The sequence below is a fragment of the Caretta caretta genome, chromosome 2, assembly GCF_965140235.1.
Source record: "Caretta caretta isolate rCarCar2 chromosome 2, rCarCar1.hap1, whole genome shotgun sequence".
Classification (NCBI taxonomy): domain Eukaryota; kingdom Metazoa; phylum Chordata; order Testudines; family Cheloniidae; genus Caretta; species Caretta caretta.
Genome location: NC_134207.1, coordinates 51,920,400 through 52,064,189, shown reverse-complemented (window position 1 = coordinate 52,064,189; position 143,790 = coordinate 51,920,400). Strand labels below are relative to the sequence as shown.

The window sequence follows — 143,790 nt, the reverse complement described above, 5'->3', positions numbered from 1 at the left end:
GAACTGTAGAACACTACAAACCAATGGCTGTGTGTTGCTATAAGGCTACCCACCACTGAAAATCTCTCCTTAGTAGAGTAAAAGACAAAATCCAATCTTAAAATTGGAAGTCAAATCCTGCTGAGGAAAATAGAAAGGAACATAAATTTGGGCAAGTCAAGGATAAATAGGCAGGCCCAAAAAGAATCTGAAGAGCAACTAGTAAAAGACACAAACACTACCTGCAAAAAGAAAATTTAAGTATATCAGAAGCAGGAAGCCTGCCAAATAATCAGTGGGGCTAATGGATGATCAAAGTGCAAAAGAAGCACTCAAGGAAGACAAGTCTGTTGTGGGGAAGCTAAATGAATTCTTTGCATCAGCCTTCCCTGCAGAGGATGTGAGGGAGATTTACACACTTGAACTATTCTTTTTAGGTGACAAATCTGAGGAATTGCCCCAGATTGAGATGTTGACAGAGGAGATTTTGGAACAATTGATACATTAATCAATAAGTTATCAGAACCAGATGGCATTCACACCAAATATAGGGTGACCGTATGTCCAGGTTTCCCGAGACATGACCTCATTTTTTTTGATCCTCTGTCTGGATGGATTTTGCAAATAAGAGGCAATGGCTGGGATTTTTGTGAGCAGATGTTGCAGCTTGGAAAGAGCTGTCTCTGTGCCCCAATGGGTCCCTTCCCTCCAGCTGCCAGACCTTGCCAACCCAGCTCCCAGCCCTGGGGATGGGGCCTGCAGGAAGGCACTGGCTGGTGCTGTGTCCGGAACCTGCACCAGCCACCTTGCTGCTGTCACATGGAGTGACACTGCCCCTCACCTTGAGAGTGAGGCTTCAGGTACCCCTCCTAATACATACACACCCCACCAGCACCTCCACAGAACTCCCCGAATACCCCTCCCAGTGTGTGTGTGTATACACACCCCTCCTCCCCTTCTCCAGCAGTGTCTCTTTTTGGGAACCTGAAATATGGTAACCCTACTCAGGTCAGGCTATACCTGCTACTGTAATAAGAGTAGACGTTCCTATCTGCGGCTCATCAAACCGACTGCCTTCTGGGTAGCCCGGGAGGGTGCAAGGCTAAGGGAGCAAGCCATTACAGAAAAGCCCCACTGCCTTGTGGGTGAATTCGGGAGAATGTAAGGCTATGAGAGTAAACTTGGACAAAATCTGGAGTGGAGCACTGAAGGTGGTCAGGTATGAATATTTTACTATCTTGTGACATTTTACTCCATAGGCTTTATGGAAATATGCTTATGAGTGTGAATATGATGTAACTGAAATATGCTTTATGCAAAAAGTCTCTTGTAAGGTATCATTACAAAGCTTATAATCTACTGAGTGCGTTCATCCTATTTGTTTGCATGTATTAGTTTATGTCTAGAGTTAGGAGAATAAGATATAAACTTGTATTACTGATGTAAACATATTAAGTGGAAGCCATTAAGGGTGCTTCAGAATCAATGAACTGTAAATGGCTCTGTTTACTTGCAAACCTTCCTGTGTACATGTGGGCCAGCACAGGAAGAATGGGGGCTGGGGTCTCACAGGACATGTGACCATGTCACCATGATACTGGAATCCATCTTAAATCTGGTATTTTTCCATTTAGAAGGAGGGGTGGGGACCCAGAGAGACGACAAATTCCCGCCTTGTGCCAAAGCTATAAAAAGGGATGGAACAGGACAAAAGGGTCCCAGCCATGAGAAATCCCTTGCTTACCACCTGAGATGTCTGCTGGAACTAACAAGGACTGTACCAGGGGAAAGGATTGGGCCCAGACTAGGAAGGAGTCTTGTGTTTTTTGTGGGTTTTTTGTGTTTGTTTTTTGTTGTTGTTGTTGTTTTTGTGTGTGTGTGTGTGTGTGTGTTCATGTTTTTGTTTTTTTTTAAAAAAGGCTCCAGAGGTGATCCTGACAATTACAGGCCAGTAAGCCTAACTCTAGTAGTAGGCAAATTGCTTGAAACTATAGCAAAAAATAGAATTATCAGAGCCACAGATGAACACAATACAAAATTACTCAAGACAGTTAAGTCCAAAGCTGTCTCCAAAGAGTTACAAAGGGATCTCACAAAACTGGGTGACTGGGCAACAAAATGGCTGATGAAATTCAGTGTTGATAAATGCAAATTAATGCATGTTAGAAAACATAATCCCTACTAGACATATAAAATGAGGTCTAAATTAGCTGTTACTACTCAAGAAAGAGATCTTGCAGTCATTGTGAATACTTCTTTAAAAACATATGCTCAATGTGCAGCAGTAGTCAAAAAACGTAATAGAAGAGGTGGAGATAAGACTGACTATCACAATGCCAATACATAAATCCATGGTACGCCCACATCTTGAATACTGTGTGCAGTTCTGGTTGCCCCATCTCAAAAAAGACAAAGTGCAGAGAAAGGAAAAAAAGAATATTAGGGGTATGGAACAGCTTCCCTAGGAGGAGACATCAGAAAGAGTGTGATGGTTCAGCTTAGAAAAGAGATGACTAAGAGGGGGTTCTGACAGAGGTCTATAAAATCAGGAATGGTGTGGAGACAGTGAATAAGGAAATGTTATTTACCCCTTCACATAACATAAGAAAAAGAGATCACCCATTGAAATTAATAGGTAGGAGATTTAAAATAAACATAAGGAAGTACTTCTTCACACAATGTACAGTCAACATGTGGAACTCGCTGCCAGTGGATGTTATGAAGGCTAAAAGTATAACTGGGTTCACAAAAGAATTAGATACGTTCATCTATTAGCTAAGATGGTCAGGGATGTAACTACACACTCGGGGTGTCCCTAAACCTCCGACTGCCAGAAACTGGGACTGGATGACAGGGGGATGGATCACTCAATAAATTGCCCTGTTCTGTTCATTTCACCTGAAGCATCTGGCCCTGGCCTCTGTTGGGAGACAGGCTATTGGGCTAGATGGACCACTGGTCTGACCCAGTATGGCTGTTCTTATGTTGTTCCCTCAGCTGGTCCAGCTGTAATGGCAGTGTCTAAGGCAGGGGTCTCAAACATGCGGCCTACAGGGTTCGTCCCTGCGGCCTGCCAAGCTCCCTGCGGCCCCGTCCCTGTACCCTCCCCAGCGCGCTGCGTCCCCAGCCTACCTCCAGGCCAGGGGTGGGCAAACTATGGCCCTGGGCTGGATCCGGCCCCTCAGGACTTTGGAGCCGGCCTGTGGATTTGCCAACCCCGTGGTGCTGAGGGCCCCGTGCGGCCCTGGGGGAAGGGGGAGGGAAAGTGGGAGAGGGGGTTGATGCAGCCCTCGGGCCAATGTACAAGTTCTCATGTGGCCCCTCCTGGTGATTTGAGTTTGAGACCCCTGGTCTGAGGTACTGTGAATCTTCTATAAACACTGAAATGAGTGTGCATTGCCCAGTAATTAGAAAACATTTTCAGGGCTCATATACAATTCTTTTCAAAATGTAATTTTAAAAAAAAGTGGCTGGTGGCAAGTGCATAATGCTGTTAGGATCAATGGTGTCATGGGGCAGATTCTTTTAGTGAGGCAAATTTAGCATCAGGCACTATCAACCTTTTTAAAGAAAATCCAACCACTCAATAGCCTATAGACACCACTATAAAGGCAATAAGTATTTACTTCATTTGTAAGCTTTTTATTAAGTACCTACAACAGTTAAGTTTATAGTACTCCAATTTTTAGTCAAGCAGGGTACTGACAGAGTTTCTTCAGGCTTTCTCATAGATCCTAGTGCAGGTGATGTCATTCATGGTGCATTCCTAGAAGACAAAAGAGGAGTTCACCAAAACAGTTGTACTTTCTCACAGCAAAACAGTAAAGACAATCCCACTTTAAATACAACGAGGGAGAAGAAAAATCATCTCATCCATTTTGTTTGTGCAAAGAAAAATGTGCACTATATTATAAGGTTATTGGTATTAGTATTTCCCCTTTTCACATTTCCTTCCAACTTTAACATATATTTTGATTTACAAAAAAAATCAAAATATATGTTAAAGACTAATATTTGTATGAATTCAGCCATCTTTTGAGCGTCTTCATTTCTGTCTTACTTATATGGCCCCCACAACCACAGTATCTGAACACCTCACAATCTTAAATGAATTTATCTTCACAACACCTCTTTAAGATATGGAAGTACTTTTATCCCACAGAGAGTTTAAGGCCTGCATCCTTAAAAGTATGTAGGTGTCTAAATCTCATTGAAATCAACAGAAGTTAGGTAACCAAATACCTTTGAGGATCTGGGTCTAAGTAACTTGCCCAAAGTTATAAAGGAAATGTGTGGTGGAGTAGGGACTTGAACACACGGCTTCTGAGTTCCATGCTAACCACCAATCCATCTTTCCTCTTGTCCCATATTCCTCAATATTAACTTAAGTCAGCCTATTTGCTAATGTTCTCTTCCTGCCCTATGCAACCAATCACACTTCTAACATAAGCCACATTTATTTAAGGAGAAAAATTGAATGTAAAATTAAACTATAACTGTTTAGATGATCTCTACGGCTTTGCATTAATCAGTGATCAGATAATTAGAATGAATTCACTCACCACCACCATTTTCCCATCTACCACTTGTCTCTTTATTGTGGTCTCTTTGCCATCCCAGTTCTGGACCTGATTTAATGACCCATTGTCTAAGGTTACAATGCTCTGAAGAAACAGAAAGAAGCAAAACATGAGTATCCTGCCCAGATTATTATTATTTAATCTAATTAGAGCAGAGGCACACATAAATTATTATTTAATTTAATTACAGCAGAGGCACATATACTACCCCAGTGTGCAGGGGGACTCAGTTATGCTAGTTACTGTACAAACGTATATTGAAAGATAGCCCCTGCCCAGAAGAGCTGATGGTCATGCTGGTTAAAGAAGTTATTCACTCAACACTCAGAAAGTCCCACTTTCTATCTTGGGGTTTTACACTGAACATAAAAACGGCCACACTGGGTCAGACCAAAGTCCATCTAGCCGAGTATCCTGTCTTCCAATAGTGGCCAGTGCCAGGTGCTTCCAATGGAATGAACAGACTAGATAATCATCAAGTGATCCATCCCCTATGGCCCATACCCAATGTGATGAGCAGCAGGTATCCGGGGATCTTTCATGTGAAATAGATGGGCAATGATAGGTACTAGCCCCAATGCTATTCAACATTTTTATTCATGTTTTGGCAATACATATAAAATCACTACTGATAACATTTGTGGATGAAACAGATTGCCGGGGTGGTAATTAATGAGGGCAGAGCAATCTGGATTGATTGGTCAACTAGGCCCATTAAAACAAAATACATTTTATTACATCCAAATACAAAATGATATACCTAGAAGAAGAAATGTAGGCCTTAACTACAGAACAGGGGGCTGTATCCTTGATAGCAGTGACTCTGAAAAGGATTTTAGGGGTCATAGTGGACAAGCAACTCAGCATTAGCTCCCAGTGCGATGCTATGGCAAAAAGAGCTAATGTGATTGTGAAAATTTGTCTAAGTACAGTTTATGAATTCTGGTTAATTTTGTGAAATTACTGCATGTGATTGAATGCCTCAATGTGTAGTGAGTCAGCCAGGGGCTGGGAAGGTCCCTGTCACATCAATCCCTCCCCTCCCCTTCTGGAATAAGCTACAGAACAAACAAAAAGATAAAACAAAAGATAATGGAGCAAATAATTAAGCAATCAATTTGCAAACATCTAGACAGTAATAAGGTGATAAGTAACAGTCAGCATGGATTCGTCAAGAACAAGTTGTGTCAAACCAACCTGATAGCTTTCTTTGGCAAGGTAACAAGCCTGGTGGATGGGGGAAGATGTGGTATAACTTGACTTTAGGAAAGCTTTTGATACTGTCTCACATGACCTTCTCCTAAACAAACTAGGGAAATGAAACCTAGATGGAGCTACTATAAGCTGTGTGCAAAACTGGTTGGAAATTGTTCCCAGAGAGTAGTTATCAGTGGTTCACAGTCATGCTGAAAGGGCATAACGAGTGGGGTCCTGCAGGGATCAGGTCTGGGTCCGGTTCTGTTCAATATCTTCTTCAATGATTTAGATAATGGTATAGAGAGTACACTTATAAAGTTTGCAGACAATACCAGGGGTTGCAAGTGCTTTGGAGGATAGGAATAAAATTCAAAATGATCTGGAGGAGAAATAGTCTGAAGTGATTAGGATGAAATTCAATAAGGACAAATGCAAAGTACTCCATTTAGGATGGAACAATCAGTTGCACACATACAGAATGGGAAATGACTGTGTAGGAAGGAGTACTGTGGAAAGGGATCTGGGGGTCATAGTGGACCATAAACTAAATATGAGTCAACAGTGTGACACTGTTACAAAAAAAGCAAACATCATTCTGGGATGTATTAGCAAGAGTGTTGTAAGTAAGATATGAAAAGTAATTCTTCACAATGCTCTACTCCGCCGTAATTAGGCCTCAACTGGAGTATTGTGTCCAGTACTGGGTGCCACATTTCAGGAAAGATGTGGACAAATTGGAGAAAGTCCAGAGAAGAGCAACAAAAATGATTAAAGGTCTAGAAAACGTGACCTATGAGGGAAGACTGAAAAAATTGGGTTTGTTTAGTCTGGAGAAGAGAAGACCGAGAAGGGACATGATAACAGTTTTCAAGTACAATGACGGTTTTTTACAAGGAGGAGGGAGAAAAATTGTTCTTCTTAACCTCTGAGGATAGGACAAGAAGCAATGGGCTTAAATTGCAGCAAGGGAGGTTTAGGTTGGACATTAGCAAAAACTTCCTAACTGAGGGTGGTTGAGCACTGGAATAAATTGCCAAGGGAGGTTGTGGAATCTCCATCATTGGAGATTTTTAAGAGCAGGTTAGACAAATACCTGTCAGGAATGGTTTAAATAATATAGTCCTGCCTTGAGTGCAGGGGACTGGACTAGATGACCTCGTGAGGTCCCTTCCAGTCCTATGATTCTATTAAAAGAAGTTGTTAACCGTGATGACTGTGCTCTGACAGGGCAATGGGTATGCTATGGAGGATGCCTGAGCTGGAAGAAAACTAGTTTAACCAAGTTTATCTGCAGGGAAGGGAAAGTGGAGAGTGGAAAATCCCCAAACAGGAGAACAAATGGGAAGAGCTGGCAGAGCAGGGGTTTAAAAAGCAAAGGAGCAGGCTTTAGGAAGGACAGGGGATTTATTTATTTTTTTTACTGCAGGACCAGCCAAGGTCAAAGGAAGCTGGATGGAGGAGAGAGGTCCAGGAGGTGGCACTTGGAATCCTGAAAGGACACTGTTCCAAATCCTGAAGAATACTCCAGAGTAGTGAGGAAATTGAGGCAAGAATGACATACAGATATTTTACTGTATTGTCTAGAGCTGTGTAATTTTTGTGCTGTTTAAAGTAGAGAATGATTGGTTTAAGAACCTTTAGCTAAGTCTTTGTGATGTGTGCTTCACGTATCATGTGTCCCTGGAGACTGTACACCAGAGTGCCCACAAGGTAGGAGCCCTTAGAAAGGGTGTGCTTAAATTAATGGGAAGATGGAAGGAGCCAGTACTAATTTCAGGACCTAGGCAGCTGGATCATGGGGTCTCAAGAAAGGTGTTATACAGAGGATCTGTATCCTGAGAATGTGCCTAAAAACCCAGAGCCAGATGAAGCTTAAAGCAAAAGGCACCACCATGTTGAGACCCAAACGCAGCAGCCTGGTGAGTGTCCAGAAGGGGGAATGACTAGGATTGTGACAGCAATCCTTAGGTGTATAAACAGAGAATTAGTGAGTATGAGTAGGAAGGTGATTTTACCTCTGTATACAGCATTGGTCAGACCAATACTGGAATACTGGGTATAGTTCTGGAGTTCACAGTTTTAAAATGTGTTGAAAAATTGAAGAGGGTGCAGAAATGAGCCACAGAAATTATTTGAAGGATGGAGAAAATGCCTTTTGTTGAGACACTTAAAGAGCTCAATCTGTTTCGTTTATTAAAATAAAATAAAATAAAAAAAATAAAAAAGACCAGTGGTGACTTTATTACAATGTATAAGCACATTCACAGGGAGAAAGCACCGAATAGTAAATAGCTCTTTAAGCTAGCAGAGGAAGGCATAACAAGAACAAATGAATGGAAACTGAAGCCAGACAAATTCAAATTAAAAATTAGGCACATATTAACAGTGAGGGTGATTAACCATTTGGAACAGACTGTCAAAGGGAAGGATGAATTTTCCATCTACTGATGTCTTCAAATTCAGATTGGATGCCTTACATAAGAACGGCCACACTGGGTCAGACCAAAGGTCCATCTATCCTATTATCCTGTCTTCTGACAGTGGCCAATGCCAGGTGCCACAGAGGGAATGAACAGTACAGGTAATCATCAAGTGATCCATCCCCTGTTGCCCATACCCAACTTCTGGCAAACAGAGGCTAGGGACCATCCCTACCCACCTTGCTAATAGCCATTGATGGACCTATCCATGAATTTATCTAGTTCTTTTTTGAACCCTGTTATAGTCTTGGCCTTCACAACATCCTCTGGCAAGGACTTCCACAGGCTGACTGTGCGTTGTGTGAAAAAATACTTCCTTTTGTTTGTTTTAAACCTGCTGCCTATTAATTTCATTTGGTGATCCCTAGTTCTTGTATTATGAGAAGGAGTAAATAACACTTCCTTATTTACTTTCTCCACACCAGTCATGATTTTATAGACCTCTATCATATCCTCCTTTAGTCGTCTCTTTAACAAGCTGAAAACTCCCAGTCTTATTAAATCTCTCCTCATACGGAAGCCATTCCATACCCCTAATCATTTTTGTTGCCCTTTTCTGAACCTTTCCCAATTCCAATATATCGTTTTTGAGATGGAGTAACCACATCTGCATGCAGTATTCAAGATGTGGGCAAACCATGGATTTATATAGCAGCAATATGATATTTTCTGCCTTATTATCTATCCCTTTCTTAATGATTTCCAACATTCTGTTCACTTTTTTGACTGCTGCTTCACATTGACTGGGTATTTTCAGAGAACAACTCTCCACAATCATTTCAAGATCTTGCTCTTGAGTGGTAACAGCTAATTTAGACCCCTTCATTTTATATGTATAGTTGGGATTATATTTTTCAATGTGCATTACTTTGCATTTATCGACATTGAATTCTTTCTTCTAGATGCTCTTTAACCTATAAGTTTTTGAGCTGGGTACAAAGTTACAGAGGTAACTGGGTTAGACTATATGATCTAATGATCCCTTCTGTTCTTAAACTCTATAAATCTAAGGAAAAAATTCCTAATGTACTTCATGGAATCTGGCTCTTCTCCTTTTTTAGGGGGATATAAAAGCTCTACTTAAACACACCTGGAAAGCTCAGTGCAACTTATCTAATTATCCACTCTGATAATTAGCAGATGTGTTTTTACCATGTGGAAAAGAACTGTCTGTGCCTTTTGCAGCAGATTGGGAGCACCGTGAAGGACAGCTTTAATCCTCACCTTGGTTTTCCGGTCATCTGGTGTGGTTTCATCAAACTCCTCACCAAGCTTGAAAGAGATCTCATTATTTTTAAAGGCACTCTTGGTTTTGATGGTTACCATATCACCGTGAGCACTGATGGTCATGCTGGGTTTGGCCAGCTTGCCCAGTTTCCTGGTGGCTAAGCCCACTCCTGTAAGCAAGATAATTCAGATCTCTTAAATGCTACCAGGAAAAAAAACCATTATGGATTTCAGTGTCTCAGGAATCCATCACTTCTGGGACCAACCCGTCACTTCCAGGACCGACCGCACTGGCCAATTGCGCCGGCCTGTGGGGCCCCACAAAGCGCAGGGCCTGGAGCAGTCACACGCACCTAGAAGCCCTGTGGCCTGCCTGGGCAATTTAAAAGGGCCGGGGGCTACCCTTTTTAATCACCCAGGCCCCTGGGCCCCTTTGCCTCCACTCCCGTTGGTGGGCTTGCTTATTAGTGACCTCAGAAAAAAACATAAAATTCTCACTGATGAAGTTTGCAAATGACACAAAAATTGGGGGAGTGGTAAGCAATGAAGAAGACAGGTCACTGATACAGAGCGATTTGGATCTCTCTTTGTATATATGTGTTTTAATATGGCTGAATGTAAAGTTATACATCTAGGAGCAAAGAAGGTAAGCCATACTTACATGATAGAGGACTCAAGGCTGGGAAGCAGTGACTCTGAAAAAGATTTGTGGGTCATGGTGTATAATGAGCTGATCAGAAGCTCCCAGTGTGATGATGTGATCAAAAGGGCTAATGCAATCTTTGGATACATAAACAAGGGGAACCACAAGTAGGAACAGAGAAATTATTTTGCTTCTGAATTTGGCACTGGTGCACCTGCTGCTGGGATACTGTTTTTAGTTCTGGTGTCCACAGTTCAAGAAGGATATTGATCAACTGGAGAGGGGTGGGGAACTTTTTTTCTATTAGGGGCCACTCACCCACAGAAAAAATCAGTCGCGGGCCACACACAGCCCCGTGGGGGGTGGGGGCTCAGGGCTTCCCCTAAGCTCCGGGGTGGGGCCAGAAATGAGGGGTTTGGGGTGCAGGAGGCGACTCCAGGCTGGGGCCAAGGGGTTTGGAGTGCGGGAGTGGGTTCTGCCCTGGGGCAGGGGGTTAGGGGTGTGGGCTCAGGCTGGGCTGTGCTTATCTCAGGCGGCTCCCAGTCGGCAGTGCAGCAGGGCTAAGTCAGGCTTCCTGCCTGCCCTGGCTCCGCACTGCTCCTGGAAGCAGCCGTCATGTCTGGCTCCTACGCGGAGCTGCCCACAGCTCCCATTGGCCGCGGTTCCTCGCCGATGGGAGCTGCGGAACTGGCAGTGGTGGAAGCGCACAGAGCTTCCCTGATCACCCCTTCTCCTAGGGGCCACAGGTACATGCCGGTCATTTCCGGGAGCTGGAGCTGACCCTAACTTTCCCCCACAGCAGAGTGAGCTGGCGCTTGTGGCTCCAGCCCCACGGGGGAGTGGGGCGCCAAGGCTCCGGTCCTCTGGCCTGCAATGTGGAGACTTGCCACGGGCCAGAAGAATTGAAGCAATGGACCGGATACGGCCCGCGGGCCATAGGTTCCCCACCCCTGGATTAAAGGATTAGAAAGCCTGCCTTCGAGTGATAGACTCAAGGAGCTCAAACTATGTAGCTTAACAAACAGAAAGGTAAGGGGTGACTTGATTACAGTCTACCAGCACCCACATGGGGAATAAATATTTGATAATGGGCTATTTGATTTAGCAGAGAAAGGTATAGCCTAGTCCAATGGCTGCAAGTTGAAGCTAGACAAATTCAGACTGGAAATAAGGTGTACATTTTTAACAGTGAAAGTAATTAATCATTGGAGAAATTTACCAAGGTGGATTCTCCATTGCTGACAATTTTTAAATCCGTATTGGATGTTCTTCTAAAAGATTTGCCCTAGGAATTATTTTGAGGATGTTCTATGGCCTGTGTTACATAGGAGCTCAGACTAGATAATCACAATGGTCCCTTCTGGCCTTAGAATCTATGATTCTATGGATCTGTGATTTAACGCTGTGTAGTCAGCCAGAATAATATCCAGCAGGTAAATGGAGGCATATATATTCACATGAAATAATACAGACATCTTCCTCATTCCCCACACCCTACTTTTAATACCTGCCTGTAGTGGAGTGGCTGCCCCACTCCTGCAGAACAGGGGTTAAAAGCAGTCGTGGAGAGGGCTGCAGCTGGGAAAAGGAGTGAAAGCAGCTAAGGGAATAGCTGATCACAGGTGTGGCCAGCCCAATCAGGCCACAGCTGGCCCTATAAAGGGGCTGTGAGCCAGAAGCTGAGGAGTCTCACTCTAGCCCTGGAGTGGGAGGGGCTAGCTGCTGAAGAGAAGAGAAGAGAAGAGAAGAGAAGAGAAGAGAAGAGAAGAGAAGAGAAAGCTGCAGCCTGGTAACACTGCAGGCCTTGGTGAAAGCCTACAGAGGTACTAGGGCTGCAGAGATACAGCCTGGGAATAGGCAGAGGCAGCCAGTCCTAACCCCTTGCCAATGATGAGTGGCCATTATAGACTGCAGTCTGCCCCAAGGAAAGGGGGCTAGATGATCAATTGGAGAAGGGTGGGGAACCTTTGATTCCCTCAGGGAACTGATGGGCAGGATCCCCTGGGAGAATAACATGAGGGGGAAAGGAGTCCAGGAGAGGTGGCTGTATTTTAAAGAATCCTTATTGAGGTTACAGGGACAAACCATCCCAATGTGTAGAAAGAATAGTATATATGGCAGGCGACCAGCTTGGCTTAACAGTGAAATCCTTGCTGATCTTGAACACAAAAAAGAAGCTTACAAGAAGTGGAAGACTGGACAAATGACCAGGGAAGAGTATAAAAATATTGCTTGGGGATGCAGGAGTGAAATCAGGAAGGTCAAATAACACCTGGAGTTGTAGCTAGCAAGAGAGGTTAAGAGTAACAAGAAGGGTTTCTTCAGGTATGTTAGCAACAAGAAGAAAGTCAAGGAAAGTGTGGGCCCCTTACTGAATGAGGGAGGCAACCTAGTGACAGAGGATGTGGAAAAAGCTAATGTACTCAACGCTTTTTTTGCCTCTGTCTTCACGAACAAGGTCAGCTCCCAGACTGCTGCACTGGGCAGCACAGCATGGGGAGGAGGTGACCAGCCCTCTGTGGAGAAAGAAGTGGTTGGGGACTATTTAGAAAAGCTGGACGAGCACAAGTTCATGGGGCCAGATGCTCTGCATCCGAGAGTGCTAAAGAAGTTGGCGGATGTGATTGCAGAGCCATTGGCCATTATCTTTGAAAACTCATGGCGATCCGAGGAAGTCCCGGATGACTGGAAAAAGACTAATGTAGTGCCCATCTTTAAAAAAGGGAAGAAGGAGGATCCTGGGAACTACAGGCCAGTCAGCCTCACCTGAGTCCCTGGAAAAATCATTGAGCAGGTCCTCAAGGAATCGATTCTGAAGCACTTAGAGGAGAGGAAAGTGATCAGGAACAGTCAGCATGGATTCACCAAGGGCAAGTCATGCCTGACTAATCTAATTGCCTTCTATGATGAAATAACTCCCTCTGTGAATGAGGGAAAAGTGGTGGACCTGTTGTTCCTTGGACTTTAGCAAAGCTTTTGACACCATCTCCCACAGTATTCTTGCCATCAAGTTAAAGAAGTATGGGCTGGATGAATGGACTATAAGGTGGATAGAAAGTTGGCTAGATTGTCGGGCTCAATGGGTAGTGATCAATGGCTCCATGTCTAGTTGGCAGCCGGTATCAAGTGGAGTGCCCCAAGGGTCGGTCCTGGGGCTGGTTTTGTTCAATATCTTCATAAATGATCTGAAGGATGGTGTGGATTGCACCCTCAGCAAATTTGCAGATGACACTAAACTGGGAGGAGTGGTAGATATGCTGGAGGGTAGGGATAGGATACAGAAGGACCTAGACAAATTAGAGGATTAGGCCAAAAGAAATCTGATGAGGTTCAACAGCAGAGTCGTTCACTTAGGACAGAAGAATCCCATGCACTGCTACAGACTAGGGACTGAATGGCTCGGCAGCAGTTCTGCAGAAAAGGACCTAGGGGTTACAGAGGATGAGAAGCTGGATATGAGTCAACAGTGTGCCCTTGTTGCCAAGAAGGCCAATGGCATTTTGGGATGTATAGGTAGGGGCATTGCCAGCAGATTGAGGGACGTGATCGTCCCCCTCTATTCAACATTGGTGAGGCCTCATCTGGAATACTGTGTCCAGTTTTGGGCCCCACACTACAAGAAGGATGTGGAAAAATTGGAAAGAGTCCAGCGGAGGGCAACAAAAATGAGTAGGGGACTGGAACACATGACTTATGAGGAGAGGCTGAGGGAACTGGGATTGTTTAGTCTGCGGAAGAGAAGAATGAGGGGGGATTTGATAGCTGCTTTCAACTACCTGAAAGGGAGTTCCAAAGAGGATGGATCTAGACTGTTCTCAGTGGTAGCTGATGACAGAACAAGGAGTAATGGTCTCAAGTTGCAGTGGGGGAGGTTTAGGTTGGATATTAGGAAAAACGTTTTCACTAGGAGGGTGGTGAAACACTGGAATGCATTACCTAGGGAGGTGATGGAATCTCCTTCCTTAGATATTTTTAAGGTCAGGTTTGACAAAGCCCTGGCTGGGATGATTTAGTTGGGGACTGGCCCTGCTTTGAGCAGGGGGTTGGACTAGATAACCTCCTGAGGTCCCTTCCAACCATATTCTATGACTAGCAGTGGCCACTGAGGCAAGGTGGGGTTAGAGGATTGGGGGTTCCCCAGGAAGGGGAGACCCAGAGCATGGGGCAGAACCCTGAGGTAAAAGGGCAGTGGGGTCTGGGAGGGACATGAAACTGAGGCAGGTGAGCCACTGGCCAGCAGAGGGTGCTCTGAGGCTGGAAAAGAGCTAATTCCAAGATGACCAGCAGGAGGTGCTGTGCCGGTGAGTTCTGCAATCTGCTACACTCCCTCATAAAGCTTACTACAAGGTGCCCAGAAAAAGTTTTAAATAGACATGGGTACCTTGCATTTCAGAATGCATTTTATGAGGCAACATTAAAAGTATGGCTTACACAGTCTGCTTTGTGTGACCTGATCTTGGTAAGGGCTTATTTATTCATTGCTTGCAGTCTTACCTATCCTGGATAAAGCACTGCCAGTGACTGACCAATGAATGGAAAGCCGAACACAAACGAGGCCCTGTGTTTTGGGGGAATAATTATTAGTTAAGCCCTTTGTTCCCACAAAGGACAGAGACAAACTGATCCCTTCAGAGTTTATGCCTCGAAAAGCCTGTATTTGAGAAAGATTGCAGCACCAAAACAAGCTGAAATAATTTATTAAGGGAGACCTGGTGAGATTTTGAGACCTCCCTAGAAAAAACGTAAAGGGTAATCAGAGGTGGAGTTCATAGATTTGTTCAAATCTGGGTTACATTGTGCCTAAATCACTACATTTTGGGAGAGGGCTTGGCTTATAATTGCAAGTCCTTTAATAAAGTTTTATGTAGAGCAAACAGCTGTGTCTCAGAATGTTGTCAGTTGCCTTAGAGGCAGACTGTAGAAACAAGCCAGCAATTGTCAATTGGTACTAGGGAATCAGTGATGTCACTGTCATGGTACTGTCATATTTGAGGTATGAGAAATGTTTGGTAGTACTATTAAGCAGAACCCAATATTAGGCCACTGCGAAAATGATGCTAATTCTAATTGATTGGCTCTATTTGGCAACTGAACAATGTGTACCATCACTTTTTCTTCTTATTTGTGGTGGATTCTTGGCTTAGTTGAAGGAAGTCTTAGTATTTTAACAGGATTTGAGGTTTTGATGGTACCATCATGTGTCCACATTTTACAGGTATACCACTTGGTTCCATTGCTCAGTATCCTGAACTCAATTTTCCAGGATAAAAGCAAAAATTTAGTCATTAAAACAAAATCAATGCAAAAAACCCACTTCTTTTTACGTTATCTCAAGAAAGGAATCAGGGAGTGGTAATCATCTTTAACACAAACACCTCTGGCTAGAATATTTACAAATGATTTACTAATTAAGTTACTTTATAAATATCATAGGTTTTTTCAGGTGTAGTAGATTATCTGGGCAATTCCCAGGCAATGGAGGATCAGTACTTGCAGTGTCATTTCAAGTCTACTATAGCAGTGAATGTCTTAAGGAAAAAGGAGTTCCATCATGTCCCATAGCCTATTCTACCATCTCATAGTGGTCACTCCTTTGTTTGCAAGTGACTGGAAAGCAAGAGATCCCCAGATTATTTCTACTTAAAAACAGTGACCATTAAAGGCAGAAAGGACACTTAAAAGAAAAAGCATTAAAACCCTGTAATATTTCTCACCTAATTCTTTCATGTATGCATCAAAGTTTTCACATGAGGTTGAATTCCAGGTTCCCAGGAGATGATCAACCATTTTGTCCGATTTAGTGGAGCGCTCGCTCTGAAGGGGGGGGAAAAAACCCAACTGCTTTAATGGCCTGATCCAAAGCCCAGTGAAGTCAATGGGAGTCTTTCCAATAGCTTTAGTGGGCTTTGGATTAGCCCCTAAGCATGTGGTGTGTAATGCATAGGGAGTAATATCTTGTTTTTAATATGCTTTGAATATGTGCTATCCCGGTTGGAACGTGTCTTCAGAAACCCCCATTACTAACCATTCACACTTATCCCAGCATTTCCATGCAAAGACAATCATCACCATATAATGAACTTTTCAAATCTAATAGGGAAAAGCAGTCTGGCTGAGCACTAATGAAACACAGCTGCGAAAACAAAAGGGAGTAAAGATTCTGCAGCAAGAATGGTTCTGCTTCCTGCTTCCCCACTTCACCCCAAAGGGCATAAAATCTCACAATGAAACACACATTTGTCTTAGTTAATTCTGTATTACTTTTGGGGGGTTGGCTATATTGGGCTGGATTCTCAGCGGAAGTAAGTGTTCCACCTTCTCTGGTCATAGAGCTGAACGTAATTTAGAGCAGACTCCGGACTGTTCTAATTTACAGGGGCTGGATCAGTGACCTGGGTGGCCCGGGGATTAAGAGAGACCTTGGGGAAAGGGCCTTGGAGAGTGGGGAAATGTAAGAGGGACTTAGTGAAGGGGCGGTGGAGGCGAGGTTGGTATGCCATGTATTTGAGTTTAGCTGTGGTATATTGGGTCTTAAAGTTTGAGGTGAGATGCAGAAGAGAGGGGCAGGGGTAGAAATGAGAGGTGGGAGAGAGGGGAAGTTATGTGTTTGAGATACTGACTTCATGCTGATGACATTCAGGAAGAAATGTCTGAAAGACAGTGGCAGATGAGAGAGTGAACAGAGGATGAAAGCTCTGAGGAGAGGAAGGAAAGTGGTAGAGATGGTAGCTGAGGCCCAGCTCCTCAAAGGTATTTAGATACCTAACTCCCATTGATGTTGATCCTGAATTCCTTTGAGGATCTGGGCCTGAAGTCCCAAAAACAGATGAGGTAATTTATGGATATGCTGTAGATGGGGAAGAGGAAGGAGGTCACAGTGTTGTGAGTCACTGGCAGAGCATGAGAGGGGAAGGATATGGACCCACCATGGGCAACAATGAATGAGGAGTCTGAGGGTATGTCTAGATAGCAATTAGACACCCGCAGCTGGCCTGGGTCAATTGACTCAGGCTCGTGGGGCTTGGGCTGTGGGACTGTAAAATTGTCTAGACATTTGGGCTTGGGTTGGAGCCTGAGCTTTGGGACCCTCACATTGGGTCCACAGCAATTTTTATCCCTGAAGCTTGGGCCCCATGAGCTCAAGTCAGCCATGCCATGGGCCTTTTATTCCAGTAGAGGCCAGTCTGAGAGGCAGCTTTGCACGGTTCCTGGAGATGCTGCTGCTAAGGGTTGAAGTATTTAAAATAAGCTTAAAATAAATAACACAGCAGGACCTAACTTTTGCTAATGTGTTTTGATTTAGGGTTCTGAGCCTGCTTCTCTTTCCCTGCAGGCATCCAAGGGGCAAGACACAGGGAACCTGCCTACAACTCCACTGACCAGTAGGTGAGCGCGTGCTGGCTCGCATCCATCTGCAGCTGGCAGTTGGCACTGACAACTGTCAAAGAGCCTTTAGTCAGGGCAGGGTACAATGGGATTGGCAAGCAGTTGGTGTTCTCCAACCAATCACTGAACTCTAAGTCACAATGCTTCTTAACTTCACCCTTTTGCCTGGCTGCTGAGAAGGCGAGTGAAGCAGGTTTGTGAATGAGATTCATGAAAACAGACTGAAGGGAAAGTAAATTTGCCAGATACAGTTACCTGCGGTACCCTTTGTATTGTTCTCTTTAGCCTAAATTATTGCTCCCTGACACAAGATAGAATATCGGAGTACCTGAAACTCTACCTCTCAAACTCCAGTGTACCACACATCTAACCAATACCAGCGTGGAAAGCAGGGACAGCCACAGTGCTAACAGTGCACCACTGGGCCAGACTGGCTGCATTCTAAAGTTTGACAAAGACAACCATGTTTTCAAGGGGTCATTCCAGACTAGGGGTAGAATGCTAAAGACATCCAGAGAGTTATTTTTTTAATTTCTATCAGGCTGTTTATTCATCCTTGCTCTCTATTATCTTTGAAACTCAATCATTCCTTATACGCTATGTTGAATCTGCAAGATTGTTTATAATCCCTGAGGTGGTTGTTACAGTGCTATTTTCTTGGGAATTACCTTGAAGTTTTACTCTAACACACAGAATGCATCAGGCCAACCCTGGTGTAACACCTTGAGTTCACTGGAGTTACAGCAAGGATAAATTTGGTCTGTCATCTCTAAGGTCTAGGAGTTTGTGTTTAATTTTGTAACTGGGGACCTGTAGGGTGGGTGGTCCTGTTCAGCAATTACTCTGCAATGTCAGTACACCGACATACTTCTCATGCCTGTGTGTGTGGATTTTGTAGGATCTCTGGAGTGTAATAAGAACTGTTATAACAAACTGAACAGTTTAACACTTCATACTGCAGGACTGTCACCCCATGACTCTGTGTGAGGTGACATGGGAATCTAGGGTGCGTTGAAGCTTAACCCATATGCTCTATATCTCACTGGTGATATTATTAGCCAGTTATGCAGGCTAAAATGTATAATTTATTGTGGCACAGTCTGCAGTGCCTTTATACTTTTCTAATCTTCTTTTCACTAAATCCTTTTACTAAACACTTACTTAGTAAAGAAAATGGTACCGGGTAGAGCAGGATTAAAATAATGATTGTATGAACCAACTGGGACTGGAGAAAATGAAGATATCTCACAGATATAAGTCACTAAGGCTCAGATTTACTTCTGCTGACCAGGATTAGAGGATAAAAAATAGTCCACATTTTAAAATCTGCAAATATTTTATCTAGGGCTTCCCTCTCTCACCAATAAGATACACACAACAGATTTTGTTTTAGGGAGTTTGAGACCTGGTGAAGTTATTCAAGACTGCTTTGAAACCAAAGATCTTTTAAAATAAATCTGATCAAGAGGGTGTATGGGTGAGCAAGTCACCATGTGCATATTTAAAATATGTGTCATCTAATAGTTATTAAAGTTTAAAAATGACAGTCTGAGACATTGGGAAAATCCACTATGGAAGTGAGTACCATTAGGGGGAAAGGGCTTGCAGGTTTAAGATCTTATTCATGGTCAATGGAGAATTTAAAAGTGAGAAACGGTTAGGGCTGGGATTAATAGTAAATACAATGTTTTCAAAATCCATTTAGTGGAGCCTGAAATCTGTCAAAAAGGTGACGGGGGTGCGTGTTGCTAATCATTATTAGGGCATCTGAAATTATGAAAAAATTGGGAGTCACAAATGTATAGAAAGAAATACAGAAAGTCACAGGATCACATTATTGTGTGCAAAATATCCTTTATCTTGGGGAAAAAAATAAATCCTAGGTGACTTTCCCATTCTGCACAGGACATTGTACACATTCATGGAGAGATCTTGCTCAGTTGCAGGCTGACCGGGGCAGCAAAAGATAATTTATTATGAAAACAATTTTTTTTTCTGGCACAGAAGTCATGATCATAACAAATGTGTAGCCTTAGTCTATACTTTAGATCAAGAATGACTATGTCAAGGATAAAGGATTGTTTGCAGTGTTGATGGAGTCGTGAAGGCCCCAGGATAGTAGAAAGAGTACCTTTCCCAGACCTGAAGAAGAGCTCTGTGTAAACATGAAAGCTTGTCTCTTTCACCAGCAAATGTTGTTGGTCCAATAAAAGATACTGCCTCACCCATCTTGTCTCTCTAAGGACAGAGGATGCATGTTGTGAGCTCCAACAAGGCAACTCTCATACACAGATTTCTGCTCTATCGTTTGTTGTGTTATAGCTCTGAAAAGAAAGCCACAGTTCTTACCTCCTGACAATTAAGGTATCTTCCAATATACAAATAGCTGGGCATGTTACAAACCCACCTCTTTCTTATGTATCATTGAGACAGCTGCTGTCTTTGTGCACCATCATGGCAGCTGATATCAGATGGGATGCTCCTATTAAATAATTCACATCTGGGAGCCTGGAGTTATGGCATTATCCATGGTGGGTCATCAGCGCTGGAATTTTATCCCGCCGTTGAGGGAAAAAAAGCCACAAGTGGGTGTCTTTGGGTGCTTCTGAAAATCCCACCCTTAGTCTCGTCTTTGATAGTTGGCTGGTACTATGCAATGTTTAATCCTAGGTTCAAACACTTCTACTGCGAGAACTAAACCAATGGAGTTCTGATGATATCTAGGGTGGCGTCCATCATGTTGTTTTTCAAAATGGGGCTCAAAAATAATTTCAAATTATCGCCATCATGACAAAGGAACTATTCAGTTTTCCATAGGAACTTACTTTCTTCTAATTATGAAGCTCAACCAGCCTACATTTTTTCTTGTGCTGGTTCTTTGATCTTTTCTTGGTCATACAAGCACTATGTGTAAGGTTATAGAAAAAAACCTAGTAAATTGTGTGTGGAAAATGAATGTGCCCATGTTTCATGTACTGTATGCTGGGTAATAATATAAGAGGACTCAATGTTTCTTAAACTAAACTTATTCTTTATTAAGAGAACTATTTACAGAGGTGCTGTAACTGCAGCTAGAATTCCAGCCACATGCACACAGATTGGCTTACTGGTGCCTCCTCCAAATTCTTCCCTCCTACAATCTGTGCTTTGCCCTCGAAATTCCATGCATGTTGCTACAATCACAAATATATCATTGCCTGATGCATGCATAGGTGTATGCTTGCAAGTGTAGTGAAGTGCATATGTGATTTCATACGTGCTATGGCTCTCGGGAAGAATTTGCACACATACAAACAGATGCTTACTGTGTGCACACATAGAGGCATATATAAAATCTGGTTACACAAACACTGACAGTCAGGTCCATAACTGTTTGGGCCATCATGTGAAAATACAACATGGCAAAGTGTCATCAATGTATAAAGTTTATCAATTAAATATATGTTTACGTATAAATACAACTACACTCATGGGCCTGATTTTGCAAGGTGAGGAATCCCACTCGGTAAATACTGAGTTTTCTTAATTCACACTGATATTAATGAGAGTTGGGAGCACTCAGCAGATGAATGAAAATGTCCACTCTGGTTTGTGTTTCCAAAGTGCTCGTACAGTAGCCTTTTCCATAATTTTATTTAACTTTATAATGAAATTATAAACTGCCCTGAAAATTGTGTCCTTTTTAATATGGTTTCCAGTCTTCCCAGTGTGAAGAATCTAACCAATGTTGTTGTTAATATTATAATCTTACATGCATGTTGTGCTTTTTTGTTCCAAACAATCCTAAAGCACTTTGCAAACAGGAATCACCTTTCCCACCATAGGAATGCAGCCACCTCTGCACAACACAACAGTTCAGAATAGGAAGTAAGAAAGAAGTGTATAACCAATTGAAATCTAGGTAGATTTCAAGTTTACTTTGAAAAAAATTACCTGTTTTCTATGGGGATCCAAGAAACTAATCAGTGATGTATTTGGGATTATTGTCACAGTAAAATATCATTCATTACTTTAGATTACTTCTGATTCATGGCTGCGAGTAGTACAATGAGACTGTGTCTGTAGCAGGCAGCACAACTAACAGAAGTGGCAAAAAAAACTGAAAGGAACCTGTAATTGGTTACGTAAAAGCTAACTGGTCGCATGCTAAATTGAGTCTCTAAATTACTTTAGCAACCCAAATTGTACCACCAAGACTTTAGCCGAATGTATTTCCAGTATGCCTGTACAAATGTAACTGCAACATTTGTGTGTTCATCGCAGTGCATGTGAAAATTCACATTTGTGCAGGCAAAACCAGTAACTGCCGCCATGACATTTTTGCACAAAGAACAGAATCGCGTGTGCGCTCTCTGTCTCTCTCACGCACGCTGACTCTAGGAGTGTAGGTGCTGAACACCCATAAGCAGCCCCCATGGATCAGCACCTTCCCCTCCCTCCCTGAGCCTCTCGCCCACTGCGAACAGCTGTTTTGTGGCATGCAGGAGGTGGGGGGGAAGAACTGGGAGGGAAGAGGTAGAGCGGGGACAGGAAGAGGTGGGGCGGGGTTGGGGCCTTGGGGGAACGGGTGGAGAGGGGCAGGGCCTGGGACAGAGCTGGAGGTAGAGCACCCCCTGGGAACTTTGGAAAGTTGGTGCCTGTGACACAAAGAATTGATACAATTGCAAATTTAGTGGATGCATTTTAGAGGCTTGCTAACATTTTAACCCGAGGTGCGTGCCAAAGGCCCTCTAGGAGTTGTTGGCAAAATTAAACTATTGCTGGGTGTCTCTCTACGTTTGGGCAACTGCATCTAATTAACATGTTCTGCCAGCCTCTTCAGTGAATAATTGATGGGGAAAAAGAAAAGACAGGAATATCTTACCAAGTATTATTCATAATAACAGATGATTATCCACCATGCTAACAGCAAAAGTAAGGCAAATTTGCTAGCTTTGTAACTTCCTTGGCCAGTTTACAGATACAACAGTGTGTGCAATTTGCTTATGCTATATAAACTGAAATTTAATTCTGTTTATTTTTCGTACAGCAAATTATTCCACAATGCAAAACCGGTTCATGACACCACTACAAATATAACAGATTTGGTCTTTATCGTCGGTATCCTTTAAAAGTGTCTTCCATTTGACAGTTTCTATGGGTTCTATCAGTTCCAGTTCCCCATTATATGTTTAAGGAATATCTCTATCACGGCTAGTATTTGTAGTGTTGCTGACTCATTATTTTATTGCAAATCTCACAATAGCTGGTGTTCTTCTGAAAGCCCAGTTCATGTGAACCTTCCAGCCCTACATTTTTATGATTCCATGAGACTCTCAGCTTTCATATTAAAACAAAGTTTCTAGCCGTAATGGTTAGACAGAAAAGCTGGAAAATGGGCACCCTCAAGGCTCAAAACCCAGCAGGAAAATAAAAGAAACCCAAATCTATTACTTTTGAAACTCTCTTCATTTTTAAGTCTGTCTTAGGGGTCTGACTCATGATTTTTGCATGCTTGGGGGCGGCAATACTGAGCTGCCTGTTCGAAGAAAATGTTGAGAGTATCCACTGTATAAAAATGGCTATTGTTTAAGCGTGATGACCATCATCTTAGTTATCTCTGGTGACTGAAGCTGGTCATCCAGCGCTAAAGTCTGAGCCTCTGCAGTTTGAAATGGCAAATGTATCTGTACCTCTGGTCTGCTGAACATTACCCTAGGTTATTCCAACTTCTTGGTAGCCTTAAAAGTTTCCCTAAATAAGTCACCCTCTGCCCAACTCAGTCTAACAGTCTTGCAAACCTTGAGATTAACAATTCAATCCGTTCATGAATATGAATGATGTAGTTGAACACAGATACTAGAAAACTGCATCACTCACCTTTAACTGGACTACCTCCCTGATTTCTCTGCCTCAGGGCTGATGGCTCTCGCAGCCTGTGGGCTAATCTCCTTCCTCGCAGCTATGCTAGGCCCTGGGCCTTGCTGTTCAGAACCAGCCCACAGCTTTCTCTTGGCACTTGTAGAAATGGCTCCCCCTGCTGCTCAAGAAGCCTGACCTCCACTCCCTGCATAAACTGGACACAAGAAATATTTTTGGGGGCTCCTTAATAAATATTGCCTGAACTGGTTAAGCTTGACTATCTGTTTCTGAATGAGAAACAGAAATTTGGAGTCCTATTCCCAAAGTTCATGCTTCTCTACTTCGTTCATTGAGGGAAGAGGTATTCTTAGAAGTTCAAACGATAGGAAAAGACCATGGCAAGACTTTCAGAAATAGAAAGAACTTCCATGTGATATTCACTTGCTTCCATCAGATGTCCACTCTGCCTAACATGGCATACTGGGGATGCACTAGGTGTGTGGGATGAATCATAGTATTTCCAATCCCAAGTATTCAAAAATCATGTATCAGGCCCCACAAAATCATGAGAGAGACTTAAAATCATTATATAAAATCATTTCTTTTCTTCTCAAATAGAAGATTGTAATCCCAACAATCCAGGAGCTGCTGCTTCAAGAAAAAACCCAAACATCACAAGGTGCATGATAAAATTGTGAGAGTTGGCAACACTGGAATCATACCTCAAATGCTGCCCTTGCATACAGTACCTGGAATATGCCTTTTGTAGTGCTGCGTTTTTCAATGTGAATCTCCCTTATCCAGGACCGGCTCCAGGCACCAGCAAACCAAGCAAGTACTTGGGGCGGCTCTTTTCAAGGGGCAGCACTCCGGGCCTTTTTTGTTTGTTTGTTTTGGCGGCACTCCGCGTGGGGCGGCAAAAAACCTAGAGCCAGCCCTGCCCTTATCACAACATTCTTTTACATTCTGATGTCAACGCTTAAAAGAACTCCCCCACAGGCAGGGTTGTCCTTGGTTTCAGCAAAAACAAGATTAACCTTTGACAAAGAACGGTCATTTTACAGTTCAAACTAACGTACAAAAAATAAATAAAACCAAAAACAGAGGCATAAAGCAAGGTTACAGGGAAAGGGTATGGGTCATTGTGGCTAAGCTATACAAGAATTAAATCACATATGACAAGTGAAAAGCACAGTGGGGTAAGAGCTGGGGTGAGTTCATTTTGTAACTTTAGTTGCATATTTGTTCTATTTGTAAGCGGGGGAATAGTCCTGCTATTGTTGGGAACTTTCCTGGGTTCTACACTACCCCGGTGAAGTGGGCTAGCAAAAGGATCTGAGTCCTCGCTCCCACTTCCTTTACCCAGTGGCCTCCCTGCCCTTGAGGACTCCCCTTCCACTCTCCTGTCTGGCAGAGTCCTCATAACCCCAGCAAGGCTGGGCCCAGGATTCCTGAGGGGCTCGACCCCCAACCCTGCTGTGGTCACCTAGGACAGGGGCTAGGGTGTCCCCACTCTGGGGTACTCTCTCTGCACTGGGCACTTCTCTGACCCACTGACCATTACATACAGGTTAAAGCAAATGCAAGTTATTTAATCAACAATTAATTTTAAAAAGAATAAGAAAAAACGGGAAAGGTTAAAGGAAACACATCAACCCGCTCTGTGGCAGGGAACATCACAGTGTCTCTGGAATGTCAGGGCAGTTCACAGTCTGTTCCTTGTAAGTCCCAGGCCTTCCCCTCAGGCCCTGGCTGTGCTGCAGGGATGCTGTGGTTTGGACACTTGCTCTGGTGGTGGTCACACGCTCTCAGGTTGGACCCTTCTTCCCAGTGTCGCCCCCACCCTGTCAGGGTTATGATCCAAGCCTGGCCCGCAGAGCCCTGGCTGAGGCATCTCCCTGTGGTGGGCCTGCTGCCCAGGGTCCCCCTTGGTCTCCCCAGCTGCTCACCGCACCCAGCTCCAGACTGCTCCAGCCCCAGCTGCACCACTCGGTCTCTGCACTGCTGCTGCTGCTCTGCCTCCAGCTCCCTGGGCTGCTTCTCTGGCCCCTCTGCCTCTGGTTGCTATAGCTCTGCTCCCAAGACAGGTCTGCTCTGCAGGCTGCTTCTGTGACACTGCTCCCAGCACTGACCTGCTTCCTGGGCTGCTCTTCTGGCCCCTCTGGGTCTGGTTGCTGCAGTTCTGCTCCCAGGACAGGGTCTGCTCTCTCTGGGCTGCTTTTCTGGTCCCTCTGGATCTGGCACAGCTCTGCTCCCCAGCTCAGCTTGGGCCCCTGCTTTCTCCTTAGCTTGGCCCCACTCTGTCTGATGCAGGCAAATCCAGCTCATACGGAGGACGGGACCTCCCTGGCCTCCTGACTCTCTGATTAGCCTCCCCACCCTGCCATTCAGGCTGACCTGGAGCATTGGCCTCTCCCCATTGTTCCTGGGGGCTGTCAGTCTCAGGGTCCTGATTCCCCATTGACCCTTCCCCCTTTTTAGTACTGGGAACTAGCAACTAAAACACCCCCACTGAATGTTAGTAAGAGGCAACAGTCCCCTTACATATTACAGTGGTTTTCAACCTTTTTTTCATTTGTGGACCCCTATAATATTTTGAATGGAGGTATTGACCCCTTTGGAAATCTTAGATATAATCTATGGCCTCCCCGGGGTCCGCAAACCAGAGGTTGAAAACCATGGTTCTATGAGAATCTGAAGGTGATGCAATTTAATCAGGGAAACTCTGATTAATATGCAGCTGTAACTATACATAACACAGTAAAGCTAACGACAATTTACCGTATTCAGTGCAACCCACATGTAACAGTCGGTTTCCACACAAGATTCATAGCTTTTTAAGGTCAGAAGGGACCATTAGGATCATCTAGTCTGACCTCCTCCATAAAACAAACCGTAAAAACCTTACCAGTAATTTCTGCATGAAAACCATAATTTCTAATGTAGCTAAAGCATATCTTTTAGAACAACACCCAATGTTGATTTAAAGACTTCAAATGATGGCAAATCCACCACATGCCTAGGTACGTTGTTCAAATGGATAATTACCCTCACTGTTAAAAATGTGCATCTTATTTCTGAATTTGTCTAGCTTCAACTTCCAACCACAGGACCACATTATATATTTTTCTGTTGGATTAAAGAGCAATCTACTATCAGAAATCTCTTTCCCCATGTAAGTACTTGTAGACCATGATGTAGCCTTTATTTTAAATTGAATGAACTGACCATTTTGTGGTCAATTATAGTGAGTCCACTTCCTGTTGCTTCAGTTTAAAGATAAATAGGGTGGAGATTTGGAGGCTCTAGGAACACACAAAAAATGAAGGCAGTAACTACAAACACATGGAGGCCTTGCATTACAGCTTAGTTTTACTTATACCTAATACACAGTCATCCTCCTAAATACCTGTCAATCTTATACTTCTATAATCCTATCTTGCTTATATCTGTTCATCACACATTGATTATATATGATGTAACATGAGTTCACTATGACAATAACACATTTCAATGATAAAATGAACTAATTGGGTACAATGATTAAGTCACCTCTTTCATTTCCCTTGGCTTAACTAAATAGATTACATTTCTTGCATGTTTTCCAGACCTGGATTCATTATTGTCGTTCTTTTCTGAGCCTTTTACAATTTTTTAACATCCTTTTTGAAGTGTGAACACCAGAAATGGACACAGCATTCCAGTGGTGGTCTCTCTGATGTCATATCCAGAGGTAATATACCTACTCCTACTTGATATTCCACCTGCTTATACAGCCAATGATCATGTTCGCCCTCTGAACTACAGCATCACCTTAGGACCTCATGGTCAATTGGTTATTTACCATTATCCCTTATTCATGTGGGGTCTTTACCCACGAAAGCTTATGCTCAAATAAATCTGTTACTCTTTAAAGTGCCACCAGACTCCTTGTTGTTTTTGTGGATACAGACTAACACGGCTACCCCCGATACTTGACAGTCTGAGATAGTCTCCCATCTTGTATGACCTACATTCATTGTTCCTAGATGTATGAGCTTGTATTTGGATCACTTAACCATAAGTGGAGTTTTGTATAACTGGAGGCTATCTTTATAACAAAGTCAGTTTCTACTCAAAATCACTTCATGGTAAGTGGTCTTCCAGTATAACTGGAATCCACCTTTTCAGTGGTTCCATTCTGCTTAATTCTGCCTTCTATAGCTGCAAAGGAGCAATAGGGTTTCCTTCCTCTTCTACTCTCTCCAGGAGACCAGGGAGCAGCAAGTAGATTGGCTGGGCATCTCTTTATTTCCTACACGGTTTAAGAGCTAGAAGGACAATTCAGATGCTATGTGATTTCATGCAGTCTTGGAGAAGATGCTCTTATGTGTGCTTGCTGTAAAAGCATCAAAATGAGAGGAATGAAGCACAGCACGCTGCCCCTTCTGCTGCTGCTGTCGCTGGTGCTCCTCAGGTTTAGAGGCATGAAACTAATTCCGCATATGGGGCCCCTAATGACTGGAAAGCAGGCTATGGGGGCATCAAGTGATTTATAAATATTTAGAGGGAGAGAACAAATATTTGTGTGTGGATTGTTTTTTAACTAAAAAGCAACATAATTAATTCATGCCCTTAATGCTTATTTTAACATATACTTGGATGCAAGCTGTATTTTAGATTACAAATAATATTAGATGATTTACTCTATTTGTGGAAAATCTCTCCCATACAAGGCCTCATCCAAAGATCCCTGAAGTCAGTGGGAGGTTTTTTTTTTTATTTCAGTGGACTGTAGATGAGACTCACACATAGGATTAAACTGATCATCAAATGCGGGGTTGAGGAGGAATTTTGCTCCAGGAGATATTGGCAAGAGCCTCTGGAGATTATCACCTTGTCCTGGAACTTTGAGCAGAGATCATCCAAAGGGATCAGCTGGACATATATCATGTAATCATTTCCCTGTAATTGCAGGGGCTGGAGGCTGGTAGACCTTGGTCCTTCTAAACTCCTATTTTTATTTGTATTTTGTTGACTGCATGCAGGCCATGTGCATGTTGAAGAAATCAATTAGCCTCATAACAATCATTTGAACTTGGTATTCCCCATCATGCAAACTGAAGTACACTATTTCTATGCCACAGGTACATGTACACTATATAAGAGGATGTGAATCAACATGGATGTAGGCAATATGACCACAGTTCCAAATCCATTTTTAATTCATCCCAAGTTGTAGTTACACATCTTGAATTTAATATAAAGAACTCAGTAGTGTTCTATATACAAATTACTCAAAAAATCTAGGCTCACGCCTCAGGGTTTTTTGAGCCTCACTCACCACAGGACTTAGAAGAGACCTGACCTTTAGAATTTTAAAATTCACCTATCCAGTTTAAGAAAGGCTTATACTGCAGCTATAGAATTCTACAGGGTGGTTTCAAAATTGTTCTACATTTTTTTTCCTTGCATGTTTGAAAAAGTCCATGTAGTTCTCTGTATGTTGCTTCTTATTTCTCGGATTGTTTACTTTGGGGAGAGCAGCATGAAACCTCCTCATCCCAGGGGTTTGGTAATACTAATGGCGCCACCAACAGGAAGTAGCTAAGTTTATTTTTCAAATGAGTGTTGTGCTGGTCGAAATATATTCTTTTTAATGGAGAATTCTCTTTTACTTTTCTCATGGCCACAAGGCAGGAAGCATGCTGAATGCACTGTGAAATATTTGGGCTGGGCAGATTGTGCTGAATGTGGAGAGAGAAAAGAGCATCTGTGAGAACATCCGTAAGGCTGAGATCAGAATATGACAGTGCATGTTTCAACAGGCTAGCTGAGTTTATTACAGACTTAGAGACAAACCGCGCGGCAACTACAAAGAAGACACACAGCAGCACTAAGAGCTCCAATAGCTCCTAGCTGGTTCTATAAGGAGCATGTTTAACAGATCAGAATGAAATCTGTGAAAACCTGTGGATCCCCTGAGGCTGTCAATCTGAACGTCTGACAATAATTTTGACAACTCCTACCAGACTAAAGACAATTCACTGGATGGCACATGATGCCCTTCTAAAAGATTTAGATTTTGAGCATATTGTCTCAATTCAACTCATTTCGTTCAAGGTTTTACAAGCTCTTAAGTAATATCTAAGGGCTTGATTCTGATGCTACCCATCCCCATTGGCCGGGAATGGCGAACCGCAGACACTGGGAGCTGCGGGGGGCCGTGCCTGCGGATGGTCAACGTTAAACAAAATGTCTCATGGCCTGCCAGCGGATGGGCCGCGTGCCGTAGGTTGCCGACCCCTGCTCTAATTTAAATGTGCCAGTGATCTGTGCCCCATGCTGCAGAGGAAGGTGAAAACTGACCTGGGGAAAAACTCCTTCCCACCACAAATATGGTGATGCTGATAAACTCTGCGAGGCAGGGACTGTCTTTACATGTGTGTCTTGGTCACTGCTGAGCAAATTGTCAGTACTTAATATGTTAGTAAAACATATCAGGCTTGAGCATGCAAAGTACTGAGCTAGAGTGCTTGGCCCCTTGACTTTAAATTGGAGTGTATACATTTCTAAGCAAGGTGATTGCTACTGACTTGGTTATTGTATCTTTCTTTCCAGGTACTTACATTGTCATCCTCACTGTAGGAAAATGACACTTTCCACCACCACCCCCATCTCTCCAGAAGTTTAAAAACAAATTGAAGGAAGAAGAGCAATACTGTGCCTTGACCCCAACCCTAATAATAGGACGTAAAGACAAAGAATCATGGTCTTAAATCTGTCAGAGAAAAAATAAACTGTCCCATAGAAGTAGGAAGGAGAAATAGAATCACTGTCAGGAAGCTGAAAGGGGATTTGGAGAGTCAGATTTCCATTTCATGCATTAACTGTATGGCCAGAGTGACTGTCAGGGTTCCTTCCCCACTCTGAACTCTAGGGTACAGATGTGGGGACCCACATGAAAGACCCCCTAAGATTAATTCTACCAGTTTAGGTTAAAACTTCCCCAAGGCACAAAGTCTTTGCCCTTGGATTAGGTAAACACTGCTACCACAAGTGATTTAACAAACAATCAGGGAAAGGACCACTTGGAGTTCCTATTTCCCCAAAATATCCCCCCCAAGCCTTTACACCCTCTTTCCTGGGGAGACTTGAGAATAAACAAGATGAGCACAGACCAGCCTTGGATTTTTAAGACCCAAAAAACTCAGTCAGATTCTTAAAAACCAGAACTTTATTAGGAGAACAAAAAAAGATAAGAGAACAACTCTGTAAGATCAAAATTGAAGATAATCTTACAGGCAATCAGATTCAAAACATAGAGAATCCCTCTAGGCAAAACTTTAAGTTACAAAAAGACACAAAAACAGGAATACACATTTCCTCCAGCACAGCAAATTTCACAAGCCAAAACAAAGAAAACCTAACGCATTTTCTAGCTAGATTACTTACTAACTTTACAGGAGTTGGAGGGCTTGCATCCTTGATCTGTTCCCGGCAAAGGTATCACACAGACGGACAAAAGCCTTTTACCCCCCTCCAGATTTGAAAGTATCTTGTCCCCTCATTGGTCATTTTGAGCCAGGTAACCTGAGCTTCTTAACCTTTTACAGGTAAAAGCACTTTGCCTCTGGCCAGGAAGGATTTTATAGCACTAAATACAGAAAGGTGGTTACCCTTCCCTTTATATTTATGACAGTGGCTATGGCTAAAATTTTATTTACTCTTAGGTATTTGATTTCAGTGGAAGTTAGGTGCCTAAATACCATTGAAGATGAAAGCCTATGACTCTGGGATTGGTGGACATATGTGAGTAGTCCTTCTGAAGTCTTATGAACACACAATCACAAGACATTCAGTGTCAGTTTGAAATCAGTTGTTCACATAAGTAAGGATCATTACTTGTGGAAGTAATGGCTGTGGGATTACGCCCCAAATTGGTAACACATGCTACAGCTTCAGCCTGATCTTGTAATATATATCTGGGGAATAGGGGAGGTTCCACATAGAGACAGTTATGTTCTTAAAGCAGTCCAGCATTTCCTCTTCAGAGCCAGTACATTTGTTCTGACCGCACTGAGTGAAGTTGGAAGTTTTCTGTTGATGGCCCAAATGTTGTAAACATTTGCAATGTGCTTAGAGTTCAGATAACGGAAACATGTACATGAATCAGTCAGTTCAGTGAAAGGCTGATAACAGCCCTAGCAGCTGTATCAAGGTGTAGGTGGCTGTTTATTGTCTGCATTTCTCTGACTAAGCTGAAAATTTCATTGCCAGTGCTGAACAGATTTATTTGTCTTTTCCAGTGTGGCTTTCTGTGCTCCCTGGACCCAGGACTAACATCCATTTGTTAGAGGGATTTTAGATTAGCTCTCCAGTACAGTCCTGTTGACCAGCCATAAACTTCTCTATTCAAGCTGATAGTGAAGTGTGAGACTACAAATGATACAGTAGTTTTGTATTGGATTGTAACCAAGAGCCAGACCCCATTGTGCTTGGTGATGTATGCATACACACGTATAATGAGACAGTCTCTACAATCTAAATAGACAAGAAGGATCTAGGATAGGAGAAAGCAAGTATTATTATCCGCACAGATGGGGCACGGAGACACAGAGAGATTCAATGCCTTGCCCATGACCAAACAGCAAGTCTGTAGCAGAACTGAGAATTAAACCCAGGTCTCCCAAAATCCAGTCCAGTGCCTTAACCACAACACTCCCATTGCTCTATTATACAGTAATACAGTATGGGCATATTGCGCTATTTAAAAAATTATTATTCTGTATGTTTGTGCATATGACACTATTTAATTAAAATAACCCTGTACTGTTAGTCATCAGAATTTTTAGCTAATGTTGGTAGTTTGCTACAGACTTTTCTCCAGGAAAAGCCAGCATGAGTTATTGCTAGATATGCTAAACATAATCATTTCTATTGCTTGAAATGCTAGTGATGTTTGTGAACTTATCTATATTGTGTATTTTTTGTTTTGTTTCTTGCAAAACTAATGGTGATTGCAATTAATCTTCAACACTTCTGAATATGGATTAAGGTAAATCACATTGCTTTGGAAAACCAGAAACAGCTGTTGAGATGTATTACACTCTGAATCTTAGCTCAGGCATTAATTAGTCTCAAAAGCTTGTTAATTACAGGGCTAACATTTGTGGTGCAGAAGTATAAAAAGCAGTAAATGGCTTTTGTGTGAGATAAAGTGCTGCAGCAAAATGGAGGGATTTGTCAGCCACAAACGCTGCTGAGAACATAATTCCTATTGCTGAATTAGACAAAGGAGGATTCAACAAACCCAATTATTAAAATAATGTTTGTCTCATCTAATGAGGCCCTAAAAGTCAGTGAGGCTGCCCGTCCAGAATTTCCATTTGGGTGTCAAGCAGAGATCCCTAATTTAACATGGTACTTACGCACTTGCTTAATTTTAAGCATGTGGGTAGTCCCACAGAATACTCTATGAAGTCATGTGACGATTCTGGTGTAAAATTAAAGCATGAGTTTAAGTGCTTCGCGGGACTAAGGCCCAGGTGATGATTAAAAAGGGAATATGGCCCATTAACAAGCAACTTTACTGATCCAGGTAAAAAGAACAAAATAAAAATAAAAAAGCTCACGAAAGCTTATGCCCAAATAAATTCGTTAGTCTCTAAGGTGCCACAGGTACTCCTTTTCTTTTTGTGGATACAGACTAATACGGCTGATACTCTGAAACCTATGAAATTAAAGTTATTGATTTTAGCAGTTCCATGGTAGCTACTAAGGACTTGTCTCTATTAACACATAATTCACGGCAAGCTGGGGTGTACATCTACTGTAAAAAGTTCTGTAGTGTGCACTGAGCTACCCTGCTTTGAAACAGAAGTAGATTAAAGTGAACTAGGAAACTTCTAATGTGGAGCAGCAGGTTCCATACGGACACTTAGTGCAGGATAGAGTTATATCCCAGCTTGTCACAAACTAGGCATTTGTATAGACAAACCCTGAGTAATAGCTGGATAAAAATATCTAACACCAAAGGAAGCAAAAATTCCTGAGGATGGCTGCACCATGCAAATTTGGAAGATTAATGGCTAAACATTTCAAAATTAGAAATGTTTCAGAATTGTATTCAACTGATCTCAAGCCAGCATTAGTGCCTTGATTCAGCAAAGCTCTCACGCACAGGCTTCAGAGCCTAGAAGAGCAAGAGCAAAAAAACCTCCCAAACTTCCACAGTGTTTCTCCAATCCAAGCAAAGCTTTGACATGCAACTAATTTCAGTAACTCCCATGGGTAAGTTTATGGGAGGATGTCAAAAGAGGATGGGCTGGTGAAAGTTTTATGTCATACAATGCTACAGCTCAGAAACCATTACTCATCAGTCTCGTTGTTACATGAATTTTAGCTTCTCCAACTACCCTGTCCTTGATCATTTGGCAGAAATGAAATCCATCTGTCAAGGTTCCTCCCCCACTCTGAACTCTAGGGTACAGATGTGGGGACCTGCATGAAAAACCTCCTAAGCTTATCTTTACCAGCTTAGGTCAAAACTTCCCCAAGGTACAAAATATTCCACCCGTTGTCCTTGGACTGGCCGCTACCACCACCAAACTAATACTGGTTACTGGGGAAGAGCTGTTTGGACGCGTCCTTCCCCCCAAAATACTTCCCAAAACCTTGCACCCCACTTCCTGGACAAGGTTTGGTAAAAAGCCTCACCAATTTGCCTAGGTGACTACAGACCCAGACCCTTGGATCTTAGGAACAATGAACAATCCTCCCAACACTTGCACCCCCCCTTTCCTGGGAAATGTTGGATAAAAAGCCTCACCAATTTGCATAGGTGACCACAGACCAAAACCCTTGGATCTGAGAACAATGAAAAAGCATTCATTTTTCTTACAAGAAGACTTTTAATAAAAATAGAAGTAAATAGAAATAAAGAAATCCCTCCTGTAAAATCAGGATGGTAGATATCTTACAGGGTAATTAGATTCAAAAACATAGAGAACCCCTCTAGGCAAAACCTTAAGTTACAAAAAAGATACACAGACAGAAATAGTAATTCTATTCAGCACAATTCTTTTCTCAGCCATTTAAAGAAATCATAATCTAACACATACCTAGCTAGATTACTTACTAAAAGTTCTAAGACTCCATTCCTGGTCTATCCCCGACAAAGACCAGCATATAGACAGACACACAGACCCTTTGTTTCTCTCCCTCCTCCCAGCTTTTGAAAGTATCTTGTCTCCTCATTGGTCATTTTGGTCAGGTGCCAGCGAGGTTACCTTTAGCTTCTTAACCCTTTACAGGTGAGAGGAGCTTTCCCCTGGCCAGGAAGGATTTCACCCTTCCCTTTATATTTATGACACCATCCTAACATTTTTTACTCATTTCAATACTCAATACAATGTTTAACTCATTTACGATAGATTTAGAGCAGCCTGCTGGACAGGAGATGCTTTAGACTGGGTCACCCCTGTTAGAGGGCTTTTTCCTTCACCCTCCCACTTCCCTGGTCCTTCTTGCATGAACAGTGAGCAGCAATACCCGAAATCCAAAGGTGCAAACAATTTGATGTTTATTGGGGTGAACTTCCAGCAAGCTTAAATCCAAGTTCCTTTTTCCCTATTTTTGAATCCCAACCTACTTCCTGTTTGCCCCTAATTTATATAATAATATTCTCAGCTATACCTTAACCAATCATTTTACTGAAATTTACCTAACCAATCCTAACATATTGTAACATGATTAGCTAACCAATTATATCCCACCACATTCATTAGTTTACACCCAACAAAATTAATTATGCAGCAGACAGGAACAATCACAGAACCAGACAGAGATTATACAGACAAACAGTAGGGAAGTGGGGACTACAGTGATAGAACAACAAAGAAATGAGGATTTCACACCCCAGCTACTGATAAGTGAGTTCTTGCCAGACAGGATGCTGTCAAACTAAGTTTTCTTTTACATCTTCTAGGCGCTTCCCTTTATCTGGTGATGATAGATTGGATCACCTTTCTAACAGCCCCAGATTGCCTTATTTCAGTATGACTGGTTTGAAATGTGTGAGGGCATGACCCTGTGCTTTTCAGCTTATGGCTGCTCCCACTGCTTAGCCAAAGGCCTTAGTTTAAGAACCAGGCCTCAGACTGTCACAGTGAGAGAAGGCCCTTTCACAGGAAAACAGTGATTTTGATTCTTTCTTTCTTCTATACCTCTATAACTAACTAAGTGATAAATATACACCTAAGTTCTTAAAGCATAGGCCTTTACAGGCAGGCCTGCATATCTATATCCTAACATCCCCCTTGCTGGAAGGCAATAGGCCAGTTCCATCGGACTGGGATGCTTTTCTCCAACTGATGTCCACCATCTTCAATGACCCACGCTGATGGGACTCCAGCAGGGGCAACACACAGTGGCCCCTTATGCAGCGCACTTCTGCTACCTCAGAGCACATACGAAGTGGAACGAAGGCACACAGCGATACCAGTTCCAATGGGGCTTGCGGGAAGAAATCAAAGATGAACTGGCCCATATAGAGATGCCAACAGGCCTAGATGCCTTTGTGCACCTCACCATCCACACAGATAATCATGTGTGAGAACAAAGGGAGGAGGAAGGGGTTGTCTGAAGCCTCCCTTATCATGTACCATGACCCCAATTTTTGTATCACCCACTGAACTCATGCAAGCCAATCTAGCTTGCCAATGACTCACACGTGAAAAAACCAACAGTACCACCAGCACCACCTGTGCTTCTACTGTGGTGAAACTGCCCCTGGTATCTTGGCCTGCCCAGTACAAACGCCAAAGAGCATGGGGAAACAAGCCAACCCAGGCGTCGTGCGGGGAACCAGACTGGACCTTGAAAGAAGGTCCCTAGTTCTCACTGAGACACACCCTAAGCCCCATCCACAGGCTTCCCATTTGTAGGTGACTATCCAGCTGCACATCCTGGGGGACCCCCTGACAGATTCCCTCCCAACAGGCCCTCATCAATTTAGGAGCAGCAAACAATTTCATGGATGCAGCTACAGCTCAGGCCCTACAGTTCCCCTTGCTACACAAGACCATGCCTGACACAACCAAAACTATTGACAGCTCCCTGCTGTCCTCAGGTCCAGTTGTAGAGGAGAATGTCCCCCTGGAGGCCATTATTCAGGGACACAGAAAAATGATACAATTTGTATGACCCATTCCCCACATTTTCCCCCAATCTTAGGCATATCCTAATGGACCCTTCATGACCTCGTTCACTGGCGAGAACAGAAAGTTACCTTCTGTCATAAATATAAAGGGAAGGGTAAACCCCTTTGAAATCCCTCCTGGCCAGGGGAAAGCTCCTCTCACCTGTAAAGGGTTAAGAAGCTAAAGGTAACCTCGCTGGCACCTGACCAAAATGACCAATGAGGAGACAAGATACTTTCAAAAGCTGGGAGGAGGGAGAGAAACAAAGGGTCTGGGTCTGTCTGTAGTCGTCTTTGCCGGGGATAGACCAGGAATGGAGTCTTAGAACTTTTAGTAAGTAATCTAGCTAGGTATGTGTTAGATTATGATTTCTTTAAATGGCTGAGAAAAGAATTGTGCTGAATAGAATAACTATTTCTGTCTGTGTATCTTTTTTGTAACTTAAGGTTTTGCCTAGAGGGGTTCTCTATGTTTTTGAATCTAATTACCCTGTAAGATATCTACCATCCTGATTTTACAGGGGGGATTTCTTTATTTCTATTTGCTTCTATTTTTTATTAAAAGTCTTCTTGTAAAAAACTGAATGCTTTTTCATTGTTCTCAGATCCAAGGGTTTGGGTCTGTGGTCACCTATGCAAATTGGTGAGGCTTTTTATCCAACATTTCCCAGGAAAGGGGGGGTGCAAGTGTTGGGAGGATTGTTCATTGTTCTTAAGATCCAAGGGTCTGGGTCTGTAGTCACCTAGGCAAATTGGTGAGGCTTTTTACCAAACCTTGTCCAGGAAGTGGGGTGCAGGGTTTTGGGAAGTATTTTGGGGGGGGAAAGACGCATCCAAAAAGCTCTTCCCCAGTAACCAGTATTAGTTTGGTGGTGGTAGCGGCCAGTCCAAGGACAACGGGGGAATATTTTGTACCTTGGGGAAGTTTTGACCTAAGCTGGTAAAGATAAGCTTAGGAGGTTTTTTTTCATGCAGGTCCCCACATCTGTACCCTAGAGTTCAGAGTGGGGGAGGAACCTTGACATGGTGGCATAGTGGTGGGATTAACCTGAAATCATTTTGAGATCCAGTTGAGATTTTTTGAACTAGAAATACAGATTTTAAAAAGGAATTTTTTTTTTCCTGTGGAAAGGAAGTCCAGAAAGCAGCTTTGAAACTGAAAGCAGCTTGGTTTTTCTCTGCTTTGTGGCCAAGCAGAGACAAAAGGGGATTATCTTTGTGAATTGCAGGTTTTCTTTGCCTGGAGGCAGTGTACTTAACTCCTGCAGGGAAATTCACAGTCTTCCAACTCAGAGCTTTTTTTCTTTTCTTCCTAAAAGTAAATAGGGGGGGTGTGCTCTACCCATTTGCCTGGAGACAAAAGTGGCAGGGGTTTTTTTTTTAGGTTTTTGATTTTTTTGTTTTACAAGGAGCACAGGTTTGAAAAGGAATTTTTTTTTCTTTGGGCTGGGTAAGCAGGTTTCCAAGTAGTTGGATGTTTTTTGCTTTAATTTGGGCCCAGAGCAGAGACAAGGGAATTGTCTTTTTCTGTAGGCTGACAATCACTATCAGAGAATAGGTATTCTATTCCAGCACAGCAAAATTTTACAGCCAAGTTTTGTTTGTTTATTTCTAAACCTCGGGTGTAAAGTTAGTTAAAAACAGAGAGGTTAGAATGGCAAAATCCGCGGCTCGACTACAGCTCGAATTAGCCAAATTTCAGGCTGAGGAAAGACAAAGGGAACATGAAAGACAGATAGAACTCATGCGGCTGAAGAAGGAACAAGAAAGGGAGGCAGAACAACACCAAGCGGCTGCTCACAGGAGAGCTATGGAAGCGAGGGACAAAGAACTGGAGGAGAAGGAAAAAGAGAGGAAGTATGTGGAGGAGATGGAGAAGATAAAGGCTCAGCAGAATATCCCAACAAACCCTAGTAATCCTTCTCCAAGTACCACTTCCCATCCCAGAAAGTTCCCCACCTACAAGGCAGGCGATGATACTGAGGCCTTCCTAGAAAACTTCGAAAGGGCCTGCCTTGGGTACAACATCTCTACTGACCAATACATGGTAGAGCTGAGGCCGCAGCTTAGTGGACCCTTAGCTGAGGTGGCAGCTGAAATGCCTAAAGAACACATGAACAAGTATGAACTGTTTAAATCCAAGGCGAGAGTCAGAATGGGGATAACACCCGAGCAGTCTCGTCGGAGGTTCAGAGCCCTAAGGTGGAAACCAGACATGTCATTTACCCGACATGCCTACCACATTGTGAAACATTGGGATGCCTGGATATCAGGAGCAAGTGTTGAATCTCCAGTAAATTTGCCCTTCCTAATGCAAATGGAACAATTCTTAGAGGGTGTTCCTGAGGAAATAGAAAGATACATCCTAGATGGGAAACCCAAAACTGTAATTGAGGCAGGAGAGATTGGAGCCAGATGGGTGGAGGTGGCAGAGAAGAAGAAAACTGGTTGCAGTTGGAGCGGAGACCAGAAGGGACCACCCCAGACCACACCCTATTACCGGGGGCCGCCCAAACCCCACCTACCTCCCAAAGAACCCTCCAGACCCCTTATCGTCCCACCACCCCGTTCTCCAGCAACCCTCCTCGCCCCAGTGACCCGTCAGATGGACGATGTTTTAAGTGTAACGAGCTGGGGCATGTAAAGGCCAACTGCGCCAAGAACCCCAACAGATTACAGTTCATTGCACCGGAATCACACCAGAGGTCCACAGGCCCAGATACCTCCCAGATACCCTTGGAGCGGAGGGAAACTGTGAGTGTGGGCGGGAAGAAGGTCACCGCGTGGAGGGACACCGGAGCACAAGTGTCAGCTATCCATGCTTCCTTAGTGGACCCCAATTTAATCAACCCAGAGATCCAAGTGACGATTCAACCCTTCAAGTCCAACTCTTTCAATTTGCCTACAGCCAAGTTGCCTGTCCAGTACAAGGGCTGGTCAGGAATGTGGACTTTTGCAGTCTATGATGATTATCCCATCCCCATGCTGTTGGGGGAAGACTTGGCCAATCATGTGAAGCAGGCCAAGAGGGTGGGAACGGTCACCCGCAGCCAGGCTAAACAAGCCATGAGGCCTAGCTCTGTTCCGGAAACTTCTATCAGGACCCAGTCAGAGGTGATGGACCCGGACCCCAGGCCAATGTCTGCAACAGCAGTAGTGGATCCAGTCCCAGAGACCCAGACGGAACCAGTCCCAGAACCGGAACCAGCCAAACAACCAACACCAGACCCCGTGCCAGCACTGAATCCAGTACTTGCAACCTCAACACCAGAGGGCCCCACTGAACCTGAACTGGCAGCAGCCGATAACCCTACACAAGAGGCTCAGCCGGAGCCTGAATCCCAACATAGTGCACCAGCGGAGAGCGGTTCACAGTCAACAGAAACAGCTCCATCCCCTATATCGCTTCCAGAGGGACCAAGCCTAGGTCCACAATCCAATGAGGAACTGATGTCCCCAGCATCAAGGGAACAGTTCCAGACCGAACAGGAAGCAGATGATAGCCTCCAGAGAGCTTGGACGGCGGCACGGAGCAACCCACCACCTCTCAGCTCTTCTAATCGATCCAGGTTTGTTGTAGAAAGAGGACTTTTATACAAGGAAACTCTTTCTGGTGGACACCAGGAAGACTGGCATCCTCAGAGACAGTTGGTAGTTCCAACTAAATACCGGGCCAAGCTCTTGAGCTTAGCCCATGATCACCCTAGTGGCCATGCTGGGGTGAACAGGACCAAATACCGGTTGGGGGGGGTCATTCCACTGGGAGGGAATGGGCAAGGATGTTTCTACCTATGTCCAGTCTTGTGAGGTATGCCAAAGAGTGGGAAAACCCCAAGACCAGGTCAAAGCCCCTCTCCAGCCACTCCCCATCATTGAAGTTCCATTTCAGCGAGTAGCTGTGGATATTCTGGGTCCTTTTCCGAAAAAGACACCCAGAGGAAAGCAGTACATACTGACTTTCATGGATTTTGCCACCCGATGGCCGGAAGCAGTAGCTCTAAGCAACACCAGGGCTAAAAGTGTGTGCCAGGCACTAGCAGACATTTTTGCCAGGGTAGGTTGGCCCTCCGACATCCTCACAGATGCAGGGACTAATTTCCTGGCAGGAACTATGAAAAACCTTTGGGAAGCTCATGGGGTAAATCACTTGGTTGCCACTCCTTACCACCATCAAACAAATGGCATGGTGGAGAAGTTTAATGGAACTTTGAGGGCCATGATACGTAAATTCGTAAATGAGCACTCCAATGATTGGGACCTAGTGTTGCAGCAGTTGCTCTTTCCCTACAGAGCTGTACCACATCCCAGTTTAGGGTTTTCCCCATTTGAACTTGTATATGGCCGTGAGGTTAAGGGGCCATTGCAGTTGGTGAAGCAGCAATGGGAGGGATTTACACCTTCTCCAGGAACTAACATTCTGGACTTTGTAACCAACCTACAAAACACCCTCCGAACCTCTTTAGCCCTTGCTAGAGAAAACTTACAGGATGCTCAAAAAGAACAAAAAGCCTGGTATGATAAACATGCCAGAGAGCGTTCCTTCAAAGTAGGAGACCAGGTCATGGTCTTAAGGGCGCTCCAGGCCCATAAAATGGAAGCATTGTGGGAAGGGCCATTCACGGTCCAGGAGCGCCTGGGAGCTGTTAATTATCTCATAGCATTCCCCACCTCCAACCGGAAGCCTAAGGTGTACCATATTAATTCTCTAAAGCCCTTTTATTCCAGAGAATTAAAGGTTTGTCAGTTTACAGCCCAGGGAGAAGATGACGCTGAGTGGCCTGAAGGTGTCTACTATGAAGGGAAAAGTGCTGGTGGTGTGGAAGAGGTGAACCTCTCCATGACCCTTGGGCGTATGCAGCGACAGCAGATCCAGGAGCTGTGCACTAGCTACGCGCCAACGTTCTCAGCCACCCCAGGACTGACTGAACGGGCATACCACTCCATTGACACAGGTAATGCTCACCCAATTAGGGTCCAACCTTACCGGGTATCTCCTCAAGCTAAAACTGCTATAGAACGGGAGATCCAGGATATGTTACAGATGGGTGTAATCCGCCCCTCTGAAAGTGCATGGGCATCTCCAGTGGTTCTAGTTCCCAAACCAGATGGGGAAATACGTTTTTGCGTGGACTACCGTAAGCTAAATGCTGTAACTCGCCCAGACAACTATCCAATGCCACGCACAGATGAACTATTAGAGAAACTGGGACGGGCCCAGTTCATCTCTACCTTGGACTTAACCAAAGGGTACTGGCAGGTACCGCTAGATGAATCTGCCAAGGAAAGGTCAGCCTTCATCACACATCTCGGGCTGTATGAATTTAATGTACTCCCTTTCGGGCTGCGAAATGCACCCGCCACTTTCCAAAGACTTGTAGATGGTCTCCTAGTGGGATTAGGAGAATATGCAGTCGCCTACCTTGATGACGTGGCCATATTTTCGGATTCCTGGGCAGACCACCTGGAACATCTACAAAAAGTCCTTGAGCGCATAAGGGAGGCAGGACTAACTGTTAAGGCTAAGAAGTGTCAAATAGGCCTAAACAGAGTGACTTACCTTGGACACCAGGTGGGTCAAGGAACTATCAGCCCCCTACAGGCCAAAGTGGATGCTATCCAAAAGTGGCCTGTCCCAAAGTCAAAGAAACAGGTTCAATCCTTCTTAGGCTTGGCCGGTTATTACAGACGATTTGTACCGCACTACAGCCAAATCGCTGCCCCACTGACAGACCTAACCAAAAAGAAACAGCCAAATGCTGTTCAGTGGACCGGAAAGTGTCAGAAGGCCTTTAACAAGCTTAAAGCGACACTCATGTCTGACCCTGTACTAAGGGCCCCAGACTTTGACAAACCGTTCCTAGTAACCACAGATGCGTCCGAGCGTGGTGTGGGAGCAGTTTTAATGCAGAAAGGCCCTGATCAAGAATTCCACCCTGTAGTGTTTCTCAGCAAAAAACTGTCTGAGAGGGAAAGCAACTGGTCAGTCACTGAAAAAGAATGTTACGCCATTGTCTATGCTCTGGAAAAGCTATGCCCATATGTTTGGGGACAGCGTTTCAACCTGCAAACCGACCATGCTGCACTGAAGTGGCTTCACACCGTCAAGGAAACTAACAAAAAACTTCTTCGGTGGAGTTTAGCTCTCCAAGATTTTGATTTCGACATCCAACACATCTCAGGAGCTTCTAACAAAGTGGCTGATGCACTCTCCTGTGAAAGTTTCCCAGAGTCAACTGGTTAAAATCGTCCTTGAGATGTGGAAAATATTGTTAGTCTTTATGTACTTGGTAGTATATTTAGAGATGCATATGTCTTATTAACTCTGTTTTTCCTAGAGCTCCAGGAAGAAATCCCAGCCAGTGTTTCACCCTAGCTGAGATTTGGGGGGCGTGTCATAAATATAAAGGGAAGGGTAAACCCCTTTGAAATCCCTCCTGGCCAGGGGAAAGCTCCTCTCACCTGTAAAGGGTTAAGAAGCTAAAGGTAACCTCGCTGGCACCTGACCAAAATGACCAATGAGGAGACAAGATACTTTCAAAAGCTGGGAGGAGGGAGAGAAACAAAGGGTCTGGGTCTGTCTGTAGTCGTCTTTGCCGGGGATAGACCAGGAATGGAGTCTTAGAACTTTTAGTAAGTAATCTAGCTAGGTATGTGTTAGATTATGATTTCTTTAAATGGCTGAGAAAAGAATTGTGCTGAATAGAATAACTATTTCTGTCTGTGTATCTTTTTTGTAACTTAAGGTTTTGCCTAGAGGGGTCCTATATGTTTTTGAATCTAATTACCCTGTAAGATATTAACCATCCTGATTTTACAGGGGGGATTTCTTTATTTCTATTTACTTCTATTTTTTATTAAAAGTCTTCTTGTAAAAAACTGAATGCTTTTTCATTGTTCTCAGATCCAAGGGTTTGGGTCTGTGGTCACCTATGCAAATTGGTGAGGCTTTTTATCGAACATTTCCCAGGAAGGGGGGGGTGCAAGTGTTGGGAGGATTGTTCATTGTTCTTAAGATCCAAGGGTCTGGGTCTGTAGTCACCTAGGCAAATTGGTGAGGCTTTTTACCAAACCTTGTCCAGGAAGTGGGGTGCAGGGTTTTGGGAAGTATTTTGGGGGGAAGACGCGTCCAAACAGCTCTTCCCCAGTAACCAGTATTAGTTTGGTGGTGGTAGCGGCCAGTCCAAGGACAACGGGGGAATATTTTGTACCTTGGGGAAGTTTTGACCTAAGCTGGTAAAGATAAGCTTAGGAGGTTTTTTCATGCAGGTCCCCACATCTGTACCCTAGAGTTCAGAGTGGGGGAGGAACCTTGACACCTTCCCATCAGAACTCTGCTGACAGCATGGCCAGGGACCCCCTACAGCCACTTCAAATATTTAGTTATGTCATTTGGACTGACTAATACTCCAGAACATTCCAGCTTTTCATTAACAATGTTCTCCGAGACCTACTGGACCAGTTTGTGGTAGTGTCCTTAGATGATATATTGATATTCTCAGATGATCTGGACCAACACACCACTCATGTCTGCACAGACCCAGAGAGACTATGACAACATGGTCTCTATGGGTAAACTAGTGATGTGCGAATTTGATCAGACCCCAACAGAGCTCCTGGGTTTCATCCTATCCCCAGGAGGCATCAAGATGGAAGGTCCATGCAAGGTCTAGTCTGTCTGCAACTGGGCAGCCCCCCATAACATTTTTTAGGCTTCACAAACTTCAAAACAAGCAAGCCCCTTACTGCCTTACTCCAAAAAAACCCACCAAGTTTCATTGGTCACCCGGCCCAGCATACATTTGAGCAACTGAAGCTTGCCTTCATCACCACTCCAGTATTGGCCCATCCTGACATGGTTCAAGCTTTTGCTGTGGAAGCAGACACCTCTACTACTGTGATTAGGGCAGTCGCCTCCCAAAGCCAGAGACCCAAGGAAATACTGCATCCCTTTGCCTACAACTCAGGGAAGTTCACACTTGCTGAGTGAAACTATAAGATCCAGGACAAGGAACTCCTGGCAATTAAGACTGCCTTTGAAGAGTGGTGACACCACTTGGAAAGGGCCCATCATCCAATCCAAGTGTTTACAAACCACATGAACCTGGAATACCTTTGCAGGGCTAAGGCCTTGAACCAATGACAAGTCCAATGGGCCCTATTTTTCTCCCAGTTCAACTTACCCTGACCTACCACCCTGGAATCAGGAATGGCAAGGCCAATGTCTTGTCCTAAAGATATGACCCTGACCCAGAAGGCTCCAGTCTGGAACCAGACCACAATCTCAAATCCCATAACTTTCTTAATGCAAATTACTTCCAGGACCTACTCACACTCATCTCCATCTCTGGAATTCCATCTGAGAAGCTGGCCATTGTCAACCAAGAGCTGCACTACACACAGGAGAAGATCACATTTGTGAAGGACCACATCCGTGTTCCCCTGGACCTAAAGGGTGGCAGTTCCCCAACTGTGCCTTGGCAGGACACTTAGGGTGATATAAAACCCAACAATTAACATCCAGTGTCTTCTGGTGGCCCTGAATGTGCTCCACAATAAAGACCTTTGTAGCTTCCTGCCAGATGTGTGCCTGCACCAAGATCCCTTGCCAGAAACCCTGCAGTCTCCTCAATCCTCTGGACACCCCATCTCAGCCCTGGGAAACCATTTCCCTGGGAATTTGTGATGGAACTACCAGAATCCAGTGGTTTCACCACCATTCTGACAGTGGTATTTCAATTTTCTAAAATTGCTCACTTTTGTTCTTGCACAGGTTTACCCTCTGCAGAGGAAACTGTCCGGCTCTGGATAAACAATGTAATCTGTCTTCATGGCCTCCAGATCATATCACCTCTGACTATGGACCACAGTTTACTGCCTGCTCCTGACATGAGGCCCTACGTTTATGAGGAGTCTACATGCACCTGTCCTATGCCTAACATTCACAGTCAAACAGAAAGAATCAACCCAGATCCTTCTATCCTGTTATAACAACATCAACCAGGATGACTGGTCTTCACTGTTAGCACATGCAGAGTACTCATACAATAATGCGGATCATGCATCTACAGGCCACAGCCTCTTCTTTATCAACTATGGGTACCATCCCCGATTTCACCCACAACTGCCTCGGTCCTGGTAGAACACATCCAAGAGGAGGTGAAGGAACATCTTGACTATAAAAGGCATGCAGACAAACACAGACAACAGGGACCGACCTACTTTGTAGGACAAAATGTATAGCTTTCAACAGAACACCTTTGCACAGACAGACCCACCCAGAAACTAGACTATCAGTCCCTTGGCCCATACTGCATTTGGCAACAAATCAGCCATGTTGCCTTCAAGCTTCAGCTCCCTTGATCCTTTAGAATCTACCCTGTATTCCACATCTCACTTCCGAAACCATACACCGAGAACACATTTCCCCATAGCAGGGCTGGCTCCAGCTTTTTTGCCTCCCCAAGTGGTGAAGGAAAAAAACCCCCAAAACCAAGCCTGGTTGAGCTGCCGCCGAAGTGCCGCCAAAGAGAAAGAGAGGGACCGCAGGGCCCGCCGCCGAATTGCCGTCGAAGACCTGGATGTCCCACCCCAATGACGAACGGAGTGCCGCCCCTTTCTGTTGGCTTCCCCAGGCACCTGCTTCTTTCGCTGGTGCCTGGAGCTGGCCCTGCCCCATAGAGCCCAATCACCACCACCACCACCACCACCAGTACAGGTACAGAGTCAAGAGGAATACACTGTACATAAGTCCTCAGTTCTAAGATCAAATGGGGCCGTCACGCTGTCTGAAGTGGCTCATGACCATGAGTGCCTACCTCAGGGCAGACTGTCAAAAGCAGGACGGACAGACACCCCATAATTAGATTTCACCAAGCCAGTACCAAATGTGAACTACTGGATCACTATAACCATAGGCACCGACTCCGTGGGTGCTCCATGGCTGGAGAAAAATTTGCGGCTGCTTAGCATTCACTGGCAGCCAGCTCCCCTCCTGCCCCACCCACTCCTGCCTGCTGCCAGCCCTCACTGATCAACTCCTCCCCCTGCCTCCCAGCTCCTCCTGCACACCACAGATCAGCTGTTTTGTGGCATGCAGGAGGTGCTGGGGGAAAGGGGAAGGAGAGGGAATGGGAAGAGGTGGGGCAGGGGTGGGGGCCTTGGGTGAATGGGTGGAGTGGGGGTGGGAAGAGGCGGGGTGGAGGGTTGAGGGAAAGGGTGGAGTGGGGACAGGCCCTGGATCTGAGTGGGGGGTTGAACACCCCCGTGGAAAATTAGAAGCTGGAACATGTGACTATAACAGTGTTACCATGGAGTCACAGACAGCGCCTCCCCCCGCCCATCTATCTTGTCACGCAGACAAACTGGACTTAGTGATAAATGGTCCAAAATTTACCAAAATACCAAAATTCACAAATATTCCAGATTACTCCCAGTCCACAGAGACCAATCACTCACCCAGATTGAGTTGCTTTCTGGATATCACACCAAAGACAACACTGGTAGCCAATTCTATAGTATACCAACTATAGGTTTATTAACTAAGAAAAGAAAATGAGACGTTAAAGCTGGTGAAATATATTTACAGGTGAGTCACAGGCCATAATTCCAAATGGTGGCAGAGATGTAATAAATTGCCAGTTTCCCAAAAGTCTTTTCAGGATACCCAGATTGTCTCCAGAGATCTCTAATTTGCATCCACTACCCTTTCCTGTAAGAGTCCAAACTGTCTAGAGCTGCAGGATCTTTCCCTGAATCTATACTTATAACTTCTTCTCACAGAAAACAAGTCAACAGGGTCACCCATGTAGGCTCTTTCTTTGATTGGTGGAGAGGAGTGCATTTAGAGTCTTTGTTCTCTGATCATCACACACAGTGACCACTTGCCTTCAAATACACACGAATTAGCACTTTCCTGCTAAAGTTCTTCATTTGCATTACACAAGGCTTCTCTCTCATTTGATGGGTTATTTATTTACAGGTGTATATACAATGTAAATGTTTGCTATTACATTATAATAGGATGAGATAAGTGAAAAGTGGGCATGTAACATCCCATTAGTTTTCATGAAGTTTAAACACCAAATCCATTCTTATATGAGTAACAATCACTTTGAGCTATACGAATAAACAAGTGAATTGGCCTGGGTCTTTGGCAAGAGCTGACACCTGGTCTGCCAGTGTCACTGGGCAAATTATGGTACCTGATCAATTGGGAAGATTATAGCCTAGGCCCTAGAGGAATACACTTGTTCATACTCCTGCCCTGGTTCAGGCCTTCAATAGGAGCCACCCTGAGAAACCTGGACCCATGTCACCCAGAGGGGAGAGGGTGATGCCATGACCCATGGTCTCAAACTGGGGTCTGTAGGAGCAACCATGTGCCAACCCTCTATCTGGCAGCCTACTGATGCTTGCTTACCTGGCACCTATGAAACCTAACCCCAGTTTGAGGCACCACCCCCCGCAGTCCTATTGGCAGAGTCCTGGAGCAGCTGATTGGCTGGCTGAAGCCAGCAGCAGGAACAGGAAGCTGTCCGAATAACTGGGCTCCACCCTGTTCTGGTCTCCTGCTCCCCTGGCATCCTGACCTAGTGTGACCCCTGGCATTTGATTTGTGGTTCTGATCTCCCTTTTGTCTCTTGCTTCTAACCCCCTGGTATCCTGACCCAGCTCACTCCTGTCTTATGACTCTTAACTCTGACTCGACTACGGGTTTGGCCACCCAGGACCTGGCTGTGACATTAAATACTAAGGTGACTGTGGGTGAAATCCTGACACTCTACAAATATCTTAGATACCAAGATTAGATAACATGGTTACAACACTGCTTCTGAGGTACCTCAGTAGGGCAATCAGATTCAGATTGAGTAGGGGAACTGCTTTGTTGTAGGATCAGAGCTGAATAGTTGTTGCTTTCTGGTGGCTGTGCATTTTATTTTTAATTGCATTTCTGGTGCTCATTCTTCCTCTGAGCTCCACCCAAAATCTGAAACAGAACAAGAACCCTACAACTTTCAAAACAAAACTTTAGTTCATGGGGCAGGTACTGTCATTTAGTACATATTTGTACAGCACATAGCATAACGGAGCCTTTAGGTGCTACCACAAATTAAATGTTAAAATTAAATAATAACAAAATTCCCAAGAGATTTCACATAGACCACTCATCCATAAAGTAAGAGCCTTATTCTGCAATGTTGTTCACATTAACTTCAGACATGGGAGTAGCATTACTGACTTTAGTGAGGATACTCATCAGCTTAAATTAAGCATGTGCATGAATTTTTATTGGAGTGGGGCCTGTGCCTGTTGAAGTCAATGGAGAAGTTCCCGTTAAATTCAGTGATTCAGGATCAAGCCCTGAAATAGTGATCTCGCTCCAGTTCCCAGCAGATATGTGATCTCATTTAAAAACAACAACAACCACCACCCACCACCACACAACAGTTCATGTTATATTTATTCTGCAAACCATGGGTACAGTTAATGCTCTACGTGCACCACCGAGTGGCAGCGTAGGCATCTCTGCTGGACTCAGTGCAGCTGCTTGTTTGTGGAAGGAAGCAAATCTGTCTTGGCATGTGAATCCTGATGCTATTGGCAAGTTGGTCGTTACTGGCTAATCAAGGAGATTGATTTGCTGTACTTTCACTAAAGTTATCAGTTTTATAAATGTGAAGATGATAGCATTGCATTGGAGTGATTTACTAACTGCATTTTGGTATAACACCAAAATTAAATGTAGTGAACTGAATCCCTCTAGTGGATAAAGAATGCTGAGGATTAAACTTCAGTGAAATGACTTTAGATACCCAAGGCAGTTTCTCATTTCATGTTCTATGCCTCGTTCAAAACTGCGAGAAAAATACACATGTAAAGTAGCAGTAAACCACAAAATCATTCACAGTATTTGCAAGCTGACATTCAGAACCTTTTCAGATCGGCTACACAATCTTCAATATCATCAGCATAAAAAGGGTGCAAATTGATAAATTACTTTAATTATTTCCTGTCTGGAATGTAATCAGTACCCGTTCCCAAGCCTACAAGTGGACAACACTAGAAAACTGTGCGGAACAGTTCTGCATTGGCAAGGGAATAATGACTACATAGGTCTTTTCCATCTCTAATTTCTAGGATGTGCACCCTATTTCCTTACAACCACTGACTAATGCCAAATGGATTGAAATGAATAATATTCCAGTCAGAGCCTCAGCTGGTGGAAACTGGCACATCTCCATTGATGTTAATGGAGCTATGTTGGTTTAATAGAATTATATTCCTAGTCCGCAAGAAATTCTGAAATACAATGTGTTCTGTTTCAGAACAAAAAGTGGCCATTGTAAATTTCCCAGGGAAGGGAAGTTGAAAGAAGAAATGTTTCCAAAAAAATCAAAACATTTTCAAAATGAAATGCCACTTGGGTTCCCAAATTTGGGAACCCAAACTCAGCTGGGTCCCCCAGGGTTTCCTAGCTCTTAGCTTCACAGAAGGGAGCCTGGACATCTTGGGAGTCATGGCTGAACTGCAGGCCTGGGATCTGGGATGCCCAAGCTCACAGTTCTTCAACAGGGAGCCTATAAGCTACGAGAGCCCACAGGGCCACAGTAGGGAGCCCTGTAAGCTCTAGGGTCCCCAACCCCAGAGCAATTTGCATGACGGGCTGCCACAGAGCTGTAGACCCCAGAGTCCCTGGCCCTGGGACAGTCCTTCGGGTGGGTTGCTGAGGAGCCTGACGGGAAAGCTGGCAGAAAACCAGGCAGGCAAGTTTCAAACCCTGTCTGTGATCTGTCAGAAGAGTCATCGAAATCGGCACATTTCTGTGAAAGGTTTTGCTTTTGACAAATCAGCATTTGCAGATGGAAAACCATCTGACTGTAGAATTTCCTACCAGTTCCACTGGCAATGCCATCTGCTGAACAAGGAAGGGCGGGGTTCAGGTTAGAACTAGGCTGCAGTTTCTGGAGGTGCCGAATGGCACTACACACTTCACACACTGGGGCACAGAAAGAAATAACACCCTCGTCGTTATAGACTCCACTACTTACTCATTTTCCACGGTGTTTAGCTACTGTGATGAAAGGCACAGCTGGGGGTGTGGGCTGCTGGGCAGAGTAGGGGACTAGGGCCTGGCAGAGGGTGGCTGGTCATAGTGGGGGCAGAGGGCCCAGTTGACTAGATAGACAAAAATGCTAGAGAGTGGAAATTTTACTTTCTTTTGTAACTGATATTTATTAGACCAAATCCAAAAGTTTTTTCAGTTTCAAACAGCTAAATGGCTTTTGATGGGCAACATTACATTAGTGTTTGTTCTGTCGCCAACAAAAAGACATATTAAGAGCTAAGTATCTACAGAATGAGGGCTTTTAACCTCTCTCTCTGCTATAGTAGTTTGTGATTAACAATCACATTTATACATGTTTAGCCAACTGAGGCGTATGAGTAAAGGGCAGTACAATTTGGCCCCTCTGTGCTAATATATTACTAATGGCCTTAGAGTAAATATTGAAACAGGAACCTCTAACACTCTTAGGAAAACACATTTAGAAGATAGCAGTTCTTATGTGAGAGATCAGAATGCTGGTTGTAATTACATGTACAAGGAAGCAGATGTAAAGGGAACTTTTATTACTTTCACCTTTCGATACTGGGGCAAACCCAACAAATATTTCTTTGTCCTTCGCCCACAGAGGCTAGTGCAAAACCCTGGTAATCAGGGTCTGTTACACATTTATAACAGAGTCCCAAGACTGATAAAGCCTTCTTGATTTATTCACCGTTATAAACTTTTTTTTTGGTTTTGCTACATCGAGGCTTGTTTACTTTCTACCTATGATGCAGCCCTGGTAAACTCTGAGCTTAAACTACACCTCTGTGATCTCTCCTTATCTACTCAATGATAATTTAATAGGTTGAGATTTGAGAAGGGATGGGGGGGACTATTAAGGCTAGATGGTCACATGCTTCTCTGCTTATGTAGGTTGAGCCATACACCCAGCTGGTCCCCTTGCACCCAATAGGGCCACCAGCCAGGCCCTTGCCCACTCCTCTGTCTAGGTCCCCATCCTCACATTGCTCCCATAAAGCTGGGACCCTCACTGCCATTCCAGTCAGTCTCCTACTCCCAACTTCACCCTTGCCTCCCCACACCCGCTCCCAACTCCATCCTGCCCCCTCCAGCCAGGCCTCCATTTGCGCTTAAAAAGTTGGATAACACACAGAGCTTGGCCTACATGAACAATGAAAAGTGCAGCCCTCTAGGGATCTGCTGTCTGTGATATGTATAGGCAGCAGCAGACGGCACCAAGTGGTCACTCAGTGGGCCTGAAATTAGCAGAACTCAGGCTTTTTTGGCTTTCACCAAAATCAGTGGGGTTCTGCCCATTGATACCTAGAACATTGCCTGAAATTTTGGAATTGAACAAATGATGTTTTCATAGATCCATTCATAAATTATAAGGACAGAATGGACCACTATGATCATCTAATATGATCTCCTGTATAACCTTGAATTAATTCCTATTGGAACTACAGCACATCTTTTAGAAAAAAAATCCACTCTTGATTTTAAAATTGCCACTGATGGTATATTGTTCAATGATTAATTACCCTTCTTTGTAAAATTTGTACCTTATTTCCAGTCGCAATTTGTCTAGCTGCAACTTCTAGCCATTGGATCATCCTTTCTCTGCTAGATTGAAGAGCCCATTATCAAAATTTTGTTCTTCGTGTAGGTACTTATCGACTGTGATCAAGTCACCCCCTACTCTTCTTTTTGTTCAGCTAAATAAATTGAGCTCCTGGAGCCTATCACTGTAAGGCAGATTTTCCAAACCTTAAAAATTGTTTTTGTGGCTCTTCTTGGAATTCTGTCCAAATTATCAACATCCTTCTTGTATTGTGGACACCAGACTGAACTCAGTTGTGCAGTAGCAGTCACACCTACACCAAATACAGAAGAAATATGACCTCCCTACTCTTACGTGATATTCCCCTGTTTTTACATCCAAGGATCACATTAGCCCTTTTGGTTACAGAATCACACTAAGAGCTCATGTTTGGCTAATCATCCATCATGACCCCAAGTCATTTTCAAAATCACTGTGTCCCAGGATAGAATTGCCCGTCCTGTCAGTATGGCCTCCATTCTTTGATCCTAGGTGTATAACTTTACATTGAGCCATATTAACACAAAGGTCCAGTTCCACAAAGGGACTTAGGCAATGGAACATTGAGCATTGCAGTGCCTAAGTTTTAGGCTCACAGAGAATCACAGGAACACCACTGTGATCCACAAAACCTGAGGTGCACACATAAGCTTCCTATATAATGAATGAGGAGAGATAGGTGCTTTAGAATGGGATCCACAAAATTCGGCATGCTAGTCAGTGGGCACCGAAGCTAGCCAATGGGAGAGGCTGATGACAGGGGAGTGTCCTAAAGCCCACCCCTCTCATGGAGATAGGCACCTAAGTCTGAGCTGCAGAAGGAGGTGTGAATCTATGGTAGTGAGCCACAAATGGTAACCCCTCACCTGCAGTCAGGTAGTCTAGCCACTTAAGGTATTTCTTGTGGGAATGAGTTCGGTCAGAGGTGGGCAAACTATGGCCCGTGGGCCATGTCAGGCCTGCGGGACCCTCCTGCCTGGCCCATGAGCTCCTGGCCTGGGAGGCTCGTCCCTGGCCCCTCCCCCACTGTTCCCCCCTCTCACGTAGCCTCAGCTTGCTGCGCTGCCGGCGCAATGCTCTAGGCAGCGGGGCTGCGAGCTCCTGGGGCAGCACAGAGCCCAGCCTGACCCGGTGCTCTGTGCTGCACGGTGACGTGGCTGGCTCCAGCCGGGTGGCACGGCTGTAGCACCACCAGCGCTCCAGGCAGCACGGTAAGGGAGCAGGGAACAGCAGGGGTTGAATAGAGGGCAGGGGAGTTCAACCGGGTGGTGGTTGGGGGTGGGGGGGTGGGTAGGAGTCGGGATGGTCAGAGGGCAGGGAACAGGGGGGTTGAATGGGGGCAGGGGTCCTGGGTGGGACAGTCAGGAAGGAGGGGGGGGTTGGATGGGGTGGCGGGGGGCAGTCAGGGGACAGGGTTCTAGGGGTGGTCAGGGGACAGTGAGTGAGGGGGTGGATGGGGCAGGGGTCCTCGGGGGGCCGACAGGGAACAGGGGGGAGTTGGATGGGGCAGGAGTCCCGGGGGGGAAATCGGGGGGGAGAAGCAGGGGGAGGGATGGGGGGGGTGGGCCATGCCTGGCTGTTTGGGGAGGCACAGCTTTCCCTAACCGGCCCTCCATACAATTGTCAAAACCCTATGCGGCCTGAGTTAGGTGGCTCCCTGGCTCCACACAAAGAGGCTAGAGAAGGATATGTTGGTCCCCACCTTATTACTCAGTATTCCAGAAGAACCAGTGATAGACAATGGACTACAATTCACTGCAGCAGAATTTAAGTCATTCTGAACAAAATGTGATTTTGATCATATTACTAGTGTAACCCTTCTACCAGGCGGAGTCAGCAGCAACAGAGCCGGGTTCAATGAGTAGGGGATCCTTTCCACTGACACAGCACAGATCCTTTCCATTGATACAGTCCCCACCCAGTAACCTGGGAAAATTAAACACCACCCCCTGGGTGCCTCTGAAAGGCAATACTTCCCCACTCGCAAACACAGTCTCTGAGTGTAGAAAAGAAACTTTTAATGAAAGGAGGGCAGTAACTTGGCATTAACTTGGGAAAACACTGCAAACAGGGTTCATAAACCATGAGCAAAAGACCCACCCCCAAGTAAGTTGGGCAGTGTCCTTTCTCCCTCAGATTCTTAAGTCCAGCAACCCAAACATCCCCTTAACATGCCCGTCCCTTCTCTGCACCCAACTCACAGTCACTATCCTTGGTCAGTACAGACCCAGAGTTCAAAGGTGCAGCTGCAGAGTTCACCTCAGACCCTGGGAGGAGGTAAGGAGGCACTTACTCACTGCAGCTCTCTGCTAGCCAGCCACCGCACTGCTCCAGCCACTCATTTGCCAGCCAGCTGTCAGTCACCATCTGCTGCCACCTACCTGTCTACTGTGATCTCTGCACATCAGTCTCTCAGTGCTTTTCAGCTCTTTGCATACTAGGCAGAGATATTGCCCCATCTCAAGTAATTTCAGCTCTGATTAAGCATTTAAAATAACAAAAGAGGCTCCCAATAAAGCCTATTTAGCTCTTTCTGTGAACAGGGGGGAGAAAGAGGTTAAACCAGACCCAGGGAATCCCTGGAGAGGCTTTGCACTCCTCCTAGCTAGGATACATGTACCCACCCCTCTTACTTTCAGATAGCTCTGGCATTTGAGCCCCTGGCTTAACGAGGTTCTTTCAACTGAGGGTGACCCCTGCATTTGGGACAGGTTAAGCACAGTCCTGCTTCCTTGTATTCCTACAATAATTACAACATTGGTAACCATACCCCTGCATTCAGAACTAAAGTGATTTGTAACCCAACACCAGCCAAAACTGATTACTTTGACACCGCTCTATCTGCTGAATATCTAAGCAGAGCAGGAGCAAACTGTATTTACATAAACACACCCAAAGTCTCTCCCACTCCCAACTGGCTGTCAGGGAAGCATCATTCAGACCCTGCTTACACTCGCAGCCCACACTACCCACAAGTGAAATGAGAGGCTGAGAGAGCTGTACAGACAGTCAAGAAAATCCTATGGCAGGAAAATCCATTCCTTGTTCTTCTGAGTTACAGATCAATACCAATAACAGCCACTGGCTATAGTCCTGCGCCACTCCTGATGGGAAGACAAGTGAGCACTAGTGTTCCAACTTTGGAAAAGATGCTATCTACAAAGTGGCCAGACATGAAGACAGTAGTCAAATCAGATAAAAAGGCAAAAAGAGCTTATCATCACTTTTACAACAGATGACAATCAGAGAACTGCTGAGTCTAGAACCTGCTGATTGTGTTTGAATCAAATTGGATGGATATAAAGGACAACTCCAGCTGTTGAAAAGAAAATGAATTCAGCACCCAGATCATATGTAATCATGTGGAGAGTTCAAAAGAAATGATCAACATCTACAGTTTGTTCCTCAGAAAGAACAATCAACAGAACAAATGCTACAGATGGCAGATGCCTAACAAGAAGACTCAAGCATACCAGACCAACCACAGCTAGTCATTGCAACTAATGGACAGCCAGATGACCAAGTTGTTATGGGTTTGGTTCATGTAATTAGAAAGCCAGTACGATTCAGAGACACTTAACAAACTGATACATACTGAACTTCAAAGACAATGTGATAGTGTAAATATTGTAAATGGTTAGAATGTGCAGCTTAAAGGGTGTGACTACACTGCAGGATTCTTTCAGCAGTGTGTAGCGTACATATATGTATACCTGTGTTCCCCCGTCCCCACAGCATGGGTATAAATAGCAGTGTAGATGGTGAGTCATGGATTAAGCCAGTATAACACAAACACACCTGAAAGGTGCAGAGTATATAGCCTACATGTTCTCTACTGACCCTTGTTGTTCCTCCCATCTACAATGCTATTTTTAGCAGTGTAGTGTCATGTCACCTCACCACTGCTGGAAAGACTCTCAGAAAGACTCCAGCAGTTGGGAAAGGCTCTGATAGGGGGAAGGCATGCTCTCTTTCTCTCTCTCTCTAATGACTAATGACTATTTCAGTATTTATCCATAGTGGCACAGTCATTGGGTTATACAGAAAAAGCAAGAATATGCCAGAGGTCAGTGTACTCTCCTGAGTGAAGTGTGACCCCTGTTCAAATCCTTTCTCTCCTTCAGGCAGAGAGGGGGGAAATGAACCTGGATCTCTGACATTCCAGGTGAGTGCTCTAACCACTGGGCTAAAAGTTACAAGGGTAGCAGTTGCTCCTCATCTGCAGGCCAGACTTTGAATGGGACCTGATCTTGTGGGTGACCTCTAAGCATGCCTACCAGATTGGGCCTCGCCTTGTGAATTAGGTGACTGAATACCTATCTTTGCTGGTATGTGAATTGCTCTGGGCCTTAGGTGTCTAGAAGGAGGCAGCAGTGAACATAGCCAGAGGCAGAAATCCTCTGAAAACTTAGGTGCCAGATGAGTTTAGACATTTATAGGGTGCAGCTGGAGCTTCGTAAATCACAATGGAGCCAAAACTGGGACTTTGGGACCAAAACCTGAAACTTAGTCACCTAAGTCTGGGCTTTAGCCTCTAAGCACCTTTGTGGATCTGGGCCATGTTTGCTTGCGATCACTTTACCAAGTGATCCAGATCATTCTGTCAGTGACCTGTTCTTTTCATTCTTTATCATTTTGTGTCATCTGCAAACTTTATCAGTGATGTTTTCTTCCAGGTCACTGATAAAACATTAAATGGCGTAGGGCCAAAAACAAAACCTTGCAGGACCCCATTAAAAACACACCTGCTTGATGATTTTCCCATTTGTAGTTACATTTCAAGACTTATGAGTTAGCCAGCTTTTAATCCATTTAACACGTACCATGTTAATTTTATGTCTTTCTAGTTTCTTAATCAAAATGTCATGTGATACCAAGCCAAATGCCGTAATCGCATCACAAAAACACTTTGTTAGTTTGACAGGCTCTACTTTCCATAAACCCATGTTAACTGGCATTGATTTATATTACCCTAATTTAATTCTTTTTAATGAAGTCCTGTATCAGCATTATTTTGTCCAGAATTGGTGTGACTGACAGGCCTGTAATTATCCTCATCATTCCATTGATTGTTTTTTAAATATTGGCACATCATCAGCTTTCTTCCTGTCATCTAGGACTTCCCCAGTGTTCCAAGACTTAATGAAAGTCAACATTAAGAGTCCAGTGAGTTCCTTGGCAAGCACTTGTAAAACTCTTGGACATAAGTTATCCAGATATGCTGATTTAAAAAGTCTACCTTTAGTACCTGCTGTGTAAGTACCTAGCTTTTGTACCTAGCTTCTGATTTATATTCATTACCATTAACTTTCCATTTCTTTTATTTGTTATATATTGGTGGGTTTTTGTTTTTTAATAACTGTCTTCTAAGCCAGCTTGGGTTTTTTTAACCAGTGAGGTTTTCCTTCTTGATTCTAGCTTTTGGGGCACTTAGTAAAATGTTCTTAAACAATTCCCAATTATCATTCACATTTTTCTGTTTAAATTCTCTCTCTCAATGATTTGGCTCATAGTTGTTTTCACCTTTATGAAACTGACATTTTCAAAGCACCAAGTATCTCTCTATCTATATATTTCTGGTTTGGGACTTTATTCTGTTCACATGTCCTGATCACTTGTACACAAGCTACTACTAATTTACCACTATGATCAGTTCTTTATTTGTCAATATGAGGTCTAATATCAAATTCCCTGATGTTGGATGCAACACTTTTTGAGTTCGGACACTGTCATCTATAATATTTACAATTTCCAAGGATGTTTTAGTACTGGCAGCGTGAGACCTCCAACATATATCACTCAGCTTAAAGTCCCCAATGGTCACTCAGTATTTTTTCCCCTGTGGAATCGGTCATTATATTTCTTAGTGAGATTTGGTGGTCTGTTGCAAGACACAAAACAGGTCCCCTTCTTACACATTATCTTGTGTTAGGACATTGACCCATAAGCATTTCTTCTGAGTTGTCAGTGACTCAGAAACAGGTAATTTTAAAAGGTCTTTTGTTAAATACATACTGACAAACAGAAATGCCACCAAGTTGAGTCTAGGGCCTTGCTTTTCTCAGCCAAAAACACTCCATTGCTGAGTCCAGGGGCCAGATCCTCTGATTCACTAACTACACTTTGCGCGGCTGAGAGCTAAGAGGACAGAAATAGCGACTAATTTCCCAGTTTTAGGAGCACTCATTGCTGAGTAAAGCTGATGGGAGCACTTTAGCTGCCTTCTGTGCCAGCTCCTCACTCCCACCTCCTCCCCCCAAGTATAGGGGTCTTGTTGGAAGAGAGTTAGGGGCAGAGGGAGGCTGTGGTGGAACAGAGCTCCACTATGCTGATACTCACTGGGTTGAAATCATGTAGGTAGCTCTTGAGCAGCTCTAACTCAAGCAAGGCTGGGCAGTGCAGGATCAGGGAGCCACAACTAGCACCCTGTGCCCCTTTCTTCACTCAGAAAATTGAGCAAATTGAGCCCAAGGGGTCTTAAGCCCACAATCCCCAGCCCACCTCTTCTCCCTCATAGCTCTCAAATAGCCACAGAGAAATTTTTACAAGTTGCAGAGGCGTGAACTACGGGGGGGAGGGGGAAGAGTAAAATTGCTCAGTTGCTACTTAGTAAGAGAACTAACCCTGAAGACATAGTCCTGGGACAGCCCAGCGAGAAACAGGGTACATGAAAGGGCACCGACAAGGATAGTAGGAACTAGTGTTAACTCATTACAGCATATTTTTGGCTAAATATTTCTCATTGAGTTTGATGCTCTCTATTGATCTTTGGGCAACTTAACAGGTACATCTCTACCTGGGACATAATGAATTGAGTTCTGATCATTTATATCTGCATTGTGTTACTAGATTTATGTCCTGAGATTATGTACATACAGTGTAGATCAAAGGTGTTTCTTATTTTAAGACTGAGTTGATTAATTGCAAAAAAGTCACTATCTTTCAATATATCAATACATGTACTTTTTAAAACAAGCAGGGGGATGTGTGTGTTATGCTAGTATTGCAAAAGAATTGTTTTTGCATATTCCTCAGCAACACACATGGTCCAAATCCTCACTTATTGACTTCCAGGTATTTTGAGTAACTATCATGAGAAAGATAAGGTGGGTGAGGTAATATTTTTTATTGCACTGTCTGTTAGCAAAAGGGACAAGCTTTTGAGCTCCACAAAGCTCTTCAGGTCCAGATTCAGAAGTGCTCTTATTTCTATCCACCACCACTTTAAGGACAGCAGAAATAGGAAAAACTGGTCTTTTAAAAGGTACCCTGCACTACAGTGTATTTTCTAGGTTCAGCTGCCCTCTAGTGTTCAGACAGGCATATTGAAACACACAGTATTTGTCTATATATTGCCCTGGTCTACACTAGGACTTTAGGTCGAATTTAGCAGCGTTAAATCGATTTAAACCTGCACCCGTCCACACAATGAAGCCCTTTATTTCGACTTAAAGGGCTCTTAAAATCGATTTCCTTACTCCACCCCTGACAAGTGGATTAGCGCTTAAATCGACGTTGCTGGCTCGAATTTGGGGTACTGTGGACACAATTCGATGGTATTGGCCTCCGGGAGCTATCCCAGAGTGCTCCATTCTCACCGCTCTGGACAGCACTCTCAACTCAGATCCACTGGCCAGGTAGACAGGAAAAGAACCGCGAACTTTTGAATCTCATTTCCTGTTTGGCCAGCGTGGCAAGCTGCAGGTGACCATGCAGAGCTCATCAGCACAGGTGACCATGATGGAGTCCCAGAATCGCAAAAGAGCTCCAGCGTGGACCGAACGGGAGGTACGGGATCTGATCGCTGTTTGGGGAAAGGAATCCATGCTATCAGAACTCCGTTCCAGTTTTCGAAATGCCAAAACCTTTGTGAAAATCTCCCAGGGCATGAAGGACAGAGGCCATAACAGGGACCCGAAGCTGAAGGAGCTGAGGCAAGCCTACCAGAAAACCAGAGAGGCGAACAGCCGCTCTGGGTCAGAGCCCCAAACATGCCGCTTCTATGATGAGCTGCATGCCATTTTAGGGGGTTCAGCCACCACTACCCCAGCCGTGTTGTTTGACTCCTTCAATGGAGATGGAGGCAATACAGAAGCAGGTTTTGGGGATGAAGAAGATGATGATGAGGAGGAGGTTGTAGATAGCTCACAGCAAGCAAGCGGAGAAACCGGTTTTCCTGACAGCCAGGAACTGTTTCTCACCCTAGACCTGGAGCCAGTACCCCCCGAACCCACCCAAGGCTGCCTCCTGGACCCAGCAGGCGGAGAAGGGACCTCTGGTGAGTGTACCTTTTAAAATACTATACATGGTTTAAAAGCAAGCATGTGAAAGGATTACTTTGCCCTGGCATTTGCGGTTCTCCTAGTTGTAGTCCTAAAGCCTTTGCAAAAGGTTTCTGGGGAGGGCAGCCTTATTGAGTCCTTCATGGTAGGACACTTTACCACTCCAGGCCAGTAACACGTACTCGGGAATCACTGTAGAACAAAGCATTGCAGTGTATGTTTGCTGGCATTCAAACAACATCCGTTCTTTATCTCTGTGTTATCCTCAGGAGAGTGAGATATAATTCATGGTCACCTGGTTGAAATAGAGTGCTTTTCTTCAGGGGACACTCAGAGGAGCCCATTCCTGCTGGGCTGTTTGCCTGTGGCTAAACAGAAATGTTCCCCGCTGTTGGCCACAGGGAGGGGGGAAGGTTGAGGGGGTAGTCACGCGGTGGTAGGAGGCAAAATGCGACCTTGTAACGAAAGCACATGTGCTATGTATGTAATGTTAACAGCAAGGTTTACCCTGAAAGAGTGTAGCCACTGTTTTATAAAATGTGTCTTTTTAAATACCGCTGTCCCTTTTTTTTTCTCCACCAGCTGCATGTGTTTCAATGATCACAGGATCTTCTCCTTCCCAGAGGCTAGTGAAGCTTAGAAAGAAAAAAAAACACACTCGTGATGAAATGTTCTCCGAGCTCATGCTGTCCTCCCACACTGACAGAGCACAGACGAATGCGTGGAGGCAAATAATGTCAGAGTGCAGGAAAGCACAAAATGACCGGGAGGAGAGGTGGCGGGCTGAAGAGAGTAAGTGGCAGGCTGAAGAGAGTAAGTGGCGGGCTGAAGACAGGGCTGAAGCTCAAATGTGGCGGCAGCATGATGAGAGGAGGCAGGATTCAATGCTGAGGCTGCTGCAGGACCAAACCAGTATGCTCCAGTGTATGGTTGAGCTGCAGCAAAGGCAGCTGGAGCACAGACTGCCACTGCTGCCCCTCTGTAACCAACCGCCCTCCTCCCCAAGTTCCATAGCCTCCACACCCAGACGCCCAAGAACGCGGTGGGGGGGCCTCCGGCCAACCAGCCACTCCACCACAGAGGATTGCCCAAAAAAAAGAAGGCTGTCATTCAATAAATTTTAAAGTTGTAAACTTTTAAAGTGCTGTGTGGCATTTTCCTTCCCTCCTCCACCACCCCTCCTGGGCTACCTTGGTAGTCATCTCCCTATTTGTGTGATGAATGAATAACGAATGCATGAATGTGAAGCAACAATGACTTTATTGCCTCTGCAAGCGGTGATTGAAGGGAGGAGGGGCGGGTGGTTAGCTCACAGGGAAGTAGAGTGAACCAAAGGGCGGGGGGTTTCATCAAGGAAAAACAAACAAAACTTTCACAACGTAGCCTGGCCAGTCATGAAACTGGTTTTCAAAGCTTCTCTGATGCGTACCGCGCCCTCCTGTGCTCTTCTAACCGCCCTGGTGTCTGGCTGCGCGTAACCAGCAGCCAGGCGATTTGCCTCAACCTCCCACCCCGCCATAAACATCTCCCCCTTACTCTCACAGATATTGTGGAGCACACAGCAAGCAGTAATAAAAGTGGGAATATTGGTTTCGCTGAGGTCTAAGCGAGTCAGTAAACTGCGCCAGCGCACCTTTAAACGTCCAAATGCACATTCTACCACCATTCTGCACTTGCTCAGCCTGTAGTTGAACAGCTCCTGACTACTGTCCAGGCTGCCTGTGTACGGCTTCATGAGCCATGGCATTAAGGGGTAGGCTGGGTCCCCAAGGATACAGATAGGCATTTCAACATCCCCAACAGTTATTTTCTGGTCTGGGAATAAAGTCCCTTCCTGCAGCTTTTGAAACAGACCAGAGTTCCTGAAGATGCGAGCATCATGCACCTTTCCCGGCCATCCCACGTTGATGTTGGTGAAACGTCCCTTGTGATCCACCAGAGCTTGCAGCACTATTGAAAAGTACCCCTTGCGGTTTATGTACTCGGCGACTTGGTGCTCCGGTGCCAAGATAGGGATATGGGTTCCGTCTATAGCCCCACCACAGTTAGGGAATCCCATTGCAGCAAAGCCATCCACTATGACCTGCACGTTTCCCAGGGTCACTACCCTTGATATCAGCAGATCTTTGCTTGCGTGGGCTACTTGCATCACAGCAGCCCCCACAGTAGATTTGCCCACTCCAAATTGATTCCCAACTGACTGGTAGCTGTCTGGCGTTGCAAGCTTCCACAGAGCTATCGCCACTCGCTTCTCAACTGTGAGGGCTGCTCTCATCTTGGTATTCATGCGCTTCAGGGCAGGGGAAAGCAAGTCACAAAGTTCCATGAAAGTGCCCTTACGCATGCGAAAGTTTCGCAGCCACTGGGAATCGTCCCAGACCTGCAACACTATGCGGTCCCACCAGTCTGTGCTTGTTTCCCGAGCCCAGAATCGGCGTTCCACAGTATGAACCTGCCCCATTAGCACCATGATGCATGCATTGGCAGGGCCCATGCTTTCAGAGAAATCTGTGTCCATGTCCTGATCACTCACGTGACCGCGCTGACGTCGCCTCCTCGCCCGATATCGCGTTGCCAGGTTCTGGTGCTGCATATACTGTTGGATAATGAGTGTGGTGTTTAATGTGCTCCTAATTGCCAAAGTGAGCTGAGCGGTCTCCATGCTTGCCTTGGTATGGCGTCCGCACAGAAAAAAGGCGCGGAACGATTGTCTGCCGTTGCTCTGATGGAGGGAGGGGCAACTGACGACACGGCTTACAGGGTTGGCTTCAGGGAGCTAAAATCAACAAAGGGGGTGCCTGTACATCAAGGAGTATTTCAGGCAGGACTGCACGGAGGGTTCCAATAAGAAATGGTGCACCTAAGTTATCGTTCTTATTGGAACAAGGAGGTTAGCCTGGCCTCTGACTGATACATGCCTAGATTTACCTCGCTGCACCTTCTCTGTGAGTGACTGCAGTGTGACCTAGAGGAATGAGTCCCCTAGACAGGGGAGGAGGCAAATGAGTACAAAACAAATCTGGTCTATTTCTTGTTTTGACCCACTCCATCTATCTTTTACATCTTTGGCTGGCAGCAGACGGTGCAGAAGGACTGCATGCCATCCACATCTCATGGCTGCTCGGCAGAATATGGTACAGTACAACTGCTAGCCATCTTCATCTCTTGCCTGCCTGGCATAAGATGGTACAATACGACTGCTAGCAATCCTCATCTCTTGCCTGCCTGGCAGAAGATGGTACAGTACGACTGCTAGCAGTCCGTATCGCCTGCCCGCTCACCATAAGACGGTTCAATAGGACTGACTGCAGGCAGGACTAAAGAGAATGACCTGGTCAAGTCACTCCAAATTTAGTCCCTGCGCCCATGTCTGCCCAGGCGCTCCCAGCCAACGTGGCCAGGAGCACCTCGGACACGACGAGGACGACTACCAATCGTATTGCACCGTCTGCTGCCAGAAGGCAATGGGTTGCTGCTACTGTGCAGCAAAGCCGTACCGCGTCTGCCAGCACCCAGGAGACATAGGGTGACGGTTACCTGAGCGGGCTCCATGCTTGCCGTGGTATGGCGTCTGCACAGGTAACTCAGGAAAAAAGGCGCAAAATGATTGTCTGCCCTTGCTTTCACGGAGGGAGGGAGGGAACGGGGGCCTGACGACACGTACCCAGAACCACCCGCGACAATGTTTTAGCCCCATCAGAGTGCTCCATTGTGACTGCTCTGGACAGCACTCTCAGATGCCCGATTGTTTGCCATTGCTCTGATGGAGGGAGGGGCGCTTACAGGGTTGGCTTCAGGGAGCTAAAATCAACAAAGGGGGTGGCTTTACATCTAGGAGTATTTCAGGCAGGACTTCACGGAGGGTTCCAATAAGAAATGGTGCACCTAAGTTATTGTCCTTATTGGAACAAGAAGGTTAGCCTGGCCTCTGATTGATACATGGCTAGATTTACCTCTCTGCACCTTCTCTGTAAGTGACTGCAGTGTGATCTAGAAGAATGAGTCCCCTAGACAGGGGAGGGGGGGAAGCAAATGAGTACAAAACAAATCTGGTCTATTTCTTGTTTTGATCCACTCCATCTATCTTTTACATCTTTGGCTGGCAGCAGACGGTGCAGAAGGACTGCATGCCATCCACATCTCATGGCTGCTCGGCAGAAGATGGTACAGTACGACTGCTAGCAGTCCGTATCGCCTGCCTGCTCACCATAAGATGGTTCAATAGGACTGACTGCAGGACTAAAGAGAATGACCTGGTCAAGTCACTCCAAATTTAGTCCCTGCGCCCATGTCTGCCCAGGCGCTCCTGATTGACCTCACAGAGGCGACCAGGAGCACCTCAGACATGACGATGACGGCTACCAGTCGTACTGTACCGTCTGCTGCCACAAGGCAAGGGGTTGCTGCTACTGTGTAGCAATGCCGTACCGCGTCTGCCAGCACCCAGGAGACATAGGGTGACAGTTACCTGAGCGGGCTCCATGCTTGAAGTGGTATGGCGTCTGCACAGGTAACTCAGGAAAAAAGGCGCGAAATGATTGTCTGCCCTTGCTTTCACGGAGGGAGGGAGGGAACGGGGGCCTGACGATATGTACCCAGAACCACCCGTGACAATGTTTTAGCCCCATCAGGCATTGGGATCTCAACCCAGAATTTCATTGGGCAGCGGAGACTGCGGGAACTGTGGGATAGCTACCCACAGTGCAACGCTCCGGAAGTCGACTCTAGCCTCGGTACTGTGGAAGCGCTCCGCCGAGTTAATGCACTTAATGCACTTAGAGCATTTTCTGTGGGGACACACACACTCGAATATATAAAACCGATTTCTAAAAAACCGACTTCTATAAATTCGACCTTATTCCGTAGTGTAGACATACCCTTACTCAAATACTGTATACAAAGAGCATGAGCTAAAGTAATATTTTAAAGATTTTCCTTTTTTCTTCTTCAGGTGCAAGTCATTTTATGACCCAATCCAGAAAAAATGTTCATCACCTCTGAGGTCACAAAACAACACAGGCTGGCTGAATAGCACCAGTCTACCATCCAAGGGAAAATAGGGAAGTGGGCTATTTAACACAGGGAATTTGTAAATAGCTCTATGCTCTCCACCTCCAGCAGGCAGCACTTCATCTTCTGAAGTAACTTCCCCTGCATAGTCACATTAGAGAAGAATGGCTCTCATTGAGCCACACAACCAGGAATATTCAAATAAAAACTACCTCATCCCTTCTCATAAGAAACGATTTGCTCTTACACCTCAGTATTGCTGTTGTATTTTGGTTTTCCCTTCCTCCTGCCCAGCTGTGAGAGAGGAAGACTTGTTCCCCACCCAGGAACACATTTGGCATGGGAAACTCTAGTGTAAGGGATGCTTCACTTGCCTTACTCTTTTCCACAGTGAAATTGTTACCCAATAAAAAAGCATGGGCTGTACATCTTTAAGCGTCTTATTTCAGCCAAAATGATTTTGACAGGTACTATGCTTAACTGATCAACTGTGTTGAACCCACCCATGGTAAGATGTTAATATTTGCATGAAGGGGTAGTCATGCAGTCCTAATTGAAAGTCTTTGGCTGCAACTGGGACATTTGGACAGGGAGTGAGGGAACAGAAGGGTATTCCTTCTAACTAAGAGTGAGGAAATGGAGTCACAAGAAGGGTATTCCTTCTAACTAAGAGTGAGGAAATGGAGTCACAAATCTGGTAGCTGCAAGGAGGCAGTTGCTATCTCTTGTAAATATGCAATAGATTATTCAATAGGCAGACCTCTCTCATTCACTCACAGACAAACTAGGCCATTTAAGTTTTAAAGGTATAATTAGAATACAAATTTCAAAGGGGTAGCAGTGTTAGTCTGTATCAGCAAAAACAACGAGGAGTCCTTGTGGCACCTTAGAGACTAACAAATGTATTTGGGCATTAGCTTTCATGGGCTAAAACCCACTTCATCTGATGAACTGGGTTATAACCCATGAAAGCTTATGTCCAACTTATGCCTAAATACATCTGTTAGTCTCTAAGATGCCACAAGGACTCCTCTTTTTTTTTCAGAATACAAGGTTTTCTAGTTTGACTCCTTTTTATTTTTTATTAAAAACAGTTTTAATATTAATCAAAATTGGCCAGCAACTATTTTATCTGTAATATGGTCTAAACACCTTTGACATTTTGAAACACAGAATGAAAATATCTAAACTTTTCAGACAAACCACTAATAAAGCAATCTTTTTTCTTTTATTATTGCAAACATCTCTCACATCAAGTACTATTTTATACATTTCCATTTTACAAAACAAATCAGTTTAACATCAGAACTTCTGCACAGTTCATATTTCACACTGAAACCCAAATTTCTCACAAAAAGCCATAGACATAATATATTGGCCAGACCTGCTAAGACACCACATTCATATCTTAGATTTAAAAACAATTAAGCTGTGGTGAAGTTCAAAAGATTTTGATTATTTTTTTCCTACAGGGCCCCCAAGAAATGAAATTCTAATGAGTTCCTTCTCCTTGTCATTAGCCCCTGAATTATCATACAATTCTTTATCTCACTAGGGCTAATTGTTTAAAGTGGCATGGAACTGGAGTTTCTAATTAAACATTTCTGTAAAACCAGCAAAACATAACTGATACAATTTCCAAGGAATTTTATCAAGAGACCTGCAGGTGCTTGTATTTTAAGATACAAAACACCTTTTTCCACAATAAAAAATGAATAAGAACCACATATTTTCAAAAGTGATCATAACTTGGGGTATCTTAATTAGACATTCAAAATCAGTGGACACTTCTGAAATTTTTGGCCCTAGTTATTAATCAGTCCCCAAATTGTCTAAATTTTACTCTAAAATGTACAGTAACTGTTCAATGTACCCACTGATATCAACATAATTCTAAAAATAACTCAGACTGCAAAGGACAACTAACCCTAAGGCTTTGAAATTGGAAAAATTACCATTAAGATTTAAAATACTGTAATTTTGGGGGGGTGGAGGTAGGGATTGCTTTCCAAGTTAATGAGAATTTTTTGAATTTCAAATAGTCTTTAGACTTTGAGGTAGATTCTCCCCTAGAAATGTATGAGTAAGTCCCCTAAACAGTTAATGGGAGCTATGCACACACATCAAGTAGAGAATATGCAAGAGGCAGCATCAACTGAAACCAATGGACCCATTCATCTTACGGTCTTACTTTTAATTATTAGAATAAAGCCCATTTCATTTCTCAGACTTTTGCCTGAAGGCATGACGGGAGGTGTGTACAGAGCTTTCTTCTTCCACATTACATCCTATTTTTTAGGAACAGTGGTCAGTTTTTCTATAGAAGTAATGGACACACAAGTCTAAAAAATAAATGTGTCTACTTTTCTCCAGGTATTTCTCTAAACATTCCCTGCAATAGCAACTGAAATCATTGTTGAATCACCTCTTCCACAGTGATAACATACAAGTGCCCTGAAGTGTGCCAAAAACTAAATGTGACTGCCTCAAAAGTGAGGTCTGGGATCATGTGATCTACTTCTACATTTCCTTCTCCGGTGAGAAATTCTGGACAGACTCATGGCACTGTAAGAATTTAGAGGCTTCATATGGAAATCTCATAAGCAACAATCAACCTAGATTACATTGGGGGAAACCATGAGAAAACTGGAACCAGGAGCATTAAAATTTCTCTTTGTAACATGATTTAGAGCATTAATTGCTCTCCTGTCTTCCAGTGTGTTATATAAATTGTAAAAATTCCTTTTATGGGATTTGGTCCTTTTTATCGTGAACTCCTTTAAGCAGCTATAAAACTATACAGGAAATAAAATTTACAGCAAAACTGATGTTTTATTTACACAAACTGCAAACTTTGTTAGAATCAGTTCAATAACAGTTTCAAATGGGTCTGGTTTCAAAACCCTATTTAGAAATCAATTTGTAATAAGATACATTCTGTAGAGGTATATTACTACCCATTTAAGTTCAACATGTGACCTTACGTGGGAAGTTATTTTCTAAACTCACAGAGTATGTAACAACTCTTGACAAACTTAGTATTACCACACTTAAGTGCAGTTGTGGTATTCAATTTGTTGCATCGTCCCTTTGTAGGGGGATTATCTGAAGCGCTTTGGCTATTCTCTCTCCTATGGCTCGACTACTTGCAGCAATTATTCTTCGTGACATCAAATCAAATGGTCCTCCTAAAAACAAAGTCAACAACGTAACTGGCTTGTAATCTTAGAAGAATTTTAATCTTGACAAGAATAAGCATTAAGATCAACTGTCAAAATGCAAAACTTAGTCTAGCAGAAAGTGTATTTAACAAAACCAAATCTAAAAAAATTAACAATATATTACAGTGTGTAAAATCAAATTCTCAACACTAACAATGTAAAACACAATCCAGTGGCTCATTCATGTATACAGCAACCAAATTCTTCATGCTACCTAACCTTGGGAAATGCTGCTAAAGGGGATGGGGCCCTAACTCTACTTGGTATATACCGAGCACCCCCTAACAATACAATAACAAAAAAAATGTGTGGTTGCATAAGGGAAGCAGCAGACATTTAACACGTTTCACTTAGAAACTACCTATATTTGATTTTTAGTTTGGAGGAACAGTAAAGGATTTGGCGAGAAATGAATTCGGGAAAAGAGCTAAAAAGAGACACAGCATGACCTCCTCCCCATCCTCTTCAGGGCAAATCTTCAGCCCAGCATAAAGACAGAATAGCAGAGCTGTGTGCTGAAGGAGGTTAGGAAGACATCCTCCATGCAACCCACAGAGTGGCTGAAGAGATGTTTTCTTGGGGCTATTTCAGCCCTATGGCTGATGTAAATCCTACAGGCCCCTAATTTGACTCTACCATTGAAGCAAAACTAGAATTTGACCCTTGCTCTGCACAGGGAATGGCCATCAGAAATGGGGACCACCATTACCATGGAAGTGTGTGGGAGCTCTACTTGTATCCCTTTGTATGGGTCTAGATGTTCTCCACTTTCTTTGTAGCCTCTTATTGCCATTGCTTACACAAACATGGAAGGATTTTACTGTCTCTGTGGTTGAATGTATAGCAACATTTCACTTTGGCAGAATTAAAAAGTTACAATTTTTCTGTGCCAGTATAGGTATTTAGCCAATGTAATTAGTTCAGATCAAATTTTGCCCCTGGATAAGCATGCACAAACCTCACTGAATTCAGCTGGTACATAATATTCATACCTGGGAGTACAATTCAGACTGATCATTTACTTTTATATCTTTTTATGCTTTCAAGGCCCGGCTTGACAAGCCCTGGCTGGGATGATTTAGTTGGTGTTGGTCCTGCTTTGAGCAGGCGATCGGACTAGATGACCTCCTGAAGTCTCTTCCAATCCTAATATTCTATGATATCCTAACAGGGAACTATACTACTGCAAGAGACTCAATGCTAGTGAGCAAGAACTTCTGCTAAGTGAACTAAAGGATAAAACAAGTGACAACTATTCTTCTGCGTTAATTTGATGGAAACACTGTTTAATAGAGTAAGAACCACCCAGATGACAGGATGACTGAAAATCTTATTGATATGGGTCCTCATTTTGGTTTACCAGGTGGTTGACAAAAAAGAACAAGAGAACACCCATATACTCCAATGTTCTCCATAGCTCAGTTTTGAATGTATCCACATTAAAAAAAAAAAAAAAATCCTGAAGGTTTCCTTCATTTACCTGATACATCCAGCAGCACTCCACCAGCTTCAGTAATGATAATTCCAGCTCCTGCCATATCCCAGCAATGAATGCCCATCTCATAATATGCATCGGCTCCACCAGTTGCCACAAGGCACATGTTTACAGCTGCTGTACCAACAGCTCTAATCCTAAAACAGATACAGAGATTAGTTAATTGAGAGTAGTTTATAGGAACATAAAAATATTAAAACTAACCAGACAGTGTATACTGGATAGCGTGAATGAAGCAAAGAAGGAAACTAAGGCTAATGTGAAAGCATATTACTGTGAGAAATAAACCAGTATATATTCATTCCTCTGTCTTCTCCTGCTTACTTTCTATCCTAATTGCAAACAAGTGTGCATACATTCATTCCCAGATTTCAGTTGACTAGTGTTAAAAAGAAAGAGTAATTAATATAGTGAATTTAAAGGAAAAGGAGTACTTGTGGCACCTTAGAGACTATCCAATTTATTTGAGCATGAGCTTTCGTGAGCTACAGCTCACTTCATCAGATGCATACTGTGGAAACTGCAGAAGACATTATATACACAGAGACCATGAAACAATACCTCCTCCCACCCCACTCTCCTGCTGCTAATAGCTTATCTAAAGTGATCATCAAGTTGGGCCATTTCCAGCACAAATCCAGGTTCTCTCACCCTCCGCCCCCCTCCACACACAAACTCACTCTCCTGCTGGTAATAGCCCATCCAAAGTGACCACTCTCTTTAAAATGTGTATGATAATCAAGGTGGGCCATTTCCAGCACAAATCCAGGTTTTCTCACCCCCCACCCCCCTCCAAAACCACACACACAAACTCACTCTCCTGCTGGTGCTGTTGTCATCATGAATAGGTCGGAATATGAACAAGACGCTGCTCGGCAGCTCTCCAACACCACTTTCTACAAGCCATTACCCTATGATCCCACTGAGAGTTACCAAAAGCAACTACAGCATTTGCTCAAGAAACTTCCTGAAAAAGCACAAGATCAAATCCGCACAGACACACCCCTGGAACCCCAACCTGGGATATTCTATCTACTACCCAAGATCCTTAAACCTGGAAATCCTGGGTGCCCCATCATCTCAGGCATTGGCACCCTGACAGCAGGATTATCTGGCTATGTAGACTCCCTCCTCAGGCCCTACGCTACCAGCACTCCCAGCTACCTTCGAGACACCACTGACTTCCTGAGGAAACTACAATCCATCGGTGATCTTCCTGATAACACCATCTTGGCCACTATGGATGTAGAAGCCCTCTACACCAACATTCCACACAAAGATGGACTACAAGCCGTCAGGAACACTATCCCCGATAATGTCACGGCTAACCTGGTGGCTGAACTTTGTGACTTTGTCCTTACCCATAACTATTTTACATTTGGGGACAATGTATACCTTCAGATCAGCGGCACTGCTATGGGTACCCGCATGGTCCCACAGTATGCCAACATTTTTATGGCTGACTTAGAACAACGCTTCCTCAGCTCTCGTCCCCTAACGTCCCTACTCCACTTGCACTACATTGATGACATCATCATCTGGACCCATCGAAAAGAAGCCCTTGAGGAATTCCACCATGATTTCAACAATTTCCATCCCACCATCAACCTCAGCCTGGTCCAGTCCACACAAGAGATCCACTTCCTGGACACTACAGTGCTAATAAACAATGGTCACATAAACACCACCCTATACCGGAAATCTACTGACTGCTATTCCTACCTACATGCCTCCAGCTTTCACCCTGACCACACCACACGATCCATTGTCTACAGCCAAGCTCTGCGATACAACCGCATTTGCTCCAACCCCTCAGACAGAGACAGACACCTACAAGATCTCTATCAAGCATTCTTACAACTACAATACCCACCTGCGGAAGTGAAGAAACAGATTGATAGAGCCAGAAGAGTTCCCAGAAGTCACCTACTACAGGACAGGCCTAACAAAGAAAATAACAGAACGCCACTAGCCGTCACCTTCAGCCCCCAACTAAAACCCCTCCAACGCATTGTTAAGGATCTACAACCTATCCTGAAGGATGACCCAACACTCTCACAAATCTTGGGAGACAGGCCAGTCCTTGCCTACAGACAGCCCCCCAACCTGAAGCAAATACTCACCAACAACCACATACCACACAACAGAACCACTAACCCACGAAACTATCCTTGCAACAAAGCCCGTTGCCAACTGTGCCCACATATCTATTCAGGGGACACCATCAAAGGGCCTAATAACATCAGCCAAACTATCAGAGGCTCGTTCACCTGCACATCCACCAATGTGATATATGCCATCATGTGCCAGCAATGCCCCTCTGCCATGTACATTGGTCAAACTGGACAATCTCTACGTAAAAGAATAAATGGACACAAATCAGATGTCAAGAATAATAACATTCATAAACCAGTCGGAGAACACTTCAATCTCTCTGGTCACGCAATCACAGACATGAAGGTCGCTATCTTACAACAAAAAAACTTCAGATCTAGACTCCAGCGAGAAACTGCTGAATTGGAATTCATTTGCAAATTGGATACTATTAATTTAGGCTTAAATAGAGACTGGAAGTGGCTAAGTCATTATGCAAGGTAGCCTATTTCCCCTTATTTTTTTCTAAACACCCCCCCCCCCCCCCCGACGTTCTGGTTAAACTTGGATTCATGCTGGAAATGGCCCACCTTGATTATCATGCACATTGTAAGGAGAGTGGTCAGTTTGGATGAGCTATTGCCAGCAGGAGAGTGAGTGTGTGTGGGGGGGGGGGGCGGGGGTGAGAACCTGGATTTGTGCTGGAAATGGCCCACCTTGATTATCATGCACATTGTAGGGAGAGTGGTCGCTTTGGATGAGCTATTACCAGCAGGAGAGTCAGTTTGTGTGTGTGGTTTTTGGAGGGGGGTGGGAGGGTGAGAAAACCTGGATTTGTGCTGGAAATGGCCCACCTTGATTATCATACACATTTTAAAGAGAGTGGTCACTTTGGATGGGCTATTACCAGCAGGAGAGTGAGTTTGTGTGGGGGGGGGGCGGAGGGTGAGAAAACCTGGATTTGTGCTGGAAATGGCCCAACTTGATGATCACTTTAGATAAGCTATTAGCAGCAGGAGAGTGGGGTGGGAGGAGGTATTGTTTCATGGTCTCTGTGCATATAATGTCTTCTGCAGTTTCCACAGTATGCATCCGATGAAGTGAGCTGTAGCTCACGAAAGCTCATGCTCAAACAAATTGGTTAGTCTCTAAGGTGCCACAAGTACTCCTTTTCTTTTTGTGAATACAGACTAACACGGCTGTTACTCTGAAACCTGAATTTAAAGGATATCACTTTCAAAATTGCTTTCAAGGTGAAAGCATGAGGCGTGTTTAAATAACCCAAGATAAACATTATTAAAAATATCCACCTTTGAAATAATGGATAGTCCACTTTGCTTTGTGAGTGGTAATTAGTATGCAATTTAAATTGTTGTCTGATTGGAAAAGTTACTTAGCATTTCATTTCACAACTGAGTAAACAAGCAGCTTTCTTGACTTTTGCAAAAATGTAAATGCAATTCTCACATAAAACAAATAACTATGCAGTGTAAATCAGCTATAAATAGGACATTTTCAATATTCTTTTCTGTTTCATATTCACAGTACTCATCAGCATTGTTGTCCTGAACAAGTTGTACAATTACCTTTTAGTGAACTTGTCAGATATCACATATTTTCATATATCAGACATATAACAATTCAATCTAGATTTTATTGGTAATTAAAGCAGGGTGGCGCTCAAGCCAAGGGAAGAGCCAGTTTAATCATCTGTGACCCTTGATTTACAAACAGCATATAGCTGGCAGCTTAGAACTTCAAAGTGAAGATTCAGAATTGAACAGACAATACTACTGTGCTCTGAGCAAAGGTAGTTTAACTCTTCATTTCACAGAAAACTTTAAATCTGTATTCAAGTGTAGACAGGTGATACCTTGTTTCATGATATCAAAAATCTTTGTGGGAGTATGAATGGCATATGTGGTCAAGGAATCAGAAAGGAGCCTAAGAATCCTGGAAGAAAGGATATTTCCAGGCTGGTACTCTGGGCCCAATCTTGCAATCCTTATTCATGTAAGTATTCCCACTAAACTCAGTAAGAATACTTGTATGAATAAAAGTTACATGACCAGGACTGTAACTAGGCATTTTAGCATCCTGGGCGAGCAAGCATATTTGCGCCCCTACCGTTTTTCATCATCATTTTTCTGCCTCCACTGCTTTGTGCCCTGGGCAGTTGTCCTGCTTGCCCCACCCGGGTTTCGGCCCTATGCATGACTGGACCCTTTAAGCCAGATACATATAAGTAAGGCTGGTCAAAAAGTATCCATTGAAACTGTGTTTATGATAAAAAATTGACTGTGGAAAATTGAATTTTTGTGGAAAAATTTGTTGGCCAAAAACCAAAAACTACAGTCCGTGGCTGAAATTTTTTGTCTGCAGGAAAAAAAAAAAATTCTGAAAAGTTCTACATAACAGTTACAGTTTACCTCCTGATTTTTCTCCTTAGTTACATCAGAGAAGGGAAACCTAGATAACTGGATAAATCTTCAATGTATCTAGTTTCTATGATTTCACATGACTTTTCCAAATGTCTGTGCCAGAAGGTATAAAACATGATTTCAGAAAAAAATAGAAGACTTAATTTTTTGAACCCAGTATAAAATGATACTTTTTAGACCAGAGAAACTAACATTTAGTTCAAAGTATATTCCAAAGTTTTTAAATCCACAATGCTGTTTTGATTGGCATGGACAGTACTATATATCCTACTTTCTAAACAATAATCAATTAAGCAGGTTTTCCAAGGTAAATTCATGTTTTTTTCATTCAAGGCCTTGGGTTTAAATAAAGCCATGAGGATCTGTAAGAATAGCTGAGATTACAAAGTTTAGTACCTCTCTCCATGGGCATAATTTGGGGATGGCAGGGCATTGCCCCCCAAACTGCAAGCATAAGGCAGATGCAGAATTTGCCCCCCCTCCACACAGGGCCACCATTTAGGGGGGCAGGGGGACACCTGCTCGCTCCTGAATTTTGTACCAGAGGTCTGCTCGTGGTGCACACCTCAGCCCCAGGAACAGCTCTTCACTGCAGCACTGTGCAGTGAGGGTCCCTTCCTCCAGGAGCCAGCGATTCACCAGTCAGTTTCCTCCTCTGCTGCACTAGCTCACCCACCCCGTCCCGCTCCACCAATCAGCAGCTGAGATTATATGGAGTGACAGTCCTCCAAACAGATAGTAGTGGGGCAGTGAGCAGGCCCCTGGGGGTGGGGCAGGCAAGGAGGGGGAGCACAGGATCTCGGGGGGGGGGGGGAAGGAGAGCATAGCACACCCCATGGTGGAGATGGGTCGGGGAGAGCACAGGGTCCCCAGTTGTGTTGGTGGGGGAGCACAGGGTCCCCTGTGGTGGCAGTGGGGAGGAGAGGGAAAGCACAGAGCCCCCAGCGGTGGGGGTGTTGGAACCTGTGGGGTTGGAGGGGAGTGGGGAGGGCATAGGGCTGTGCCCTAATGGAGGAGGCAGCTGAGAGGGAACAGTCCCTACTGCAAAGATTCTGAGGGAGGGGGAGCTGCAGAAGACTGGGGGCCTAGGAGCAGCTAAGTGGGTCTTGGGGTCAGTTTGCCCTCAGAGAAGCTGGGAGCAACCTCTCCTCCCCATGGGAAGAGGCTGGGGACAGATCCTTCTAGTCCAGAGCTGTCATGTCCACTAGCAGCTTCAAGGGCAGGTATGCGTCCGTGCTGTGCTGCAAATTCTGCCATTGGTGCTGAGCTCATGGGGGATGAAAGCTGTGCTTCTGGCCAAACCAGAGATCGACATGTACTCCACCGACAACCCCCCCATCACGTAAGTCCCCTTCAGCTACCACCAGTAGGCATCTCAAAAGCTGACTAATATTACAGTAGCGCCCAAAGACCTTAAATCAGTATTATACAAACCATTAAGAAGGCCCAGTTCCTGCTCCACAGATATCAATCTAATCCTTTTAATTCCATATGACAGGCAGACTAGTATTGTTATTCCCATTTTAGAGCAATGGGAACTGAGACACAGTGTCCAAACACAGAATGGTACTTTTTGAGAAAATTCCATATTTTAAAGCTGAGGAAAAAAACCCAGAGTTTCTAAATTATAAACAAGGCTCTTGTTTTTTTTTCTCAGCTTTAAAATATGGCATTTTCTCAGTGTTTGGTTTTAAATATTCTCCTGTGAGAAATGCTACTCAATCACTGTAGTGTTGTGATTAAGAGCCTCTGGAAATTAAGTAGATATTAAACTGAAGTGAAAACTTGAAAGTGTCAGTTTCACTCCTGTTTAAAGTCAGTTTCTAGTCTATTAGTATTTGTATTAGGGTAACACATCTAGAACCCCAGCCAGATGCAGTATAAACTCACAGGGCCTTGCACTAGTAGAATGTTTCCAAAAGTTAAATTATCTAGTCCAAGCTTGGTGAACTGAAAAAAGTAAGTAGCCTAAATGATAGAAAATAATCTAGATTTTTCTACAATTGTGTCAACTGCTGTATTCAAGAGTAGTAACAAAGTAAGAATATACATTAAAATTTTAAACCTAACCAGTGTCCCTTTATTTAATTTTCTTTCTTTATATAGGAATTAGATATAGTGCTCCTGTCAGCTAATTTCTAAGTAGTTATCTGCAAAAAGCTAGAGTTTTCAGGTGCCTAAGTAGCCCCTCGAATCACGGCTAAAGTTGCCCCCCCCACCTCCCAATCTGAAATGGCTCCCTGCCCACGCGTGACCCCACTGACCTGACTGGAGCTGCTTCTCTCCTCCAAATATAGAGGTCAAACTACGTCTATGCCTCTCTCTCATCATGATAAATAACAATGTTGCATAAATCTTGTCTCTTATGTACAGTTTCTTGGTAAAAGCCACAAGACAAAATTTAAATCAAGATATCATTCCCCCCCCCCTTTTTTTTTAAATTACAGCAAAGAAAGCTCAGTTTGACTGCCATTTTCCTTTCTAAAAATCACGTTTGGTGCAAGCTTCAAGCAGAGGATGAAGAACAAATTAAAAAATACCTTACCCATGAACAGGAATACTGAGAAGCCTTTCCATGTTAGAAAGGACTACCTTTAAAGTCTCTGGTTCACGGTTAGATCCCATTTCTGTTACTAAAAGTGATTTTGTAATATCTGGAAAGGGAAAAAGTGACAATTTTTTTCCCCAACAGCTTGACATAGATAAGGACAATATTTAAGCATTTGAGTATATCATGCACTTTCACTGATTGCTCATTGTAATAAACATTCATCTCACATGTTCACTTTATATTCAATATAACATAGAACTAACTATTTTTGGCTAGACACTAACAGGAAGAAAAACTTAGCCAAAAAAAAAAAAAAAAGCACTGTCCAGTCTCACTTTGTGCATGTGTTCACTGGGGTTTATTTATATCGCGAATTGCGATTCTTAGTAAGAATCAGAACATTTTTCAAATCGTTAAGGTCTTGATGCAGTCAAGTATTTAAACATGGACTTAACTCATGTAAGTTGAGAAACAGGTGAACAGTGGTACAAATAAAGTTAGGCCTACACTTAAATGTTTTGCAGGTTCATGGCTGAAATAAGACTAGTTTTTTGGTAGATTTGTCACTGTTTCTAAACAAACCAGTTTAACAAATATAGGCGATAAAACTCCCAAATTTCTTAATTTTATTTTTATTTTATAACATTCACAAGCATGTTACATGCTTCAAAGAAAACGAAGTAAGAGATCTTTCTCAAAGGGCTTACACTCTATGGACAAATAAGTGTATATTTATGCAGGGATGTGAGTGAGGAATAGCTAAGAGAAAAGGAGACATTATACATCACTGGTTTCTAATAATTATATTTTGGAAAAAATAAATGTAAGAATTTCCATCCTCATTCCCCTTTCCAAAATAAGCTAATCAGTACAACTCACCTTCTTGTCCTGATACTTGAAGCTTCTGACCATTGCAAAATGCACCTTTTCCTTTCCTGCCAGTGTACATTTTGTCTTCCACACAACTGTATACAACTCCAAATTCAATCTGCAAAAAATAAATGTTTCTTTTCCATTAGTGTGGAAATGCCAGTTTTACATAAAGAGTGGTGGTTAATAATATGTTATGAATTTGATTGTATTTCTCTGTTGGATGCTAAGTAATAAAATAAATATACCTTTTTGTTGACAACAAAGCCAATCGAAACTGCCACAAATGGAAACCTTTAACACAAAACAAAATATTTTACTAACTTATAATTGAGATATTATGTTTCTTTTGTTACTATACATTTTTAAAGTCCTAGTTGTACTCCAGCTGTGTAATAACAGAGGAAATATGGAAGGTGTAAGCTATCAAGGGTGCTCTTCTGGAACTTTTCAGCTACTATCCTTTGCCACCAAACAGGCTCAGCAATGCCAACTGTAATTATAAAGCGTTTATTTGTTAATACTGCATCTTTTGCTTTCAAACTTTCTGGTTGATATTTGCAGCAAAATGGGTGTTTTCTTCTAACTCTGTACTAATTATACTACATAACATACTCAAGGCATGCCAGCTGTTGGTTACAGCTGGAAAGCATTCTATTTGAGAGCATTATAGTACTTGCAGAAGTTCTTGTAATACTTGCCTGGCTGTTTCTAATCAAATACAAGAAACTCAAGATCTATAATGAGATGCAATGAACACAATTGCAAACACCATTAAACATGATTACTTGAATGGTTCCAGAGAAACAGCAAAAAAATTCTAGTCTAAATGTTGCCCAATTTAAGTAGTAATCAAAAATAAACAGATATACCTGTGTACAAAATTAGTAGTTCCATCAATAGGGTCAATAATCCACGTGGGATTATCTGTCAAGGTACTGCCTTCTCCAGCTGCAACAGATTCTTCTCCAATGAAACTAGGGTCGCCAAAATATATTTAAAACACGAATAGGTTAAGAGGCTAGAATTTACCTTTGCTGTGGGTGATGTTTATCAGTCTTAAAAGAAAACCAGATATAACCTGAAAATTAAACAGCAGTTAATGTGAAATTTAACTGAAAACAGCTAAATTGCAATTGGTATCTCAGCAAGCTGGAGAGCTACCTGTTGAGGACTGATATTAGTACTAGAGGCACAATATTAGAGATAGTAAAAATGTTTCTATCCTTTAATATTAGTTTACAAAATTTAGCATTACTTTGAACATAAGATTGAAGTTTCTCTTATTAGAGCAGTCTGTTTTACCATTTTTCCATATATTCAGTGTCATGAGGTCATAGTACCATACAACGATGTAAAAAACTAGAGGACAACAGGGAATTTTGGCAAAATTGTTTTATGTAAACTGTACTAAACATAAGCAATAAGTCAATTGGGGGGCTGCCTTGGGGAGGAACGTCAATTAAGCAAAATACATGAAATTCCCATTCAAGAAACCATTTATTTCTGAAGAACTGGGAAGATTGAGGGATATAATTAAAAACTCTTTAGAGAATACGTGCAGTTCTTGGTCATGTACGACCAGAAGGCCTTTTCCTGTGCCAAAGTGTACTATGACTACACACCATCAGGTACAAGTACAAAATCAGAAATATTTAGACAGACCTCACAGTAAGTGCCACTTAAATATTTGCAAAAAGAAATGGAGTACTTGTGGCACCTTAGAGACTAACCAATTTATTTGAGCATGAGCTTTCGTGAGCTACAGCTCACTTTGAGCTGTAGCTCACGAAAGCTCATGCTCAAATAAATTGGTTAGTCTCTAAGGTGCCACAAGTACTCCATTTCTTTTTGCAAATACAGACTAACACGGCTGTTACTCTGAAACCTGTCACTTAAATATTTAACATCTGAAGTTATGGAGTTCTTCCTTAACTTCCTGGCAATCTCATATTAAATTTCTTGAGAAAAAAAGAAAGACTCCATACTTTATCCCTTCAGCCACCATTAGCAATTAAAATATCAACAGAAGTTGTACCTGTGAGAAGGATACTTTTCTTTTATAGAAGAAATAATCATTTTTTCCACTTTTTGATCAGTGACTGTCACTAGATCTGCTGGTGAGCTTTTAACCATAATGGATATTTCCTCTTTCAATGCTTCCCGGACTACCTGTAAAGAATATTATTTTGTTTATAAGAAACTTCAGGAAAATACTAATTATTCTGGCTTCCAGGAAAGTCCAACACATCTTTATTCTTTTCTGACTGTAATAATCTGATCCTAATTTACACATGTGCTTAATTTCATGTACTGCAAGTAATCTCATTTAAGGCTGGAACATTAGTCAGCTCCGTTTTGTTAGGAGCTGTTTTAAAATTTCTTACTCTTACAATATTTTAGCATTAACAATGCTTCAAAGCTGTAATAAAATATTGAATGCTGCACCTAGGTAAATTATTTCCAGGCCAGGCCATACACATATGACTGAATCTCTGCCTCCCAGCCAAGAAAATCCTATTGAGGACTTCTAATGAAATGAGATGAACCTTTGTTTGAGGGAATGCTTACTGAGGCAGTTGAAGGGAGTTCAATATTTACTGTGATTCTGAAAACTGTGTGGCTGGTATATGCCCTCACCTTACCTGCATGCACAATAAGAGGCTATTGTATAGAAGCAGAGGCAGGAAGTGGAGACCTGCCCATCCACCCTACCCCATGGCTCCTCAGAGATCTGCTAGCTCTTTTTCTTGCTCTCCTGCCATGTTAGACCACAGCCAGAGGGGAAAACACCTATGGTGAGGGAGCAGGAGCTGTTGCCTGGCAAGGGAGAGAGCCTCAATGAAAGGGGGAGGTGGGAAGGAGAAGGCAAATTGTCTGCCCAAGGACTAGAGAGGCACCATAGTAGAAGCAGGTTTCCCGTGAGAAGAGACATAGGACTGCGGAAAAACCACTCAGAGAAAATGCTGCCAGTAGCCATGCACACTGAAGTACAGTACAAAACTGTTCAGACAGAAAAACAGTGGTATGAGGGACAAATGAGATGCTACAGCAGCAAGGGAACTTAAAGGGAAACACTTTTAACCAAATTTAAAGTACCAAAAGTGTTCGTGCAACAAGGAGAAAGGATAAACCACAAATCATTGCTAAGTATCAACCTGAGGAGTTGCAAAGATTTTTTCCTAAATTAGCCTAGTCAAGAACAGGATAGTTTCCTATTTTGAACTTAATGCCGTTTTGCTTTTGAAAATTATGCTAATTTATGGGGTTTTTTGACAAAATATAGAGGTGGAATATCTGAGCAAACTTAAAGTAAAATTCCCCTAAAAGACATACATGAGTTTCCCTAGACAGTAATTTATAAGTAAGTTTACATACCTCTCCAGCTTTTCTTGCTAAAGCAACTGCATAATCCATGCATTGTTGCCAAGGATCAGCCATCTTATCCTAGGTACAGTACCTATTGGGTAGATTTGTTAACATAAATTCTTAATAAAGTAAAAGCTGCGTCATCTGGCACTTTACCAACCGGAAAAGTCTAGAAACCGGCATTTCTGCTATCTCCCAATACAAATCTTCAATGAGGCTGCCAGGTGTCCGGTTGTCCTTACTGCACCTAGGCAGAGGAATGGCCAAGGGGGCTCCGTGTGCTGCCCCACCCTGCGTGCTGGCTCCGCAGCTCCCGCTGGCCGGGAACTGTAGCCAGTGGGAGCTGTGGGGGGTGGCGCCTGTGGGCAGAGGCAGCACACAGAGCTGCCCGGTTGCGCCTCCGCCTAGGGGCATGACGCTACTTGCAGGGAGATGCCCAAGGTGAGCACTGCCCGGATCTGGGACTCTGAACCCCTCTCCCGCACCCCAACCCCCACACCCTGAACCCTTCTCCCACACCCAAACTCCCTCCCTCCATTGGTAAGCATAACTCTTAGTTAACCAGAATTTTTAACTAACCAGCACCCCCCATTATGCTCATCCAAAGATGCTAGACAACGAAAGCTTGCCTTTTCTCCACAGTACAGGGGTTAATTCATGAAAACACTAAAGCTTTGCTTTGTTCATGCATTGCTGGGTAATTTGAAGTTTAGATAATTATTATTAGTTTTCTATACTTTTAAAAACAAGCAGGCAAGATTAAATCCAAGACACTAATAAGCATAGACCCTGAAACTGGAAAAACATACATGTGTGCTTTACTTTACATAGGGTGGGCAGTCAGCGACTTTGATGGGAGTACTAACCATGTATAAAGTTGTTAGAATTTTCACTATAATTTGCTTTGGATGAAAAACTGGCATATTTCTAACTATTTTTAAACCAAGTTTGGGTTAAATTTTTTCAGACATTTTAAAACCAGAAAGCAAAATAAGTAATTGTCCTATTTTGGAGATACATTCCACACTCAGACCACTCAAAAATGGTTAATTCCCCATAGAAAAATTTACAGAATATCGTAATTACTTTAGTACACAGTTGCCTGTACATTCTCAAGATATTCTGAACCAGTCTGAAAACACACGATCAATATTATAATTTAGGTAAGTTTGCACAAGCAGTGTAATACACAATGTGCTACACAATATTTTTAGATAAAATTAATTTTAATGACATAAAATTAGTGTGTGACCCACTAGATTATATGAACTGTAGGAACCTCTTGCATTTCTAGGGATTATTTATTTATTTATTTGAAACAGAAAGTAGAGTCCTAGTACTCTAAAACCTATTCTGGAGAACCTGCTTTAACCTGATGGGTCCACCACTGAACTCCATCAATACTGCTCCTGAAACTGAGAAAGGCATTGCTAAAAAGCAACACAATGCAAAGTATTCTTCCCATGGCAGAAAAGTCTGTTGAATTAAGGAGCATGCTGTCAATATAGTTAAATATCACAGCACTTATAATAAAGATTGCTGTAGAAATGTAAAAATAATCATGTTAGGCTACTGGATTTAGTAGGAACGGCATTAAGTAGAATAAAGTTATATAGCCAGTAAAGATCTATGATGATAATGCGTAAAGTTACTATATTTCAGGTTCCCAAAAAGAGGATACTGCTGGAGGTGGGGGGGGGGGGAACAGGGTGCAGCTGGAGGGGGTATTTGGGGACACACTAGAGGGGTGTATGTGTTACTGGGAGGCAGGGTTGCCACCTTTCTCATTGCTGATAACCAGACCCCTGAGGCCCTGCCTCCTGCCCCACCTCTTTCCCACAAGATCTGTCTCTGCTTCCCCTCTTCCCTCAAGGCACCACTCCCATTGCTGGTTCCTCCCCTCCACCTCTCAAGGAGCCTGCCTGCAGGTAGAAGGCAGCCCCAGTTGAGCAGGGTGTCTTGTGCAGATTTATGATCCAGTGCCCCTCCTGCCCCATAGTAACCGTATTTTTGATTTGGTTGCCATTTAGGGTTGCAGGTTCTCTTTTCCACTGGACTTTCAGGTAAAAAAAATCAGGCACCTGCCAACCATAAATTGCACCCAGAAGCCAAAACCCTGACTGTCTGGGTAAAACCTGAACTGGTGATAACCCTACTGGGAGAGGGCACTGGGGGCTGCTAGAAAGGTGTGTATACTGGGAGGGGTGCCTGAGGGATGGGGGAGGAGATACCTCCAGCCTTACCCCAGAGATGGGGGGGAGGGTAGTGTTGCTCCCTACCATGCTGGCAGGATGCTGGCGCAGACCTAGGATACACTGCCAGCCCGTCAATCGGCACCTTCCTGCAGCCCTCTCCCTAGGGCTGGGACCCAGGACCCGGGTGGGCTGGGAGCCCACAGCCGTGGCTGCAGCGGAAGGGACCAACCAGGGCAGGGAGACAGACAGCTCTGTCTGAGCTGCAATGCTGGCTCACAAAAATCCCAGGCATCGCCTCTCATTTGGAAAAAGTCTTCCGGGGCAGAGAGAGGATCACAGAATATGACGTGTCCAAGGAAACCCAGACGTAGGCTGGGAACCCTAGATAACGGGACCTTAGAACGAGCAGCAGGTAAAACAATCCACCAACTTTATCCCTGGCCACCGGAGTGAGGCCTTGCCTACCAATGGAAACGGACCAAGACAGCTGTTCTGGAGTAACGAACCCGGCATAATCCCTGCGCGCGCGCCTGGTGTGCGACGGGGGCGCCCTCTTCTGGTTCAGTTCAATCCACCCCGGATCCAGGTGCCTCACCCGCGACGGCAACGCTCACAGCGGAGAGCAGCCGCGGCGTAACGGCTAGGGCTGGCTACGGAACAACCCAGGAGCGCCCCCCGCCGCCGCCGCCGCCGCCGCGAGCCGACTCCCACACCCCGCCGGCCCGCGGCTATCCCGCTCGCTCACTGCCCCCGCGAGCGTAACCCCCGAACCGGGCCGCGCCTGCGCTCGGGGCCCAGCGCCCCCAGCCGCCCCCGAGAGTCTCCGCCCGCCGGGCGCCGTCCCGGGCTCGGCGGCTACCGGGGACCCGTGGTGCTGTCTGTGCCGCTACACCGGCGCCTCCGCCGGCTGACACCGACCCGCCTGCGGCCGTCGGACGCCGGGTAGCCCCGGGCGGGGCGTCCCCCGCCGCTTACCTCACGCAGCCCGTTCCCGGCTCCCTGTCAGTGCTGGGGGCTGAGGCAGTGACCCTCGTAGAAGCATCTCGAGCTGGTGCGCATGCGCGAGCGCAAGCCCTTTGCCGCCACCTTCCCTCCCTTGGGCCCGATTTCCCCCTACTCCCCGCCCTGTCTGACCGGCCGTCCCTCTGCGCCTGCGCGAGGCTAGTCCCGCTCGGCGTCCCTCCCCGCGCCTGCGTTCTCGGGGCGGCCGCAGCACAGCGGGGGGGAGGGGTGATCTCGGGGACGGAGGAGGAGGGGGTTTTAGGCCAGGTCTGCCCGTGACGTTACTAGCGGGACCGTGCGGGTTTCAGGGGGCGTGACACGCGGGGACTCGGCAGATTCTGGGGCCGAGGCATTTATCCAGCGCGCTCTCTCACTGTTCCCTGTGGCCCGCCGGACCCACTGCTCCCCATCTCCGCGCGCCTCCCCTCCGCCTGTATCGTTGTGCCAGCTGTCACTCCTGCCTCGGGGGTGTTGAGGTGGATTAAGCTTTTGAGGAGCCCTGGGCCAGAGCAAGTGGGGGCCCTGCCCGACTGCAGCCCCACCCCGCCCCCTGCGCGGGAAATGGGCTTGAGGCATGGGGGGTTACCCTGCTCTGCCCACCCGGCACTCCTGCCAGGGAATGGGGCCAGCCCCCAGGTCTGCTCCCCGGCAGGAGTGCTGCGCACGTTGAGGCACGGGGGGCACCCGCATGGGCCCAGTGGCTAATCCGCCACGGCTGTGGTGCATTCCCATGGCCTACCTACCTCATTGCCATCCAAGTTCAGGGATGCTGCTGTATTCCCTATCGTCCAGTAATGGCACCCATTCTATGCTCTGCAGACAACACCTCTTTTGGGTGCAGACCTATGTCTCTTTATCCCTCCTGCTCAGGGTATTTCCATGCTGCACAATTCCTTGCCTACAGGGTGAATTTCCCCAGGAAATCAGACTGCCTCAGCAGGCCTGCTTTGCCTTCTCAGAGATAACAAACAATGTAATTGCCTACAGTTAATTTACCACACAGTTCTTTCTAAGCAAACACATTTATTATTAAGGTAAAAGCATTAGAGAGAAAACGCATTAAAAACAATAAAAAAAAACCTACATGCATGCCAATTAGCTAGATCACTCACAACTTCAACAAGGGCTCTAGCAGGTGAACAGTCCTTCAATCCCCACACTGGCGGTTTTGTTTGGTCACAGGTTCATAACAATGTTACCTCAGAACAAGCATGCCCATGAATCTGAGATTCCCTTCCTTCCTTTGGGTATCTGATCTGGCCTTACATAATAGGTGATCAGAAGACAAAAGGTCCCCTTCTCAAGAGGTAGCATCAAGAGATTGGGTTCAGAGGTGAGAAATTTACATTCCTTCCCTCCAGATATTTCCTAAGAAACTCACTCAACATTAAAAGTTCACACTGTTTCTAACAGTTGAAGCTTACAACACTTCCTAGGGTTTACATTAGTCAGGTCTCCTCCCTAGAGACATTACATACAGGTCCACAACAAACATTTGCCTTTTGAATACAATGAACTTCTAAGGGTATGTCTACCCTGGCAGAGTTACAGTGCTGCTCAGAGAGTGCTGAAAGGAAACTGCTGTTGTTTGTTCACGCTGACAGCTGCCTGCGCAATAGCGTGTTCACACTTGCAGCACTTGCAGCGGTATTCAGAGCAGTGCACTCTGGGCAGCTATCTCACAGAGCATCTCTTCCTCTTCCGCCACTAAGAGTTGTGGGAAGGAGGAGGGGGTCATGGGGCATCCTGGGTCTGGATGGCTTTGCATCCCATCCATGCCTGTGCTTTCATCTGCATTTGGTGCCATCTTTCAATGATATGTGTACTGCGCACTCCGCCTCTTTGGTCTGCAGGAATGGATCCCAAACTGTTGACCAGTATGCTGCTCGCTCTCACTAATACATGACAAGTGATAGTGAAGTTATTCCTTAAACTACAACGACAAGAGTAGTGTAGCTACAACATGAGATTGCTTGTGGCATTCACGGAGGTGCTGACCACAGTGGAGCGCCACTTTTGGGCTCGGGAAACAAGCACTGAGTGGTGGAATCACATCTGGGATGACAAGCAGTGGCTGCAGAACTTTCGGATGAGGAAAGCCACATTCATGGGACTGTGTGATGAGCTCACCCCACACCTGCAGTGCAAGGACATGAGAATGAGAGATGCCCTGCCGTTGGAGAAGCGCATGGCGATTGCACTGTGGAAGCTGGCTATTCCAGACTGCTACCGATTGGTCGAGAACCAGTTCGGAGTGGGAAAGTCGACAGTTGGACTTGTGTTGACAGAAGTGTGCAGGGCCATTAATTGCATCCTGCTCCAAAAGACCGTTACTCTGGGCAACATGCGTTACATTGTGGATGGCTTTGCACAAATGGGCTTCCCTAACTGCGGAGGGGCAATAGATGGTACACATATTCCAATTCTGGCACCAAACCATCTAGCCACCAAGTACATTAATCGGAAGGAGTATTTCCCAATGGTTCTCCAGGCGCTTGTGGATCACCGAAGGCATTTCACGGACATTAACGCAGGCTGGTCCAGAAAGGTGCATGATGCATGTATCTTTCGGAACACTGGCCTGTTCAGGAAGCTGTGAGCGGGGACTTTCTTCCCACATCAGAAGATCACCATAGGGGAAGTCGAAATACCCATTATGATCCTGGGACACTGCCTACCCCTTAATGCCGTGGCTTATGAAGCCATACACGGGGCACCTTGACAGCAGCCAGGAGTTCAACAACAGGCTGAGCAAGTGCTGAATGACTACTGAGTGTGCTTTTGGCCGTTTAAAGGTCCGCTGGCTCTGCCCATATGGGAGGCTGAACCTGGCCAATGACAATATTCCTATGCTTATAGCCGCATGCTGTACACTCCATAATATTTGTGAAGGGAAGGGTAAAAGATTCACTCAGGGCCGGACCGCTGAGGTGAAGCACCTGGAGGCTGAATTTGAACAGCCAGAGACCAGGGCTACTAGAAGGGCACAGCATGGGGCTATAAGGATCAGAGATGCCTTGAGGCAGCAATTTGAAGCTGAAAGCCACTAATCTTTGTTGCTATGCTCAGGAGTGCAGTGCTTGTAATGCTAGGAAGTGATTGTGATGATGGACTATGAAGGTTTAAGAAAACTGCCTGTTGCTTTGCAGGGCTCTGTTTGCTTTCAATTAATGGAATAAAGATTGCTTTCAAACCAAAACAATTTTTTTTTTATTAAAAAACAAACAACTGGAGGAGAGAGACAAGCAAAAAAACACATCAGCACTGAGGGGGATGGGGGAAGGGAGGGTCCCAGGAGGAGGTGGGGTCCTAGGACAGTTGAAGATTTGTGTATGATCAGGTATCATATCCAACCTTCTCCTTTGGAGTACAGTGAAGCAGGTACTGTACTTCAGCAGGGCTAAACTGCAGAGGGACGGGTGTTGAGTGCAATGGGTACTGGGAGTCCGCATTGCAGGGTATTTACAGGCCAGATATGCTAAACATTCATATGCCCCTTCACACTTCAACCACTATTCCAGGGGAGATGCGTCCATGCTGATGACGGGTTCTACTCGATAACAAATCAAAAGCATTGTGGACCGACACATGTTCATTTTCATTATCTGAGTCAGATGCCACCAGGAGAAGGCTGATTTTCTTTTTTGGTAGTTCGGGTTCTGTGGTTTCCACATTGGAGTGTTGCTCTTTTATACTTCTGAAAGCATGCTCTACACCTCATCCCTCTCAGATTTTTGAAGGCAGTTCAGATTCTTAAACCTTGGGTTGAGTGCTGTAGCTATCTTTAGAAATCTCACATTGGTATCTTCTTTGCATTTTGTAAAATCTGCAGTGAAACTGTTATTAAAATGAACAAACTGGTTTGGGCCATCATCCAAGACTGCTATAACATGAAATATATGGCAGAATGTGGGTAAAACAGAGCAGGGGACATACAAATCTTCCCAAGGAGTTCAGACACAAATTTAATTTACACATTTTTTTAACAAGCACCATCAGCATGGAAGCATGTCTTCTGGAATGGTGGCCAAAGCATGAAGGGGCATACGAATGTTTAACATATCTGCCACGTAAATACCTTGCAATGCTGGCTACAAAAGTGCCATGCAAATGCCTGTTCTCACTTTCTGGTGACATTGTAAATAAGAAGAGGGCAGCATTATCTCCTGTAAATGTAAACAAACTTGTTTGTGTTAGCAATTGGCTGAACAAGAAGTTGGACTGAGTGGACTTGTAGGCTCTAAAGTTTCACAGTTTTGTTTTGGAGTGCAGTTATGTAACAAAAAAATTTACATTTGTGACCTGCACTTTCACGAGAAAGATTGCACTGCAGACAGAGGTGAATTGAAAAATACTATTTCTTTTGTTTATGATTTTTACAGTGCAAATATTGGTAATAAAAATATACACTTTCATTTCAATTACAACACAATACAATATGTATGAAAATGTAGAAAAACAAAAAATATTTAATAAATTTTAATTGGTATTCTATTAACAGTGCAATTAAAACTGTGATTAATAGTGACTAATTTTTTAAATCTGATTAATATATTTGAGTTACTTGCTTGAGTTAATTGCGATTAATTGACAGCCCTACTTATTAGTTGTTACATATGTTCTTCCCTAGAAAACAGAAGCACGTTCCCTTCCCTGCCATCCCTGCAGTGCATCTGGTAAATTCATTTAACAATCTGAAAATCGTAATACAACGACAGGAAATGGTCAAACAGCAGCAAATTTTCATGCATGTTATCTAATAGCAAAACAGGAATGATTAGTAATGAGCTGAATATCAAGATCTTTTGTCTCTTTCACTGAAGTCCAATCAGTACAAGATCATTATTACAGAAATTACTGGGTTGCCAAATGATCTATCCAGATCCTGTCACACCCTGTATGGAAATGGAGGCTGCACTGAGGTTAGAACAGCTGGAGGATGGAGAGTGCAATGCCTCGTAGACACTTGAGCATGACCAGATTGCTGCTCCAACTGGTGGCAAGGGCCACATTTTGAGGAAAAAAAAAAAAAGGCAGAATTATGTATCCACATTTGCACATGCCATTTCTGAAACTGTGCCCAAAAATGGGTATTTAGATACTTAGCTGCCCATTTGTTTGCACAATTGCCCAAGTAAACAAGGGCCTGGCAGGGTAGTCATTGGGGGAATGGTCCCTTTTGCAGAAGCAGGTGCTGGAGAAGGAACTGTATTCAGAACTTCTAAACATTGTGACTTGTACGGATGGACCAAACCCAAATTTGGGGGGGGGGGGTGTACAGGTTTGGTTTTGGAGACTTAGATACAGTTTGGCCTGCCTGGTTGTGGTTTTGGAATGGTGTCTACTTCCACTTCCAGGTTTGGGCATAACGACATTATTCATGTGGTATTTCCTCCCTGCTCAGGGCCCCAGCTCTACCTTAGATCCACCTTCCATTTCTCACAACCCCAGCAACAATCCTCAGTTCCTCCTGAGCCTTCCCTTGTTAGACTCTCCCTCACCTATATACGTCTACCTCTCCTAGCCCTGGTCTACACTAGGACTTTAGGTCGAATTTAGCAGCGTTAAATCGATGTAAACCTGCACCCGTCCACACAATGAAGCCCTTTATTTCGACTTAAAGGGCTCTTAAAATCGATTTCCTTACTCCACCCCTGACAAGTGGATTAGCGCTTAAATCGACGTTGCCGGCTCGAATTTGGGGTACTGTGGACACAATTCGACGGTATTGGCCTCCGGGAGCTATCCCAGAGTGCTCCATTGTGACCGCTCTGGACAGCACTCTCAACTCAGATGCACTGGCCAGGTAGACAGGAAAAGAACCGCGAACTTTTGAATCTCATTTCCTGTTTGGCCAGCGTGGCAAGCTGCAGGTGACCATGATGGAGTCCCAGAATCGCAAAAGAGCTCCAGCGTGGACCGAACGGGAGGTACGGGATCTGATCGCTGTTTGGGGAGAGGAATCCGTGCTATCAGAACTCCGTTCCAGTTTTCGAAATGCCAAAACCTTTCTCAAAATCTCCCAGGGCATGAAGGACAGAGGCCATAACAGGGACCCGAAGCAGTGCCGCGTGAAACTGAAGGAGCTGAGGCAAGCCTACCAGAAAACCAGAGAGGCGAACAGCCGCTCTGGGTCAGAGCCCCAAACATGCCGCTTCTATGATGAGCTGCATGCCATATTAGGGGGTTCAGCCACCACTACCCCAGCCGTGTTGTTTGACTCCTTCAATGGAGATGGAGGCAATACGGAAGCAGGTTTTGGGGACGAAGAAGATGATGATGATGAGGAGGTTGTAGATAGCTCACAGCAAGCAAGCGGAGAAACCGGTTTTCCCGACAGCCAGGAACTGTTTCTCACCCTAGACCTGGAGCCAGTACCCCCCGAACCCACCCAAGGCTGCCTCCTGGACCCAGCAGGCGGAGAAGGGACCTCTGGTGAGTGTACCTTTTAAAATACTATACATGGTTTAAAAGCAAGCATGTGAAAGGATTACTTTGCCCTGGCATTTGCGGTTCTCCTAGATGTAGTCCTAAAGCCTTTGCAAAAGGTTTCTGGGGAGGGTAGCCTTATTGCGTCCTTCATGGTAGGACACTTTACCACTCCAGGCCAGTAACACGTACTCGGGAATCATTGTAGAACAAAGCATTGCAGTGTATGTTTGCTGGCATTCAAACAACATCCATTCTTTATCTCTCTGTGTTATCCTCAGGAGAGTGAGATATAATTCATGGTCACCTGGTTGAAATAGAGTGCTTTTCTTCAGGGGACACTAAGAGGAGCCCATTCCTGCTGGGCTGTTTGCCTGTGGCTAAACAGAAATGTTCCCTGCTGTTAGCCACAGGGAGGGGGGAAGGTTGAGGGGGTAGTCACGCGGTGGGAGGAGGCAAAATGCGACCTTGTAACGAAAGCACATGTGCTATGTATGTAATGTTAACAGCAAGGTTTACCCTGAAAGAGTGTAGCCACTGTTTTATAAAATGTGTCTTTTTAAATACCGCTGTCCCTTTTTTTTTCCTCCACCAACTGCATGTGTTTCAATGATCACAGGATCTTCTCCTTCCCAGAGGCTAGTGAAGCTTAGAAAGAAAAAAAAACGCACTCGCGATGAAATGTTCTCCGAGCTCATGCTGTCCTCCCACACTGACAGAGCACAGACGAATGCGTGGAGGCAAATAATGTCAGAGTGCAGGAAAGCACAAAATGACCGGGAGGAGAGGTGGCGGGCTGAAGAGAGTAAGTGGCGGGCTGAAGACAGGGCTGAAGCTCAAATGTGGCGGCAGCGTGATGAGAGGAGGCAGGATTCAATGCTGAGGCTGCTGCAGGACCAAACCAGTATGCTCCAGTGTATGGTTGAGCTGCAGCAAAGGCAGCTGGAGCACAGACTGCCACTGCAGCCCCTCTGTAACCAACCGCCCTCCTCCCCAAGTTCCATAGCCTCCACACCCAGACGCCCAAGAACGCGGTGGGGGGGGCCTCCGGCCAACCAGCCACTCCACCACAGAGGATTGCCCAAAAAAAAGAAGGCTGTCATTCAATAAATTTTAAAGTTGTAAACTTTTAAAGTGCTGTGTGGCATTTTCCTTCCCTCCTCCACCACCCCTCCTGGGCTACCTTGGTAGTCATCCCCCTATTTGTGTGATGAATGAATAAAGAATCCATGAATGTGAAGCAACAATGACTTTATTGCCTCTGCAAGCGGTGATTGAAGGGAGGAGGGGCGGGTGGTTGGCTTACAGGGAAGTAGAGTGAACCAAGGGGCGGGGGGTTTCATCAAGGAGAAACAAACAGAACTTTCACACCGTAGCCTGGCCAGTCATGAAACTGGTTTTCAAAGCTTCTCTGATGCGTACCGCACCCTCCTGTGCTCTTCTAACCGCCCTGGTGTCTGGCTGCGCGTAACCAGCAGCCAGGCGATTTGCCTCAACCTCCCACCCCGCCATAAACGTCTCCCCCTTACTCTCACAGATATTGTGGAGCACACAGCAAGCAGTAATAACAGTGGGAATATTGGTTTCACTGAGGTCTAAGCGAGTCAGTAAATTGCGCCAGCGCGCCTTTAAACGTCCAAATGCACATTCTACCACCATTCTGCACTTGCTCAGCCTGTAGTTGAACAGCTCCTGACTACTGTCCAGGCTGCCTGTGTACGGCTTCATGAGCCATGGCATTAAGGGGTAGGCTGGGTCCCCAAGGATACAGATAGGCATTTCAACATCCCCAACAGTTATTTTCTGGTCTGGGAATAAAGTCCCTTCCTGCAGCTTTTGAAACAGACCAGAGTTCCTGAAGATGCGAGCATCATGCACCTTTCCCGGCCATCCCACGTTAATGTTGGTGAAACGTCCCTTGTGATCCACCAGAGCTTGCAGCACTATCGAAAAGTACCCCTTGCGGTTTATGTACTCGGCGGCTTGGTGCTCCAGTGCCAAGATAGGGATATGGGTTCCGTCTATAGCCCCACCACAGTTAGGGAATCCCATTGCAGCAAAGCCATCCACTATGACCTGCACATTTCCCAGGGTCACTACCCTTGATATCAGCAGATCTTTGCTTGCGTGGGCTACTTGCATCACAGCAGCCCCCACAGTAGATTTGCCCACTCCAAATTGATTCCCAACTGACCGGTAGCTGTCTGGCGTTGCAAGCTTCCACAGGGCTATCGCCACTCGCTTCTCAACTGTGAGGGCTGCTCTCATCTTGGTATTCATGCACCTCAGGGCAGGGGAAAGCAAGTCACAAAGTTCCATGAAAGTGCTCTTACGCATGCGAAAGTTTCGCAGCCACTGGGAATCGTCCCAGACCTGCAACACTATGCGGTCCCACCAGTCTGTGCTTGTTTCCCGAGCCCAGAATCGGCGTTCCACAGCATGAACCTGCCCCATTGGCACCATGATGCATGCATTGTCAGGGCCCATGCTTTCAGAGAAATCTGTGTCCATGTCCTGATCACTCACGTGACCGCGCTGACGTCGCCTCCTCGCCTGGTATCGCTTTGCCAGGTTCTGGTGCTGCATATACTGCTGGATAATGCGTGTGGTGTTTAATGTGCTCCTAATTGCCAAAGTGAGCTGAGCGGCCTCCATGCTTGCCTTGGTATGGCGTCCACACAGAAAAAAGGCGCGGAACGATTGTCTGCCGTTGCTCTGACGGAGGGAGGGGCGACTGACGACACGGCTTACAGGGAGCTAAAATCAACAAAGGGGGTGCCTGTACATCAAGGAGTATTTCAGGCAGGACTTCACGGAGGGTTCCAATAAGAAATGGTGCACCTAAGTTATCGTTCTTATTGGAACAAGGAGGTTAGCCTGGCCTCTGACTGATACATGCCTAGATTTACCTCGCTGCACCTTCTCTGTGAGTGACTGCAGTGTGACCTAGAGGAATGAGTCCCCTAGACAGGGGAGGAGGCAAATGAGTACAAAACAAACCTGGTCTATTTCTTGTTTTGACCCACTCCATCTATCTTTTACATCTTTGGCTGGCAGCAGACGGTGCAGAAGGACTGCATGCCATCCACATCTCATGGCTGCTCGGCAGAAGATGGTACAGTACGACTGCTAGCCATCCCCATCTCTTGCCTGCCTGGCAGAAGATGGTACAATACGACTGCTAGCAATCCTCATCTCTTGCCTGCCTGGCAGAAGATGGTACAGTACGACTGCTAGCAGTCCGTATCGCCTGCCCGCTCACCATAAGACGGTTCAATAGGACTGACTGCAGGACTAAAGAGAATGACCTGGTCAAGTCACTCCAAATTTAGTCCCTGCGCCCATGTCTGCCCAGGCGCTCCCAGCCAACGTGGCCAGGAGCACCTCGGACACGACGAGGACGACTACCAATCGTATTGCACCGTCTGCTGCCAGAAGGCAATGGGTTGCTGCTACTGTGCAGCAAAGCCGTACCGCGTCTGCCAGCACCCAGGAGACATAGGCTGACGGTTACCTGAGCGGGCTCCATGCTTGCCGTGGTATGGCGTCTGCACAGGTAACTCAGGAAAAAAGGCGCGAAATGATTGTCTGCCCTTGCTTTCACGGAGGGAGGGAGGGAACGGGGGCCTGACGATACGTACCCAGAACCACCCGCGACAATGTTTTAGCCCCATCAGAGTGCTCCATTGTGACTGCTCTGGACAGCACTCTCAGATGCCCGATTGTTTGCCGTTGCTCTGACGCTGGGAGGGGCGCTTACAGGGTTGGCTTCAGGGAGCTAATATCAACAAAGGGGGTGGCTTTACATCTAGGAGTATTTCAGGCAGGACTTCACGGAGGGTTCCAATAAGAAATGGTGCACCTGAGTTATTGTCCTTATTGGAACAAGAAGGTTAGCCTGGCCTCTGATTGATACATGGCTAGATTTACCTCGCTGCACCTTCTCTGTGAGTGACTGCAGTGTGATCTAGAAGAATGAGTCCCCTAGACAGGGGAGGGGGGGAAGCAAATGAGTACAAAACAAATCTGGTCTATTTCTTGTTTTGATCCACTCCATCTATCTTTTACATCTTTGGCTGGCAGCAGATGGTGCAGAAGGACTGCATGCCATCCACATCTCATGGCTGCTCGGCAGAAGATGGTACAGTACGACTGCTAGCAGTCCGTATCGCCTGCCCGCTCACCATAAGACGGTTCAATAGGACTGACTGCAGGCAGGACTAAAGAGAATGACCTGGTCAAGTCACTCCAAATTTAGTCCCTGCGCCCATGTCTGCCCAGGCGCTCCCAGCCAACATGGCCAGGAGCACCTCGGACATGACGATGACGGCTACCAGTCGTACTGTACCGTCTGCTGCCACAAGGCAAGGGGTTGCTGCTACTGTGTAGCAATGCCGTACCGCGTCTGCCAGCACCCAGGAGACATAGGCTGACGGTTATCTGAGCGGGCTCCATGCTTGCAGTGGTATGGCGTCTGCACAGGTAACTCAGGAAAAAAGGCGCGAAATGATTGTCTGCCCTTGCTTTCACGGAGGGAGGGAGGGAGGGAACGGGGGCCTGACGATATGTACCCAGAACCACCCGCGACAATGTTTTAGCCCCATCAGGCATTGGGATCTCAACCCAGAATTCCAATGGGCAGCGGAGACTGTGGGAACTGTGGGATAGCTACCCACAGTACAACGCTCCGGAAGTCGACTCTAGCCTCGGTACTGTGGAAGCGCTCCGCCGAGTTAATGCACTTAATGCACTTAGAGCATTTTCTGTGGGGACACACACACTCGAATATATAAAACCGATTTCTAAAAAACCGACTTCTATAAATTTGACCTTATTCCGTAGTGTAGAGATACCCCTAGAGGCTTGGCATGACTCCTGCCCCTGAGAATCCAAACCCTCTTATAAAGGTGCATAGTTCCTCAGGGACTATGGGGAAGCACAGAATAAAGAATGAAGGCTGACACTTCACCCTCAGCCATGTGGTGATAGCTTTCAAATCCTTTAATAATGCCCCATCACAAAGAGCCTTAAAGAGGGACTGAGAGGTTAAAGGTAAACAAGCAGCAGCCTTTCGGCATATCCAGATGGGGCGGTAAGAAGAGATGCTGCCAGCATACATGCTCATATTTAAAGACCTACAAGCCAAGAGGAAAAGCCAAGTCAAGATAGAAAATTAGGGGGAGATTTTTCATTGAGTTGGGCACCTTACTGCCCTTAGTGGCTTTGAACATTTCCTCACTAATGACTAGCTGCCTACCTATCACAAGACAGTTACCATGAGAGAAAAAGGGGTGAGTAGAGGGTGAACAGTGCTAATGTTCATCTGGAGATTTACCAGCTCACAAGAAAAAAAGCACAAGTCAGAGAGGCCCCCAATCTTCCCAACTCTGGGTTTCCTGACTTCTCACTCCCTTAGGTTCGGTTTGCCATTCTCAGAGGGTAAGAGCTTGCTCTACCGAACTCCTTAAAAGCTGCACAGGCAAACCCCTTCACTTAGAAGCCTTCCCATCCTGCCTACTCCTGTATGTCAGGTTGTCACTCCCCTTTGTGTAAACTCCCATTCTGAAAGCATCGAAAGCTTTGCACATGTAAGACAACCTGAGCTTTCTGCTGCATAAACCTGCAGGACCTGCCTGTCACATTATTGTGTTGAATGTGCAGCATGGGACATGGGTCCCTGCCTGGGAGAAGACACCTGTTTAAACTCAAATATCTCTGATAATTAGCTAAATAACATTTTACATGTTATGAAAATGTACTTGTCTTTGGTACTTATATGGCCCCAATTACTGTAGAAAGTAAGTGCCTCAGAATCTTTAATATACACCTCTACCCCGATATAATGCGGTCTGATATAACACAAATTCGGATATAACGCGGGAAAGCAGCGCTCCGGGGAGTGGGGCTACTTTAACTCGTTATATCAGAATTCGTGTTTCTGCAAGCGGTTCCTCTGCACCCGCCCTTTACTTGCTGCAGCCCCATCCGACCCAGCTCACCTCCGCTCCGGCAGAGGTGGAGTGGAGGTGGGCGGGGGAGGGGGAGGGCGCAGAGGAACCGCTCCCCGCCCCAGCTCACCTCTGCTCCGCCTCCTACCCTGCTTCCTCCCTTCCTTCCTTCCAGGCTTCCCACGCCAAACAGCTGATTGGCGCGGCAAGCCTGGAAGGAAGGAAGGAAAGGACGGAAGGAAGGGGGGAGAAGCAGAGCGGAGGTGGCGTGCTCAGGGGAGGAGGCGGAGCTGAGCTGAGCTGGGGCGGGCAACGGTTCCTCTCCCTACCCCGATATAATGCGGTCTCATCTATAAGACAGTAAGATTTTTTGGTTCCCGAGGACCGCGTTATAACAGGGTAGAGGTGTATTTATCCTTATAACACCCCTTGGATGTAGGAAAATGTTATCATCCCCATTTTGCAGATGGGAAACTGAAGAATAGAGAGCCTAAGTCCAAGGTGTCATTGGAAGTCTGTGACCATGTAGGGACTTGAGCCCAGATCTTCCAAGTCATAGGTTAGCTTCCTAACCACTGGACAATACTTCCTCACTTGTGAGCTTGTAAAACATGGGGTTTTTTTTCAAACTCTGTCCTGTACATTCTTAAAAGCAAGAAATAGAGAATAAAAAAATACATTACTGTCGTGCTTTAGAAAGGTACCGGACTGTTCTGTTCAATAGGGCTGTCACTCTGTTTAGCCACAAAAGAGGCAGATGTAGAATGAAGAAGGGCTCTAGGTCAAACCAGGTATCCCCTCCAATAATATAAAGAGCTTCTTATCTCTTCAGTTAACTGTTCACTCTGCTGGTTTACATTATTAATTCATTTATTGTTTTCATCAATACTTTGTAATGTACAAAAACTACTTTAAAATACAAAACCGAAGGTAAAAATTTCATTTGGTTGCATAATGGCAATAGAATAAAATAAATGGAAAGATTCATAGCATAGAGGTGATGCCCGCTTACCAATCCATTCTCTTTTTAGCAGTATCAACCACTCCCAAGTTCTGGTAGCTGGTGGATGAGTTAGTTTACTTGCCCATAGGCATCCTGTGCCAGTTGTGACTGGAACACTTTCTATCTTATAAATATTTCAAATTGACCAACATCAAATATTTATTAAATGGGTTAAACTATTGTTTCAAGTAACCACAACTGTTCTACATTAAAAATATACATTTATTTTTAGAGATAGGGCTCAATTCTACCCACAGTTATGCAGATGGAACTCCCACTAAAGTTGGTGGGAATTGTGTCTGGCTGGCTCAGGGCCGAATCAGGTCTGAACCCATTCTAAATGTAAGTTGTGCTTGGATTTAGCTCAGTGTTTTTTCTGGTGATCTTTGTTTCCATCCAGTTCACCAATTAGCTACTCTAAATATGAATTTGTATTTTCTATAAACTGATCTTCATTATCAAGGTATTCCAAAATAATGTTTCCACCATTATATAATGGACACTCTTGATTGGATAGCCAAGTAGCCAATGTGTGGTCCAATGGCAAAGCTTCTCCAGATGCAGTATGACACAGCCTTAATTTCTGCAAGAAAGGCCCCCCACAAAAAAATCTTGTTGTTAATTCATATTCATGCATGAAGGACAGAAAAAGAATTGTAACATTAAATGAAAATTGCTACCACTGATTTACCTTGGCTGTTGACTTGTTGTTGTCATTTTTAAGGTCTGCTAAGCAAGCTGCAAAATCTACTACTTTGCCAATACTCCACTTACTGCAAAAGAACATGGGTTTGCTCTTCTCCTTGCTTCCCTTAGGTAAAAACACTTGAAAGTAAATTCTTTCTGTCTACAATAAGAAACAGAGAAACATACACTCAGGAGAAACGAACAATCACAAACACACATCTGTTAATTTTGCTGGTCTAAAGAGAATTAAGATGATACGTACATTATTAATTATAATTATTAATCACTTTATACTGTAGTAATCCCCAAAGGCCTCAGTCGAGATTAGGCTCCCATTGTGCTGGATGCTGTTACAAATACCTATGAAGAGAAAGTCCCTGCCTTGGCTATTAGACAATAATGATCACTTTGAAGAGGAAGAAGGTAGTTTAAAGAGGTAATGCTGGTTGGGCTCCCATGCTGGTGTGTGTCAGGAATATGATATGTCACAATACTGTGGAAGACCCAAGCGGGAAGGCAAACAAAAGCCTGCTGGTAGTCATGTACATTGTGGAGCTGATGTGCTTGAGCTCTGATGATAAAGAGCAATCAGTGATATTAGAGGTGCCTGCCAGCACTTTTGTCTAGGCCAGCTTCTCAACCTTCATCTCATCCCTCCTCCCTGTAGGTACCAAAAGGCAGCATGTGGCCTTCCCCATGACTGAAGCATTTATAAGAGAGGGTACTATTACAATCTTTATTTCCTAAAAGATGCATATTTTAAATATGAAGTAAGGGTAACCTGTTTTTTTCTGGTTTGTTTCCCCTTCACACTTGTTTCCCTGGTTTCATCAACTTCTATTTTATGATCTATAAACACAATAGATGGTTCGCCTTCGCCAGGTGCCAGCTGAAAGCAAGTAAGCAAGATAAAAAAATATTTCTTCTTTTCATTGGTTTTACTTGGGCTTCCCCTAAAAAGAATTCATACCTCCCCACCCACACTACCCCTAAGTCTGTGGGCTTGCCTTCACTGCAGTTAACTCAAGTAATAACTTGAGCGCTGACCCTAACCTGAATTCCGTCCACATACAAAAACCTTTAACTCAAGTGTGGTGCTGCTTTTAACTCAAGTTAGCTGGCCCAAGAGGGGATATAGGCTGAAACTCAAACAAGCGCAATTCATAACCCACTAACATGACCACTCTATAGTTGGATGCAGGATAGTGCCACTCCACTGCCAATAGTCCTCCAATGCTTTCCCACAATTCCTACTGTGTGCCCAGAAAGGACAGACAAGATCTCTCACAATTCACTGGGACAGAATTCAGACAGTGGCTCAGCTTACTGCAATATTAACCATGAGATGTTCCTCCAGAAGTCTCACTGCAACACCTGAGTGAGTACAGTGCCAGGGTAGACTTAGCAACTTGACTGTTATTTCACAATCTGAATACTCTCACTCAAGCCAGGCAAACTCAAGAGGAGTAACTTGAGTTTATTCTGAAGTAAAGACATACCCTGGGAAACAATCTAAAAAAAACCCCTAGAAATTTAGAAAAGGCCTGACAAGAAAAACCTGAGGGCTTAACTAGACCAACTTTCCAGCTGTGAGAAGTGATGCGACAGAGAGGGATCCAAGGGACATCTGTCACCAGGCTGAAAGGAGAGTTGGGGAGAATAGCACAGAATGAGGGCTGGGAAGAGAGACTGAGAAGGCAACTGAAAAGAGAGGAGAATTGTGGGTTGGAGTTTAATTGCATCTGTGATAGATTATCACTATTCTAGATGATTAAAAAATTAAACTCCAGTTAAGCAAATGAATAATGAAAGGAATTAACATAGAACCATTTGTGCTGTGGGTTACGATCTTTAGAGTTAGGGAGCAGCAATTTAATTTCCTTATAACAAAAAAACCCAAACTCATTATGTTACCTCCTGCATCTCACGACATTAATCACTGTCTCCATTCATACATCTATTAAAATGGCATAATCTAAGGACTGTGTGGCAAGCAGGACTTCACGTTAAGATTGCTACCTAAACAGGAATTTCTAATTTGTACTCCAAGCATGTGATGATTTGTAGCAGAGAAAAAGAAGTCATAACAGGATTCAGAGAGGGAAGAGCTAAGTTTGTTTTACAATAATTAAATGTAAAACAAGACAAAGACCAATAGTAAAAATGAGGAAATGCATTGTATATGATGTGACCAATATGTAAAATTACAAACTGGTCTAGAATGAAATCTTGTAAGAGGGAAATGGAAAGACGTTTACAAACTAAAAATCCTCCTGGCTTGAAAAAAAATGGAGATGTTGCTCTGAATGATCATAGTGAGAAACAATGAAGAATCTGTGAAGTAATGGATGCTGCTGACCTTGGCTATGGTGAGATATTTAGCTCAGCTAAACTGCAGCAGAAGTGTGAACAAATCTTGCTCTCACTCAAAGCTCAGGTCAAGTATGAGCCAGGATTTCTCCTGGCTAGCACAAAGATACACAAATTGCACCCTCCATGCACCAACCAGGGTCACTGCATCCACATGAGAGGGCAGGCAGTGCTTCAGGGGTTATAGGCTTTAAGACTTGGGCCATGTCTATGCTTCAGCGGCACAACTATGGTAGTGTAGATGCTTCCTTCATTGTCGGAAGGGGTTTTCTGTCAATTAAAGTAATCCATCTCTCTGAGAGGCGGTAGCTAGGCTGATTATGTCTACAGTGGGGATTAAACTGAACTATGTCACACCAGGGCACAAACATTTTTCACAGCCCTTAGTAGTGTAGACCAGGCCTTCTTTTGGGCTGCAATTTGTTCATGGTTAGTGTCGCAGATTAATTTGCTGTTTAAGTAGCAAAATACATGTCCATTTTCTCTCTCACACACAATATAAGAGGATTTGCCTTCAGACAGGAGATTCAGGCCCTGATCCTGCATATGCTGAATTTTACACACAAGTACTCCACTGAGTTCAATGGGACTACTCTTGTGTGTGAAGTTAAGCATAAGTATAAATGACTGTGTTTTCAGGGGCTAATTCAGAAACAAAAATACGTAAACAGAATACTTCTTTTTTAATATTCTTTTTTACTCTCAACGAGAGAGTAAAATTAACAACAGAAGTCTAGAAATCTGTTTATATCCTTAAATAATAGAGTAAATCAGAATCACAGATGTGTTTGAAAGCAACTGCAAGGACTGACCTGTGGCAAGGACTTATCCCCACACGCGTGCATTTTCAGTTTTATTAGTGCCACCTTTGCCGCTGTTTCACTGTTTTTTGCTCCTTTCCGTCTTTTGCTTCTTACTGCCTCTTCCTTTTTAGAATCTGGGGAAAATATTATTTCTGAAAGTTACTGCAAGTCACATTTTCTTTCACTCTGTTACAAATGAAATTACCATTGTGTCTATTGTCACAAAATGTTTAGAGTTCAGTGCACTGGAATAATTTAGAACTGCCTCTATGGGTGTGCCTACACTGCAGCTTTCATCATAACAGAAATTGATATTTAGACTTGATTAACAATAAAATCCAGGGTCCATCAGCTTTGTCCTCATCCTGTATTTGTACGGAAAGGGCAGCCTGGGCCATATCTGGATTTCAGGGCACACTTTAGGGACATCTGACACAGTGTATCATGTACACTCCAAATATAGGAGCAGAGCTATATATAGACACTCACACGTAGGGTTCATCCACTCAAGGAACCTTCGTTCTTTTGACAAGCTTGGACCTCTAGACTAATACAAAAGCTCAAACAGTCCACTGAAGAAAATAATACAATAAATATCCTATCAGCAACTGGGCAACTTGCCTATAATATCTTTAACTAGCTTCTGGGTAGCAGCCATGCGAGGTTTAGGGGTATCCAGTTTCTCACACTCATGGTCTGACTGATGACGGTGTCTATAAACAATAGAACAGCAAACTCTCATTAGATGTTCCATATGTTAATGACAGAGCGTACGTGTTTCAACTCTTTTCTCTGCTCACCTTAAGCAAAACTGTTTCTTGCAGTAGGGGCATAAAACTGGTAAAAGCTCTTTTCCATTGCAGCCCGTATACGTGCATGGGTAAGATCTGTGTTCGTCCGATTTCATGCTCTCGCTTCTTATATTCACCTAAACATTATTAAGAAACATGCAGTGTAAATAAACATATGTAATGAAAAATAACTTGCATCCTTATCCAACTTGCTTTAGTGCTTTGATTCTGACATTACAGAAAAACAGTAAATTAACTTAGAGTGCTTTAAGGGAAACCTGCAAGCTACAAACAGACACACAAATGCACAAACACACAAAAGTTCTCCATTTGCAGCTATGTCAATTGAATGTCCCCAATAACCAGGTTTTGTGGGGTTTTGATGTCTTGCAAAGAAATCACAAATTATCAATTTACCTCAGAACAGCCATGAGAATCCCGGCTTCTATGTTGAAGGCTTAGAATTAAAAGAAAAAAGTCCCCATCACTATCCAAATTTCAAAAAGAAAAAAGAAAACATGAGCGCATACAAGTGTTTGATAAATTGTAATGTAGCAAGGCTTACATCATGATCAAATTTCAACTACATAACCACTATTCTCTTCCAAAACTTGTACCAGCCTGCAGATTTTTATCACCAAGGGGATTGGTTTTAAAACTAAAAGTGTCATATGAAGGTTTAGTTCTCAAAAATTAGGCCCCAATTCAGCAAAGTACTTTTAGTGAAAGGGGCTACTCACATGCTTAAAACTAAGGCCCAGATCCACAAATCAACTTAGCTGGCTAAACCCCAGATCTAATCCCAGTTTTAAGCCCCTCAGTGATCCATAAAACCTCACTCAGCTACTGCCCAACTGTAAACTCGCTCAGCACCTACATTTTTGCTGTAAAAGTTCCCTGGCCACCTCAGTTTCTGCCATCCAATCTCATGCCTAAACCCCAGCACAATCCACAAAAGGGGGCCAATGGAGGAGCACCTATCTTGCTTGCATAGTCCAATCTGGTAAGCCTGCTCTTAGCATGCCTACCAGCCTGAAATACATTCAAAATCCAGGAAGGAGGCAGGAGGTGCGTGCCTCCCTTATAACTTTCAGCCCAGTGGCTAGAGCCCTCACCCAGGATGTGGCAGACCCAGTCAATAGAGCAGAGGGTCTGGACCCTGGGTCTCTCATCTTCCAGATAGGTGCTCTAATTATCAGGCTAGAGAGACATTCTCACTCCCTCTCGCTGACCCAATGACTATTTAATTATTTCTCCAAAGCAGAACATCTTCAACAGGAGAGACTGTGGAAGACTCACATCAGAATCTTATCTAATTTGAGTGTCACATCAAATATATAGAGAGAACATTTATTTATCAAGATTCTCAGAACTGGAAGCAGAAAGGTAAACGAGTTCATTTGACCACATATTACCAGAAAGCAATAAGAAGGCTATGAGCAGTGAGCTGCTTTATCTGACAGCTTAACTGGAAAAGAGCTAAATTTATAGTATGCGTTCCAAGAATTTTAACTCCAACATAGGGAGCTCTAAGTGAGACAACTCTGTTTTGATCTGGCTGCGTACAAAATAGTCTTCCTGTTGACTTAAATCGAAGGTACCAAAAGCACAAGCTGAAGACCAAATATGCCCTATGGAATATGGCCATCTTCTTTGTCTAAGTGCACTCATTCCCAAAAGACCCGGGGAAATAAAATAGGACATTAATAAGAATTCCTGATATTTGTTCCTGAATTTATGCAACAAAAAACTTGTTATCTCCTCTTTTATTAAATCAAAAGTGACACCCTCCTTGATTTTCCTGTTCAGTTTAAAATACTGTAACTTTTCCTTTTTGGTAGTTGGATTCAAGTTTAAGTGTGTCTAAGATCTTATATTATATGATGTCTTACCAAAAAACTCCTGAACAGCCATCACATACAAAGGGCAGAAAATCTGAAACCAAAAGAGAGGGATTTTTTAGTTACATAAGGCAATTATTTAGCTAATAGTTTTTAGTCTAGATATTTATAAGGTTAACTACCAATACCCACAAGAAATAAACACAAAATGTCTTCCCTACCAAAGCATTCAAACCAATTTACATTCAGCCCCTTCATACAGTGCCTGCATTAATATTTAATAACTTGGACCAAGTCTTATTTGTCAATTCTACAGACTCAAAAAGACTAAAAAAGTTCAATCTACTTAACAATGTTGTTGTTTTTTGGTAGCACATCTTAAAACGTGCACAGTATACTCTAGTTTGCTACTGCTACTAACAAAATAAGAGGTAAAATGAAGTGCATGCATGTATATTCTAGGAGTAGGAATTTGAAGTGCATGTCTGTAAGCAGTGCTAACAGGTTTTTTTTTATATAAAATCTATTTAAACAAAAACATAAAGAAAAGCAAGTTGTATTTTATCAGTGTCAGCCAATTTATTATTTATGGCAAGATCACCCTGATCAGTAGCCCAGTTACAGTTTTATGGAGTACAAGGGAGAATCTTTGCTTTTGTACAACTATTATAACATGAGGCACAAACCAATCTTATCTTTTGATATATATTCATCCCTTAATTCTGTGGCAAATCTAGATATTTAAGCTATTATGTAGAATGACTGGTGCAATCAGTCATATATGAATGCTTTATTTTTTACAGGGGTGAAACCATGTCTAGTACTTAGACCATGGTACTGGGCATCAGTCCAGTTTACTGGGCTCTATTCCTGGTTCTACTGCTAACTTCCTGTATAAACTCAGGCAAGTCACTTAGTCCAGTGTGTGACCTTTACTCATAATGATGAGCACTTACTCATGAAAGTAGTCTCACTGACTTCAACAAGACTGTTCCTATTAATAAATGATTACCAACATGAATAAAGGTTGCACAACTGCACCCCATATCTTTCTATGTGTCAGTTTCCCCATCCGCAAATGGGATTTCAGAATGCAGAGGTGTGATGTTTCCCTAATTAATGTTTGTAAAGCATTACGACAACTTTTAATGAAAGGTGCTATAGGAGTGCAAGGTCTTATAATATACATTTCCCATCAAATCTGGTATTTGCAAAGTGACCTTTTGCCAACCTTTAACAAGACTGAACCTCTCTTCACAACTTCTGCTGTCTTTATGGCTGTTCCTGAACAAGCATTTTTCAGAAAATCTCCCAGTTTTGCACTACCACTGCACCACGTCAGCTCCAATGGTGCTACCACTAGAGCAGACAGGGATAGATTTTTTTTACAAATGTGTTACCTAAAACTGCTCAGAGCAAAGCTCAACAAGGAGACAGAAAAACATTTGAACCCCATCTACACTAACGCAGCAATGGTGAGAGTTCTCCCAAAAATTGCTGGTGTAAACAAAACACGGGTAAGTAGTACCACAGTTCTAAAAGAAATGGCAGAAAGTGTGGCCACAAAGCTCCCTATGGCTCTCCTAGCTTGTGTGGTACTATTACACATCTCATTAGGCACTGGAATGGCATTGATTTCAAAGATTCTCCCTTGTCCGCCATAAAACTGTAATGCCAGACCAGGAGGAACGAGGCTGTTAGCCCCATTAACAGCGGCTCTGCAAAGCTAAACTGTTTTTTTTCTTGTTCACTAAACTACACACTTCAGTCCACCTGCTCTAATCCCCATCAAATGGGGCTGGAAATTCTGTCAGCTGTTGAAAACATTATGGTAAACGAAACCAAAACTATGTCCAGCGAAGGCACCCTTTCCTTAATGACGCTTCAGATGCCGCCCTGTAATCGAAACATGCTTTTAACATGTTCCTCCAAACACGAATTCCTCCGCATGCTGACGCTGGCAACCTAACTGCCAGGGGCCTCAACCTCTTGTGGAAACCGGTTGTGTGCAGTAACTCACACACACACACACGACACCTGCCCTCTGATGGCGGGGAGAGAGGACCTCTCGGACTCAGACCGAGCAGCCTCACTGCACCGTCCCGGGTTCGGGGGCGACGGGCGCACAGGCAGCACCGGCCGCGAGGCTGAGCCCAGCCAGCAGGGGTCAGCGGCGCGCACAGGGTCACCGCCCCCTCGCCCCCGCCACGCCGCCTGCCCACCTGGCCACGCCCCCTCTCGCCAGTCCCTGCCTCTCGCAACGGGTGCCACGCCCCTTGCTAGCTGCCACGTCCCTTTTTACAGCACCAGACTCGCAAGCCTCCCCCCTCCCCGGCGTGTCCCGCCCCAGGCAGCTCGCGCTCGCGGCCCCGCGTGCCCCCTCACCGACCCAGCTGGCCGCAGTGCTCCACCCCGCAGTGCTGCCCGACCGCCAGCTCCGCCATGGCAGCCCCCTGCGCCTGCGCCACGGCGTTGCTCAGCCGGCGCGATTGCGCGGGGATTGCTGGGATATTGGAGGTCTCCTTTCCGCGACTGTCGGAGAGGGGCGGAGTTACCGTCCTTGCGGATACGTCACAGCCCCCACCGCGGGGATTGGCCGGAGGCGCCTTGTGACGGGGCGGGGCGGGGCGAGCCGGTGGCGCGTGCGAGGGCGCGGTGGGTGCTGCGAGAGGGGTGGGCGAGGAATGGGGCGGCGGAGGGGAGCGGGCTGTAGGTAGGTTGTGGGGTGGGACTGAGCGGCGGGGTGGGTGCGAGGCATGGGGTGTGGCGTTTGGGGGGGGGTGCACGGGCTGGAGGAGTCAGGGTGGCCGTGTCTTGGGGAAGGGGGTTCAGTGCTGAGGGGTTCCTGGCAGGGGCCCCACAGTCTTCTCCTCCCCTCCCCGTGGTCCATCCCACGTTACCTAGCGGGGAGGCTCTGTTCTCCTCCCCTTGCACCGGAGACTTCTGAACCGCGGGGCTCTCCCAGGAACCGCAGCAGCGAAAGGAGCGGAACCTGGAGCCACCGCGCAGCCGCATGCCAGCAGCTCCTCTGGCGCTGCTGTACCGGTACCGCCCCCAGCCCTGTCTTTCCGCGGGCTGCCTGCAGACCCCAGACAGGGGATGCTAGACGCAGCTGCGTGGAAGGGCTGGGGGAGGTACAGCCGCGCCAGAGGAGCTGCTGGTGTGCGGCTGCCAGGCGGCCCCACGTTCTGCTTCTGCTGCGTCTTTCTGGTACGGCGTAGCAGCTAGAAATATAGGTTTCAGAGTAACAGCCCTGTTAGAGAGCTTATTCCTTCACTCTCCCACTTCCCTGGTCCTTCTCACATGAACAGAGAGCAACAATACCCGAAGTCCGAAGGTGCAAACAATTCGATGTTTATTGGGGTGAACTTCCAGCAGGCTTAAATACAAGTTCCTTTTCCTTATTTCCGAATCCCAACTTACTTCCTGTTTGCCCCTAATTTATATAGTAATATTCTTAGCTATACCTTAACCAATCATTCTACTAAAATTTAACTAACCAATCCTAACATATTGTAACATGATTATGTAACCAATTATATCCCCCCACCTTAATTAGTTTACACCCAGCAAAATTAATTATACAGCAGACAGGAACAATCACAGAACCAGACAGAGATTATACAGACAAACAATAGCAAAGTGGGAACTATAATGGCAAGACAATACAGAAGTGAGGATTTCACATCCCAGTATTGATAAGTGAGTTCTTGCCAGACAGGATGCTATCAAACTAAGTTTTCTTTTACATTTTCTAGGCAGGTTTCAGAGGAACAGCCGTGTTAGTCTGTATTCGCAAAAAGAAAAGGAGTACTTGTGGCACCTTAGAGACTAACCAATTTATTTGAGCATGAGCTTTCGTGAGCTACAGCTCACTTCATCAGATGAAGCTCACGAAAGCTCATGCTCAAATAAATTGGTTAGTCTCTAAGGTGCCACAAGTACTCCTTTTCATTTTCTAGGCACTTCCCTTTCTCTGGAGCTGATAGGCACTATCAGGACAGGATTGTATTCCTAACAGCCCAATAGCACCTTCTTTCCATGTGACTACTTTGGAATGTGAGGATGTGACCGGTCGCTTTCCAGCTTATGGCTGCCTCTGTCGCTTAGCCAAAGGCCTTAGCCTAAGAACAGGGCCCCAGACTGTCACAGTAAGAGAAGGACCTTACACTGGCAGACAGTGATTTTGATTCTTTCTTTTATACCTCTAACTAGCCAAGTGATAAGAATACACCTAAATTCTTAAAGTACAGGCCTTTACAGACAGGCCTGAATATCTATATCCTAACAAGCCCTGTTAGTCTGTATTTGCAAAAAGAAAAGGAGTACTTGTGGCACCTTAGAGACTAACCAATTTATTGCTCAAATAAATTGGTTAGTCTCTAAGGTGCCACAAATGCTCCTTTTCTTTCAGCTATAAATATGTTACTGGTAAGCCGTACTGGACCATACCACCCTATTTGCACCACGGGCTATCATATAAATAATTGGGGCAGAAGGACTGGACCCTAGGTCTCTTATTTTCCAGGTGAGTGCCCTAACCACTGGGTTTTAGAGTCATTCTCATACTTGCTCTTTGGCTCAATGACTGTTTAATTAGCCAAAGTGGAATAGCTTCAAAAGAGCCTGAGGATGCTCCACCTCAGAGTATCCCATAGCCCAGTGGTTAGGGCACTCTCCTGAGTGGCAGGAGACTGCTGTTCAAATACTTTTGCCTCATCAGGCAAAGGGAGGAATTGAACCTGGGTCTCCCACAGTCTGGGTGAATGCTTTCAGCCCAATGGTTACTTATAAGGAATGTGATGCTTTGATTGTCTCTTTCTCCCACATTTCTTGAAAGAATGGCTTGGGCTCCTAAGCTGTCTGACTCGAAGAGAGGGGTTCCTAGCTGTGGATCACAAGCAGGGATAAGTGCCTAATTCTGGGAGGGGGTGAGGCTTAGGGCACACATTCTCATGAGTATCTCCATTTAGGTAGCTTCCTGCCTAGTGTGCTGGCTTTTGTGGATCCCATTCTTAGGCACCTATTTCTCCTCATTCATTGTACAAGGATCCTAGGTGCCAAGCCCAGGCTTTGTGGATTCCGGTGATTTTCATAGTACTTAAGTCCCTATGTGGATCTGGGTCTACCTTCAGTTTCCTTGCCTAATCACCTCTTAGCCTGTCCACTGAGACTATCACTCAGGCTATTAGTTAGTACACGCTTAATGCAGTCTGAACTGCACTGATACTAATAAAAGGCACCAGTCAGAATTGTACTAGTGATATTTACATGTTCATTTTATCAAGGGACCATTATCAAGTATTCTTTCTTATTTGCAAATCTGTCTAAAATACTTGGGTATCAGTTATCATATAACTACTGACCAGCCATCAGACAGTGACATTTCAATCACTATGAACTTTATGTGGATTTGAATACATACTTTAAATGATTAGTTCCTCAAAATGTATGGTGTGAGACCAATTAGGAAGTTGCTAGATGTTTAAGCAATTAATGCTAATGGTAATTTCCTTCAAAGTTAATATTTCACATCTCTCCAGAAAATACACCTATTGCATGAACCCTTTCAGTTATCCTATTTCTTGGTCAGTGCTGCCACATTGGATTTGCATTGTTCCCTGTGTACTGCAGGGATACTGTACTGTCTAATTCCTGATTTTTCAGAAGACCTGAGTTGTAGTCAATGGGAAATAAGGGTGCTTGTCAGCAAATCAGGTCCTAAGCTCCCCGAGGATGGAATTATGCCTTACTATTAAGTATATATTATGGTAAGCATATTATTTCTCCTCAGCAAATAATACTGTAATAGTAGTGCATCTTTCAGCAGAAATTGTTAGTGGTGCTTGTACTGGACATGTGGTACTACTAATATTTGATACTAGAGCTGTTACTAGTTTCAAAGGGCTGTTGTGAAGACCAGTTATTGTTTGTAAAAAGTTGGAGGTCCTTGGATGACAGGTGCTGTATCCTGACAAGTGCAAAGCAGTTTGATTACTGTCTGACAAATGGCTTTACTAGTGATTTCCTGATCAATATATGAGTTATAATGCAGCAAAACCAGAGAGACTGTCTGATTTTTATAGCATGCACAAATACTGTGACTCTGTGTGTACGCACTTGGAAGCCCATTAGCACTGATATTTCACAGAGATAGCCTGATCTAAAACTTGACATAAAACTCTGCAAACACTTGGGAAGTTCAGATTTGGATCCAAACTTAATGATTTGGGCAGGGCTTAAATTCAGCTGGAGCCATCCAGAGCAGAGCTCCAGTAAATATTTTCAAACCTGTGGGAGCCCCAGCACCTCCCATGGGACTGAAAGCCCAAGTCCTGGCACGTTCCATGGCACAGAAGCCCTAAACCCCAGCACCTCGCATGGGGCTGAAGCCCTGAGCCCCAGCACCTTGCCCCCCCACGGGGCTAAAGCCCCTCCCGTGAGCACCTCTCCCCCCTGCGGTTTAAATCTTCTTTCAAAGTCGGTGTCCAAAGTACTTTTGTATCAGTTGTGTCCTATTCAGTGACAAATTATAAATTCTATCTGACTTGAATTATTTACTAAAATATTACCAGGCCTGTTTTAAATACTTAGTCATTTGTATTACAGTAATGTCTAAAATCCATAACCAAGGACAAGATCATACTATACTAGCTGCTGTATATACACATAGTTAGGAACTTATTTACATATAGAGCACCTTACATGTCATGGTGCTTTGAATACTGATGACGATAAGTCCCTGTCCCAATGAATTTACAATCTATTTGCCCAATCCTATTCTATTTTATTCAGGTTCTTATACCAGCCTCATCACCACAGTATCTGAGCATCTGCCAGTAGTGCACTAAGCAACATGATTAACATCTGGCATATGTCTTCCTGTGAACACTTGCTGTCAAAGTACTTGTATTAGGAGATCCATTGAAGTAAGAGGGCAGACATGTTAATCTGTCCCCTGTTGTGTCTCTTATTCGATTCATGAATCAACAATACACTCTTGGTAATTTAGCTATGTAAAGCTGAAATAAGAGTGGTCATCTTTTCTGAAAAAGTTCCCTTTGTGTGTGGTTTGCCCTTTGAGGGGAACCATGGTCTGGTGGTTAGGCACTAGTCTGGGCACAGGAGACTAGTGTTCAGTTCCCAGCTCTATCATGCACATCTAGTATTCCATAGGCAAGTCACTTAGCCTCTCTGTGCTTCAGTTTCCCCATCATTAAAATGGGACTAATAGTGCTTCCCAACCTCACATAGGTATGATAAGGATAAATACATTAAAAGATGAAGTGCTTTGAGATCTACTGATCTATATAAGAAATAGGCATAATTATTAAAAACACTCATTACAGCGTGAGGCTGGAAAATGAAAAATTGCACAAGCTGTTGAGAAACTTTTTAGAAAGCTTTATTTAGTTAGATTCTTAATGGCTTGGGGCAAGGGCTGTGTATTTGTGTGTGGGTGTGGACAAAGCCTAGCTGTGACACATGGCCAGAAAGGGTTAAGCATCCTGCCGGATAAATGACCCAAATTCAACCTTTAGGGACATATTGGTAGATAATGTTTGTGTTTTGTGTGTTTACATATATATTGTTAGAGGTTAACAATGTAACCAAAGAGTCCCTGCCTGTGCTGTATCCTGTTAATTCAGAGATCAAAAGGAAATCTTAACATTTAAGTGAACTATAAATATAGTGACATCACTGTATTCATCTCTCTTTAAAATGTTTAGCAAATCACCTCTGAATGGTGGAAAACCAGCAATTGCCTTAGTTAATCCCTATAACTAATTACTGGTGATGCATAGGAAATAGGTCTACTTCAAAGTCTCTATGATTGCCTATCGTTCGCCTAAGAACTCCACGCTGTCAAGAGAAGGCCTGGAACTGTATAAAGAAGTCTTGGGTTTTGATGCTTTTTATCTCAGATCTGCTTGATGCTTTATCCAGGGGAAGCTTGAGTCGTAAGACTGAGATCTCCAGTCCCATCTGGATCACTCTGAATATGAACACTGGACTATAATAGGGGTGGGCAAACTTTTTGGCCCAAGGGCCACATTGGGGTTGCGAAACGGTATGGAGGGCCAGCTAGGGAAGGCTGTGCCTCCGCAAACAGCCTGGCCCTCGCCCCCTCCCACTTCCCGCACCCTGACTGCCCCCCTCAGAACCTCCAACCAGTCCAACCCCCCCTGCTCTTTGTCCCCTGACTGACCCCCGGGACCCCACCCCCTATCCAACCCGCCCTCCCAATCCCCGTCCCCTGACTGCTCCGACCCCTATCCACACCCCCGCCCCCTGACAGACCCCCCAGAACCCCTGACCCATCCAACCCCCTCCCCACTCCTTGTCCTCTGACTGCCCCCTCCCGGGACCCCACCCCCTATCCAAGCCCCCCTCTTCCCCCCCCGGGATCCCCTCCAACCCCCACCTCCCCTGCTCCCTGTGTCCTGACCACCCCCTCCCCCGAACCTCCACCCCAACCAACTGCCCTCTGTTCCCTGACTGCCCTCCCCCCCCCTCCCGGGACCTCCTGCCCCTTACCTTGCCGCTCAGAGCGGCAAGACAGGCTTATTTGAAAGTCTGGGAGGTGGACGGGTGCAAGCTGCGTTGCCCGCGTGGTGGCGTAGCTGCAGGAGAGGGGGAACAGCGGGGGGAGGGGCTGGGGGCTAGCCTCCCTGGCCGGGAACTCAGGAGCCAGGTAGGACAGTCCCATGGGCCGGATGTGGCCCGTGGGCCGTAGATTGCCCACCTCTGGACTATAACCTATGGACTACTTCTGAAAGAACTCTTTGCAACTACAAAGGTCACCATCTCTGCTATGAATCTGATTTCAGAACCGTACTCATATCTGTATGTATATTGATCTTTTAACCAATACTCTCTCTCTCTTTTCCTTTTTATTAAATTTTAGCTTAGTTAATAAGGATTGGCTGTAAGCATGTATTTGGGAAAGATCTGGAATATTCCTTAACCTGGGAGGTAATGTGTCCGATCCTTTAGGATTGGTAGAACTTTCTTATATGATGAATAAGATTTTCAGTAATCCTCATCATATTTGACTTGGGTGTCTGGGTGGAGGTCTGAGGCTGGGCTGCTTTAAAGGAACTGTGTGTTGGCTTCTGGGTAACCAGTAAGGTATTATAGAAGCTGTTTGTGCTGGCTTGGTAAATCTAAGTATTGGAATATCCACCAGCTTTGGGGATTGTCTCCCCATTCTTTGCAGTTTACCTTAATTGAGTAACCTCAGTGTGGCTCCCTGGGTCCCCGGTCACACTAGCACATAAGGAATGTAATTGGAATGTAAAGAATAAAGGTGAATTGGGCACTTACCGCCTTAAGAATAAGGTTATTAAATTCCTTTCAAATAACATTGTATAAAATTGTGGAAGTCAAACTTATTTATTTTCTATTTTATTAATTTTTGTTTTACCCTTTTGGTCTGAAATTGTGCAAATGGAAGTTTTTGTTCAGTAATAATAAAACTACTATTACTGCAGAGAAGAGCATGTAAAGAATATTGTGAATATTAATAAATAACTGTATTGTGTAACATTCTAATTATGCAATGTTATTAAAGATTGTGTGACTGTCAAAGGCATGTTTCAAATCCACAAGCATCTGTGCATAGCTCATGAGAAAGGAATACATAAGAGCATAATAAATAGATACTTTGCTCTGTGCCAGCTCTGCTCCCTAACAGGTCTTTATTGTAACATGGCATATGTGACCACAGGGAATGTGTACATAGGTTGTTCCTCATATGGATCAGCTGAAACGTGTGATGATGGAGCAGTGTGACACCACAACTAGGCCTACTGTAACTGGTGAGCCCGCACAGCACTGAACTTAGAACACTGTGTAATGCCAGCAGACCCTAGTTGTCGGTGGGCAGGATCGAACCTGGGACCTCTGGAGCTTAGTGCTTAAAAGCTGTTAGCTAAGGCTACAGAGCAGACTCATTTTCTCCCTCTCTAAGTGGTCTTGGTGCCACAAGATGGGACAGAACACCACACCCAGGACAACTGCGCCATCTGTACTCTACACTATGAAAACTACCCAAAAGTCAGTAATGAGTGCAATTGAAATGTTGATGAACATGGTTTAACTGCAAGCATAACCAAAGACAAACTGTTCAGCACCATTTTAGAACCCATGGTTAACCAACTGATCGGGTGCATTGTTGTCCATTTCTCTGCACCCAGATCTGCTCTTCTGTTCCCTCCACCCTCCTAGTCTGCTCCTCAAGACCTATATGTATGTGCATACAGCCCCTCACTGTGCTCCTCCAGCCCATATGCATATATATATTGTCCTGGGGTCTCCAGGAATTAAAATTAATCTTTAATTAAGGATTGTGTTATTGATGAAACCTCCAAGAATACATCCAACCAACATTAGCAACTCTAATGTACTTTCTGCCCAATGCCTTTCTTCCTGCTCATCCACCCCCTCACCTGTTATTCCTCCTCCTGAGTTTCTTATCATAGAATCATAGAAAATTAGAGTTGGAAGAGACCTCAAGAGGTCATCTAGTCCAACCCCCTGCTCAAAGCAGGACCAACCCCAACTAAATCTTCCCAGCCAGGGCTTTGTCAAGCCGGGCCTTAAAAACCTTTAAGGATGGAGATTCCACCACCTGTCTAGGTAATCCATTCCAGGCTTCACCACCCTCCAAGTGAAATAGTTTTTCCTAATATCCAACCTGGACCTCCCCCACTGCAACTTGAGACCATTGCTCCTTGTTCTGTCATCTGCCAGCACTGAGAACAGCCTCGCTCCATTCTCTTTGGAACCCCCCTTCAGGTAGTTGAAGGCTGCTGTCAGATTCACTTCACTCTTCTCTTTTGCAGACTAAATAAGCCCAGTTCCCTCAGCCTCTCCTTGTAAATCATGTGCCCAAGCCCTGTAATAATTTTCATTGCCCTCCGCTAGACCCTCTCCAATTTGTCCACATCCTTTCTGTAATGGGGGCCCAAAACTGGATGCAATACTCCAGATGTGGCCTTACCAGTGCTGAACAGAAGGGAATAATCTCTTCCCTCAATCTGCTGGCAATGCTCCTACTAATGCAGCCCAATATGCCATTAGCCTTCTTGGCAACAAGGGCACATTGTTGACTGATATCCAGCTTCTCATCCACTGTAATCTCCAGGTCCTTTTCTGCAGAACTGTCGCTTAGACAAGTTGAGTTCCAGCCTGTAGCAGTGCATGGGATTCTTCTGTGCTAAGTGCAGGATTCTGCACTTGCCCTTGTTGAACCACATCAGATTTCTTTAGGCCTAATCCTGCAATTTGCCTAGGTCACTCTGGACCCTCTCCCTACCCTCCAGCGTAGCTACCTCTCCCCCCAGCTTGATGTCATCTGCGAACTTGCTGAGGGTGCAATCCATCCCATCATCCAGATCATTAATGAAGATGGTGAACAAAACCAACTCCAGGACTGACCCTTGGGGTACTCCACCTGATACCAGCTACAACTAGACAATGAGCTGTTGATCACTATCTGTTGAGCCCAACAATCTAGCCAGCTTTCTATTGACCTTATAGTCCATTTATCCAATCCATACTTTTTTAACTTGCTGGGAAGAATACTGTGGGAGAGCGTATCAAGTTTTGCTAAAGTCAAAGTATCTCATGTCCACTGCTTTCCCTATATCTACAGAGCCAGTTATCTCATGATAGACGGCAATCAGGTTGGTCAGCTAAGGCTTGCCCTTGGTGAATCCCTGTTGACTGTTCCTGATCACCTTCCTGTCCTCCAAGTGCTTCAAAATGGATTCCTTGAGAACCTGCTCCATAATTTTTCCAGGAACCGAGTGAGGTGAGGCTGACTGGCCTGTAGTTCCCCGGAATCTCCTTCTTCCCTTTTTAAAAGATGGGCACTATATTTGCCTTTTTTGAATGTTCTGGGACTTCCCCCGATCCCCAGGAGTTTTCAAAGATAATGGCCATTTGCAATCACCTCAGCCAACTCCCCCAGTGCCCTCCGGTGCATGGCATCCAGCCCCATGGACTTGTGCATGTCCAGCTTTTCTCAATGCTCCTTAACCTGTTCTTTCACCACTGAAAGCCACTTCTCTGCCCACCCCCTCTTCCGCTCTGCTCCCTGCTCTCTTCCCCCATCGCCCATCTATCTTGCACAGGGATTGCGAACCAGCGATCAGAGAGGTGGCGCTGCAGGCTGGGGCTCCAGCTGCCTCTTTTACCCCCCGGGCGCTGCCAATGGAGGGGAACATAACTGAACCAGGCTCTGCAGGCAGGCAGGGCAGGGTGAGTCCCACAGTAACAGCTCGAGGTGGGGGACGCTGGTCCCTGGCCTGGGGCAGAGCCACCGCCGTCTACAGCCCCGCTTGGGGGCCAGGGGAGGGAGCAGCCGGGCGGGGTGTCACCCGGGACAGCCACCTCGCCCACGGCACATGCGCAGAGAGGGTCTACAGGGCTGGGGGAGGCGGCGTCTCCTGTGAACACCTGGCCCAGGTGTGAGGCGCGTCACGTGGCCCCGCCGCCTCCCTGCCCGGCAGCTTCCGCCTCCTCCCAGCGCTGCTCGGGCCGGCCAGTCGGGAAATGCCCGGGCCGCTGGCGGCTCGCTGAGCGACCCCCAGGGGCTGCAGCGCCGAGCCCGGAGCGCCCGCGCCGTCATGAGTAAGCTCGGCAAGCTGTTCAAGGGAGGCGGCCCCGGGCGCCCTAAGGGGCGCGCGGGCCCCACGCCCCAGGAGGCCTTAGCCCGGCTGCGGGAGACCGAGGAGATGCTCGCCAAGAAGCAGGAGTACCTGGAGACCAGGATCCAGAGGGAGCTGGCCGCGGCCAAGCAGCACGGCACCAGGAACAAGCGAGGTGAGCCCAGCCCCCGCCCCCCCAGCCAGGGGCTTCCCCCCTGGCTCGCCCCCGCGGTCACTGGCCAGCCCGCGAGGGGACCCCCGCCCCTACAGGGGGGCCTGCGAAAGCTGCCGCTGGGCACCTGTTGGGAGCTGTACTGCAGGTGCTGGGAATTTGGCGGTGAGGGGAAACTAAGCCAGCTGCTATTCTCGGGCCTGGGCTGCTGCGGGGCATTGGTGGCCTTTGCAGGGCAGTGTGATGCAGAGAGATCGCTGGCTTTCAGTGTAAATGCCTGCTAGGCATGTCAGCTTGTTTGAGTGGAAAGCTATGTCTGTATTGCACGTGACAACACCAGAAGCCGCTGAATTTGGGTGTAATTCTCTCTGTTAGAGTGTGTACGTGTATATAGGGCGGCGCAGGGATAGCTTCATTTTAGTTTATCCATCAACATGACATTTTAAATAAGCTTAATATCCTGCATGAGTTTAGGTACTTCCATGTAGAGACCAACTATGTATCAATATTCATTGTATTCCTTTTTATGCCATATTTTGGTACAGAGAAAAAAAGAGAAGATGGAAGGTTTTGTAGGCGAGTATTGGCTCATGCTAGAGTCTCATCTATTTTAAAACTTGCATGTACATGATGTTTGGTTTCTTTTATGACTTCCTAGAGCCTCTCCAGCTAAACAGTAAAAATGTTTGGGTGTGTGAAGTCAGAGGAGTTGTGTTTTCATGTTTGTACACTAGTGCTTTACAAGAAAAGATTTGTGTAATCAATGCTTTTCAGCTTAATCTGTTCTATGCTCACAATTACTAAATTATCTTACCCTTAAATAACTTATTAACTGTGGGCCAGATTGTGAGGCCCTTATGGATATTGAATAGTACTTTGCACTCTACATTCTGTTGACATCAGTGGGATGTACTTGTGGTGCCAAGGATTGTTCGACATAAATAAGAGCAGCACAGTCCCGCCTTAGGGCGGTGAAATAAAGCACCAGCCTTGCAGCAGAGACATAGTAGCCTCCATTGCTGACATACCTGAGCATCTCTCATCTATTTACAGATTTATTCTTACAACGCTATGGGGAGGTTGGGGAAACGTTTACAGATGTGTATAAATGGATTAAATGATAGGAAGTCTACGGTAGAACTGGGAAATGACCCCACATTTCTCTACATGGAGCCTCAATCACTGACCATTTTTCTTCGTTTAGCTGTGGGAAGTAATCCGTATTGGGGGAGCGGGATAGTATGGGCTTGATCCTGCTCCTACTGAAGTCAGTGAAAAAAATCCTATTAATTTCTGAGAGTGCAGGAGCAGGCCTTCTGTTGCCTTGATAAATAATTGAATTTCAAAAGCGGGGAAACCGAGCACCCTTAGAAATAAGTTGACTAGAGTTGCAACAAGCTGTTTTTTCAGAAAATTTAGCCCCTTTAAACTCCAGTGCTCTAGCTCAGCACTTTTAACAGCTCAGTGATGAGATTTTTAACTGTTTCTGAGCCAACCATGGTGCTGAAATTATAAAGTAATCTTCAGTACAGGAACCACTGCCTTGAAACATATTCCTCCTTCCCCAAATACCATGAGAGGCAGTGTTGTTGTAGCTGTGTTGGTTCCAGGATATTAGAGAAACAAGGTGGGTGAGGTAATATCTTTTATTGGAACGACTTCTGTTGGTGAGAGAGAGACAAGCTTTTGGATTTGACAAGATCTTTTTATATCTGAAATTTAATATACCACTAAAATTGTGCTATGTTAGTAGGCAATCTGGTCATTATTTCAGTGGTGGGTTTTCCCCTTTAGTTGATCTTTCTACTGATGAATAATTTTAAAGGCTAATGTCATGTAATTTAAATATATAGGAGGATACTTTGGGGAAGTCTCATAGAAGGCTGCTTATTAAGGGTAGTCTGTTGTGCTTTAGGTTTACTGTACTTTTCTCTAAGGATTATTAGGAGTTAAAGATTTTAATTAAAAAGGACAACTAGGTAGATAACTGTATAAGAACAACAGGATAGTGAGTAAAGTCAACACAATAGAACCTTGCACGAATGACTGAGAACCACTGATTTACAGTATCTCAATCTTTCCAGACTACTGTATCCCTTTCAGGAGTCTGATTTGTCTTGTGTACCCCAAGGTTCACCTCACTTAAAAACTATTTGCTTACAAAATCAGACCTAAAAATACAAAAAGTCACAGCACACTATTACTGAAAAATTGCTTACTTTCTCATTTTGTCATTTGTATGGAATTCTAGCTAGTGCTTTTTATGTAGCCTACTGTAAAACTAGGATAGTATCTAGATGAGTTGATGTACACTCTGAAAGACCTCTGTGTACTCCCAGGCAGGGGCGGCAGGTTTGTATAACTTTTGGTGGTGCCCAGAACGGGTCCATGTTGTGTCCATGTTCCCCTGCCTAAGGCTCTAGGAGGGAGTTTGGGTGTGGGAGGGATAGGGCTCCGGGAGGGAGTTTCGGTGTGGGTGTGGGCTCTAGGCTGGGGGGTGGGGTGCAGGAGGGGGAGAGGGGGACAGGCACTTGGAGGGAATTGGGGTGTGGGGTCTGGGCAGGGGGTTGGGGTGCAGGAGGGGGAGTGAGCTCTGGGAGGGAGTTTGGGTGTGGGGGCAGGGGATTGGGGTGCAGGGGGGCAGGCTCTGGGAGGGAATTGGGGTACAGGCTGGGGCAGGGAGTTGGGGTGCGGGAGTTGGGCTCTGGGAGGGAGTTTGGGTGTGGGGACTGGGCTGGGGCAGGGGTTGGGGTGCAGGTGAGGGGTGCAGCGCTTACCTTGGGCAGCTCCTGTAAGCGACCAGCACCCCGCTCTGGCAGCAGCTCCTAGGTGTGGGGCCAGAGGGGTTTCCATATGCTGCTGCCCACAGGCACCACCCCTGCGGCTCCCATTGGCCACAACTTGGGGCGTGGGCAGTGCATGAAGATACGCCTCCCAGAAGGGGCCGGCATGTCCCTGTGGCCCCTCCCCAGAAGGAAGTGAACTGGAGTGGAAGCCATCTTAGCCCCATTGCGCTGCCGGTGGTGGTGGCGGGGGCCCTGGGCCCTTTTAAATTGCCCGGGGGACGTTCTGGGGGAGGCACGCGGGGGTGGCAGGCTGAGCTGGGGGAGAGACCCAGCTCCGAACTTCAGTGGAGCTTGGCTCTTGTGCTTTCAGATTAGTGAACCACGGGCCCATAAAATTCGCCACCCCTGCCCCCAGGGGTACACGTACCCTGGTCGAGAATCATAGATGTAAATGACTGAAATTTGCAAATCAGCTAGTGAACAAATAAAAAAAAAAAAGTATGCTATCTTCCAAAATATATCCCTTTCATTTGTTTTGAGCATTGGATGTTTTAATTATCACTGATAATATTTAATAACATACTAGTCAATATACTGTGGTATATTTTGCAAAATATTTAGTTGAAAGGAAAATAGATAATACCTAAGTAATCTTGTTACATGAACTGGAACTATAAGAAACTGAGTACAAGTTTGATTTTACTTTGCTTAGCTGGGGTTAATATGTCGTGGGGGAGTGGGCATTGGGAACCATTTCATTTGTAATTGCATGATCTGAGAGGCCTTATGTACCTAAAATAGGAGTGTATGAGACAGGAGCAGGATGTACACTGCAGAAATTTTGCACATCCCATACAGAATGCATACTGGCTGAATAGGAATGACCTCATTAGATTCCAGGTGAGTGAGTCTGAGCTTAACAATACTAACATTAGTGAGGTCCCATTCAGGCCCCAGTTCTTCATGAACTCAAAGGATTCCTGAAAAGACTTTGCATAACATCAGCTGCCCAAGAAGTGTGACTTACAAACTATAATAAATTAGCTACACAAATAGAAAGATATTGGAATCTGTCATCTTCCTCACTGATAATTGTTGAGAATACAGCTAATTCCTGCATTTTAGTCTGAAAGTAGTTACAAATGTAGTCCTAAATGACTTCCACCTTTCCATGCTAATATCTCATTGCAGCTACATGAACTGTGCGGGTTTTCTCTCTGGCGAGGATACAAGTGAAACATTTTGGAATTCTTTCTGTGTTGGTGCTTTCATTACAAGCTTTGGTTCCTTCCACAACAGCTTTGCAATCTCTCTGTGCACCATGTACAATCACCTGTTTGTACTAAATTTCTTTGCAGACTCGTTGTGCCACATCCTTCGCTCTATTGACCTGAGTCAATTTGCACTACACCTATTGACCCCTGTTGTGGTCTAGCCTTTTTTTTCAGCATGCAGAGAGAACCAAAGAAATTGAAAAGAATGTGAACCAGTCACTCCTTGATCTGCACAAGCTGGCAACTGACAAGAATGACCCTCATTTGTGTGACTTTAAAGGATAGAAAATGATCTAAAATATAATTTTAGAAATTGAATAGGTTTGAGATAGGGGAGGAAGGTGAAGTTATTGGGAAGATGCAAGCTCCATGTCTGTTACCATTGCATTCTCTTCATACTTCTAGATCAGCAGTTCAAATCCAGCTGCAGGTCAGGAGTGGCCAGAAGTGGTTATTACTTGATAGTGATGTGCTTGCCCACATAGAATGCATTGGTGTTCTCTGTGCAGTGTTTTGTGGAGTGGTTTCCACATCACAAAAACCACCATCCCCTACAATTTCAGCAGAGAAACCAAGGACTGAATGAGCATATAGAATGAAACAACCTTCTCATGGCAGAGGTGATATCTCCAGTTCAGACTTGAGATCCACTGGTGAGGTAGGTCGGGGAAGTCTGCAATGCTGCTGCCTGGGCTACATTATTTAATTAGATTGTGGTCTCAGTCTGGCACCTTCTATGAACCCTCAGAATTGATTGAAAAGAAATTGAACAAGTAAAAAGGGGATAATCTTCTTTCGTGACTAGGAACAAAGTTTAACTAGAGAGCCAAAAGTCATACAGCAGTGATGACAAACCCTAGGTAGAGGCATGGGATAACAACAATCTTAGGACATTACTAATAGACTCTGCTGCAAATGTTATGTTGATGCATTTGGGCATGCCTGGTGTTCTGGCATTCCTTGTAAATGACTTAGTTGTCATAAGGTTACTGACATTGAACAATGATGCAACAGTTTCATGTTACCGCAAAACAAGTCCATCATTCCAATAGCAGGGAGCATGTCCGATGAGGATTGAAGTGGATTGGTAGAGTTATGTGGGGAAACTTTCCCAGCACCCTGACTGTACCATGTGTTACAGCCAGCATTCCTAGTCCTTCATTTTCTTATTTTTTTTTTTAAAAAAAGCATCAAGCCCGGAATTGTCATGTGCTATTTGTTACAAATACACAATCTTCTCTCTCAAGTTTTTAAGAATTATGGGCCTGATCCTGATGTCACTTACTCTGGTGTCATTTCATTGGCTTCTCAAGTTACTCCTTATTTGCGCCAGCGGGAGATTAAAATCTGACCCACTGGGTAAAAGAGAGCTGTTAATCAGTACTCTTACAGAACAGATCTTGTGGGAGGCACACGTGGCTCACTGCCTAACATACCTCTTAATTTGAGAGCCCTAAGGACAGACAAATTTGTGCCAAATACCTAGTCTGATAAAGTGAGAAATTTTCTGGAGCATTTTTATGAAGTTTGTGTGCTTCAGTTTCCCTCATTTATTGAATTGCTACTCACTAGGGGCAAAAGGTTTAACACTGCTCTGGGAACAGCACAGGAGACAGGTGTTTGTGTGTGTCAGCTCCCTGCCTGGGTGGAATAAACAGACATTAAGGAACTGGCTGAAATTGACCCAGATCAACAAGGGGTCCAGAGAGACAATGCAAGCACCAATGACTCAGCACCCGGAAGCTCCTGCCTGCAGGGATTGTGAACTCTGCATAGACCTGCCTGGAGAACAAAGGACTGAGCCTCAACCAGGAGATGATAAAGAGCTGGCCTCTGGAAGAGGCTGAAACTCTTTATGGGTCTGACTAAGGAAGTCAGCGAGAGACAGAGCTTGAAAATGGAGTTCACTTCAGCTTGGCTGGTGAATTGCTCTGGCTTGACCAGAATGGATTTATGCTTTAAGCGTTATTTCTCTATCCTAACCTAAGGACTTCCAGTGCTGTGTTCCAATAAATCCTACTCTGTTTTGAAAATGTCTGGGATGTCATAGCAAATACTTACTGGCTGGGCTGCATAAGTCCCTGGAAAGTGTACAAGTCTCTATCAGACTCTATTTGCCACAGTTGGACTTGCTGAGCAAAGCTCATGGTGTGAAGCAGGGTTGCTGGAGCCCAGTAGCTCAGTCTAGGAGGCAGTGAGGATACGTGGCCTACCCTTAAGGAAGACTGGGGCCCTTTGGGGGTCTGGCACACTGAAAGGTCAAAGAGACTGTTGAAAAGCTGGGGTGTAGCACAGCTCCGATGTCTTGGTGACATCTAGTACAATGGAACCTCAATTATCTGAACTCCAGTTAACGAAAATGCTGATCTCCAAAAGTTGGAATAGTCCCCTAAGGTTTGGCTTCAGTTCTTAAAGCTTAAGGGACTGATTCTTATCAGTAATTTACATCCAGTTAGGCCCCTTTACATTGCCAGATTTCTACTGAAAACAATGGAAGTTAAGAGCCTAAACCTGCAAAGTTTGTAAGTGTCACAGGGGAGAGGTTTTTTACTGCATATACTACAGGCTCCTAGACCAATAATACCTTTTGTCCTTGAACCCTGTTACGTTCAAATGCTTAACGTTGTACTGTAAATAAAGTGATTCGTAGCAAAGAAATTATGCTTTGGGCACACAACCTAACAGTGCTTAAGAATACTGTAAAGAAATGCCTATGGTAGCCACCATGTTCCCCTAATTAGAAACCACCAATCTGCATCCCGCTGGATATTATGGGACACACGCTGGCCAGTGGCTTTTATCAAAGGTGGTGAGTTAATGGCGATAAGTCCTTCTGGAAGGTGGGCACCATGAAGTAAAAACTACTATTAAGAGCTGTAAAACCTGCACAGATTTTGTGTATTGGGGTGATTTTGTTTGTATTAAATTGTTTTGGACAAAGATTAATAAACAAATATACAGTCTGGACCAAATTCTTAGCAGTTGTAAATGGCATAACTTTTGAAGTCAGTAGATCGATGCTGATTTGCACCAGCTGAGTATATAGCCTTAAGTGTTGTTTCACTAACGTGAAATGGAAATTGTACTTTGTGTAGAAAAATAGTTTGGTAAATGGATTGCAGAGTTGTGTAGTTTGATATACTGCCCTTAAGAATCACTGGTGTTACTGTCTATCTGGATTTCCCCTGCAAATACTGCATTTCTGACACTAGACTCTTGTCTGTAGTTTAGAAGATCAGATCTAATTCTCTACTGGTGGTCGCAATGGTGGAAGCTATCGTGTAGCGAAAGCAGAGGCATTTTTATCTCTCTGCTTCATCTCTCCTTGATTTAGTTTTCATGATGTAGCTCTCCAAATGCCTGTCTAACCTATTACTTGTAACATTGCCACCCCCAGTGAAGCTGAAGTGGTGGAGAATTGAAGATGCAAATTTTCCTAGTGTAGATGCAATGGTAACTTTGCCTGCCTCACCCTTTCCTCTCCACGTAAGCCTAACAGTTTAGCAATCCGTTCATTTCATGCTAGTTATCTGTGTAAAACCAAACCAAAAAAAAAAAAAATGTGGATTTAGGAAACTGTTAGAGCAAGGCTGATCCAGTGGTTATGGCACTGGCCTAGACTGTTCTGCCCCAGACTTCCTGTGTGACCCTGGGCAAGTTGTTTAGCCTTGGTGCCTCAGTTTCCCATCTGTAAAATGAGGATGATAGTAGAGCTGGAAAAAAAAAATTCACCTAAAACTCTTGTTTGGAGAAAAAAGCAGATTCAGTGACACTGAAACCTTTTTGGAATTCATGTCCATTTCATCAAAATGTTTCAGTTGAAAAAAATAAAAAAAATTTGTTCTGACATTTTCACAATGAAATGTTTTTGTTTTTGTTGGGGGGGGGGGTTTGGTTCAAAACAACTTTGTTTCGGAGTTTCTTTTAATTTTCATAAGCCACAAAATTTTAAAATGGTTGAAATCAAAGCAGTGTTTTGATTTTTGTTAGAACAAAACATTTCATTTGACGAGAAATAAATAAATATATATCTATAATCTATATATTTTTTTCAATGTGCTGGAAATGTTGAAAAATTTCATTTTTGGTTTGATCCAAAATCTTTCTTTTTTTCTGGAATTACCCATGAACTGCAAAATCCATTATTCACACAGCTCTAGATAACAGCACTTCCCTATCTCACAAAGGTGCTGTGAGGACAAATGCAATCAAGACTGCAAGGTGCTCTGATAGTAAGGTAATGAAGACCCTGTAAGTAGTATAACTAGATAGGCCAAGTGATACTCTGCTGAGCCACACTCAGGCTGAAGCATAGTGCACCTGATTTTGAGAGCTTCTGAGCCCTGGTAGCTGCCACTCACTTCACTGGGAGCTGCAGGTACTCAGAATTTCTTAGGAGCAGACTAGTGTTAATGTAAGAGCTTGCGGTTTCCTGAAGAAAACATAGTTCTGTTCCTGGTTAAATTGGTGTGACATTTATTTCCTCAGATTATACTCTGATTCTTCCTGCCTGACTCTATTCTTTTTCTGAAATCTTTGGAATGGAGAACATCCTTTTTCAGCCTTTCTGTGAAGTAAGTTTATCTCCTCTGTTCACTTTCTTTGCTTTTTGATGTCATTTTATTTGTTTAGTCCATTACAGCTGGGTTATTTATTATACAGTAGCATTTCTGAGAAGATTTTCAATACAATTCTACCATCTACTTGTAACACAGTTACAAATGTTTAAGGAGTCCTATGCCTATCCAATAAGGGGGTGTGGGGGCAACCCTAAATCAATTGAACATTATATCTGAGACTTGGAATCTACAAAATCTAGACATTCAAATCTGAGATTCACAGGGAAGCTTTAACTCCCTTGCCTCTAGGTATTGTGATGCTGCCTCTTATGTACATGATCACGTAATATTGGGGGCAATGTGATAACTAGCAAATGTGGCATTCAGTTCACAAATATGAGTTAATCAAGTGGCGGCATGGGAATGTTGTATATCTTGGGTAATGTGGAAGAGGTGAATAAATTGATTTGTTACAGAGTGATGCATTCTATAAGTGCATAGTGGGAAAGCTAAATTCAGTGAGTTAATAAAGATGGCATGTTACATTTATAAAGGCAGGCAGCTAAATATGTGAACAATAAAGAATTCTCTCTCTTATGGTTTCTACTTGGAAGGAGTCCCCCTCCACCTTCAACACAGAACCTTCTGGATGTCAAAAATAACTGCTCTGCATGTAGAGCTAATCCATAGTCTGTATGAACAGTCACTAATACTAGGGTGACCAGCTGTCCTGTTTTTAAAGGGACAGTCCCATATTTAAACCCTCCTGCAGGTATCTGGACTTTTTCTTAAAAATGGGCAAATTATCCCATATTTTCTGTCTTTCCTCCCCCCTTCCCTCCCGCTCCATATACACATCACTAGGAGGCAGGTCCTGCTGCTGGCCAGATCCCTGCTTGCCAGCCGCCTGCCCATCAGCAGTGAGTGTGGGAGTCCTATGGCCAACGATGGGGGTGGATGTGCCAGGCTGGTGGTGGGGCAAAGATGCAGGGCGTAGGGCCAGCCGCTCCCCCTGCTGGTCTGTCAGCGTAGCCACCGCTGTGTGCCAGCTCTTGGCCAGCAGGGACCCCCCCCCCCCATTCTGTTTCCAGCTGGCACTGGCTGCGAGCTGCAGTGGTTGGTGAGTGCGGGCAGGTGTCAGGTGACGGCTGGTTACGTGTTGCCTCTGCTGCCCACCCATTGGCCCTTTACATGCTTCCCCTCTCGCTCTCCACTCCCTGCTTTGCCCCTTTGCACCCCCGCCCCTGCTCCTCCATATCTCCTCCTGGCGGGGTGCATCTCACTCCCAGCTCTGTGCGGAGAACCAGCCCCTGGTTGGAGTGCTCAGCTCACCAGCAGCCTGGCCGGCAGGCTCCTTCCTTCCCCCACTGCCTCTGGCTGGGCTGGCACCCCAGGAAAGCCCAAGACCCTCCAGCTCGGGGCACTGGCCAGGAGGAGCTGAGCCCTGCATATGCCAAAGCCCCACACAGCGTTGGCATGGGGAAACCTCTCTGCTCCTCAGCTAAGCTCTGGAGTGGCGAGTACTGCTCCCAGGAAGTGCAGGACTGTTCCAGCCCCTAGGTATCCTCTCCTGCTGAGCCACCTCTCTGGCCAGGTTCGCTGAATCCCTTGCCGTCAGCTTCCCTGGGCCCTGCTGCACAGTGCATCCTTAGGGCTTAACCCAGAGGTGGACAAATGTTTTGGCCTGAGGGCCACATCTGGATATGGAAATTGTATGGCCCACCATACATGCTCAAGAAATTGGGGTTGGGGTGCAGGAGGGGATGACAGCTCTGGCTGCAGGTGCGGGCTCTGGGGTGGGGCCAGAAATGAGGAGTTCAGGGTGTGGGAGGGGGCTCCGGGCTAGTGCAGAGGGTTGGGGTACGGTTGGCGGTGAGGACTCTGGCTGGCAGTGTGGGCTTTGGGGTGGGGCTGGGGATGAGGGGTTTGGGGTGTAGGAAGGTGCTCCAGGCTAGGATTGAGAGTTTTGGAGGGCTGAGGCAGGAGGTTGGGGCATGGGAGGGCCTCAGGGATGCAGGATCCGGGCAGCACTTACCTTAAGCAGCTCCAGAAAGTAGCGGCATGTCCCCCGGCTGGCTCCTACGTGGAGGCATGGCAAGGCAGCTCTGTGCGCTACCCCATCCGCAGGCACCACCTCTGTAGCACTGGCCACAGTTTCTGGCCAATGGGAGCTGCGGGAGCGGCGCTTGGGGCGGGGACAGCATGCGGAGCCCCCTGGCTGCCCCTATGTGTAGAAGGGGGGACATGCTGCTACTTCCAGGAGCTGCTTAAGGTAAGTGCTGCCTCCAACCCTGCTCCCCAGCTGGAGCACGGTAGCAGGGCAAGCTCCAGACCCCACTCCTCAGTGGGAGCTCGAGGGCTGGATTAAATCAGCTGACGGGACAAATGTGGCCCGCGGGCTGTAATTTGCCCACCCCTGGTTTACCCTCTTCCTGTCTGTGCTGCAGCCGGAGGCGGCCGAGTTATGTCTGTGTCCAGCAGCAGCCTGGAGGTGTGAGCTGCCTTTTGACACCGTGTGGGCAGGAAGGGACAAGCTACTTCCAGCCACACAGGAGCGGTGGGGAGGCGGGGAAGAGAGAAGCTGTGCAAAGACACAGGCCAGGTCATCCCTTCGCCCCCTCCTCCTCCCTTGTAGATGGAAGCAGCTCCCGTACAGTGCCGAAAGGCTGCTGCTGCTGGCCACGTTCTGGTGTGAACCCTGGCAGAAATCTGGGATGGGGAGCGTGTGACCTTGCATACCCGCCCCCCTCCCTCCCCCCACGTGTTGCCTTAAGAAGATGCGGTGCTAGGTACCAGGAGAGGCAGGTCTGTCCCATGGGCCCAGCCAGGCATGGAGGGCGGAGAGCGCTGGGCAGGGAGGGTCAGGTCGGTTGGTCACCTCCCCTCTCACGTGAGAGAGATGTACGGGAGTGTCTCTCTCTCACCCTTCCCCATGTGTGTGGTGGGGTAGGGGAGTGTGTGTTATTCCTCTCAGCCCTTTGTAGGGATAACTTGATCCCTTCCCAGCTGGGTCTGATAAATCCCCCAATGTCTGGTCTTAAAGGGGCAGACTAGCCTGCTACAGGCTGCTGGAGAGACGGAAGTGAGAGAGTACCTGTAAGAAGACAGCTATCCACACCCGGGCCTGAATGAAACCCCTCCTCAAGCCCAGTATGGGTTATCTTTTCTTGTGTGTTTTTGCTTATGCCTTACGGTATTTTTATGCTGCTCTGCTCCCACTGAAAAATCCTGTTTGTTGCTATATTATTTCAGCTGAGTCACAGAGATAGCAGGGAGTGGCTGAACCTTGCTGGTGGCCTGGATGTAAGGGTCAGGGATTGGCCCCTACAACAGTTTTGACAAATAGATCCATCTAAAGCATGTTGATCCCCAAAGAAATCTGACTCCGCCCTCTCAGCTAGCTGACCTGTTTGGCTAGGTGACTCAGGATTTCTCTTTATCTTCCCAGTTCTGGAATGGGCTTTGAAGGAGCAACACTGACAGAGACACCATCTGTCACATGATAGTGTTGCTCTCTCCATCTTTTGTTTTACCTATTTTTCTTTCCTGTTTTCCATCCTCCTTTTCCTTCCTTTTCCTATTTCCTCCTTTGCCTGTTGTTTTCCAGCCCCTCTCTGATGTGGCTCCTTTTCCTCCCGTCTTGTCCTGTTTTATGCTTTGACAGGGTGAAACTCAGTGCCTCCTGCAGCGGAGGAAGAAGCTGCCTCTGGACTCCAGGCAATGCTGCTTCTCTCTGATGCACAAGAGGTGATAGCCTATTTCCGCAGAGTAAATTTGTGCAATAGCAGAGCGGGCAGGCAGACCACTGAGCAGTGCATTTGATGGAGTGGGTCTCATTTTCATAGAATCATAGAATATCAGGGTTGGAAGGGACCTCAGGAGGTCATCTAGTCCAACCCCCTGCTCAAAAGCAGGACCCATACCCAATTAAATCATCCCAGCTAGGGCTTTGTCAAGCCTGACCTTAAAAACTTCTAAGGAAGGAGATTCCACCACCTCCCTAGGCAACGCATTCCAGTGTTTCACCACCCTCCTAGTGAAAAAGTTTTTCCTAATATCCAACCTAAACCTCCCCCACTGCAACTTGAGACCATTACTCCTTGTCCTGTCCTCTTCCACCACTGAGAATAGTCTAGAACCATCCTCTCTGGAACTACCTCTCAGGTAGTTGAAAGCAGCTATGAAATCCCCCCCTCATTCTTCTCTTCTGCAGACTAAACAATCCCAGTTCCCTCAGCCTCTCCTCATAACTCATGTGTTCCAGACCCCTAATCATTTTTGTTGCCCTTCGCTGGACTCTCTCCAATTTATCCACATCCTTCTTGTAGTGTGGGGCCCAAAACTGGACACAGTATTCCAGATGAGGCCTCACCAATGTCGACTAGAGGGGGACGATCACGTCCCTCGATCTGCTCACTATGTCCCTACTTATACATCCCAAAATGCCATTGGCCTTCTTGGCAACAAGGGCACACTGCTGACTCATATCCAGCTTCTCGTCCACTGTCACCCCTAGGTCCTTTTCCGCAGAACTGCTGCCTAGCCATTCGGTCCCTAGTCTGTAGCTGTGCATTGGGTTCTTCCGTCCTAAGTGCAGGACCCTGCACTTATCCTTATTGAACCTCATCAGATTTCTTTTGGCCCAATCCTCCAATTTGTCTAGGTCCCTCTGAATCCTATCCCTGCCCTCCAGCATATCTACCACTCCTCCCAGTTTAGTATCATCCGCAAATTTGCTGAGAGTGCAAACCACACCATCCTCCAGATCATTTATGAAGATATTGAACAAAACCGGCCCCAGGATCGACCCCTGGGGCACTCCATTTGACACCGGCTGCCAACTAGACATGGAGCCATTGATCACTACCCGTTGAGCCCAACAATCTAGCCAACTTTCTACCCACCTTATAGTGCATTCATCCAGCCCATACTTCCTTAACTTGCTGACAAGAATACTGTGGAAGACCGTGTCAAAAGCTTTGCTAAAGTCAAGATACAATACATCCACTGCTTTCCCTTCATCCACAGAACCAGTAATATCATCATAGAAGGCGATTAGATTAGTCAGGCATGACCTTCCCTTGGTGAATCCATGCTGACTGTTCCTGATCACTTTCCTCTCATGTAAGCGCTTCAGGATTGATTCTTTGAGGACCTGCTCCATGATTTTTCCGGGGACTGAAGTGAGGCTTACTGGCCTATAGTTCCTAGGATCCTCCTTCTTCCCTTTTTTAAAGATTGGCACTACATTAGCCTTTTTCCAGTCATCCGGGACTTCCCCCGTTCGCCACGAGTTTTCAAAGATAATGGCCAATGGCTCTGCAATCACAGCCGCCAGTTCCTTTAGCACTCTCGGATGCAACTCATCTGGCCCCATGGACTTGTGCACGTCCAGTTTTTCTAAATAGTCCCTAACCACCTCTTTCTCCACAGAGGGCTGGCCATCTATTCCCCATGTTGTGATGCCCAGCACAGCAGTCTGGGAGCTGACCTTGTTCGTGAAGACAGAGGCAAAAAAAGCATTGAGTGCATTAGCTTTTTCCACATCCTCTGTCACTAGGTTGCCTCCCTCATTCACTAAGGGGCCCACACTTTCCTTGGCTTTCTTCTTGTTGCCAACATACCTGAAGAAAGCCTTCTTGTTACTCTTAACATCTCTCGCTAGCTGCAGCTCCAGGTGCTATTTGGCCCTCCTAATTTCATTCCTACATGCCCGAGCAATATTTTTATACTCTTCCCTGGTCATATGTCCAACCTTCCACTTCTTGTAAACTTCTTTTTTATGCTTAAGATCTGTTAGGATTTCACCGTTAAGCCAAGCTGGTCGCCTGCCATATTTACTATTCTTTCGACACATCGGGATGGTTTGTCCCTGTAACCTCAACAGGGATTCCTTGAAATACAGCCAGGTCTCCTGGACTCCTTTCCCCTTCATGTTAGTCCCCCAGGGGATCCTACCCATCCGTTCCCTGAGGGAGTCGAAGTCTGCTTTCCTGAAGTCCAGGGTCCGTATCCTGCTGCTTACCTTTCTTCCCTGTGTCAGGATCCTGAACTCAACCAACTCATGGTCACTGCCTCCCAGATTCCCATCCACTTTTGCTTCCCCTACTAATTCTTCCCCGGTTTGTGAGCAGCAGGTCAAGAAAAGCTCCCCCCCCAATTGGCTCCTCTAGCACTTGCACCAGGAAATTGTCCCCTACGCTTTCCAAAAACTTCCTGGATTGTCTATGCACCGCTGTATTGCTCTCCCAGCAGATATCAGGAAAATTAAAGTCACCCATGAGAACCAGGGCATGCGATCTAGTAGCTTCTGCGAGCTGCCGGAAGAAAGCCTCATCCACCTCATCCCCCTGGTCCGGTGGTCTATAGCAGACTCCCACCACTACATCACTCCTGTTGCTCACACTTCTAAACTTAATCCAGAGACACTCAGGTTTTTCTGCAGTATCGTACCACAGCTCTGAGCAGTCATACTGCTCCCTTACATACAGTGCTACTCCCCCACCTTTTCTGCCCTGCCTGTCCTTCCTGAACAGTTTATAACCATCCATGACAGTACCCCAGTCATGTGAGTTATCCCACCAAGTCTCTGTTATTCCAATCACGTCATAGTTCCTTGACATCACCAGGACCTCCAGTTCTCCCTGCTTGTTTCCAAGGCTTTGTGCATTCGTATATAAGCACTTGAGATAACCTGCTGATCGCCCCTCATTCTCAGTATGAGGCAGGAGCCCTCCCCTCACAGACATTCCTGCCTGTGCTTCCTCCCGGTATCCCGCTTTCCCACTTACCTCAGGGCTTTGGTCTCCTTCCCCCGGTGAACCTAGTTTAAAGCCCTCCTCACTAGGTTAGCCAGCCTGCTCGCAAAGATGCTCTTCCCTCTCTTTGTAAGGTGGAGCCCGTCTCTGCCCAGCACTCCTCCTTCATGGAACACCATCCCATGGTCAAAGAATCCAAAGCCTTCTCTCCGACACCACCTGCGTAGCCATTCGTTGACTTCCACTATTCGACGGTCCCTACCCAGGCCTTTTCCTTCCATGGGGAGGATGGACGAGAACACCACTTGTGCCTCAAACTCCTTTATCCTTCTTCCCAGAGCCACGTAGTCCGCAGTGATCCGCTCAAGGTCATTCCTGGCAGTATCATTGGTGCCCACGTGGAGAAGCAGGAAGGGGTAGCGATCAGAGGGCTTGATGAGTCTCGGCAGTCTCTCCTTCACATCACGAATCTTAGCCCCTGGCAAGCAGCAGACTTCTCGGTTTTCCCGGTCAGGGCGGCAGATAGATGACTCAGTCCCCTGGAGTAGAGAGTCCCCGACCACCACCACCCGCCTCCTTCTCTTGGGAGTGGTGGTCGTGGAACCCCCCATCTCAGGACAGCGCATCTCATGCCTTCCAACCAGCAGAGTCTCCTTCTGCTTTCTCCCCCCAGACATATCATCTGGTCCACTCTCCGCAACGGTACCTGTGGAGAGAACATGAAAGCAGTTAGTGACCTGTGTCCGCGTTGCTGGAACCCGGACATTCCCCCTTCTTCTGGAGGTCACATGTTGCCAAGCTTCTTCACTGGCCTCTTGGCTCCGCTGTGCAACCTGCTCTAAATCTTTAGAGCTTTGTGCCCGTAGAAGCATATCCTGACTTTTGTCCAGAAAATCCTCCGTTTCTCATATGCAATGCAGGGTCGTTATCTGTTGCTCCAGACCTTCAATCTTCTCTTCCAGTTTGGAGACCAGCTTGCACTTTGTACACACAAAGTCACTTCTGTCCTGTGGAAGAAAGACAAACATGGCACATCCAGTGCAGGTCACAATAGCTGAACCCCTTCCTTCCATACCACCTTCCTACTATGAGCTTCCTCAGAGAAGTTGGCAAGATGTAAGCCTCACTGGGCTCACTCCAGACAAACTTCCAGGCAAACTCCTGCTGTGTGCTGCTCAGCTGGTTCGCGAAGCTCTGGCTATTTTTAAACAGCCAGGCTCCCCTGAAACAAACAGACAGCCCCAGTGCCCGCCCCCTGCAGGCTACCAGCCAATCAGACGCTCGCTCAGGCTCTCACACTGCCCTCCCAGCAAACACACGCTCGGATACTTACTCAGCAATCACGCACTCGGATACTCACCAATCCCAGGCAAACTCCTGCTGTGTGCTGCTCTGCTGTCCCCCGCTGCTCAGCTGGTTCGCCGCCGCTCAGCTGGTTCGCGAAGCTCTGGCTATTTTTATTTTCCCTTTGTTTATGTTTATGTGCCAGTGCTTATAGATAACAGCTTAAAATAAGGAAAGAGAATGTGAATTCTTAATGTCTCCTACATTATATCCTGTTCCATTTACACTGTTCACTGTCACTGAATCTCATGTGTGCATTTCAGTCTGAACAGACAGTTAACTGTGTCCCTTCTGATTACACAATAGCTGCATTACAAGCCCTGAAGAGAAAAAAGAGGTACGAGAAACAGTTGAGCCAAATTGATGGGACGCTCTCCACCATCGAGTTCCAGCGGGAAGCGTTGGAAAATTCCCACACCAACACAGAAGTGTTCAAGAATATGGGCTATGCAGCACAAGCAATGAAAAAAGTGCATGAAAACATGTAAGTGCATTCTGTCCACTTCCACAGAAGGGGTTTCAGTGCTGTAAAACTCACCCTCTGACGGTATGGGTTAAATGTTTTCATTTCACTGAGAAACCTGGTTCTGATTTTGTTTTTGTTAATGTTTGGGGAATGCTCCTGATAGTGTAATGTTACATTTGGAAGAAAAATAGCTTGTCTTAACAGCAAATCTGAAAGGTTGCCCTACTGTCCTATGAAATACACAGGGATGTTATTAGGTGTGAATTGCCTTTGGGAGGCGCTCAGGGCAGAGAGAGCAACAGAAGAATAGCACTTAGAGGAGCAATATGGACTCTTCTTTCCTAAATCTCTAAATGGCTGTGTAATTCATATTTTTAAAGGTGTCCTAATTCGACCCCAGTTTAGCAGAACTACTCATGTGCTTAAAGCCTGTTGAAGTAAAATCAGTTCTATTCAATATGGGTTCTTATACTCTTTCCCCCCCTGCCCAGTGCATTAATATCTGCCATGTTTGACTTGTCAACTTCTCACATGTTTAGTACCTTGCTGAATTGGCACCTTAAATTGGAGACTTTCTGTATTCAGAGTTTTTAGTAATAAAGGGACCAGAACCTTTTCAGATTAGGGTTTCCCAAGGCAGACATGGTCTAAAAATGTGTATTTTAAAAACAGTTTAAATACTATTTCTCTAGGGACCTAGACAAAATTGATTCTTTGATGGATGATATCACTGAACAGCAAGCGGTTGCCCAGGAGATCTCGGAAGCTATTTCAAACCGAGTTGGGTTTGGTGATGAGTTTGATGAGGTTCGTATTGCAATAAAGTCAAGGGTAAAAGTTGTATCAGCCTGACCAGTGATTTTTTTTTTAAAGCCTTTTTCCCATGCAAGTTGTGACTGTCAAATTGCTTAAATATATTTAATCATTTATAAAATGTATTTAGATATGTTTAAAAGAAGCTTTGATCTCACAGACTCGCTCTCCATGTTCTTACCCTGTATGTGTGGACATAACTGAAATGTGTGATTTGCAGTGCTCCAAACAGATGCACACTTGACTGGGTGTATATCTGGAGCACTGCACATCAGCATTTGTATGGCACATTGCACTGTTTGCAACGCTAAACACTCAGGGCCAGACTTTGAAAGGTATTTAGGTGCTTAAAGATGCAGATATGCACTGAGCAGGATTTTCAAAAGTGCCTGAGTGGGTTATGTGCCAAACTTTCTAATTGACTCCAATGGGACTAGGCACATAACCTGTTCAGGTGCTTTTGAAAATCCCCATAGGCATCTATTTGCATCGTTGGGCACCTAACCTTTTGAAAATCTAGACCTTAGGGCTTTATCCAATGCCTGTTGACCTCAATAGGAGGCCTCCTGTTGACTTTGGACACTTAATCAGGCCCTTAATTATTTCTAAATCAAGTTTTTTTTCAAATGTGAAAAATACTAATTCTCACTGAGGGCCTAAGGGTCTGATCTTGTGAAGTGATAAGTATTGAAATAAATGGAAGGCAGCAACTGATTCTTGAAAGCACTCAGCACCTCTTGGAATCAGGCTCAAAGTCCATGGCAAGTTGGAAGATTTTTATGTATTGATTTTGATTTTGAAATGATGAGCACTAAAAATTGTTTAAACAGTGACCAAAGCGGTAAAAATAACTTGTCACTTTTGCCACCCCAGCTGAAAACAAGCATACAGCATTCCAGTCCTACACAGAGAGAGAATTTTTCAAACCTTTTAATACATGCCTGAAAAAAATACCCTTCCTTTGTGTTTGATATTTTTTTGCTTGGTTCTTCAATATTTAGCCTTTCGGTGGCTTGTTAAAGAAACCTATTGTTTGTTTGTTTTTTTTGTTTTTTTCCATTAACTTTTGTTAAGTGAAAAGATGGGCAATGTAATCTGTCTTCTTTAGAGGCCTTTAAACCACAACTGGATGTCTCTCAAAGATGTGTTATGGTCTTGATGCAGAAATTACCGGGGGGAGGTTCTGTGGCCTGTATTAGGCAGGAGGTCAGATTAAATGATCATAAGCATCCTTTCTGGTCTTAATTAGAGCCTGTTGGGAATGTTTTGACAAAACATTAATCCATCAAAATGTCCATTTGCCAAAACTTTTCACAGAAGAAGGGTCAGTTTTGAGAAATTTACTGTTTCTAAATTTTTAATTGACTTTTCATTTTGTAATTTAAGATCATTTGTATTATATAACAAAACACCAATGGGTTTGCCCATCCTTCTTGTTAAATTAAAACTGTTAGTTCAATTGCATCAGGTGAGATTTCTGGTAGAGATGGATAAGTATTAATGCTGTTATACAAGGCACTGGTAAGACCTCACTGGAATACTGTGTACAATTCTGGTCACCCATGTTCAAGATTGTGTCACAAGAAATACTAGGATGATCAGGGGAATGGAGAACTATGTTCTGAGAGGAGACTGAGTATGTTTACACTGCAAAACAAACAAAAACAGCTGTGGCAGCAAAGCTCCGAGCCCAGGGTAACTGACTCAGGCTTGCACTATGGGGCTAAACACAGCAGTGGAGACGTTCCTTCTCGGTTTCAGAACCCGGGAAGCAGCCTGCTATTTTTAGCCCCTGCAAGGCCAAGTTAGCTGATCCAGGTGTGGAGACTCCCCGCTTTTTGTTTTTTCAGTATAGACAAACCCTAAAAAAGCATGTCTCATTTAACTCAGCAAAACCAAGGCTGAGAGGATATTACAGCGCTCCATAAATACATAGGGATAAACCCCAGGGAGGGAGAAGAGCTAGTTAAGCTAAAGGACAATGTTGGCACAAGGACAAATGGCTATAAACTGGCCATGAATAAATTTGGGCTGGAAACTAGAAGAAGGTTTCTAACCATCAAGAGGAGAGTGATTCTGGAACAGCTGTCCAACAGGAGTTGTGGGGACAAACAACCTACCCGGTTTTAAGACTGCACTTAAGAGATTTATGAAATGGATTATATGATGGAGCTGCCTGAGCTAGCTGGAGACTGGACATGATGGCCCAAGAGATCCCTTCCTGTGCTATGTTCCTAATGGTACTTTGATAGTGATTGTGGTTTGAGATGCCCTTGATGTTAACTGAACACATTGCTTGAAATATAACTTTGCAAATGATGTCTTGCTTGCATTCAGGATGAGTTGATGGCAGAATTGGAGGAATTGGAGCAAGAAGAACTGAATAAGAAAATGACGGATGTCAGATTGCCAAGTGTCCCATCCACATCGCTGCCTTCCCGCCCTGGTAAGCTGCCTGCCATTTTAAATTTCCTGTAATTAAGCCATGTCCTGAGAGAGAGGGGAAGAGAGTGAAAGCTCAAATGAAGCGTTTAACTCAGCTTTAACTTTTAATGTAGACTTCTTACCCATTTTTTGTGCCTGCTCACATGAAATATAATGAGGGTGTTTGGTTTGGTTCATGGAAATGTTTAGGATCAAATTCTCTGCAGGTGTAAATGGATGCATATCCATTGGCATTTGTTTGGCCTTTAACATAGGTGCAGAGGTATTTTCCAATGAATCATATAGGTAGGTAATGCAGAAGCAGGAAGTTTTTTCCCCCTTTCTAGCAATGCAGCCATTTGTTCCTTTTGAAATAGGAGGCTGACCTGGATTCAGAACATTTCATGAACACAGCTCCTTCTCCTTAGCATGACAATGGGTTGAAATTTGCCACTGATATTGTATTTACCAGCGAAGGAAACAAAAGCTCCTATAAATTTAGAGACATAGCTTCAGTTCCTTTCCTTATGGGCCACGCTTGCTCCCTGAACAATCTCTTTCTGAAATTAACAGTAGCTAATAACTAAGCACACAGCCCTTCTTTTTCTAGAGTCCCTCTGAACCATTTACTCTACAGTTAACTTTTATCCACTGAATTTTTTTTTTACCTTGTTCCAGTGTTTAGGGCTCAAAATACCTCCCACTGAAGTCAGGGAGTTGAATCAGACCCATAATGTCCAGGGCTGTAAGTGAGCTACTGGTGAGAGCATAATGGCTGTGCATTTAGTCTGCCTACTCCCTGCGCTACCATATTTAGCAAACTGCTTTGAGATACCTCTAAGCTGACTAGCGTTACACAAATCCTGCTGCCAGTGAATAAAATGGTTCTGTTACTCGAGTCACTGATTATTGTTAATCTCTCACTGTAGCATCCTCCAGGAAGAGAGTCGAAGATGAAGATGATATGAAGCAGCTGGCGGCTTGGGCTTCGTAACATCAGACTGCAGTGTTTAGAACAACAGGTTTCTTATGATACAGGTGTAAAGAGTTGCAATAACATTTTATATGCTTAACAAGTCAGACCCAATTTGATCACTTGTTTTACTTTAGTAGGGCCAAACGATTTTTTTTAACTTCGATACTATTTTTAAATGTGGTGGGGTTTTTTTGTTGTGTTTTTTTTTAAAGATTTTTAGGACTTGGCCAGTCTTGTCATTTTTTACAGTGAAGAATCCAAATGGAATTTTTATTAAAAAGAGCTTTTACTGGGTAGAGCCTTACTACACAGTATTTTTGTGAGACACTAAGGCCCCATGTACACACATGACCAAATTCACTGCTGGAGTGAATGATTGAAAATGTAGCAAAGCCATCAAGGTTCACAAGCAGTGGTCAGTCCGGCTCCGAGTATTTGAAAGCTAGTGGAACAGGTTCCATAAGCTGCTCTGAACACATGGACCCAATGGGGCTGCATGTGGGCACAGAGATCATCCACCCAGACCATCTTGCGGTATCAAGGTCACAGACTGTAAGCTCCTGGGGGCAGAATTTTCTATGGAAGGCTTTGGGTTTTTGGTTTTTGGTTTTTTTTTTTTTTCTGAAAATCACCATATACGCCTATATAATTAGTTATAATCAAGGTTTAAAATCAGTTCAGGCTCATTCAGTGAAAATAGAGTTTGGCTCTCAAGTGTGACTAGGGGAAAACCAGAGAGTGTAGAATTAGGTTTAATCTAGGTCCCTGCCGGTTTAAAACTGATTCAGCTAACTCTGTTAAAGACCCAGAGGAGATGTGGCCTAACTACTGCTTATATGCCTCCTAACTTAACTTTTCCAGGATGAATCTTAACTTCATATTACAGATTGTTAAAAGAAGTCATAATGGGACTTGTAATGCTGTGATTTCAAAACAACATTGGTTTCCAAGCATTGAGTTCCTGTACTGAGACGTGAATGGAAATTGTATTCAAATATTAATATTTGAAATTTCTTTTAACTTCTTCCCTTGAATGTGAGTGATTTATTTGTGGTGATTATGTACAGTATTGCACAACTGATTATTTTTAGTCTAAAAGGACAAATGTTATTTTGAGTGCTGAAGTACTATGTATGCAGAGAAATCAAAACAAGCAAAATTAAATATGCTTCTCTGTCAAAGTGAATTTTGATGTTAAATGAGACCTTCTGACGTAGTAACCCACTACCATCTGCAGTGAAATAGTGAAACACTTAAGTTGTGAGGTTTTCTAGAGTACTGGAAATCAAAGTAGTACTGATCTGGGTTTCTTGTTTTAAAAATTTTAATTGGTAATCAGGCCAGCCAGGAAACAGTGGACAAGGGGGGCTCTTTATCCTTGTAGCAGCAGTAGATTAACCACTTAAGACTGTGATAAGCACTTTGGCCTCACACCAGCAAATGACTTCAGTTGCCATTCTCTTGTACTTAATGTTAAGCATGGGCTTGTGTGTGTCTGACTGGATAAAGGCCAGAGTGCTCAGCATCATGCTGGATTGAGCCCTGTTAGTGGAATGGGTTTGAAATTACAAATATGACTGGCTGGATTCTCCTTCCTTACACTAGTACAGAACTACTGCAACTTCATTCACTTCACTGGAGTTACTTTTGATCTATGCAGGTATGAATGGAGAATCACGTCTGTGTGCTAGGCTAAGCAGCTAAGTGGCCTGTTAGGCCTTGTCTACACTAAAGGGGAAAGTTGTTCTAAGCTACACAATTTGAGTTATGTGAATAGTGTAACTCAAATCAACGTAGCTTAGATCTACTTACCGTGGGCTCCACGCTACGCAACATCAATGAGAGACACTCTCCTGTCAACTGCCCTTACTCTTCTCAGATGGAGTACAGGAGTCCACGGGAGAGCGATCGGTGGTCGATTCAGCCAGTCTTCACTAGACCCGCTTAATCCACCGCCGATGTATCGATTGCCGCAGCGTCGGTAAGTGTAGACAAGCCCTTAGAGAAACCCAGGTGCATGTGCAACTCTGCTCCGGAGCTAGGAGGCACCAGAAAGAATCTCTTTCTGGAGCAAGAGAAAGAAAGCTGGAACTTTGTAGTCTCTATTAAAATAGTGTATTTTAAATGTAAAAGACTACGCTTTAAAATATATTATGGAAACTAATACAGTCATGTAAGTGTCATTCAATTATATTGCATTCTAAAATGCAAGACGAGATACCGACGAGAAGTTGCTGGGACTAGGGGGTTTATTAAAACAACTAATCTTCTGCATTATTCAGATCTGTTTTCTATGCATTTGGTGAGAGTCACACTTTCGAGGTTAAGCCAGCTTTTCTATGTAAATGTATCTAAGTTATGGATAAACCGGGTAATGGTGATGGACTGCTTAGGCATATAACTGGCCAAGTGTTTGCACAGATCTGATCACTATGCACACCTCTGGCATTTGTATACATAAGTTAGGCAGTGCCAATCTGTTTACATGCTTAGTTTAGAAAGACTGGCCCATAGCATCTGTTTTTTCTCAAGTTAGTAGTTTTCCAATACTTAGCACTTAACCTATTCAAAGTGCTTGACTAACACTAATTAAATAAAATGTATATTTGATTGTACCTTTTAGAAGTAGGAGAGATTTGTATGGCTATTTAATTTCTCTTGAAAATAAAGACACGGTCCCTGCACTGGAAAGCTTTCTCTGTGTCTAGTTGTGTACAGCACACATTTCTATGGGATCTAAGCGTCTTATAAGTATCTAGATATTAACAACCAGCGACCTTTTGATAACTGTAGGCAGGGAATCAGCGTCCTTGTGACACAATGAAAGGCTTTTCCCCCCATGCACCGTAGTTCTCAAACTCCAGAAATCCCTAGCATACCTTCAAAGACTATAGAGGACTCTGGAGTCCACGTTGTTTTAAGTTAGCAAAGGTCAAGGCAATACATAGCCATATCGATAACCCAAATTCTAAAGGTGAGAAATCTCACTGGAGAGACCACCACAAATTCCCAAGCACCCTTGGTAGGCTAAGAGAATACATCCAAAGATGTATATGAATCTTCCCATTTCAGACTACCGATGACTTTAGTCCACTTCAGAAAATGCAAACCTGCTGCCTTTGTGCAGGAGCCTTTCCCGTGATCAGTTCAGAAGACAGTGGAAAGTTAAGAGGCCAGTCATTATCTTGACCAAGCTGGCACTACAAACTGCAGAATTCCAGCTACATTTTAGCCTATGTCCTGGTCCCGCCCTCAACTCCTCTTGATCTCCATGGGAGTTAAAAAGTGCTCAGTGCTACATCAGAGTTGCTGAGGCTCTTGTAGAATCTGGCTCTTGAAGAATAAAGCCTTTGAAGGCCTGGGAACCGTAACCTACAATCATCCAACTGAGATGTCCTAAAGGCTTAAGTAGGATTGTTGTGACCCAGGGAGGCTGAGAGTTGGGTGGTCAGACGACTGTTCGGGAGCAGAGATGCCTCTTTGCTCTACTACGCTTGTCCAAAGCAATCGGAGCATAGCACTGACTGGCCAGAATCTGAGTGAACATTTTGATTTTTAAGGCTTTTGAACTGAGGTACCTTCAGTTGAAAGGCTCTGTGTGGTCACAGGGCCGGATCCCCAGGTGCACCAGTCAGTGCACTGCTACTGAAATAATTGGAACTATGGCTACAGCTGAGGAGCTAGTCTTTATGTGCAAATTGAGATGCAATTGAAAACCGCCTCTTTCTTTTTGAACATATGTCTCTTTTTCTGTGCCAAGATGGTATTTGTTTAGTATGGAAGCAGAAGGACTTGCTAGAGCCATCCTGCTACTGTAAGAGTATTCTGCATTAACTTGGGCATATCTTACAAACCGGATTTTAGAAGCATAAAGGTTCAGTATAGCTAATTCCGCTCTGTGAAACCATCTTAACAGTTTTCAGAGTAACAGCCGTGTTAGTCTGTATTCGCAAAAAGAAAAGGAGTACTTGCGGCACCTTAGAGACTAACCAATTTATTTGAGCATAAGCTTTTGTGAGCTACAGCTCACTTCATCGGATGCATCAATGAAGTGAGCTGTATCTCACGAAAGCTTATGCTCAAATAAATTGGTTAGTCTCTAAGGTGCCACAAGTACTCCTTTTTTTTAAGTGTTTCTTTTAGGAATCTTTTTTTCTTACTGGGCTTTGACACTTTAATCTGGGTATTTTCAAAAAGGGAAAACATTTAATTTTTTTTTACAAATATTAAGTTTGTGCTGTTTGTCTAAATTAAAAAATAAATATTTTGGTGTTTAATTGTTCTATAGAAGTTTTTGCTTATCTTATGGTACCTAAACTGTCCTCCCTATGCTTTAATTCTGTTATCTGGACTGGGCAAACTTTGGTTGTTTTAAGGTTTTTTTTCAAATCTTGAACAATGTTGGGGGTGTGTGGTGGGACTCCCAAAACTAGATTTGAATTCAAAAGTTTTTCCAAAAGCAATTCAGTTTAATATATATATTCTAGGTAAAGTGATGCATAGGCTACATTCCTGGAGTCCTATCGGGAATCTTCTACCTTGCAAAGAAAATTCCACTGAATTAGAATGAGTTCCTATAAAGCAGACACTCAATTCCTGGAGTTTTAAGGAAGACATGCAAAGGTGTTCTCTTCTTTAATTGGGCTTTGTGCCCTTTTGGGTTTTTTTATTTTTATAGAGAGCCTCAAAGAGCTGGACAGATGCATGTTTTCCCTCTTTCTGAGGTTGCTAGAGATTGCCTCCAAAATATATATTCTTGCCTTTCAGCTCTCACTTGGAGAAGTGTCATCTTTGTGGATTTGACAAAACATTCATTAGACATTGGAGTTAAATAGGAGTCAACACAAACATGAGAGAGTTTTAAACAATCCAACTTAAAATCATCTAAGGGAGGACATCAAGTTGGGTAGTTTAGATGACGTGGTGCCTGAAAACACCCTTGGCTGCCTTGGAAGAATTGAAGATTACTCCAAAAATCT

At 44.7% G+C, this 143,790-nt stretch overlaps 4 protein-coding genes across 16 annotated transcripts; 1 reads left to right on the top strand and 3 right to left on the bottom strand.

Moving 5' to 3' along the window:
- Nucleotides 1–3,598: 3,598 nt before the first annotated feature.
- On the bottom strand, nucleotides 3,599–25,566 carry LOC125632599 (myelin P2 protein-like). 6 transcript variants are annotated; one of them, XM_048841067.2, is made up of 5 exons: nucleotides 25,466–25,566; nucleotides 15,821–15,920; nucleotides 9,461–9,633; nucleotides 4,542–4,643; nucleotides 3,599–3,745 (listed from the first exon to the last, which is right to left on the bottom strand). In XM_048841067.2, the coding sequence occupies exons 2-5, from the start codon at nucleotides 15,891–15,893 to the stop codon at nucleotides 3,695–3,697; spliced, it is 399 nt and encodes a 132-aa protein (XP_048697024.1). In that variant the 5' UTR covers nucleotides 15,894–15,920; nucleotides 25,466–25,566; the 3' UTR covers nucleotides 3,599–3,694. The 6 variants fall into 6 exon arrangements, with proteins under 6 accessions (XP_048697024.1, XP_048697026.1, XP_048697027.1 ...); XM_048841069.2 differs by lacking the exon at nucleotides 25,466–25,566 and adding an exon at nucleotides 25,283–25,444; XM_048841070.2 differs by lacking the exon at nucleotides 25,466–25,566 and adding an exon at nucleotides 25,288–25,444.
- A 41,110-nt stretch (nucleotides 25,567–66,676) lies between these two features.
- On the bottom strand, nucleotides 66,677–84,826 carry IMPA1 (inositol monophosphatase 1). 4 transcript variants are annotated; one of them, XM_048841057.2, is made up of 9 exons: nucleotides 84,685–84,826; nucleotides 81,524–81,605; nucleotides 80,184–80,317; nucleotides 79,018–79,122; nucleotides 78,394–78,439; nucleotides 78,155–78,263; nucleotides 77,270–77,378; nucleotides 70,175–70,326; nucleotides 66,677–68,661 (listed from the first exon to the last, which is right to left on the bottom strand). In XM_048841057.2, the coding sequence occupies exons 2-9, from the start codon at nucleotides 81,584–81,586 to the stop codon at nucleotides 68,543–68,545; spliced, it is 837 nt and encodes a 278-aa protein (XP_048697014.2). In that variant the 5' UTR covers nucleotides 81,587–81,605; nucleotides 84,685–84,826; the 3' UTR covers nucleotides 66,677–68,542. The 4 variants fall into 4 exon arrangements, with proteins under 4 accessions (XP_048697014.2, XP_048697015.2, XP_048697016.2 ...); XM_048841058.2 differs by lacking the exon at nucleotides 84,685–84,826 and adding an exon at nucleotides 84,175–84,385; XM_048841059.2 differs by lacking the exon at nucleotides 84,685–84,826 and adding an exon at nucleotides 84,189–84,385.
- Nucleotides 84,827–97,940: 13,114 nt separating this feature from the next.
- Nucleotides 97,941–107,627, bottom strand: ZFAND1 (zinc finger AN1-type containing 1). Of its 5 annotated transcripts, none has more exons than XM_048841050.2 (8): nucleotides 107,484–107,627; nucleotides 104,635–104,677; nucleotides 103,160–103,199; nucleotides 102,752–102,879; nucleotides 102,573–102,664; nucleotides 101,961–102,085; nucleotides 98,783–98,938; nucleotides 97,941–98,674 (listed from the first exon to the last, which is right to left on the bottom strand). In XM_048841050.2, the coding sequence occupies exons 1-8, from the start codon at nucleotides 107,596–107,598 to the stop codon at nucleotides 98,504–98,506; spliced, it is 870 nt and encodes a 289-aa protein (XP_048697007.1). In that variant the 5' UTR covers nucleotides 107,599–107,627; the 3' UTR covers nucleotides 97,941–98,503. The 5 variants fall into 5 exon arrangements, with proteins under 5 accessions (XP_048697007.1, XP_048697008.1, XP_048697013.1 ...); XM_048841051.2 differs by lacking the exon at nucleotides 107,484–107,627 and adding an exon at nucleotides 106,973–107,108; XM_048841056.2 differs by lacking the exon at nucleotides 103,160–103,199 and having other exon boundaries at nucleotides 107,484–107,563.
- Nucleotides 107,628–117,038: 9,411 nt separating this feature from the next.
- On the top strand, nucleotides 117,039–141,506 carry CHMP4C (charged multivesicular body protein 4C). The gene is made up of 5 exons (XM_048841063.2): nucleotides 117,039–117,414; nucleotides 134,439–134,616; nucleotides 135,291–135,405; nucleotides 137,749–137,857; nucleotides 138,765–141,506. The coding sequence occupies exons 1-5, from the start codon at nucleotides 117,219–117,221 to the stop codon at nucleotides 138,827–138,829; spliced, it is 663 nt and encodes a 220-aa protein (XP_048697020.1). The 5' UTR covers nucleotides 117,039–117,218; the 3' UTR covers nucleotides 138,830–141,506.
- Nucleotides 141,507–143,790: the final 2,284 nt, after the last annotated feature.

Coding starts and splice junctions, on each gene's coding strand:
- LOC125632599 (XM_048841067.2), bottom strand. CDS start 15,893: ATGGTTGATCATCTCCTGGGAACCTGGAATTCAACCTCATGTGAAAAC. Junction 4,644..9,460: donor CAGATGACCGGAAAACCAAG/GTGAGGATTAAA, acceptor CTGTTTCTTCAG/AGCATTGTAACCTTAGACAA. Junction 3,746..4,541: donor TAGATGGGAAAATGGTGGTG/GTGAGTGAATTC, acceptor TTTGTCTTCTAG/GAATGCACCATGAATGACAT.
- IMPA1 (XM_048841057.2), bottom strand. CDS start 81,586: ATGGCTGATCCTTGGCAACAATGCATGGATTATGCAGTTGCTTTAGCA. Junction 78,264..78,393: donor GCTTTGTTGTCAACAAAAAG/GTATATTTATTT, acceptor TATTTTTTGCAG/ATTGAATTTGGAGTTGTATA. Junction 70,327..77,269: donor CTCAGTATTCCTGTTCATGG/GTAAGGTATTTT, acceptor TATCTGTTTTAG/GATTAGAGCTGTTGGTACAG.
- ZFAND1 (XM_048841050.2), bottom strand. CDS start 107,598: ATGCGGCTGCGCGGTGGCTCCAGGTTCCGCTCCTTTCGCTGCTGCGGT. Junction 104,678..107,483: donor GAACAGAGCCTCCCCGCTAG/GTAACGTGGGAT, acceptor TTTTGGTTTCAG/ATTTTCTGCCCTTTGTATGT. Junction 102,665..102,751: donor AAGAAACAGTTTTGCTTAAG/GTGAGCAGAGAA, acceptor TATTGTTTATAG/ACACCGTCATCAGTCAGACC.
- CHMP4C (XM_048841063.2), top strand. CDS start 117,219: ATGAGTAAGCTCGGCAAGCTGTTCAAGGGAGGCGGCCCCGGGCGCCCT. Junction 117,415..134,438: donor CGGCACCAGGAACAAGCGAG/GTGAGCCCAGCC, acceptor ATTACACAATAG/CTGCATTACAAGCCCTGAAG. Junction 135,406..137,748: donor TTGGTGATGAGTTTGATGAG/GTTCGTATTGCA, acceptor GCTTGCATTCAG/GATGAGTTGATGGCAGAATT.